General features: G+C 29.2%; 7 protein-coding genes across 7 annotated transcripts; 2 read left to right on the top strand and 5 right to left on the bottom strand.

The window, feature by feature from the left end:
• The first annotated feature begins 2,838 nt into the window (after positions 1-2,838).
• On the top strand, positions 2,839-10,477 carry LOC135928234 (ribosome biogenesis protein BRX1 homolog). Its single transcript, XM_065464634.1, has 8 exons — positions 2,839-2,970; positions 3,017-3,143; positions 3,196-3,239; positions 3,279-3,349; positions 3,399-3,522; positions 5,437-5,626; positions 9,352-9,446; positions 10,043-10,477. Exons 1-8 carry the CDS (start codon positions 2,899-2,901, stop codon positions 10,172-10,174), a joined length of 855 nt encoding a protein of 284 aa, XP_065320706.1. The 5' UTR covers positions 2,839-2,898; the 3' UTR covers positions 10,175-10,477.
• Positions 10,478-17,601: 7,124 nt separating this feature from the next.
• On the bottom strand, positions 17,602-20,134 carry LOC135929007 (small ribosomal subunit protein uS17-like). Its single transcript, XM_065465494.1, has 4 exons — positions 20,065-20,134; positions 18,294-18,416; positions 17,975-18,180; positions 17,602-17,795 (listed from the first exon to the last, which is right to left on the bottom strand). The coding sequence occupies exons 1-4, from the start codon at positions 20,074-20,076 to the stop codon at positions 17,669-17,671; spliced, it is 468 nt and encodes a 155-aa protein (XP_065321566.1). The 5' UTR covers positions 20,077-20,134; the 3' UTR covers positions 17,602-17,668.
• LOC135929006 (membrane-associated tyrosine- and threonine-specific cdc2-inhibitory kinase wee-1.3-like) lies at positions 18,433-19,803 on the bottom strand. Its single transcript, XM_065465493.1, has one exon. The coding sequence runs from the start codon at positions 19,727-19,729 to the stop codon at positions 18,641-18,643; it is 1,089 nt and encodes a 362-aa protein (XP_065321565.1). The 5' UTR covers positions 19,730-19,803; the 3' UTR covers positions 18,433-18,640.
• A 44,404-nt stretch (positions 20,135-64,538) lies between the features above and the next one.
• Positions 64,539-67,843, top strand: LOC135928303 (pseudouridylate synthase TRUB2, mitochondrial-like). Its single transcript, XM_065464742.1, has 7 exons — positions 64,539-64,758; positions 64,804-64,929; positions 65,007-65,149; positions 65,201-65,282; positions 66,053-66,271; positions 67,302-67,412; positions 67,548-67,843. The coding sequence occupies exons 1-7, from the start codon at positions 64,632-64,634 to the stop codon at positions 67,784-67,786; spliced, it is 1,047 nt and encodes a 348-aa protein (XP_065320814.1). The 5' UTR covers positions 64,539-64,631; the 3' UTR covers positions 67,787-67,843.
• A 1,920-nt stretch (positions 67,844-69,763) lies between these two features.
• On the bottom strand, positions 69,764-74,997 carry LOC135928095 (V-type proton ATPase 116 kDa subunit a 1-like). Its single transcript, XM_065464439.1, has 9 exons — positions 74,872-74,997; positions 74,492-74,663; positions 73,939-74,081; positions 73,004-73,428; positions 72,457-72,676; positions 71,910-72,002; positions 71,706-71,829; positions 70,855-71,032; positions 69,764-69,887 (listed from the first exon to the last, which is right to left on the bottom strand). The coding sequence occupies exons 1-9, from the start codon at positions 74,995-74,997 to the stop codon at positions 69,794-69,796; spliced, it is 1,575 nt and encodes a 524-aa protein (XP_065320511.1). The 3' UTR covers positions 69,764-69,793.
• A 1,930-nt stretch (positions 74,998-76,927) lies between these two features.
• On the bottom strand, positions 76,928-80,620 carry LOC135928093 (V-type proton ATPase 116 kDa subunit a 4-like). The gene is made up of 4 exons (XM_065464428.1): positions 80,507-80,620; positions 79,829-80,035; positions 78,606-78,771; positions 76,928-76,989 (listed from the first exon to the last, which is right to left on the bottom strand). Exons 1-4 carry the CDS (start codon positions 80,618-80,620, stop codon positions 76,928-76,930), a joined length of 549 nt encoding a protein of 182 aa, XP_065320500.1.
• Positions 80,621-82,015: 1,395 nt separating this feature from the next.
• LOC135929178 (uncharacterized) lies at positions 82,016-120,768 on the bottom strand. Its single transcript, XM_065465715.1, has 8 exons — positions 120,488-120,768; positions 109,200-110,047; positions 104,864-104,935; positions 99,832-99,914; positions 98,855-98,951; positions 90,820-91,574; positions 84,518-84,690; positions 82,016-83,185 (listed from the first exon to the last, which is right to left on the bottom strand). The coding sequence occupies exons 1-8, from the start codon at positions 120,666-120,668 to the stop codon at positions 82,725-82,727; spliced, it is 2,670 nt and encodes an 889-aa protein (XP_065321787.1). The 5' UTR covers positions 120,669-120,768; the 3' UTR covers positions 82,016-82,724.
• Between the last annotated feature and the right edge of the window lie 17,351 nt (positions 120,769-138,119).

The following is a 138,119-nucleotide window of genomic DNA, read 5'->3' as shown; positions in this document are numbered from 1 at the left end:
TATAAAATAATATTGAATTGAATCAAACCAAATTCAAATTATCGCGAAAAATAGGTTTTGGTTTGAGTGACATAATGATTGAAAATGAGTTTCAGTTCAGGCAAAATGCTTTCTGAACCTGGTTCACGCTATCAATTTACGGTTCTATTAGAAGCCTGTTTAAATCTTAATTTAAAAATTAAGTTCCGTACAAATTTTTAAAAAAATTGGTATAATATAATATATTATTCTATATGTTAAAGTGAGTAGGGAGTTGTCAAATATAATATTTATTTGATTTAATTTAGAAAAAAATATCACTATACAACTATAAATTATATGTATAATCTTGCTGGCCAGTAATCTTTATGTTCGATTAATTACATTTATGTACTTTTACAATCAATCAAATACTTCATCTTGTGTCACGTGAATGAAATAATATAATATACGTGATAAAAGCGTTTTCGCCCTCTCGTTGTAGATACAACAGAGCTTCGTTAGGTTATCCTCAAATCCATCAAACTGGATAATTAATTAGGGGGAGAAAAATGAGGAGCCCTCCACACGTTTGTGGGCAAGCCGCATGTACTAGTAGGCGCAACATTTCGAAAAATGTTGCTTAAACATCTATAGGCTTATTAAAAAGGAGTGGGACAAAAAAACCTATACCCGAGAACTACAACTTTAAAGGTGGGTGAGGGCTTATTTTAAGTTTAAATTCTTTAGTGTAATGATTACTATCAATAAGAGATTTAATGTTCATAGAATCTGTAAATATAATATGATTAAAATAAAAAATATTTGCCTAATCAGTAGATATAGTATTATTTTTTATTAATGATTCAATCCATACAATACAGTATTATCACTTCATAAATGTATAATATGTTAGTGAATGAAACAAATAACAATTTATGCTACACAACACCTAGTATAAATAAAATAATTATAAATATAAATCTATATTTAACAATAATATATAATTTTAAAAATATTTTTAAAAAAGAATAACACCAAATTTATGGATTTTAAAGAAAATAATTTTCTACCCCTACATCGAATCGGGAATTTATAAGGCCAAGGTTAAATAATTTTTCAGAAGCATGATTTTTCAAAAAAAAGTATAATGAATTCGTTTTTAACGAAAATAAATCTCTTCTGATGATAATAAAGTAATGAATAAAATTCCATTTTTTTTGGTCTATGGAAAGGAAGCGTATTATCGATTTTTTTTAAACATATTTCTATCTTGGATAATAAGGACCCATTTAGTATAAAAAACCATGCTGTATACATATAAGAATTATTAGTGTATATTAAAAAAAATAGAATTAAAAAAAATATGTATAAAAGAGTATCTAAAAAAACATAACTTGAAAGGAACTATGAAAATATGAATATTAAGTTGAGCAGATCCATTTAAAATACTAATTTCGTTGTCTATGATATGTTTGCAAACTTAGTAATAGAGAAATTCCTTATTTATGCTTATTAGTATATTTGCCAAAATATATAGTAGTTTTAATATTTAGAAAAGCTCTAAAATATATTTTAAATATGCAATGCTTCAATGGCGTTTCTTGAAAAATAATTTACTGAAATTAACCATTCATGCTAAGATCTAAATTTTATAATTTATTTCCCATCAGATGCTTTGATATGCTCTGAATAAAAAGTGAATATATGTTTAGATGAATTGCTAGATAATTATATTTATAAGTTAGATTGAGTTATATGATATGACGAATCATATATCGTTCATTGATTTGGGTCAAGAATGCATCCAAGAGTAGTGCAAAAACAGTTATTTTGTAATAATCTTTAATCGAAGTCGCGTTTATGTTAGAACGATGACTCTATTCCCGCTCTTCCACCAGATGTTCGCCTCCGATGTTAGACATTAACTTAATCTAAATAAAGAACTTTTTGCATAAACTTTTATCATTACACCTCTCTTGAATTTCAAAATGTAATACTAAACTTATATATGTCTAAATTGAGATATGCCTATTTGGGGTAAATATATTAGAGCATAAATAGAGTACCATACTGTGATGTTCAGACATTTTTGCCGAAACTGCGAATTACTCTTAATATATATTAATTTTCTATAAATTAAAAAAATACTTAAAAGTTTATGACAAAATTGTCTGAAATTTATAGGGCAAATAGAATTACACATGCTAGAATAATTTTAATATTAAATTAATGATGGAAATACATAGTAACCATTATGATACATATAAGTTTAATTTTATATTACATAATGATCCTTCTGTAAAAAGTATAAGTTTATATAAGGAAAATAATGAGTAAAGCTTGAATGTTAATTGAAATAAGTTTAGAAAATAAATCGCTAGTTATTCGATTTTATGTAATAAAGGTTTTTCATTTAAGTAACAATTTGAATAAGTTATATAATTGATGAACATAAATAAATAGCATATGGTATACAATTATTTTTAAAATTAATTAAATAATACTATATATTAATAAATAAATGAATGTATCAGTCATATATTAAAACAGTCAGATTTATTTTTAGAAAAATTAGTAAGTTGTTAAAAATAAAAAGATTTTGAGTTCACGTTTAATTACATATCTCAATGCTACAAATATATAAAATATTATTGCTTTTATGTATAATCAATTGATTATTTTTTAGATCATATTTATTTAACTCAATCTATTAATGAATCGATTATTTTTTGTCAGATATTAATTGAATCGTTTAATATATATAGAGCAATTCAATTAATATAATATTAATTTAAGTTCTATCATATGAATTTTTTTATCTAAATAAAATATTATATCTTTAAACCTGATTATTAAGTTATTTTTTGTTTTTCAAAATTTAAACCAGGCATGGTTTAGCTCGAACCTTTTGATATTATTTGTTCGGTTATACAAGAAATGAAGTTGAAGGCAGCTAAACGTGCTAAGAAATCTTCAATGCCCGAGAAGTTAGAAAAGGAAGTTCTAAATGTATATATAAAGGATTAAATAAAATTGATTATATAAAATAATTAAGGCTGTTAATAGACCTTTAAATTGGACTAATAAGCAGCGGGTATTGTTAATGTGTTCAAGAGGTATTTCTTTTCATGGTCGACATTTAATGAAGAACTTCCATAAAATGATGCCTCATTCTAAAACAGGTAATATAATTTTAAAAAACTTATGAATTATTTTTCATCCTAATATAATAAGAGTCTAAATTAGAGAAAAAAGAATCTTTGGTATCCATAAATGAAGTAATATAATTATTTTTTAAATTCAATAATTATTAATAGATTGCTGACATGAAAAATTGTCAAAACTGTATTTATCTAGAAATGAGGAAAAAAAGAGACCTTTATATGTGGTATGTTAGTATCATTATATATGCAGAATAGGCAGTATGATTTTTTTAGGATCTCAAAAATACCCAATGGCCCTTCAATAAAATTTTCTGTAGAAAATATCCATACAATGGAAGAGCTCAAACTTGCAGGGAATTGTCTTAAAGGATCAAGGCCAATTCTTTCATTCTCATCAGTATATTTTAAATTATATATTAATTTTCTCTCGGGACATTTAAGTTTAAATATCTGACTTAATATAAAAAAATTTGATAGTTTTTTTGTGAAGCAATTGGTGGGTAGAATTATAAGTAAGGATAACAAATTTTAATTATAAATCAGGACCTAATAAAATAAACAAAATAGGCCTAGCCAGTTTTCTTAAACAAAAATTAGGGCTGTGCCGATATGAAATATTGGTTTGACACCAATATTGGACTTTAGAAAAAATAGATTGAACCTTTTTAAGATACTTATTTTATACATTTTTTAAATTAATTTTTGAATTAATTCTCATTATAAATGTTCATAACTCCCATAAAAACTGGTAAACTAAGAAAGAAGTAAAACATATTAGTTAACTAATATAAAATGTTTATTTCATTGTTTTTTTTATTATGAAAGAAATTTTTATAAAATAAAAATAATGCAAATTTAAATTTTCATTAATAAGGATATCAATATTTTTTATCTCCAAATTTTTTATTATTTTATTAATATATATTTAATTTGTTTTTTTTACTCAAATAATGATACATAGTTTGTTATACAGAACATTTAATATAAATTATACGTATGTTGCTAGCATACAAATTTATACTTTATTTGTATTAAGGCTAAAATAGTTAAGTGAAAATTATGATCATCATTAAAAAAACAAAATATGGAAATATATTTAATTATTCTTTAAGGGATATATCCTAATAAAATAAGACTTTATATACCATATTTCTTATAAATACAAACCTTTAATATTTAAAGATTGGGGATTGATATTTACCATTTAAAAAAATTGACAACATTTTAAATACATTTTATCATTCATCATACAGTTCCAAATATCTTTAAGCCCATAATATTCGGTTAAATTTTGAAGTGTTCCTTGTTTTTGCTCTTAGTTTTAATGGCATCGTGGTTTAAAGATGGATGTTAAATTAAGATTAATCATTGATCGATTTTCGCATAAATATAAGGATCTGATTGGACCAGTTGAAAAATTTAGGAAATCGTTGAAGAGCAAATATTTGATTCTAATCTTTCACATCAATATAATCATTTCGCAAACTATACGCTGTGCCGAAAAATATGATCTGGGATTAGGTCTATCGTATTTTTATAAATTATGTGCATGTCTTGGTTGGGCCCAGATTTGAATATTTCTATAAGCTTGGGACAGTTACCAAAAGATCTTGACCCATGCAAGACTCTGATTGGACACGATTGCTATTCGAGATCAATCCCGATCAAGAATTTTTAAGAAAAGCTTATTCTGCCTAGCCAGCAAATTTGTTTTTTTAACCCGGCCCATTTTAAAAAGAAAATATTGGACATCTTCCTCCGCTCTACCTGTAATAAAAAAAATACCGGAAGTTGTGAAAAAATTTATACACCAATTTCCGGTTCCAAGAAAATCACTTCAAAATTAAAAGCAAAATTAATAAATAAATATCAATTTTTGATCATTTACTGGGGGGGCCATTCTTAAATTTCAAAAAATCGGTTTTCGATCGGAAAAGTATTTCGGCCGAGTACTCCACTCGTTGAACTTCAGACGATTTGGTTTTGAACTCTTGAACCTCGCCTAAATTTTTTTTAAAATAGGTACATAACTTTCCGCTCTTCATTCACAGTTGGCGCGAATTCGCGCTAATTTTCTGAAATTTAACTTTGTTAGAGATACTCTTCTACGTTCTGATACACATTTTCGTTCAAAACGCAGATTTAGAATTTAATATGGCCCCCCAGTAAATGATTTAATTCTGAGGAGATTACAAATCTCCATAGATTACCTTATCTCAATAGCGACATTTAGAGAAGTCTTCCCTAAATTAATCATTGCCATAATATTCTAATCTTTCACGACTTCGCAAAATAATTTTCGTGGTATCAGGACTTTGACAAAATCCCGCATCTCAAGTTGATGAAGTGCGTATTGACGGACGTGTTCAACGTGCCCTTGAATCATCCCAGAAGTAAACCCTTTGTTGACCACGTGATACAAATTAGTCAGCTGAACAATCGTTTATGGTTCCGTAATTATCAAATAGTGGATCAAGAAAAATTTGATTTGACCGAAATTGGTAAGCTCCTTTTTAAAAAAAAAACACTATTCACAATGATCTCGACAATCCAGTGTCTTCCTGTCCGGGACGAGAGGAAAATGCCTACAAAATATATTGTCATTTGGGGGGGGGGGGGGGTGAAATTTATTTTTAAGGAGTAATTTTTGATTCGAATTATAATCTTTTTAAATCCATATGTTGATTTTCTTACAAACGTCAATTAAAGAAAAGATATTTTTTGTACCATTTTCAATTACCATTAAGTTAGTATTTTACAAGTTCACACGTAAAAGTATCGATACCCTATTTGATTTCTTAGAGGTTAATATATGATTAATTTCAGTAACAAATTTCCAGATTTTTTTTTTACCAGAATAAATTTTGATTATCAATTGTTTCTATCATAAATTACATATTCTACCAGTATAGATCTATTTTTTACAATATAATTATATAATATTGTTATAATAAAATAAGTCATGCACAAAAACATATAATACCTTAAAATATCTGGCGAAAAATAATAAAAAAAATTATAATATTATTTAAAAAGTAAAGTGAAATGTGATTATATTAATTATAAAACTTCTAAAATAAGAATTGGCAAGATAAATGAACATTATAAACATAAGCCATCATCATGTCAAGTCAGCTGATATCAAATATACGAAGATCGCCATCAAAAAAGCATGCAGTATCACAAATGGAGTTGAAATCCAGTTATCATCAACAACATCTGACTTCCAAAAAGTAAAATTTTGTGATATTAATAGAAACTAATTCTTCACCTAAAATTTTATCTGAATAATAAGATTTTCATAACTAAACAAATTTTAACTACTTTTTCATAATTGCTGTAGGCCCTTGTCACCCATGTTCAAATATATTTCAATATCCTGTTACTCACAAGGTTTTAAAAGAATGTAGAATTTTCATGAATTTTTACTCACCCATATACCAGTATTTGATTACATTTTAAACACGAGCATGAATATAATTGGCCACTCAACCCGAGAAATTGGTTATCCTATGGCACCACTTTGACAAAAGTCTTTTGTGTATATTGTATTATGTTTGGTTGCCCTAAATCCGATACTTTTTGGACTCAACTTGGATTAAATAACCGGGAAACCCTTAAGTGTGACTCAGAGAGACATGAGTCATCTTCTATTCATAAGGATTGCGAATAAGCGAACATGACTTGACTTGCAAATAAGCGCATTCAAGATTATTTGTTATCAAATATAGATTGCTCTTTGAGTCTCTTTCATCATTTCTAAACTCCTCTCATATTCCTTGCATCAGAAAGACTAAAATCCTTAAGCTTAGAAAAAAAACATGTTTCTTTATATTTTTCCCCAGTGATTTCTGATGTTGTAAAAACATGTACGATCCTTTCTATAGGATGTGAATGCAGGTCATTCTTCTATATGATAACGTAGAAACAAAGCTACGCATTTATTGTGTCCCAAAAGGCTATATTACATTATCTAAGGTACATTATGGCATCGATAATATTATGAACTATATTACTATTTTCCATGATGCTATCAAGCGTATCTGATAGCAAATGATCTTGAATGCGCTTATTTGCAAGCCAAGTCATGTTTGCATATTCACAATCCTTATGAATAGAAGATGACTCGTGTCTCTCTAAGTCACGCCTAATGTTTTTACAGTTATTTACTCCAAGTTGAGTCCAAAAAGTATCGGATTTGGGGCCACCAAACGTAATACAGTATAGACAAAAGACTTTTGTCTAAAGTGGTGCTATAAGATTACCAATTTCTCGGGCCCTAGGGAACCATCAATATTAACCAGTTATATTCATGTTCCTGTTTAAAAAGTAAAAAAAATAGAAATAAAGGATGGGTAAAAAATTAATGAAAATTTTATAATTTTTTATAAAAACCTATTGTGAATAACAGGATATTGGAATGTATTTGAACATGGCTGACATGGGCCTACAGCAATTATGAAATTAATCAAAATATTTGTCATTCTAAAATAAAGTGAAATGGGTCATTGGATTCCATTTTTTTATATATATAACTGAATAAGATTTAGATCCTAAATACCTCATCATGCAAAGTCAGCAGATCACTGGAACTTGGCATTGGATGCAAAGAAAATATAATTTGGGAATCTTCAATAATGGTTGTTTGCTTATTATTAAATATTTAAAGTATTCTGATAAAATTTTAAATGAAGAATTAGTTTCTATTAATTCACAAAATTTAAGGTAATATTTTCAATTTATATTTATTGTCTTTAATTTATAATGATAAATAATAAAAAAAAATTTACTTTTTGGAAGTCAGATGTTATAGCCATTTTTTGTAACAAGGTTTCAACTCCATTTGTGATATTGCATGGAATATCGAAGTTTATGGACACCCAATTATTATTATCTCTTTTTGATGGCTATCTTTTTTAAATTTGATATCAGCTGGCTTGACATGAGCATGGTTTATGTTTATAATGTTCATTTATCTTGTCACCACTTATTTTAGAAGTTTTATGTTTAATATAATCACATTTCACTTTACATTTATACATAATATTATGTGTTTTATTATTTTTCGCCTGATACTTTAATGTCTATGTTTTTATGCATGACTTATTTTTTTATATATATATATTATATAATTATATTGTAAATAATAACTGGTAGAATATGTAATTTCTGAATAGAAACAATTGATAATTAAAATTTATTATTGAAATTAATAACATCTATTAACTCCTAAGAGGATCTTGATACTTTTACGTGTGAACTTGTATAATACTAACTTAAATGGTAAATGAAAATGGCCTTAAAATTCGAAGAAAAAAAAATTTATAGTTTATATTGTTTATTAATTGACATATCTTTTCTTTAATTGACATTTGTCAGAAAATCAACGATTATCATCGTTATCATATCAATTAATGGATTTAAAAAGATTATAATTAATGTCAAAAGTTATCTCCTAAAAATCAATACTTACCCCCCCCCCCCAATGCCAATATTTTTGGAGGCGTTTGTCACCAACCCCCCCCCCCCCTCCGGCCATGTAGACACTGCAGCTAATATACCTCTTTTTATATCGTTTTTTATAGATATATATAGGTATGTTATCTCATTTAATACAATTATATTTATTTTTATGAAAATAAAGTGATTATCAACCCTAATTATGAAAAGATTGCATTACTTAAAATATAAGTTGATTATCACCGACAAATTTTTATTTTCTCCTATAGGCTTGACTTGAAATATTGAATTGAATTATGTTGTAAGTTTATAATTTAAGATTCTTTTTAGCATTATAGCATCGCGGCCTTCTTCTACGAATTTATCTTGGGGGGGGGGGGGTAATGAGTAGATTTTGGAGAGGGGTTTGCCGCCATGTAGACGCTGCGATAATCGAATTATGCATATATGTCAGCGACGCGACAGTCTGATTTTACCGGAAAAGTATTCTATCATGCTTAGAGTAACCACCCTATAATCTACGGAAAAAAACAAATATAAATTATATTAAGTTCATAACCCCGTGGTAAAATTATCTGAAATTCATAGGATGGGTATTCTAAACATGGCGGAATTCATTTCCGGTAAAAATCAGATTATTTTTTAAAAAAATTTAAAAACGCGCTCAAAAAAATGATTTAAGGCGGGAAAAAATAAACATATGTATGATAATTTAATTTTTTAAAGAATATCTAATAGTTATATATTTTTTTAAATAAAATCTAAGGCCCGCGTTTTGTTTTGAATCCAATCAAGATTTTCAATGGGAGCTTCAGTGGAATCACTCTGTGGGACAATCCCAAATATCTTTCGCCCAACATTGTAAGAGTATTACTTATCTTAAAGCTTCGTTCCTTCTGAAATTGTTTTTTGTATCGAGATAAGTTATAATCCTACACGAGGATCCCTGAATCCTAACCTAATAAATCATTTTGAGGGTGCGGTTAATTTATGTGCCTTCAGAATTTTACCCAATTATCGTGAAGCTCTTATATAAATTTGAAATGGTTAATAAGCGAAATCGTCCGATACTCAGAGTTATCACATTTTATATATGCCCGAAAAACATTTTTCGGGTAGTGTTGTTAAACGGCTCGATTTTAGCGGATTTTTTCAAAACGGCTAACTCGATATTTTAGCCGGAAAAATATTGCCCAAGCGTAATATTTATTTTTCTCGGATATTGAGTTACCCGTTTTTGAAATTCGGATCAAAACTAGCCGTTCTACAACACTAATTTCCAGAATCAGCTGTTTTTCAAATTTTAAAAAGTGTCCTTCATGAGTGATTTTAAAATTTAGAAATTCTCAATCCTCGTAGAATCACATATCCTAAATATGACATAAATATATATATATTTTTTATTTCTTCTAAATTTAAGACACACAACCAATATTTAATATTATTTTTTTTTTTAGAGATTCCATATGCTCAAGAAATCTTTGTCGGAAAAATATGTCAGAAGAACGGAAGCCAAGAAGCAAATTTCGGCTAAAAAAATGAGTTACACCGACGAGACGGTCGAAAAATTTGACGATATTTATGATTGAAATCATTATTGAAAAATTGTCAAAAAAATGATAATGTTTGAAAATGGCTGCCTGACATTTTTGTTTTTGTAAAATTATTATTTTGAGTTAGACCGGAAATGACAATTTTATAAACATATACTCGTTAATTTTCAAAGTAACTATTTACTTTTTTCAGAAACAATATGCATCTGATGTGGCCAGGAATGTGAACCCGAACGGTTCAGAAATTTAAAATTGTTTAGTTGGGCATTTTAAGACCACAGACCAAACAGAGGCTAATTTATGTATTACGTTGTGCCGTACAAGTCCGGTTAAAAAACAATACTCCGAGTATAATAATTTTATTGAACTTCCCAAAAATAAAAAATGAATTATTATAAAATCTACAAATGAAAATTATAAACTAAAAAAAAAATTATTATTTAATTAATAATAAAAAATAGTAGTTAAAAAAAATTAATTTAAAAAAAAAATGAATTGATAATTTACAATTTTCGCTTCCCTTTTATAGGGAAGCAATAATCATCACAAATAATTAATAAATCCCATCATCATAATGACTTTACAATGATTAACTTTTATAAATCTAAAAATAAAATGTTAACGCGATTAAACTAAAACATAAAATTATAAAAATAACAATGACCACCAATTTAACTAAAACATAAAATTATAAAAATAAAAATGACTCATCAAACGCAATACATACTGACTTTACCAAAAATCAAATTTTACAAATCAGTCTCCCAATTATGACATTATGAAAACCCGGGGTAAAGTAAACATGGGTCGGGTTCCTCCTTGGAAAATCGTTTTCGATTAAGTTCCCGTTATCAAAATTTCCGCTAAATAGAGTTGTTAATTCTTGAATCCAGGTTTAAGTTCACATCCCTGAATATTACTATTTATTTTATTTTTATTTTTTCAATTGAAAAAGTAATTCCATTATTTTATTGGTTGGATTCCCAAAGTGACAATTAGAAGCGATAATCTTCTATAGAAAAAAAAAGAAGTATATAGCAAAAGATTAGTTATTATGACAATTCATACATAATAAAAAAATGAATAAAATTACTATAATTTCTATATATCTCCCTCGATTAAAACTACTTAGATTTTTTTAAATGTTATTTTATATGATTAATCAATTTCACAATTTATATAAAAAAACCAATCATATTTAAATATAGAATAGGGCATTATGATGATTCAATAGGGTAATTTAATAGATAAAAAGTAAATCTTCTTTTCGTTTTGCGTTTTCAACAACTTGTCTGTATTGGGAATTGATCGTCGATGCACGTTAAGCAAGAACTAGTCCAATCAATTGATTATAGAATGTCATACTTTCGAGACATGTTTTTTTTAAACCTAATAAAGAAAGGGACTTTTTTTTTATTTGATACCGTAATTTTTAATTTACATTTCAAAATTATGTAAGCTTCGAAATATGGCGGAGGTTTATTCTGCCATCTATGGGCAAAATCTTCCAGCATACATATTATTATGGCTAAAATCTTGATCGGGCATTAACAATACTAATCCTCTTAATATAACTCGAGTTAAATATTTAATGATTTCAAATATTGAGACTTGATGTTGATGTATGGTCCATATGATTTATAGGTAACCATTTGTAAATTGGGTAAAGCTAAATCACGAATCATAGGATTTTCTAGTTATCCTCAATTGAAACCTCGGAATAACGATTTAAGTCGAATAAATCTAATAATTTTTAAAATGTATATATCAATCACTTATTTTTCTTAAATAGAGTTAAGAAAGAGTTATTTTTGATCAATAATAATGTTAACAATGAGAGATAATTTTTTGTAAAAAAATAAATAATTTAAGGAACAAAAAAATTAAATTTGTAACTTTTAAATAAAGGGTAACACTCACGCATCACGAGCTCTACTTGATAATATTTTAAAATATATTATAGTAACAAATATAAGAAAATAAATTTAATTATTTTGGGCTACACAAAGTCATAAGTTTTAAGTAATTTCTATCAACTTCATGCCTTTTTTAAATTTTGTTGCAAATTTTATTTCCGGTTATTTATTTTTGAAATTACTTTTATTTAACCCTTCAATACTCCGGTGAAAAAAATGACGTTAGTACTCCGGTGGGGTTTAATAGACCCCAATTTCAAATGTATATATGTCCAGTTATATTCATTATTTTGATTTAATATTTGAATATAAGATAGAACTAACCTTAAACTTTATAAAATATTTATTTATTTTTATTTCTTAAGTTTAGATTAAAGATGGTGAGGATAATTATAATTTGTGCCAAAATTTTCTAAAAAAAAGCTTACTTTTTTTAAATTAGAAATTAAAAAAATAACTTATCCATCATATAATCCTGATAATTCATAACATGGATCTTTATTCTTCAATATTAAAAAAAAATTACACTGATAAATTCAAATATAAAAAAAATATTGAACATTGAAATATGTTAAATTTGACAATCAAAACATTTGTTACATAAAATATTAATGTGTTCTAAACATAAATTTATTTTGCATATTTGACAAAAATATTTATTTCTAATGTGTGTTGCTTTGTCTACCACCTTTCTCTCTTCTCTTGTTAATATGTCATCAAATCTCATTGCATGAATTAGAAATCTGAATCTTTTAAGAGGCATTGTTACTCTAAATATATCAATTCCAAACCCATAAGATTTCCATAAATCAGACATATTTTGATGGTTAGATTTAAAAATTCCAGCTAAATAAAGAATTCCCAATAATGCTTTGAATTCAGTTATATCAACTTCTTTTGTAGAACTTTCATATTGATTATAATTTTGACTTACAACTTTTTCCATTGAGTAACCTTATTTTTAGCTAATTTTAAAGAGAAATATACTATGATAAATGATTTTATATTTACCTAAATAATACTTAAGCTTATTATCTGTTTCAGCTAATATATCTTCTTCTTCATCTAATTCAGATTGTGTATCATGATCACTATCATACATAATATCTTCATCCTCACTATTAATTATATTATCCAAATCACCTCAAAAAAAAATATTACATTTATATATTTTATATTTACTTTCAGAATCTGCAAAAATCATAGTAGATGATAGAAATAATTTAAATTTGTTGGAGAAAATAAACATAAAATAACTCCATCAGAAAAAATATTTGTGTTTTCAATTTCATATATCTCATTCAAAATATGTTATATTCAAATTTCGTTTTAATAAATTTTATAATATAGTGGTTAAAGAACTGCAAAGTAATTTTTTCGCAACCCGAGCCCGACCCGAGCCCGAATTAAAAAAAATTTTTTGTCCGAGCCCGACCCGAGCCCGAGCACACATTTTTTAATCCAACCCGACCCGAGCCCGACCCGAATAAAATTTTGCAATTTAAGTTTTAATATTATAATAACCAAAAAAAAATTTATGTGTATTTATTCAGTTCAGCCACCTTAAATAAAAGTTTATTTGACGGCCATAATCTATTCAAGATATTTGCATTTTTAAAATTTGTAAAAAATATTATAAAACGATTAATATACAAGCGAATTTAAAAATTATAACGATTATATAATAAGCATCATTTATGCGAATATAGATATGATGTAAAAGTTAATAAATATATAAAAAATATAATGAACATATTATATTATATATTGACCTCATCAATATCATTATCAAAATTATCACAAAGTGAATAATTATGATATATAAATAAAGAGGCGTCCAGTTTATCTGGCTTTAAACGAGTCCTTCTCTCCTCAAAGGCCCTACCAGCAGCTGAAAACGCCCTTTCACTGCTAGCCGACGAAGCAGGGATAGCCAGGAATTTAAGAGCTAAAATACTTAAATTTGGAAACTCATAATGGTTTGTTTTCCACCATTTTAAAATATTATCGTCATCAACACATAATTTCGGATCTAGATATTTTTTTAGCTCGTCAACTTCGGCGCTAGCATCAGAATACGCATTGTCAGCCTCCCATAGAGAGAAGTCCAAAAACGTATCTACCACCTCTGTAGTTTCTTAAGAAAAAAATATTCAATAATAATATTAAGATATATATTTACATTATTATTTTTTAATAATTTTACATATTTGATGATTAATATTTTTTTTGATATATGATATTTTTTTATAAAATTTATGTAATTATCATTATTCAACATTGATTTAATAAAATTTGAATTTTTTGAATTTTATTTAGTGATAATAAAATAATTAAAGGAAGTACTGAAAAAGAAAATTTTATTTCAGTAATTTTAGGAAAATTTGTCTAACTTTTTTTGGAAGTAAATATTAATCTAAGATTTTGTATTTATTATCTCCAATATTTTTTAAATATATACTCAAAATTTTAGATCTCAATTTTTAATATGTTTTGAGATATATCTAATCAAAATTTGGGGTAAAATAGACCCCACCTTTGTAGTTAAGGGAGTTTTTTCTACCTTTGTAGTGAAGGGTTAAAACAAATGTTAAAAAAGACAATGTATAGGCTAGTTAAATAATAAATAAAACTTACATAAAATATGTCTTATCTTGTAATTTACGAGAAACACAATTTAGTAATAAAATAGTTTGGTATCGGGTTGTTAGGTTTATAAAATAATAATTAATAATGACATGACATGTTAATATGATTGACATTTTAATCCTAAAATGTGATAAATATTAAATAATATGATTTTATAATTAATATTATAAATTATACTAACTATTTAAGATATTAATATTATTATATATATTTTCGGGTCGGGTCGGGTCGGGTTTTCGGGTCGGACAGCTTTTACAACCCGACCCGAGCCCGAACCCGAGAAATTTTTTTTGATGTCCGAACCCGACCCGAGCCCGAGGCTCGGGTCGGGCCGGGTCGGGTCGGGCCGGGTCGGGTCGGGCCGGGTCGGGTCGGGCCGGGTCGGGTCGGGCCGGGTCGGGTCGGGCCGGGTCGGGTCGGGTCGGGTCGGGCCGGGTCGGGTCGGGCCGGGTCGGGTCGGGTCGGGTCGGGCCGGGTCGGGTCGGGCCGGGTCGGGTCGGGCCGGGTCGGGTCGGGTCGGGTCGGGTCGGGTCGGGCCGGGTCGGGTCGGGTCGGGCCGGGTCGGGTCGGGCCGGGTCGGGTCGGGTCGGGTCGGGTCCGGGTCGGGCTACGGACAGCCCGTGCAGTTCTCTAATAGTGGTATATATTTATAATTATAAAAGTTTTAAAAAAAAATTACGAATTTACTCCGGTGAGGTCTCACAAACCCCAAGCAGTCACAAAATGCTTATATGTTAAAAACTACTCAACCAAAATATGTGAAATTTGGAATATAGATTCTAGGATATATTTGATGAAGCTACTGAAGAATCCAGATCATGATAATTAACCGTTTTTATGCAATATCATTTCCAGCATGCCTGGGGTTTCCTACACCCCACCGGAGTATTGAAGGGTTAAAGAATATAGAGGTAGTAAATAACACTAAATATTAGCTCTAAAAAAAATTAACACCACTCATTATTTAGCTAAGTAACTAAAGGTTAATTTACCCCGTTTCCAGTTTAAAGATCAATTAGGTAAATCACTAAATATTAACTTGAACTAGAATATGATTGCTAAAATTTTAGATTTATGGTAAAGTGTCAAAACCTTTCTATTTTGCTTATAACTCACGAACCGTTAATTTCGCCGGTATATGGGTTTAAAGATTCTGGAGGAACGATTATCGCACTACATATTGGGATAAATTTCAGAATTTGATCTTTAATTTTTTTAAAAAAGTCATTCTGCAAACTTCACGCTTTTAAAATGGCTATAACCCGATAATGGTTAGGCTACGGTTATCAATTTAGGAGAATATGTAAGAACAAATGAAGTATTAAATACGGGTCAAGTTTCAAAATAAGCTCTTTGATGTTGGCTGAACAATTGGAAGTACTAACACTGATATGCCATTTTTAGGGCCTTCAATCCATAAAGTAGTCGAAGTTAAGAAAAACTCTGTTTTGGTTATTTTAATTTCGGCCACTAAACTGATTCTAGCACTAAATCTACTAATCGAGTACTAAAGACAGATATTTATTATTAATGCTTCCATAATTTCATAGGTCAATATTTGACCTTGAAACATTTATAGTGCTTATATAAGGCAGTTAACCAGATGAATTACGGAATTTAAATAAAACTAATTAACCACTAAATAATGGCTAAGATGGGATGTTTGGTGCTTAATAATAATGAAAGGATACCATGTTCCCGCCATATATTAAATAATATAATGCATTAAATTTTTAAGTATAATGGTTTAAAAAAGTTACTGTTAAATTTTAAGCAATTCACATTAAACAAGCTAAACCATTTCATTGAGCAACGAGATGGAATTGGTAAAAAGTTTCTTAAAATATCATGATGGAATACAAGTTTACCAACAATTTAATAGATTAACAGCCAATGATATAAATATCATCATACACCAATTAAATAATTTTTATCACTATTCAAATACTTAGATATGTCAGATTCTTATGAAGTTTCTATATGAAAACAAAAATAAATCCTAAGAAACAGGACAATATCTCTTTAAAGGAAAGATTATTTATGCAGCTACTATATATATTCTAAATGAAACATTTAGAGAATTTGTAATTATTCTGATTATTATGAGGCAACAACATGTACTGATGAAAGTTGTTAGAATGAAATTAAAAGATTTATAAAATAAATAACAATGAAAATATTTTGAAGTTTTGGAAGCAAGAAAATTCATTTTCTTTTTTTTGAGAAAATTTGCAAGTAAAAAATTTTAATTGCCCTGGCAAATTCAGTTTCTAATAGTAAGATTATTTTTCCTATAATCAATCTCTTATTAGAGGAAAGTCAAACACATTTAAAATATAAAAATATGGACTTCTTCCTTATTTAAAAAAGAATTTTGACTTGTAAATAATAATTATTTTGTTTGTTAATATGGAATTAAGACTCGGAACATATTCAAAAAAGTGTAATAAGTAGCGATAAAGTTTTGGAAATTTTAGAAAAAAAAAATTTGAAAATCATAAAATTTTTGGGTGTTCTAAGAATATTGTCTTTCATGAGCAGGTAGGACAGATTAAAAAAATCTTAGCAGCAAATGTGAAAGAGAATGATTTATTTTGCAAATGTGAGTGAGCAGGTCATGGATAAACCATCTCTAATATTTATTTATTTTTAAAAAAACTATTAGCCAGCAAGTACTATTTAAAATTGAATATGTATTTGTGAGCCATTTCTATATAGCTTACTCAAATAAGCAAACTCCACCATTCTCTATCAATATAACAAAAAATTAAGGAAACATTTAATATATTTTATATTGACTTAAATTGACATTCAATTTAATTAGCTATAAAATTCATGTCATCAATAATAATCTATTTTTTTTCTATACACAATAAGGAAACCTATAACAGGCACTTTGATTAAATTGGTATTTATTTCAAGTTCAAATAATTATTCAAAAATAAATATATATATATAAAAAAAATTAAAATTTCTGAAATTTTTTCTTTTTCGATCCAGAAGCCTTTGTAACTTTCAAAACATTGAACCTAACAGTTTTACTGAGAGGTCTGCATTCTCCAATAGTTACAATATCTCCACTCTGTACATCTCTATATTTTTTTAAACAATAGAAAATGATTAATTTAGGTTCTGATAATAACAAAAAAAATATAATAACCCTCAATACAAATAAACAACTATTTCGCTAGTTTCCTCTCAGGGCTTAAGCTCACGTATACTGATTTTAAAGTAATATTAATAATATTTAGAATACAAAAATATATTGTACCTGAAGCAAGGAGAAAGATGCACAGAAATATTTTTATGCCTTTTTTCGAATCTATTGTATTTGCGGATATAGTGCAAATAATTACGTCTAACTACTATAGTTCTCTGCATTTTAGTCTTTAATACTATAGCTGTAAGAATTCTACCTCTGATGTGTATATCACCTGTGAAGGGACATTTTTTATCGATGTATGTTCCTACAATAGCCTAAACGTTATTTTTAAATAAAAAATTTTTTAGCACAACATTTTAAAATTGATAATATAAAAGTTTAATAAATATGCGAAGCAAAAATATAAATTCTTATATTAGGTAAATACTTCTCTCGGGGTCTTGAATCCTAGACCAATATTCTTGTAATATCTTAAACCTTGCTTCTGTTTCTTGACGGTAGCTTTTCTATTTTGAAATATCACTTGTTGCTTTTGAAAGGCTCTTTCAGTCTAACAGGGCCATAAATTAAAATAATTAAGTCATCAATAAAATATATGTTCAATTCAAATTATTTAATAGCATCATCACTGGTTTATAAATTATTTATTATTTCATTCATTAAAAACTGTCTATCACAAAATAATAATATTATCTTAAAAAAAGTACATATATTTAAAATTACATAATATAAATATGCGCAAAACATGAATCATTTTTTAAAAAAAATATTTATTTAAGCTTGAGATATTTCTGATTCAAATTCCTGCAGCAAATTTTTAAAAATGGATTCTTTCGCTTTTGAATGAATAGGTTCTTCTTCATCATTGAAATTTAAGAACTTTTTGCTGGATCTAAAAATTTTGTTCTTCGTGGTTGACAGATGATTATATGGCAAATTATTACAATGAGTTGACTTGAATTGTGGTTTTTTATTATTAGTGTTGTCTGTAGACTTAAAGTCTATGGTTTTACCAGGATATTCAGCAATTGGTTCAAATTTGGCATCTAAATTATTGTATAATGGTTGGATAATATCATTCTTTTTATACATATCAATTTTTTTAAACTTTGGAAAAATATATTTATTTAGTAGCAATATGCTTTTCTGTATCATGTTGGATATTACTAATTGAGAATTGTATAAGTAAAAATTAAAAATATTCCATCTTTTTTGATTGTGTGATTTGATCCAGGTATTAGATTTATAGAGTAACTCTTCAGCAGATGGTCTTAGCTGGGGGTCTGGATTAAGCATCCAACTGATAATTTCAAAAAATTCATCTGAGACTCCAGATTCTTTTATTATTTCAGAAGGTAATATTCCTTTTCTAAGATATAACCAACATTCTCCAAAATTGGGTAAAGATAAATTTGTTGCTAATTCTAAAAGTGTTATTCCTAGACTAAATATATCTGCAGATGTTGAAAACTTACCATTCAATAACTCAGGGGCCATGTATTTATTATCCCCTTCTTGCAAGTATTCGTAATCATTCTCAGTGTCATTATTTTTATTTAAGAGTTTTGAAGCTAACCCAAAATCACCAATTTTACATGCACCACTTTTAAAAAATATATTCTCTGGTTTAAGATCTAAATGTACAATATATCGTTTATGCAATTGATTAAGACCTCTTAAAATATCAACAGTGTAATTTTTAAGTTCAAGTTCTGAGAATTTTGAATGTTTTTTCAAAAGTGTTTCAAGAGTTGAAAGGTTATTATCACACAATTCCATCAATAAAAAATAAAAACCATTTTCGGACCAGGATAAAATATGCTTAACTATGTGCTCGTCTATTGGAATTTCTTTGAATATCATTTCATTATGAATATGTAAATTATGAGATATTTTAAGGGCATATATATCAAGAGTAAACTTATCAAGAACTTTATATACTATACTAGTCAATGTATCAGAAATTTTACATATTATATCAAAATGTTCTTCAAAATAATAGGGACTGTTATTATAATAAGGTATAACAAAATTTGGTTTAAAGTTAAGATTTCTTTGTAATTTTTTAATTTTATCTTTTTTAGTGGAAAACGAATAATAAACATCGCGAATATAACGTTGGTTAGGTGTTGGCAATGTATTTTTATTCATATCACTTATAAACACAATATAATAAAATAACAAGCATAAAGTATTACTTGATCTGCCATATTGATGAAGGAAACGATGGAATATATTTGAACAAATCTCCACTATAAATACAGGAATATTCACACCATAAGAAAATGGTTAGCACTTAATAATTAATAATAAAATATACAATAGTTTATTATATTAACTCATTATCTAAAATTAGGTTTATTTATTTTACATTTCGTTATGTATTGCAAACCTGAGAATAATACATAAAATAATAAACACGACTCTATTTAGGCTAGAGAAATTAGGCATCTCAGAGCTCACTCAGAATTGTATATCCGCCTCCTATACTACAAAATAAAAAGTCTACAATTATTTTGCCTATTATTTAAAAAAATGGTTTAAGATTTGATTTTATATTCGCTTATTTTCTTAATATTTAAAAATCTATATAATCTATTAATATTTAACCTATATTATCTATTATTTCAATATATTTAGACTTAATATTTTGGCCAGATTTTTTTAAAAAATTATTTTTTTCTTTTGCAGGATTCTTTAGTGCTTTATTCTAGGTTGTGAAACATATAATTTCATGTTTTCATTTGAATTTCTCAATATTTTTATTTATCGTATGTCAATCCTAATAGATTGGCGAATAATAAAAAGTGTGCATACATAAGAGTAATATGGCGCCATTTTGTGGTTTGCAGGGCTACTAATTGTCTTACGATTATTACATTAAATTCATGTCGTTTGATTGACGTGCAAACCATAAAATGTAACTACAGTCAGCGTATTATAAGCGGGGAGTAGGGGGTAACAGTATCTTCCAATTTTTTAAAGGAGAGTGAGAAGTAGGCGTCAAGCGGGGGAGGGGGTAAAATGAATTTATTGGGGGGTCATAAATTGAGTTTTTAGATGATATAGGGTATTTTCTGTTAAAAACTTAAATTTTATTTCAGACTTATATAATATATATTTCTAGAAATCGACCAAATCAGTGGCGTATCCAAGATTTTCTTATAGGGGGGGAAAAAATTTTTGGGGGCTTCGCCCCCAAACCCCTTTTATCTGGCCTTCGGCCAGCTTTCCCCGGGCCTTCGGCCGGAGTCTTATTTAGCTATTCTATTAAATTATTCATAATTTAATTATATTTCTATTTTTAACTATTATTTAATAATTCGTGCTTATGGATAGGATATTACAAGCCTCTTTTTTATTATTTCAAGATAGGTATATTATATTTAATTTAAATGTTAAGTTGAAATAAAGTGTAATGTCATTTTTTTTATAAAATTTGCTTTAAAAACTAGCCTCAGCTTAAATTCTCATACAATATAAGTAGAATATAATTTTTTTATTGAAAATACTAATAGTAGTTTAAAATATTGACTAGAAAATAATTAAATTAAAAAGTTTTTTTTAACTTCTTATCAAATACAAGATTTTTAATTATTTCGTTTGTCGTTGGAACCAAATATCTGTGTATATTTAACAGAGCTAACCCATTTAGCCGAGATTCAGTACTTCGTAAATATGTTTTCAACCCTCTCAAGTTGGAAAAAGTCCTTTCATTCGTACATGTTGTAATAGGCAAACATGCAAGAATATAAAACAACTTCGAAATATTAGGAAATTGAGCCAAGGTTTCTTTATACCGATTGAGCGCATCAATAGCATGCTCAGGTAAAATAGCTAAATGTATAAATATTTATACCACAATTCGAATTCACTGATTAAATTTATTTCAGTATCAATCTCATAAGAATAAAATTTTTCTAAATATTTAATTTTACCAATAGTGGCATTAGAAAATGAAGAAGGATCTTTGGGTAATAAAACTTGAAGATTGCTAAAGACATGTTTTTTATCTAAAACCCGTACTTTTATTTGCGATAAAAAAGTATCTAAGAATGGGATGAAAATGGATATTTTATAATATTCTTCATTGAGCCAATATTTATTTTCATCTCAATAATGGCCTAGGTGCTAGACGAGGTTTAATTAGTATTATATCATAAAATTTAGTCTTCGATTCAACGTCTACATTCATTCTTATTGTATCTACCTGTTCATGTATATTTTCCGCCAAATCAATAACCTGAACCAAATCTAAATTTGGTTTTTGTAAATTTCTACAAAGTAGTGAGCTATAAGAAAATAATTTATTGATGCAACTAGCAGCAATGATAAACTCTGATTGATCAATTGAATTCAATAATGATATCGCTGCTAACGACACATTACTTTTTTTTCATGCTCAACCTTATTTATAAATTATCGTTTGATTTCAATCTCTTTGACTAAATATTTTTCCATTTTATTAATATTTTTGAATAATATGTTGGAAAATTGATATTCAAATATTTGTAAAATTTTGATTGGTGGGATGGGGAGGGGGGTCTGGGGGGTAGGGGTAAAATTTTTATTAGCTTAAAATGATATTTATGAAAATAGTCAAATTTGCGATGGGGGGGGAATTTCCCCCTTCCCCCCCCCCCATTGGTTACGCGCCTGGACCAAATATATGCATTACATACAATCATAGTTACTATTTTTCAAATAAAAATTATTTCTGGATAACTTTCAGCTATATTTTAAAATATAATTTAAAGACATTCCATCAGAAAACTCAAATTCATGTCAAACAATAAAATATAATAATGATTCCATCGTAAACAAGGGTAATCAAAAAATTTATTCTAAAAATTAATTTTTCTTCACACTCATTATTTTTGTTAGTTCCACTTTTAACTTTTTTTTGATAGCGAAATTATTCTTTTTGGGGTTGTTCCAAACCATTAAAGCAATCATTTAAAATAAAAATAAGTAAACTCACTAATTTTTTCTATAAAAGAATTACTATAATTTAACATTTTTAAAATTTTTTACTCTAATTAAAATCATTAATAAGATTACTATAATTAAATTTTTTTATAGATTTACTATAATTCTGAATTTTAATAGAATTAATATAATTCAAAATTTAAAAAAAAAACATTTTAATAAAAAATTATAAAAAATCAAATTTTATATAAAACTTGTAATACTATCAAAGATTTTTAATAATTAAGAGCTCCTCCAGTAAAAATTTTTGGAAATTACGGACCTATGTTGGTTCCTAACAAGTAGATACACTTATTTGATATGAGGTATACATGAAAGATACTGTGCGCATTTTTTTGATTTGGCAGAATAGTAAACGTTGCACAATGGAGATGACTTCTGCAAAAATAATTAATACAACAAGTCAAACGTAATTATAAAGATCTAAAACAAAAATAAACATTTTCAATTCATACTACTATTAATTTTGGTTAATCGAATGTTTAGTAAGTTTTCGGTTTTCAGTTTGGCAATCGGTCAAATCATGATATTTTTAAAATCTTTTAAGGGGATAATGTTTTACACGTTTTTATAGATATATAAAACAAAATGAACTTTTTCAATTCATACCAGGGATGTGAACCCAGACCCTGGACCCTCGTAATTTGGCTGAACCCGAACCCAGACCCAGACCCTTTTAAAAAGTGGAGGGTCCAAGGGATCAGGGTGCTAAAAATTTTTTAATTTTTTTTTTTTATAATTTAATATAAAAATATAATTTTTTAAAAAATAATATAAAATTTTTATAATTTTATTAATTTTTAAAAAAATAATATAAAATTTTTATAATTTTATTAATTTTTAAAAAATAATGTAAAATTTTTATTAATTTTTAAAAAAATAATATAAAATTTTTATTTTTAATTTTTTTCGGGGAATCTCCCTAAAAAATAGTCACTTTAAAACTATAATTGATAAAGCAAGGGATGTTGTAAAATATTTAAGAACTCCCACAATTGTAAGAATATTAAAATCCATGAAAAGGTAAATGGCAACTTTAGATTGCACAACACGTTGGTCCTCTATATGTATGATGCTAGAGCGATTATTAAGTTTGAAAGATTTCTGTAATGATTTTATCATAGGAGCATGTGAAATCATTTTGTCAGAAGATGATTGGAATCAATTAAAAGAGCTTACTAGTGTGCTGGTTCCTTTAAAAATAACAACATTAAAAGTGCAAGCAGAACAATTATGTTTATCGGATTTTTATGGCATATGGTTAAGATGTCGATTAGAGTTAGGGAGATTAACAAGTTCTTTAATGAAGTATTAGAAAATACGAAAATAAGAGAGCAACAATATTTACAAAATAGTGTTGTATATGCTTCTATATATTTAGGCCCCCGATATCAGGTTTTATTAAGTAGTGAGCAAAAACAAATGGCTATCGACCATCTTGAAGATTTATGGCATACCCAAAACTCTATTATTTACAATACATTGGTGGTTACAACAATATCTACTGGTTGTAGCGATAACAATGATAATGATAACGATATTGATGATCTGGAAATTTTACTATTAGATAGAGAAAAAAATTTAAATTATCATCTGATAGAAAGGAGCAAAAAATATCTATTGTATCTTTAATAGAAAAGTTCTCAGAAGTTATGAGAATAAATAGAGATGCAAACATTTTAAAATTCTGGGAGGAAAATTCTTCAATATATCCAGAAGTATATACCTTTTCTAGAATCGTCATGGCTGTACCGGCGACTCAAGTACAATAATTTATGTATTATAAAAATGACTATCTATTTTAGGTAAGCGTAGAACGTGGATTTTCATCGTTGACTAATTTACATGGAAATCTGAAGGATGATATTTTATAAGATATCATGATTGTGCGATTGAATAAAATATTTAAAATATAAATTATCGCATTTCGAATTATAAATGTGTATATATTGAAGTATAATAAAAAATGAATGAAAAAATGTCTTATTTTAAGTCATTATTTTTATGTTTCCTCTGAAAGGACCCGAACCCTGGACCCGGGTCCTTTTTAAATTTATTACCGGACCCTTTTTTTTTGTCGAAGGGTTCACATCCCTGATTTATACTATCAGTGAATTTAGTCAATAGAATATTTAGTAAGTGTTCGGTTTTGAGCTAAGCACTCGGTCAAATCAAAATATTTTTAAAATCTTTCTTAGGATAATGTTATACACATAAATATAAGCATTGTACAAAAATGAATATATTTTGGACAATAAGGACAGCAATACTATTATATTTTTCATTAAACCTACACATAAATTAAATGTCAAAGAAATCCTATCATTTTTTTTTTATATTTTTAGGTTTTCTACATGTATTTACACCCAAAAATTAATTCTGCTTTTAAAAAATGAAATTTATATATTTATGCCTTTGACGCCCTCTTATGGATATATATTTGTTAAATTTAAAAATTTAAAAATATTGTGATAATAATAAGCTAGTTAATAAATTTTTTTCCCATATGATATTTAATCTCAATTTTTTATTTAATAAAAAAAAAATTTGCTAATCTATCGTATTGAACATTATATGCAAAATTTTATTTTTCAGATTATATTAATTACATTATTTCCTAAGCACTTTATCCAGTAATTAATTTCTTCCGTAGGGTTTTATTTCATGAATGAATTTCAAAGGTAGTCCAATTATGATAATAGCGTAGGATATAGATAATATTTAGTAGCATTAATAATTAAACCTTGCTGAAGTGATAATTGCCAACTTATATTAAAATAAGTTCCCCCATTAATCGTTATCTTTAGAACAACTTTGCTTCATTCATTATTTTCAAAAAATTCAAGACTTTACTTGGGGTACTTTATTAAAATAAATTATGTTGATTAATTCCTATATGTACAAAAAAAAAAGATTATTTTTTTTTAAATTTATCAATGGAATGTATTATCTCTATAAAAGATTTAAGGATCATGTATGATGTGAGGTATAAAGCCCGTACGTTTATTAAACTAACTACTAAACTTAGATGATTTCATAGACTCTTGTCATAATTTGATAAGTAGGTGAGACCAGGGCTACTCGGCACAAGGGGCTTTGTCTCATAAGAAGCCTAATAAACCACTTGATTCGACTAGCCCCATCGATGATCCGACTAACCACGGGTTTGTGGCTACTATATGTTCAAAAAATGACTTTTACTAAAACCTTTTTTAGAGAAAAAATTATTAACTATTTAAAAAATATTGAAATATATATTTATAGGTAGTTGTTTAAGATATCGATTGGTATATTTTCGGAGCTATAATAATTTTGAGAAAAATTGGGACTACTAACCCTAGGTCTCCCTCCCCTACTGAACCTTACATAGATGTATTTAATATATATAAATATATTTTTTTAAATATTTTATTCCTGTCACAGCAAAGTTAAATAACTTATTCTCACTGTCCAAATCGGACAATTTTATTATCTATATAAATCCAATGGGAGGGGGGTTTAAATTTTTAGTTAACCGCGGATCAAGGGTCATTCAATTAGAAATCTAATAAAAAATTTGCTTTCAAGATTTGCATTAGGGCCATTTTTTTAAGGTGGCTGAATCGCTAAAGTTTTGAAGAGGTTCACGCCTATAAGATTATCTTCCTACAGTGACTCCACTGATCTGATCTTTGGTAAAATTACGCTAACGAATTTACATTACCTAAAATTCGATGAGAAAGAAATAGAAAGAAAAAGTGAGGTTATAACTATCGAAAAATAATATTACGAAAGAAAAAAAAATGGATAGAAATTTTGTTCAGTGTTTATATTCTGGCGAAATATCCGAGTCCGATAAATCATACATGAAAATCAAAGTTTTTTTGTTTTGTTTTGTAAATATATAAATCTCATATTTTTGGAATTGGAAGAAGAAAAAAAAAACGCGTTACTTTAAATTAATCCTGTTTATTTTATTCTTAGTGCCTGTGATATAATAATTTGGGGAATGAATGATCTAAAGGTCTGCACCTTCCCTATCCTACCACCCATTTATCTATGAATTTTGTTTAACCTACCCGGCCGCCTAAGGCTTAAAAAGTATTATAATGTCTTGGGTTTGAATACTTTATTTATTTTTAAATATATTTTTCAATTAAACGATATACAATGTGCAACATTATGAAATAAATTACTATTATTTTTAATAAGCATGAAGTTTGTCCTAACTCATTAGGCTCTGAAAAATATTAAATAAATTTACCACATGCCGGCCCATTACTTTACAATCTAACTGAGTTGTTAAAAGATACTTTTTTAATGGATCTAGATACAGATACATCGTCTAAAATAATATCTAGACAACCGATATTTTAATCAAAATTTTATCTAGATACAGATACCACATTTTTATATCTAGATACAGGATCTAGATACTTGTATCTAGATACAGGATTCTAACAACTCTGCAATTAAATGTAATCCCCTCCCCACACTCGCCCAATGTTAAAAATATTTCGAGAAACCCGACCACTCCCGCTATGGGCGGGGTAAAAATCCCCCAAATGCAGACCTCTAGAATGATCCAACAAATTTATCACACTAATGAGTAATATTGACCTTATACAAATGAAATTGTCTGACAGTTATAAGCATTCTAGACAGTTAATGATCAGCATTAAGATGGAGCTAATAATCATCGACACCTTTAAAACTCTAGTTTAACCTTAATTTTTAAAATTATTTTAGTCTTAAATTTTAACTTTTAAATAAATTAAAATTTAACTAACTCCCACTAAATTTTACCTTTAATTCTAGATTTACAGATTTATATAGGCGAAAGTGAAAATAGTTTATTTTCCAAAAATCCTTCCTTCCTTCCTTCCTTCCTTCCTTCCTTCCTTCCATGCATTATCTCATATACATTTTAAAGTACATTTAAAATGGGAACATTTATTTCAAAATCTTTATTGCGGAAGTTATGCCTATTCGAATCTATTCGACAAGACCCCTACATATTATTTAGTATAAAAGAGTTTCGCTTACTCATACCGAAATACATTTTTGATTGGATGAACAGATTTCATTTAAAATTTTTTTTTAATAAACGTTCTCAATTAGCCAATCTTAGCTATAAATTTATAATGGCCATAATCCAAATAAAAAAAAATTGTCTTTTATCTAATTTTTCGAGAAAATTGAATCAAATAATATAATATTCGCAATCACGAATTTCGAATGGAATTATTTCGCTATTTATTTATCGTAGTTAAGAGGAAGGAGTGAGTGAAGCTTTCCTGAATATATTTATTAAAGTGAATTTGCTCAAGATGAAAAGGTTAGCAACGCCAACTCATTTGTACGCGAGAGTAAAGGAAGAGAAGATCGCTTAAACGTATATTATATACAAACTTAAAATAATGATGCTTTATGAACCGTATCTTGGTGTGACTTATTTTTGAAACTTATTTCCCTTTAGTCTAAGCTTAGCAGTTCTCGAACTAGAACATTCTAATTTTGATTTGTTCTTAAGTGCTTAGTGACATTGTTTATTTTTTATCTCTCTTGCTTGTTAGAACTGATTAAACGAAGCTATATAGTCGGCTGTTTAGTAACAAGTCTAACCAGGACACACTCTATATCCCTCTTCTTATATTTTTATAGAAAGTTGGATTAGAGTTGTTAAACGGCTAACTCTATATTTTAGCCAGAAAAATAGTGCCTAAGCCTGGAGATTTCTATAATATATGTCTAGACCTTTGTTCCTTCTAAGAACAATTCAGGCTTGCCTAATATTTTTCTGGGTGAAATATTGAGTTAGCCGTTTTTAAAAAATCGATTCTAAACGAGCCGTTTATAACAACATTAAGTAAGTTGGATGCACTGTAATTCTTTGTATACTAAACTATGAATAAATTTCTAAGGACTCACAAAACGTTTATTATTTTTTGGTTTTAAAGTTATGATTTAAATAAACTTTTACAAACATTTATTAGTCCTATATATTATATATATATTTACACATATAACTTTTTTTGTTCACGATATTATATTAAATAAATATATTTTTTGGGGAAAATTAAATTTTTGTTTTCGTATAATTTGTTATGCGACATTTAAAAAAATAAAAAATATTAATAATTAACTAGATTGAAGATATCCGCTTAGGGTGACCTTTTACGTTCGGAGTGAAAATTATTGCGCTGCTGCTGGTAATATAACAGCTGATAATAATAGTAATAATAGGAAGGATGATGCGCGTAACAATTAAGCCTGTGGTTTTGAAATGATCCGTATGCGCAGGCGCGATTTTGAAAAGTTTCGAAGCCATTTTTACAAGATGGAACAATTAGACCTTCGCAAATTTTGTCGTCACTGAAAGGCTTAAAAACTTTATCGTCATTCGGGCGAAAATACGATTCGTTAGAAATCGCGCTGGATTTGGGCGATTTTAGCAAAAATTCGGATCGTTCGAGAAGTTTAGCCGATTGAGGATGAATTCTTTTAAGTTTACCCGAGCTTTCTCCTATGCAAATCTCCTCACTTAAAAATGGGTCCAACATCCAGTAATTCCCTTTTCCAGGATCGTTTAAATCTCTTGGCATCTGGAAGGAATTTATATTTTTAAAAAAAAAATAAATTAAAAATTAAAAGTTATAATTAAACAATTTATTTTGCTAAATTTTTAACTGGCGCGTAAAAAAATCAGATATTCAAACCGAACCGTTAACCGGTATTAACCGTTATTATTTGCATAACCGGGACAGTTTAACAATTTTTACTCGAACTTGAACTGAACCTCTATAAATGTCTGTAAACCGGTTTTTATATCTTTTGACATTTTAACTCTTTTAAAGATGATTAATAATCAGTGTTTTTTTTTTGTATATCGCTATTTGAAAAGCAACCAGCTACCCAAGTTAGCATATATAGTGTTCTAAGTCATAAGGTATAATTTGATTGACAGAATAGAACCTTGAAAATATTTTAATTGACGGCTCAATATTATATTTTTAAGGAATAATTAATAAAAATTTTTTTTAAAACAAATGATCTTTACATAATTCTGATACGCTTGGGATATGAAAAGATTTGAAAATCGGTTTGTCGGTTTTTATAAAAATCGAACTGCTATTTTTACCCGAACCTAGACCTAAACCGATATTCGTACCGGTTTGGATCCCTGCTGGTAAAATTTAAAAAAATATATCGCTCTCATTACATAAGTTACATACCATATCAAGCAAATAATATCAGAGTCTGAGTCCACCGCCACAAGTTAAACCCCCCCCTCCCACGTTTTCCTCAAAAAAAGTAGTCAACTCCATTCAGATTCGAGTTTGGAAGCTAAATGAAATCTAGTCATTTTGACGACCAGATCGATGCTAATGCAGCGACCAATTCTTACGATTTGTTAAGTGATTTGGCGTTAACTTTTAACGAATCAGAATGAATCCGCTTGATTTATGACACCTCAATTCTGATAAAAGTTGCTAAACATCAATTTCACGCCTTTATAAATGGTGATAATCGCTGGGTAAGATTATACTTGAATTGCCAATGTGAATTGTTATCACATGTTATTTATTTATATAATATTGGAGAGAGGGCCAGGGTCTAGATTGCTCAAAAAAAAACTGATAGGAACAACGGCTCATATTTAATATTTAAAAAAAATTTTGGCAGTGCAGTTCAATAATTCTCTCACCCAATTTATGAAATAATCATTTAAAACGTTAAATTGTCTTTACTTTTACGAAACACTTGTTGAGGCTTAGATTATGTCGTATAGAATTTTGCCATCCCTGCTTGTTCTCCTTGTAAAACGGGAACCTTTCGATGATGTAATCGTAAATTCCGTTTAGGGTGAGGCGTCTCTCCTGACTCTCCTTTATGGCCATCATTATAAGGGCGTTATAACTGTAGGTCGGTTTTTTGCCGTATTGATTGATTAGGGGCAAATTGGGATTGTAGCCGTTGTTGTTGTACTTTGGAACGACCGTTGGAGGAGTCGACATGGGCATACCGTTAGGACTAGATTTTAATTTGGGACACCAATCGAGATCATTTGGAATTTTAAGGGTCTCTTCTTTGTTTTTTAGCGGATACGTAAAATTGGCGGAATTTGTACCCAAAGATTCTAAACAACCCCCACGATTCGTAAATGCAATGGCACTATCGCTGTAACGGGCCTGAGAATGGTTCGATTTAGATATCCCATCCTTTATTCCGAGCTCGAATATATCAGACTTAGCAAAAGATTTGCCTGGAATTTCAGTTCTGTTGCCGCATTTAGCTTTGTTTTTCTTCTCACCCAGCAGCATGTAGAAAGTGGACTTCTTATATTTTTTATGAGAATAGCTTATCGATAGGGTCCCAGATTTCCGCCTAATCTTGGTGGTATCGTAATGATTTAGCCTCAAATTGTCGTGACATTTAGACGAATTTGTCGCAACGTTGGTCGTCAAATTTTTGTCATAATGGTGGCATTTGTGATCGGTATTCGCTGAATCGGATCGATTCAAAACTTCCGGTATTATTGATCGAATATCGAATAGTTTCGACTTCAACATCATCTATTCCTTATCTTCCTTTTTTGAGTAATTGTTACCACGCTTAAATATTTAAATTAGATTATTTTTAATTTTAATTTTCTAGTTGTTTAGAGAAATCTTCCATTTCCCGTCAATTAATTTTTATCATTTATTTTATTTTATTTTTTAAATTAAAATTTTTCTATATATTTTTATTTAAAAATTAAAAATATTTATATATAATATTATTTTAATAAAAAATACATTTAATTTGCTGAAATAATTTAATGTTTAACTATTTCCGTTATAGCGAAAAAATACAAGAGAGTTTTTAAAAAAATATCTTAATAAGAAGTGGTTAAAATAATATCTATTTTTTCTTCTTTTATATAAAATTATATTTTTTTTTAGTTATTTATTAAGAATTAAAATGGTTTTTTAACATTAAAATTATTAAAAATATAATGTAAAAATAAATATTTTCATATATAAAATATATTACAAATAATCCTTACATATATATTAAAGAGAAAAATTTGATAAGTAAGTTAAGAGAAGGTTTGAAAATTAGTGATTTATATATATATATATACTAAACTAATATCAGGTATATTTGCATGAAAAACTAAACAAATTACTCCCTTTTTCTTTATACGTTAATTAAGGACTTAAGGTTATATAATTTTAATCTTAGAATAATTAAATATTTACCATAATAATTATTATTGTGAAATCATTTATATCTCCTTATTGTCTTGTGTGTAATAAATTTAAATTTTGTAAAAAAGCCAATGTTTATGATATGCGGTATTTTTTTTTTGTTATATAATATTTTAAACATTTATACATAGTATATAAAATCTTTTTCTATGTATTTACATAAATATACAAAAAGTGTTTGATGATATAAATAAGGGTAAAAATTATGTCTAATAATAATTAAATATATAACAATAATTAATTTAATTTTTAAATCTCTTTTTTATGATTGTCCACTAGTAAAATAAATTATTGTCCTTTTTTTTCATTATTTAAGGTATAGGTTATATTTACTGTATATCATACCGCCACTAGGTATTAAGTATTATCATTATTATTTCTGAAAGTTTCTAAAAAATTGTCCATTCAAAAGTAATGGCGTAATCAGAATTCTTACAAAGGAAGGGGAGAGGGGGGGGGGATATTAGGAGGTCTTCCCCCCCCCCCAACCTAACCACTTAAAAGTTTTATTGCAAATCTTTAAGGTAGAAAAAAAAAACTGGGAATTTTTAGTCAAAATGCTTTTTTTTTTAAATTATACTAGCGATTAGAAGTCCCGCAGGCCCGGTAAGCCTGGTCGGGCTGTATATTAGAAAACCGACTATTCGTAATCGCCGTTAATTAGCTATAAAGAAAAAAAAATTAAAAATAAAATGTTAATTTTGGAAAAAAAAATCCGGGCGGGGCTTGACCCGAAAATATAAAACCGGGATCGAAAATTTGGGCCGGTCCGCGCAAACGGTACCCTTAGCGGATTTTCGGATCTTTATTTTTAAAAAAGTTGTTTACTTCCAAATTCTGGGGATAGAATTTTTCCTTGCTACCGCTACCTTATGAATTGTTTCACAATATTTGTTTATTTAATCACTAATTTTAAAAGATTTCGTCATCAAAAATAACAATCTTTTTTGTCTTCGATATTTCTGGATTTGGCGGTTCTGACAAGGGTTAATACAGGGACCGTGTGGCCACTTTGCCCCGGGCCTTAGAGATTTGAATATTTATTGTTCGTTCGTTCTTATAAAGCGCTTTTTTTTTTGTGTTTGTTTGAGGAACGACGCTAGGGCTTTCCTTAGAATCTTCTCACGTCCATCAAACTGGGTATAAAAAATAAGAGAGACATTGTACATTATTAAAGTTAAAGTTCTGCCGATTGATTGACTTATGGCTGAATAAGTCTTTAACCGAGTAAAGTAGTTTTTCTTAAAATTCATCTTTTATTTAAAATTATTGACCTGCAAAATACATTTCTTTTAAGAAAGAAAGAATGTAAAGAAAAGAAAAGAAAAGAAAAGAAAGAATGAAAGAAAAAATGTAATGGCAGCAGAACCGAGTTTATTTAGAAAAGATTTTCAATCTTCTTTTATTTCTAAACATAATCCTTTCTTTCTTTCTTTCTTTCTTTCTTTCTTTCTTTCTTTTCTTTCTTTCTTTCTTTCTTTCTTTCTTTCTTTCTTTCTTTCTTTCTTTCTTTCTTTCTTTCTTTCTTCTCTAAACAGTCTACCCTTATATATGAACAACATTTTCCAAAAATCTATATAATTTAAACTTATAAATTTTAAACCTATTTTTACAACTTTGATTTTCCATTTTTAAATATAATTTTGGCATTAATTTAGGGAAATTTCTGAAGTAAGAAAAATATAATGGATATATAAAAAAAAATATGATTTATTATTAACGGGTAAAACCAGTTACTTAGAGTTTAACTTTTCATGATTGCGTCAACTAAATCTCCAAATTTTCAGCTTGAAGATTATTGGCCAATGTTTAAAACAAAATAAGGGGTTATAGCTCTTCGCCTGTTTGTTAACTGAATTTTTTTAGCCCCCCTGCCTAAACTTTGATATTGATCGATTTTAATTATTTTTTCTATACGTTATGCGAAACAAACCAAGAAAAAAAAAATGCGGGAAAAATATTTTTCCTCGGTGCCTATTCGATGTAAAGTAAACTTTCGCTATCTATCTATATATATACAGATACAAACAAATGTATCGTTTAGGTTATTCCGTGATATTATTAATCCAGATAGTAACGAGTTTTATCCATGGCTGTGAGAAACAACCCTTCTTTTGAAAAAAATAAATAAATTCGGACTCGGTGTTCTGGTTTGGCGAAATATCTATTAACCAGGTTCGGGGTTGAGGAGTTCGGGGTTCATTGCCCAAGAAAATAGAGACTCATAAAATTAAGTATTTTTACTATATTTTAGACCCTACCACAAAAAATAATTAATCATTATAAGATTAGAATACTATCCTAAGACGTCAAAATTAAAATGGCGATTTTTTTTTTGTGCCTAAAAAACGGCAAACTCAAAATTATATCCAGAAAAAATACTAAGCGAGCCTGAAGATTTTGCTAAAAGAAGGAACAAAGGTCTGCACATATATAATCGAAATATAGAAGTTTGGGTAATATTTTTTTCTGGACGAAATATTGAGTGACGTTTAACGACACATATTTTTGTAATGTAAGTATATTCAATATCTTTAAAAAAAATATATAAATTTAATATTTAACAAAAAAAGAACCCAAAATTTGTAAAAATGGGGTCCGGTTTTGGGTTTAGGTTCAGTAAGATATTCGAGGGTTCCTAAGGATTTCTGGTTCAGGTGTTAGGAATTGTGGTACTCTGTGCTGGTTTTATCTAAAGGATTTTTAAAAAATCAATATCTTATAACAGATGCCCAATATTTGTCACCCTACACATTTGATAAGATTAATAGGGAAGTTATAACTGACAAATAAAAAAACTTTGAAAGAGAATTCTCTAGCCATAGTATAGATGCCGATAAACGTACGAAGGGGAACTTAGAATTGCTAATTCTAATACAGGTGATGATTCTGTCGATTATTCGTAGTATCGATAGTCTATGAAGCGGAGTGAAGATAAAAAACAAATTTAAGGTCATGTTGCAACGGAAAAATCGCTTAAGAAGTGCGGGAAAATGGATGATACGTTTTTTTTAATGATTTACTGTCCGTTATAATATGCCAGCATCTATATATTATTCTCATGTTCCATGTGAGTTGTGGAAGAAATCCTCAGCTAACTAAAAGGCTAGATATCCGCAAATCTCGGTCCGAGCCAGACCCGAAATTTATAAAAAAAATAATATTTCCGGTTCGAGCCGGGTCGAGCCGGGGCAGGTCCGGTATAAATTTTTTTAAATTAGATAATCAACATATTTTTTTTTGTCAAATAAATTTAATAATATTTTTAAAATTCTTTTGCAAGAAACAAAGGGGCGAAATATTTTTTTTATTTTGTAGAATATATTTTTCTACAAATTTTTCTATATGACGGACCTGGGCCGGGCTTAAAAAATTAGGTCCAATGCTGAAAAAGGATTTAAAAAATAGACTTCAAGGAAATGATGGCTAGGATCGTCTAGAAAACCTATCTTTTCGATAATGGCAGTTCGACCTCTATCAGTGGAACCAAAATTATGTTTAAATTCATGGATTTGTGTGATGAAGAAAATGTAATATAATATCCATTTTTATAAAAAAATATATAAAAATAAAGAGAAACAGTAGCAAAAGAATTGATAAATGAAATATTGAAGAAAGAAAAAGATATAAAAAATCTCCAATCGAAGGCGAACTCCTAAGAACATTTTTCTGGAGTCTCACTCAAATTGTAATCTAGACTTTTTCCTAACCCAATCCACTTCTGGGTTAATATATATATCAGTGTTTATCAACGCCATAATATTAGTTACACATGAATATGAGCTAGCGGCCCACTTTTTAAAGGTACGGTGATATTTGTCCATACTATATAATATATTTTTTTACACTACTGTCCAAAGGTTGTGACGGGAAAAAAAAGATGTATGTTACCTGAAAGAATTCTAATTTATCCAAAAAAAAATTAATAATTTCGTAACTTAGAGTAGGGGAGACCGGGGTATGTTGGTCTACAACTTCAATGAATTTAACAAAATCAATAGAAAATTTTATTTATTAAAAAAAAATTATCGTTCAAGTTCACGTTGGTCTAAAAAAAGGGGGAATATTTGGTCCACAAAAAAATAAATATATTATTTTTTTGTTTTGATATTGTTATTTCTAACACAGTATAGGCATGAAAGTATATTAATTTACTCATAACAAGATAGTTATATAAATTTCGTTAAATTTAGGGATAATAAAATACATTTGAAAATGACAAACTCATTTTAATAAAGTATTTATATATTATAAATAATAAAAAAATTAATATTCATTTTAAAAATTGCTAAAATATTCAATTTTAAAAAAATTTCATCCCTTCATTATCAGGTCAGAATTAGGACTGGAAGGCCATCTCGTTCACCCAAGAAGGAGTTTGAAATATAATAACGATCCCATAAAAATTATTTTCATTTGTTTATGCCAATCAACATATTCTCTACATTTTACAAATGTCCCATTTATACGATATAAATTAGAGATTGGCAAAAGTGGGCCCGGCCCTTACCCGTTGGCCCAAACGGGTTTCGGGTCGAGTCGGGGCGAGTTGGGTCGGGTCGGGTCGGGTCGGGTCGGGTCGGGCCTGGCCGGGTTTAAAAAATAAGTCCCAATATAAATTTATGTTTGTTACTCCGGATCAAATAAAAATAGGATTCTAAGCTTCTCGAAAATCTTTTTTGTTGGGTGGGAATTGGTGGGATTTCTAGAGCTCTCTAACGGTAAAGTTTGCTTAGAATGCTGAAGACATTTTCGCTTCTGCCATTTAAATGCTTAAATATTTTTTTTTTTTAGCCAATGACCTTGCGACATAATTTATATTATTAACTTTTTTAAATTTTCCACTCGTTTACAAATAATGGTTTTAGATTATAAATGCATGGACTTGACGTTTGCCTGTACCAAAGGAACCCCGGTCTCCCCTATGCTCGATTTTACACGGGTTAAAGGCAGCTTTGTCGGGTTTCTAATCTCTATCGTAAAAATTAATTTTTACACGCGCCGCTCTGGACATACATAGTTTAAATATGCCGCGCGGAAAAAAAATTTATAAAAATTTTTTTTTTAAAGAGATTGGCATGTGCTTGATCCAGAGTTGTTAAAGGATCTAGATATATAAATGTGGTCTCTGTATCTGTATCTAGGTAGATTTTTGATTATAATATCTGTATCTAGATATTATTCTAGACGATATATCTGTATCTAGATCCATTTTAAAAGTATCTTTCAACAACTCTGGCTTGATCCTTAATCTTAAAATCCAATCTTTTCCTTATAAATATTTTGAACTTTACCATGATTTCGTAATTGTATTTTATTATCAAATATTTAGTTTATTTAATAAAAAGCTTTTTTCCATAATTTTATTTTTTATTTTAAATATAATTATAATTAATATTTTTTAAAAGAAACTATTTTATAATTAACTTGACAAAATTTTGGCCGTTTCCACATAAGTGTAAGTAATATATTTTCTTTAAATGAGAAATATTTATATAATTAAGGGAAAAAAAAGGACCTCGGCCTGTATATGCTTAAAATTAAAAAATTTCTTATATTTAATATTTAATAATTAGTAACTATAAAAAATAAAATTTATTTTTTTTAAAATTATATTAAATCCCTCAGTTTTTAAATTTATTGAATATAATGATAATATTATGAAATAATATTTTATAAGATGGCAACACACACGGGTTTCTAATGAAAAGCATTTTGAATTATTTCCGCTATTTGGAAACCTAGAAGAAGCAATTGAAGTTCCGAGTCATTGACTTTCCAGGATCTTCTGGATCTTGATATACATTTCCTTGTGTCACCTTACTTTATAAGACCATCTTCTAAGTTTAAAATTTTTGCTGATCTCGCAAGTTATGTGACTTCTGCTAATTATTCAATTTGCTGCGCGTCTCGTTCATTTCGAATAACTGAGGAGGTGCCAACCACAAAATTTTAGGGTTTAGGCATTAGATATATTTTTTTTTTATTAGATTAGATGTAATTGCACTGACATTTTGGTTATTCGTCTAATTTATCAGGGTTAATATAACATTTAAAATAAATACCTTTCGACTTTTTATAAAAAAATATTGAAAATTAATATCTGGACAATATTTATCTTTATCTATTCGATCTTCATCACGTGGTGTCACAAGACTTTTCATTTTTTTTATTTTGGGGTTCAATGTTACCCCCCCCCCCTTCCGGATAGTAAAATGTCTATAGAAAAGGTTTGATTGATTGAATTTAAAATATGTGGCATATCTTCTTATTATGACAACGTGAATAATCAATTTTTTTGCTTTATTCAGGATATTAATGAACGGTTTTATTTTCTCTATCCGTTTTTTTTACCCGCGTTTCGATATCGAATGGTCACTTCATATCGAGAATCGTTTATTTATCATTAAAAATCAGATATAATGTAAAAATAATTATCATTTGAATATATTTGTAATATTTGATGGGGGGGGGGGGGGTGAGGTTTAAATTATATTATAATTATAGCAATGTCCACTTGTTATTATTATCACGAAATACTTAATTTGAGAATTAAACTTATCTAATTATGAGGAGTAAAAAAAAAAAATTTCCCCCCTTGGGGGAAGTGGGGTTAACTGGATGAGTAGATTTTTACTTTCTAGCCCCCGAACCAGTCACGAGGTTTTAATTTCAGTTCCCATCTCATTGGGCCAGTTTTCCTTGGGTGAATAATCCATTGAGATCACTATCAGAAGAATCGTGATACAGGAAAATACCCCCCCCCCCTCTCCCCTCACTTAGCCTAAAAAATAGGTGCGAATTTCTTGAATTTAGTCGTCAAAAATTAAATTACTGACACAAATGGGATAAAAGATGTGTATACATTTTTGGAAGGATTTATTTGGGATTTAGAGATGGAAAGAACTCTCGAATAACTAGAAATCTCATAAAATAATATAGAAAAGATAAAAATTACAATGAATAATGCTTAGATTTTTCTAGAAGGGGCGCTAAGGGAAGACATTGGTTAATGGATGACAAGTAAATTTTGATATATATTTTTGAATGAGACAGGCGGCAGATAGAAAGGAAGGAAGGTTCAAAATCCGTAGCAGATACCCACCTTCACCCAGAATCACATCCGGTTTAAATCTTTGTGAACGATCCCTATGTGTACATAAATAAGGTGTAAATTTTCCCCAAGAGAGGGACACTGTGCCATCTCATTTATTCCCGTGGTATTTAAGCGCATAACATTTAGGCAGAGTTTACCAATTTGAGAGATTTTATTAATATACGAAAAATGAACTGCATCTTATCTAATTCAGTATCCCTAGAATTCTTCGTGTCGTAAGATGATTCGTGGATGTTAGACTCTAACCTGGTTAATACCTTCTAGTTGAAAAGTTAAACTTACTTAGAGGGATTTGTAAGAGTGCCATAGCAGAATTCAGTTCGTCAGCAGGAGTTATGGAAGCTTATATACTGGACTGGCACTGTTCAACGCCGATGCCAGAATTAGAGATTTGATCAATTGAATCAATTTGGAAGTACGCGAATTAATTTCTGCAAGAAGTGTTGATTCAAAAATAATCTTATATTTTAAGGGTAAAAAAAGCATGAAAATTCCCTTGAAAACTTCTTTTTTTAAAAAATAATAGCTCACAAAATGATTTAAAATTATCAACCACTTATAGAGGGATCTAAGAAACGTTTTTTTTCTTCTCTACGATTCTAAGAGCTGGAACTTCTCGAGAAGGGGGAATGGAGTTGAGAAAATCAAATTTCAGACTTCTACTTTTTGAGAATGAGTCCAATATTTCGTAGCTTATGATTCACTTGCAACATTAATCTTATTTTTAATTACGAAAAATGTACTTAAGAACTCTATTTATTTCATAATATCACTTATTTAATTTCTAATCTTAAATTAATTAACGGATGGCCATTGGGAGGAACTTGCAGAACGCCGCCATTTAAAAAGTATTATATGTACCTATAAAATGCTAGAATATTCTTCTAGAATGCTAAATGAGTTTCCCTAGTGGAGAGAAGTGTTTCTTAAACGGCGATCGGTAGTCTTAAACTGACCACCCTCCCTTAACCTTTTATCTATCGGACAAATTGATCTCTCGAAATTGGGAAAAATATGTATATTTTATAATGACAAGAGGAAAAAAAGAAAGAAAGAAATAAAGCACACAGAATAAATTAGAACTTACAAAAGTAGGCGTTTTATAATTAATACAGGGGTAAATGTGATCTACCAAGGGTTTGAGTGACCATTAAAAATCAAAATATTAATTACGATTAAATAGATGAGTTATAGTTAAATTATATATAATCATATTTTTAATAAAATTATATAGATAAAGTATACCACGATAAACCCCCTAGATTGTTAAATATTAAATTAGTGAATAATAAAGGAAGGCATTTTTGTAAAATCGATAAATATTTACAATAAAGGGATATTTGGTCAATTCAAAGAAATACCAGGTGTTGACTGGCCCAAAAAAATAATTTTTTTTATTATAGTTAAAGTGTTTGATTCATGTTAGATTAAGTATCGGAATTTAACCCTCCATTTTGTTTTTACAATAAAGGAAATCATATGTTACATCTCTCCTTAAAGCATTTGTCACATAATTGAAGGAACATTTAATAAGATCCTCCAATGTATCTTAAAAATATTTCCACCTGTTTTCCTCCCTCTCCCATCATCAACAACTTTGATTTATGGTATAATAATAATCAAAGAAACCTAAATATCTAACAATTTGTATATTTTATCTATTATATATATCGCACGTATTTTTAATTACCAAACCTTCGAGGAAGAAGTGTTTTGTTTGGCTTTGTATATTATAAACAAATAAAAAACACGCACACAAAGGAGCACTAATGCATTACATGAAAAGATTTGTAAGAGTGTTAAGTTAAGGTTATAATATATATATTAATTTCAAAGTAGTAGTCAATTTTTGTTCAAAATCTCTTGTTTTAATCACACAAATTATCGGGAAACACCAGGCCTTAAACGATTTTTTTTTTAATTATATAAAATATATATATATAAAAGGTGATTAGTAGAGAAAAAAATTTTTTAAAATGGTTTATATTGTGTGTCAATATTAAGAGATTTATATATATAAAAATTGCTGTAATTAAATATTTTAAAACAAACTTTAAAACACACACACAAAAAAATTTTATATAATTTTTAATTGTTTTGTATTTTTGAAAAAACAAACCTATTTTATGTTTTTTATAATACTGCGTTTGTTTTTTTTTTGAGTTAATTACCGATATATAATTGTTCTTATGGTCATGGTTAAAAAACCATTTATTCCATCTAATTATCATTATCATCATCATTGTATTTTTGTTTGATTAATTTATATATAAAAAAACCCTCTTTTGTAAAAAAAAAAAGTAGAAAAATTGTTTGTTTTTTTTTCAATGAGATTAAATGGTTTTACGAATTTTTTTCATTATTACAATATGCCTGAGCCTAGAGATTAGGCTGTCCAAACCTTAGTTCCTTCCGCAAGTAAAATCTTCAGGACTTGCGTAATACTATTCTGGATGAAATATTGAGTTAAGCGTTGAGCCGTTTAAACTAATATATTTATATATATATATACCTGTTTTATATTTTAATTTGTTTTTATAGGAGAAAATTTGATGAATTTATGGGTGGATAAAATAAAATTAAGTTATTTTTATTACTAAAATTTTGATTACATAAAAATTTGGTTTTATAAATAAAGTTAAAATTCATTAAAATATTTATAAGATATACCATTAATTATTATATATTTAACGAAATTTGATTTTAAAAAAAAAATATATAATTTTAACAATTATATAATTAAATTAATATAAATGATTATATGAGAAAGAAGGAATCAAAAAAAAATTCCCTAAATAATTTGGGGGAGATGAATCCATGAATCACTTGAAATTAGATTTTTATAATCCTAATTCCTTATGCGTTGACGTGAGTAGACAGAAACCTTCTTTTGGGACTCCTGGATTTAGTTTCTCAAGGCTCTGCTAACATATTTATTTAGAAGTCTTCAAAAAAAAATTGGAAAAAGAAGAATTTTTTCGATAATTAAACAAAATGGGGCTCACAAGATTTGCACCTTCTCTGCACATTGTTTAGGTGCGATGTGCCCAGTAAAGCAAAGAAAATTTAGCGAGTTTCAACTGGAACAGCTTAAAATGTCGAGCAATGCATCTCTCGAATTTATGGAGCATATAATATTTTTTTCAAAAAGGTATTTTATAAAAAAATTTAATACATTTATAATATTAATTTCAAAATATTTAAGTTAATTACACAAATAATTTTTATAATTGAAGAATAACTAAGTTAGAAATAAATGCTGGAACTAAATTTTTTGGGATTACAACTAGGAGACAACCAATTTAAATTATCTCATCAGCCCACTGAATTTTTTTTATTTCTATACTAGATTTATGATATATACTTGAGATAATTTTGTTGGATGGTGGGTTATAAAGAGTGGCTAAATTCAATTTTCAAAGAATATCTTTAAGGAATTTCATATTTCTATATTATATTGGCTGAAAGTATATCGCGGTAGAAGGGTAGAATTTTCAGGGGTATTTCTTTTAAAGGATTTCCTGGTCAATGAAGACTCCGAATGATTGGATCAATCTAAATGAACATGTATGTCATCCTTTTTGGATCGACAACTATGAATATTAGTATATTTTTAATATTAAGGGGTAAATGAGCGAATCTAACTCAACAAACCTATATATACTTAGATACAGGTACCCTCAAATTCGACAGGGTATATTAATTTTTGCGCTATATAGCTCCGCAAGAAATGTAAAAAAATTTTATTATTTTAACCGGTAGGGGGGGTCCGGGGAGCATGTAAGCCCCTAAAAGGCAAACGTCAATTAAGATTAAAACTACTTTAAAATTTATTTTTACGAGTAATTAAAAAATTATATAGCCGCATATGCCATAAATGTAGGTATAGATATTTGGTTAGAAATTTAACCATTAGCATTGAGTACTTCTAAAAGAATAAACCCCAAGGATAGGAAAGAACCTCGGGCTCATAAGACCCCCGCCATCCCTTTTAATTATGTTCTAGTTCATAGAAGGAAATATTATCAAAGATAATATACAAACACCATGATCCCTTACCCATCTTTTTAAAACGATTTTTGTCATAAATTGTCATCATAGTCCAACTATCCCCCTATCCCCCCCCCCTTCTCCTTTCTGAGATTCTAACGAAGAAACAACTTCGTTTCGCCTTCGTATTAGAGGGCCCTGCCTCGAGGTTGTATCTACCACCAGTTTCTTTCTTAGAATAAAAATATATATGTGCAAAAAAGGGTATCAAAAATTTTACTTTAGATCGAGTTATGCCTTAGTTTCCGCAAAAACATATGTTCCGAATCAGAGATATGCAAGATCAACCGGGTGCAAATTAATCTCGGCTGGACTCGAAATTTTGGCCATTTGCAGATGCCCCCTACTCTTGAATCCGATAAATCTGAATAAAAATGATTAAATAAAGGTATTCTCGATTCCGAATCTTGAATATATTGAGTAACAATTATGACAGCTGTCAATAAGCCGAGTTTTTCTGTACTATTTATAAATCGTTTCTATACGTTTGAAAATATGTTTTTAAAGGAACGAAATTCTAGAACAAAGCAGTTAATAGTTGCAGTTTACTAAAATCTAACAGTTCATGAGAAGAATTAGAAATAACCACCCCCCCCTCCTCACATCTACCCTTCTATTCAAACATTTTTACACCCTATCCCCCAAGAACTAAATTTTCTCACTGAAAGATATAATTAAGGCAAATGGCTCCTTACCCTAACCCCCCCCCCCAACCACCCCCATCCTCTAGAAGCTGCGATCTGTAAAAGAAGTGGGAAATACGTTAAATATTTTTATAAGATATATAATGTTTATTTACACGGTGATGTAAGACAAATAGTGGACGCCAGCAACAATTACTATAGGAAAATGTTAGTAAAAAAAAATCTTAACAATTTCTGCCAACGAATAAGTTACTAAATGGTAATATATTTAATTATAATTTTTATATAACTAATATTTAAAGATTAAAAAAAATTATTTAGTAGAAGTAATGTTGTATTGGATTTTATTTTAATTGACTATGCAAAACTAGCGAAAATGTTTCAGTGATCTGACCACCTACAGGGATTTCACGCTCAATAAAAAATCAAAAAAAAAATGATAAATAAAATAGTCAACCTCCATAAAGGAAAAGAAAAAACGAAAATTTCATTTGTTATATTTTTTTGTACATTTGTTTTTATTTTTCGTGTAATCTTTAAAATAATCAATTTTTATTTTTATTCCTTAGATTTTTTTTTCTTTTCTTTAATTTTATCTTTATAATATCAATATAAAATACATATAATATATACATATAAACTTATATTGAAGTGCATTGTTGCTTTTATAAGTTAAAACTCTAATGGGATTCTATTTAACAAGATTGTTTTTTTTGAAATTCTAATGATGCCATTTTGAAATGGAATATGTAGAGACAGTGTTCTCTATACTCTCCCACCAGCTAATGATATTAAGGTCAAGCAGTCACTACCATATAAAAAAAGTTATGCCGACTTTTAAATATTCAAAAATGGTTGTTGTCTCGAGTAGGAGTAGGAAACTAATTTATATTCATTCCACTTCCGGCTGTGTATGAATAGGAGAGGACTAAAAGAGTTTTACACCATGCTTTTTTTTTGTATGCTTATTATTAATTCACCAAATCCCTGTCATAATAAATTTTTAAGTGATCTTCTGTATTATTAAACGATAAAGATTGTCGATAAACATTTTGGGAGTTGTTTTGTAATAAGTTGGTCGGTATTCTTTGTTAACATCAACATGTATGTAAATTTCATCATCTACAACGTAGTGTTGTTAAACCGCCGGTTTTGAGCCGATTTTTAAAAACCGCTAACTCAATATTTTAGCCAGAGGAATATTGCCTGAGTCTCGAAATTTCGACTAATAGGTGTCCAAACCTTTGAGTCCTTCTACAAACAAAATCTTCAGGCTTGCGCTAAATGCAATTCTGGATAAATTATTGGGCTCAAAACGAACCGGTTAACAACACTAGATAAGTGGGAAAAAAATGTTAGATTAGGGTATATATATACTATATGTTTTTAATAGAAACGATTCACGAAAGCTCTTATAGATCATAGAGTAAAGATATTTACATCATTTCATACTGATGTTTTTAATAGAAACGATTCATGAAAGCTCTGATAAATCGTAGAGTAAAGATATTTACATCATTTCATAACTGAATTTCCTTAAATAATTAACTTATCACTTTTATATCATGTAAACTTGCAATTTTAATCCTATATTTATTTTTGATATACTTTTTATTAAAAACTGATTAGGTCACATCTTGCTTTTTTATTTTTAAGCCTTTGGCATTTGATATATATAAAGGTGAACGATAGCTTTATAATACTTTCATATTTTTTTTAAAAAAAAATCTAATAAAATTCGCTATTTATACCTACTAATTAGGGTTTAAAACAAATATAATTCTTCAAGACATAAAATTAATTCTCAGGAATTTAATAAAGATTTCTGAAATTATGTTCTGACATTGAACAAAATAGTAAATTCCCTAACCAAAATAACTTGCTTAATCAGAATACTTTAGTTTAAAATTTATATCAATTTTTTTTACTAAATTTTTATATATATATAATAATATATATTGGTGTAAAATGCCGGGATAATTCTTATTTGTTTAAAAGCATTAAAAAATTTTATTTGATTAAATTTTTATGAAGTCTGATATTTCTCGTTTGAATATATAATTTTGATGAGTTAATTATGCTTATGGTTTATAATTTATTTTTTTTTGTAAAAAGTTATTAATTTAATTTTATATAAATATATTAATTTTGGATTTAATATTAACTGGTATCATTTCATAAAAATAAATTTTAACCATCTAATTTCAATATCTTCTTATATATTTTTTTTAATGATATATAATAATATATATAATAATACATATAATAATACATATAATACATATGCAGAAATTACTCCAATAAGAACAAAAAAATATATAATTAATAATTAATAAGAATTCTAAATTAAATATTAACAACACCATTCACTTTCTATCTCTCTCTCTCAAATTGTTTTTATAATATTATTATTTTTATATTAGCTAATCTCTTAGAAGTAATTTTATATTCTGTATTATTATTTATATTTATTATTACATATAACACATACGGCAAATTTTGTTTGACACTTCAAAAGACTTCTGTATATAGTTTTCTATACACATAATAAAATATATACTAACCTAACCTATACAGTTATTATATATATAATTCACTTTTTCTTTTTAACAATCATCAAATATTTTAACATTGTTTGTATAAAATACAAACATCGTTTGAAGAATAGATGTATATATTTTTTTCTCCTATCTTTATATACATAAATAAATAATTAGCCCCCCATTTTCTTAAAACAATACAATACTATAATAATAAAATATGAAGTGTTACTTTAAAAAGGTAATTGAAGAAACAATAGCTTTTATATATAATGAGATATAACTTCTAAAAAAAATATTTTTAATATTTATAAGATTGATTTTCGTATCTATATTTTATCTAATATCTCATGTATTATAATATTCTTTTAAAAAAAATTATAATACATTAGTATATATATATATATAATATTATATAAAATATAATAATTTAAAATATAAGTTATAATTGCTATAATATGTAAAGTCAATGTGACATGTAAATCGTTTATGATATAAATTTAATTTTTTTTTTCTTCTTAAAGATAAATAATTAGTTTTCAGTTTTGTAAATGAGGAGTAAAAAATTTTTTATAAATAATTTAGTTTTATGGTTATTAACTATAAAGATAAAAATCTCAACTGTAAGTTTAAGTTTTAAAATATATTATATTGATGTGAAATGAAACACTAGCCAATTGGACTAAAATCGCTTGACTTTTAAAAAGTCATGAATATTTAATATTAATCGGCTTTTTATTCAATTTTGGAAAAATTTAAAAAAATTTAAATGTCATCATTTAAAATTTACAAGAATTTATCTAAATTTAAAATAATTGTTTTTTTTTTGCTATTTAGTTATAGAAAATTAATTTTTTTTTAATATAAAGAAAATGTATTTTGCTATCGGGTACCTTTAATATTTGAAAAATTTTGACAAAATAATTGGTTTATCAATTATATAAATTTAAATTATACAATTACGTAAAAATCTTGTTTCAGTATTATACCTAATTTGTTAAAGCATTTCATTTTAGGCTATGAATATTTGGTTTTCAATGTTCGATTATGATCGCATTACTACTGTTATTAAACGGCTCCTAACTCAATATTTCAGAAAAATATTATTCATGCTCATAGAAGAACCTTAGGATTGAACATCTATTGGCAAAACCTCGACGCTTAGGATAAATATTTTTCTGGCTATAATGTTGAGGAAGCCATTTTTTAAATGTCGGCTCTCAAATCGAACCGTTTAGCAACACTACACATTGCACCGATCACTAGAAAGTCAAAAAATAAAACTCTGAACCACCGAACATACGGTCCTTGGTGTCGTATTTGTAAACAGGGTCCTGTATACGATCCATTTTAATTTAATATAATTATAATGACTTTAAGGATGATAAAACATTAAATTACATATTGAAATAAAAGTAAAATTTAAATGGGCACTCTTCATTTTTAAAAGGTCCGGTCGGTGATTCCGGTTTTGGTTGTTGCCTCCTCATTACCAATTACTCGAATAATACTACACTGAAGTTTCAGAAAGGGGGGGGGATGAATTCACTCTAAAAACAGATTATCGTTACATTTAGAATCGAGGAGGGGGGGGGGAGGAATTCTAAATTGTTTAAAAATTATATATAATAGGATGTATGGGAAAATATGGAGAGATGTTTGTTATACGAGAGCACGTTACTCAAACAAAGACAGTAACGGAAGATTGTTCCTCCAAAATCTAAAAATCTCAGAGGAATTGTTATCTGAGAAAACTCAATATTTCAGCCAGAAAAATTAGTGCCTGAGCCTTAGAAACTTCGCTATTAAGTTTCTAAGCTTTTGTGTCATCCATAAGAGAACTTTTCAGGCCTGAAGGCGATATTATTCTAGATAAAATATCGAGTTGACCCGTTTGCTGTTTGCCCCGGGGTATCTAAAATCATTAAATATAATCTCTGCACTTACATCTAAGTGTAGAAATCTCGAAATCCCTGTTTCCCAAATCTCATCAGGATTTTCCATCCCTAAGCTTCTCTTATCCATTTCTTTCATTGGAGAACACCCAGCACGAGCCTTTAGGCACTTATTTTTAAAAAGCTAGTATATTGTTCAAAGTTCCAATAATAAAATATTAGCGCCAAATTAGAAAATAAGTTACGCTGAATAATTTTTTGTCACTGATATCATACTTTCTTAAATTTGAATATTTGTATTATCTATTTTCCATAATATGCCATTTATTAAAAATTGAGAAAATGTTTATGGACTATTACATAAATTTTTGAAGATGATATAGTAAAGGGGGGAACACTTGGAAAATATTAAAGATACCTTCGAAAGAATGCCATAAACTGGTTTTGAATAACGCAATGAAGGACTTAAATAATGTGAATAAAAGCATATGTTGAGATTTAAGAACATTTTCTTCTAAGAAGAAGAAACAACCTTTTTATTGAATTGTCATACTGGTCTACAAAGACCTAAATCAATTAGATACTCATCTCAAAGAATGGTAAAGGGAATAATAGACTTCAAAGTAATTCTAGTAGAAGACTTAAATAATGAGAAGAAGAGCATATTGTTGAAATTTAAGCATACCTTCCATCTATATTCGCAAATATTTTCTTCTTCTAAAAAGAAATTCAACCTCTTTATTGAATTGTCATACTGATCTACAAAGCCTAAATCAATTACACATACTCATCTCTAAGAATGATAAAGGGGCGTAATAGACTGCAAAGTAATTCCAGAACTTATATAATGTAAAGAAGAGCATATGTTGAGATTTAACCAAACCTTCATCTATATTTGCAAACATTTTCTTCTTCTAAGAAGAAATTTAATATTGAATTGTCAAACTGGTTTACAAAGACCTGAATCAATTATACATACTCATCTCTAGAGTGGTAGAGGGATATAATAGACTTGAAAGTAATTCCAGAAAAAGCAGTGATGTGACAAGATTCTGGAGTTAGAGATGTCTGATATTTTTTTTTTAAATCGCGAATGTTTAACCTCAATATTTTACATTGATTCTCGATTTTAAATATTAAATATAAAATATTCGAAAGAAAGAAAGAAAGAAATTAAAAAAGAAAGAAAAAAAGCAAAAACAAAAAAATCACGTGAAACCCAACAAGTAAAAATAAAAATTTATTTAATATTATGTTATATTTTAAAATCTTATTTTTTTTAAAAAAAATTATGCACTAATTTATAATGTAACTTCTTTGCTAAGAGTTGAGTTGATGGCTAAAACTTTGCTAGTTCGGTTTAATCTGCATTAGCCCCCGAAGAAAATCCAATTCTCTAAAGTTAAGCACTATTTTAGAAAAATCCTTAGCTGAGGGTGACAGTCTTCCGCTAAAACCTAAAGTTTAGCCATATTTTAGTTAGCTAAAAAAAATAGAACCATAACCAAACTATATTAAGGAAATTTACTACGTGTTAATAATCGCATCGCCCACATATGTTGCGGAAAATATTCAGGCTACGCTAGGTATTTCTTCCACGAAAACTGAATATTTAAGAGAAATTAAGGGAGAACTCTATATGAGGAGTCTGTTACACGTTAGCGGGCCGACCGTGAATAACTAAAAGATACTTTAGATAAAAATTTAAATAATTACCTTCTAAATTTTGAACTTCCATATAAATGATTCTCCATACCCCTTTTCGTATCTTAAAATACTATAATATTTAGTTTTGCTATATTCTGTTCTTATAAATAAGACATTTAGTTACCATTTTAACAGTAAGATATTATTTAAGTTCGTTACATCTTCTGAATAAGTTATGCCTGAAAAAGACAGTATAGTTTCTAATAAACTATTAGATGTCATTACTTTTTTTAGACAATCTTAAGGGAGATCTTAGAAACATGGAATTTTGCGATATCCTACTATTTAGCCGTGAACCGTTATGTTAAGTGGGGATACTATTGGCCTCGATAACAATAATATCGTATCAATTATACATAATCATACTCATTAATGGTTATATAAAAACTACAAGATCATTACATTAAACTTTGCTCCCTAAGTATCACTTTGTCGATATTTCCGCCAGTTGATTGGATAGTATAGGAGTTATATTAGATATATGTAAATTCCCATAAAAAATATTAAAATATATATACCACTTATAAATAAAATTGCTAAGAATATACTGTGAAAAAGGCTAGGGAAAGAGATTATACTGAAAGTAAACAAGCGATATACAGTAAGAGTTAGAGGCCTGGGATCTTCATGGCGATCTATGGTAGATTTAAGCAAAAACAATTCAAACAAATCGATACTATTGTTTATATTTAAGTTTGACACTTTTGAAGGGGTACGATACAATTTCGTAAAAATATCATTTAAAATCATATTTCTGCCACTATCGCCAGCTACTTTTCATTTATTAAACCACCAAAAATATTAAAATTTATAATATATATTTTTTTAAATCATTCCAAAACAAATACAAAATTTTAAAATAATTAACTAAACCTCTTTTGGACTCAAAGGATTAAAAGGAGACAAAGGAATTGAGCTTATATTAAGGAAATACAGAAAAAAACAGAGCTTTAGGGAGAACAGTTATAACCCCTTCAAATGCCGCCACCTGACATAGTTGCGCTCTATAGAGATTAAACCGTAACGGAAGAACCCACTTAGAGTAATATCAAAGTCAAAGTGGAGAAAGTTGTTTAATAAAACTTTATTTTTGGGTCCTTAAACTCCTATCTTAAAATAGTATAATAATTTTATTTACACCAGTTGTTCATTATTTCCTCAGTGTTGTATTCAAACTTAAATTTTCGAATAAAATGAAACCCCCCCCCTTCCTACCAAAACTAAACTATAGTCTACCCTTACCCCCCCCCCCGCCATTCCTCCCCCTCCTCCACTCAGTACATTTTAACGACGATCTTAAGAGATTTTAAAAGTTAGGAATTCCAAATCCCAGTGACACATATATATATATATATAATATAAAATTATGATTCTCATTTTTATCAAATTAATATAACACACAATAAGAATTACAAAATAAATTAATAAATGTCGAAGTATAAAAAAATATATTTATGATGTCAAAGATTATATTTTTTTTGAAATTGTGATTTGACAACCGATCAATCATCGAAAGATATTCGAAGGATCATAAAATTTCCATAATTTTAAAGTATACGAGACCACTATACGATAATAAAGGTTATATATTTTGTAAGGGAAAACGTCTTAATAAATATTAAGTTAGCGATAATTGGAATGAAGTATAAAAATATAAAAAATGGCCGCGATAAATAGTGTTTGCATTTGTGCGTAACACAGTGACATATAATAATACCTGGACCGAACGACGCATTCATTAAAAATCTTACATTAATGAAAAACAACTGAGGACGCCATTTTGGCTACCCATATCGTTATTAAGAAATTTTAAACAAGAGGCCAATTTATTCCTATGTCTGACGCAAACTTTATTAAAGAATTACCTTGATCATCGAGATAATAAGGAGGTAAGATATCAATTTAATAGCAGTTTTTTTTTTACTATATGGGTTGCTAAAATAGCAGGTCCAGCTGATTTGCATTATTACGAAGGCATCGTCAGTCTAGGTATTATTATGTGTCATTGGCATAACACTGTTATGATAGAAAAATATTTCTAGGATGTACATTTTTTTTAAAATTTTTATTAAATACTACAACAAATATCAAAAAATAACTAGAAAAAAAAAATACTTTGTTGTAATAGAATATTTTTTTTTATTGAATGCTACTATAATTCTTTCGTTACTTCCTGCATCTATCCAATATTTCTTTAAAGATCACGGTTATATAGGGATCGAAGAACAGATGGACATAGACACCCAGCAAAGGATAACTCAATTTCATGGCTGTCACGATTAAATGGAGGAGCCTCAAGTTCCCAATGCCAGGTTGAGCCTAACCACGTTCTTGAAAATGTGCGCAAACTTATCGTTCTTCAAAAAATTAGCGTATTCCGCTATTATGGTGTGCACGACAGTCTGATTGTTAGCACCTATTCGACCGACATATCAAAATAATCCTAAATAGTTTATATAATATTTGTAAAAAGGTAATTTTAACCCCCCAATATGAATTATATGGATTAAAATCGTTGATTTATCTCGAGTGTTAAATATGACTCCTGCTCGTTATAATAAGTAAGAGTTAGCTTTTCAATTGACGTACGTAAACCCGTAGCTTAGTTTTACCTATTTTAATATCGATTTTTCAATATTAGCGGCAATAAAGATATATCTTTAATTTTCTATTTTTTAGATTTATAAACACTGTATTTAATTTCTATTTTTCTATTTTTAATTCTATTTTAGGAGTTGGGAAGAATGAAGTTTCACTTTTCAGCTTCCTTCCTAACCCCCCCCCCTTCCTTTCCCTTCCTCTTATACCTATATGAAATAATTTATAATTTTTTAAATTATTTATAAATAAATTTAATATTCAAGCGTTTTTTTTTAAAAATTTTAAAATATTTTCATTTTATATCTAATTTATATCTTTCTAATTAATATCGTTTATAAATATTATAATTTTTTTTTATATTACTAACAGGCAAGCCCGTCACAAATGAAAGGGAGTCACATGACATGGTTTAGTAATCACAGTTTTCAGAATAAATATTAAGAAAAATCTTTAGAGTCTCATAAATAAATACCGAACTCTGTGGGGGGGGGGGGCAGAATTCTTAATGCTCAGATGAAAAAAAAGAGAAGGGATTTGGAAAGTATAAATTGATCGCTTAAAAAAATATTAAAAAACTCTCGGACACTCTATTTGAAAGAAAGAGTTTTTTTTGCTGATGAGAGATGAATTAGGGTATTTGAAAATAGAAAGAAAGAAAAAAAAAAGAAAGAAAAAAAAGAAAGAAAGAAAGAAAGAAAGAAAGAAAGAAAGGAGAAGAGAAGAGAAGAGAAGAGAAGAGAAGAGAAGAGTCTCTTCTCTACAATTTATAATATCAATCTCTAAATAAAATGGAAGTCCAGGAAGAAATTGAAAGAAAAACGCGATGATAAAATAAATGATTCCACCAAAAAAGTTAATAAAATTTAAAAAAAAATTTATATTATTTTTATTTTTAAATTTTTTTTTATGAACACCTAGAACCCTTGGACCCTCCACACTTTTTAAAAACGGGGCCGGGTTCGGGTTCGGGTTTAGCCAAAATACTAAGATTCAGCAGGGTTCCGGGTTTGGGGTCCGGGTTCGGGTTCGGGTTCGGGTTCGGGTTCGGGTTCGGGTTCACATCCCTGAAATATTATATATACATTTTTTATTAGTTTTTTAAAAAAATGATGATTCTCCGTGATTATAATCACGTGTGTCCGGCACAAACGAGCCATACGAATTTATTTTTTTTTAGAAATACTAACAGGCATCCCGTCACACCCACCCCCCTCCCACCCGATTTCAAGTATGCGATACAGTTACATTTTTGATAACTTACTCGTAAAATAAATACTTATTCTCACCATAAGTTTTACCCCTCAATCGAACAAGAGGGGATACAATAACAAAAATATTAACCATCCACATATACCACCTTATAAATAAAACCGCAACAATATACTGTAAAAAAAAAGGCTGACGGAAGGAGCTTAAAGTAAACAATTTTCGATATACAGTATAGAGTATCGAGGCCCGAGATCTTGATGGCGAACTATGGTAGATTTCGAGTCAAAAATAAAAACAACAAATCGATACTATTGTTCATATTTGAGTTTTGACACTTTTGATCGCGGGCACGATTCAATTTTGAAAACCGTCATTCAAAAATCATATTTCTGCCAACTGTCGTGAGCTAACTTCATTATCAAACCACCCCCAAATATTGATATTATTTAATATATTTCTAATTTGCTATACACAGGTGTGTACATTCATATGATACCATGCATACACCATAGCAAAAAACAACAAAAAAAATTTATCTACACTTCATTTTTTTTTCGGTGTCTCGAAGGATTAAAGGGGACAAAAAGTGATTGAGATGGCATTTAAATCGCTTATGATTTAAGGAAATACAGAAAAAAAAACAAAGCTTAAGGGAGAACAGTTATAACCCCCCCCCTTTAACAGCAGCCTTTTCCACTGCAGACTCTTTATCCAACCTCCTGACGTAGTTTTCCGGAGATACAAGAAAACTCACGTAAGAAATAATGGAAGTTAAAGTGGAGAAAGTTGGCTGGTCTTTAACTCTTATCTTGTATTTTCTTAAAAAGTAATAATCTTGTTTATGGGTTAATCCACATCTAAACTGCCTCTTCCAATTCAAATTCATAAGACAATAGTTTTTCATTACCCCCCCCAACCTACCGCACCTTATCCACATTTTTTATAGATGAATCTTGAGAAGATTTAGATCTTGAGAAGATTTAGATCTTGAGAAGATTTAGATCTTGAGAAGATTTAGATCTTGAGAAGATTTAGATCTTGAGAAGATTTAGATCTTGAGAAGATTTAGATCTTGAGAAGATTTAGATCTTGAGAAGATTTAGATCCTGAGAAGATTTAGAGATCCCAAAATCCCAATATGGCATTATATACATATATATTATTATTATTATTATTATTACTACAAAAAAAGGAAATACATATAATCCAATTTTTATAATTATATAAATGTCGTATCGTATATAAAAAAAAATATACATATATTTTCTACAATACGATATATCGAAGATTTTTTTCGATTTTAATCATTTGAAAGATATTCTGAGAATCAAGAAATTTCTATAATTTTAGAGGACTTACGTAGACATTTATATTTATAAAAAAAAAAGAAGCCGCGAAATTCAAAAAAAAATAAAATACCCGCTAAATTCAAAAAATCCAAATACCCGCGAAATTCAAAAATAAAAAAAATTTTGAAGAATTTTAGATAAACGATTTTAATTAAGGTTAGGATAGGTGTTATTTATTTAAAACATAAAAAAAGTGTTTGCCTTTTTTTTTACATATAACCTGTGTATGATTAGAATGCATTTACGTTATCGTCAGATATGTTTTATTTTCCCGGCAACGCGTTATTTTTACAACTTTAAAATCGCGCGTTTCGAAAATTTTAATATCGGATTTTACAGGAAATATATTCTGGACAGGAAACGCTGGCATCCACTTCCTTTAGACATCTATTGTGGCAGACTTTATGTCCAAAAGTTAAGATTTTGATAAGACTATTTTGGTCTTTAGATCCGATCTTTTTCGAATTTGTGCTGACCCAGGGATCTTTCCAAATAAAGTTCTAGTGATAGGACTGGTGCAGTCATTAATAGATGCCATCAAGTTGTTTTCTAAGGGTATAATATACTTTATCTATTGAATTGTAGGACAGTTTTGCTGTTTTAAAAACCTTAGAGTCATTCATAATTTGCATTAAAAAAAAAGGTACGCGGAAAAATTCTGATAATAAATCATACCAAGGTTTAAAAGTTCGTGGAAAAAAAAATTGTCTCTGAAATTCTAAGGGCTTAGGATATTACAAACATGGCGGCATACATTTCCGGTAAAATAAAATTTTTATTACAAACATGGCGGCATGAATTTCCGGTAAATTAAGATATTTTTTTTAAACTCAAAAAAAAAATGATTAAAAGTTGAAAAAATAAGACATGATTGACGTTAACATAATTCAGGAACTGGGAGTAAAAATTTTTTTTTTGAGATGATATATTGAAGTTTGCCGTTTATTAAACTAAAAACGGGTCGTTTTACAACGCTAACCTTTTATACTATGCATATCGATTCCAAACACTTCTAACTAAAACGATCATTTTTTTCCTCCATCTGTCTAATGCTTCTTTAAAGATGACAGTTATATCGGGATCGAACAACAGATGGACATAGACACCCAGCAAAGGATAACTCAATTTCATGGTGGTCACGAGTAATTGCGCCTGCCTTAAGTCCAGAGATATACTTTTCAATGGTTTCAGGTATCCGATATAGAAGTAATAAGTTATAAAGGGTATGTTAAAACATATTATGGTGACGCATTGCGCCATTATCAGCTTGTAAAATCTCAAGGAAGTTTTGGACCGGTTAGCATTCGCGTTCATCATCATTACAGATATTTCCAAAGTTTCATTCGTTTTTGTCGATTTTTTCTTTATGTCAGCTAGATTTGTGGTGAGACTACTGAAGTGCGGGCGGATCTTTTTGTTCCGCCTGTAAAGAACCACCATCATGGTAATATTGCCGATAATGGCGATAATCACCGGCAAAAGATACATAAACAGGAGTACAATTTTATCGTATTTTTTCCGCCATCCTCTTTTTATATGCCAGCGATAGTATATCGTATCCTTGCATTCCGTCGAACCGTGATAAGAGTCGTTTCGATTTCCGGGGAGTTCCATTGGCGATCAAGATGGATGTGATCCAGACAAGATAAATGTATCTTGGAGCCTACTGCATATGGTATAGCGATTAAAATGTTGCAAAATGTGATAGCTATAGTGATAATCATGACACGTTTAAAGGTAAAATACGTGTTGTACCAGTATGGCCTGCATATAGCCATAGTGCGATCGATCACTTGAAGGAGTGTCATGTAATTGACGTTGAAGGAGCAAATCCCGTCTATGGCAAATAAAATGTTCGCCATGTAGAATGAGATCCAGTATTTACGGGTTAAGCTAAGGTTATTGAAATCCACGACTGGCCAGAATATATAATTGACGCATGACACCACGTCAAAAATCAGGATGTAGTACATGTAAATGTAATGATGGCGTTTCCGTTTCAATTTAAAACTGGTTACGAAGTATACGAGGTTCCCTAACCATCCCAGCGTTAGGTTTAGCGTAATCACGTTCTTGAAAATTTGCGCAAACTTATCGTTCTTCAAAAAAAGAGAGTATTCCGCTATTACGGTGTCGGCAACGGTTAGATTGTTGTTTACGTTTATTCGACTTAACAACATATTATCAAAATAATTAAAATTAATTTATATATGAATTATCGATTAATAATCATCTATATCTCATTTGTCAATATTGTCTCCTTCATTTTATAATTGTAATATAGTTAGCTTTTCAATTTACCTAAGTATCATTAACTTTTAATTTTATCTATTTAAATCGATATTTAAAAGTATCTATATCTTAATGAAAACTGTATTTAAATCTATTTTTATTATTTATTTTTATAAAAATCTCTTTATTCAGTGGATTGGAATGAGGTTTCATCTTTTCAGCTCTCTTCTTATCTATAATTTTATAATTTAATTAATTTGTTTAAATTATTTATAATATTAATTTTCAAGGGTTTTTATAAAATTTAATTTTAATTTTGGATTTATTTATATCTTCTATCAATTAATATTTGTTTATAAATATTATATTCATATATTTTATATTCGGGAAATTAGTAGCTTTAAAAATGATAAGTCCTGATCACCGGGGCTAAAATGAGCCATATAAATTTAAAGTGAATTTCAAAGTTTTTTTTGTTACGATATTATTTTTTTTTAGAAATACTAACAGGCAGCCCGTCACAAATGATAGAAAGTCACAATATTTTTTTTTATTTAATTTAGAAAAAAATTAACTTCAGAAAAATATTGTAACGAAATAAGAAGTTCACCTTTGAAAAGAATGATAAGCTTTAGGATTGAAAAACCTGTCTGGAAAACAGGGTCTTCAGAATTTCCGTCTGCAGTATTTGTACAGAGTCTTAGCAGGTCACTATATAAAATGGGTTCGATTAAGAGGTTTGGAAACACAGTTTTCATGATTTCCATCTGCAGTATTTATAAAGTGGGTTCGATGATTTTTGTTCCCAAATTTTTAATATTTCAGGGGTTTTTTTACGGATTTAGAAAGATAACTCATATTTAAACGCAAAGTTGCGAATGTGGATTAAATTCGAGTGATCTCCAAACACAACTTTAACCCGTAAAAAGAAACTACTTAGAATTCTTGGTGGGTTACTGATTATGAATTAGCAAAAATGTTTTAACCTACAGAAGATACCAGACCTACCCCCACACCACCCAATCCCGTTCAATTAAAAAAAGAGATAAAATAGAGTGCCTATTTTGAGTAGCTTTTAAGATAAATATTAAACGCTAAAATAGAATCATTGGGAATCTTTAGAAAACTTATCCCGAACCGAACCCCAATATTTTTTAAGAGTGCGGGCAAACTATAACTTAATAAAAAAAAAATTTAAAAATATAAAGAGTCTAAATTTGAGTCGAAAAAGATTATTTTATTTTAGTTCATATTAATTTTTTTATAAAAGTAATTATATCAAAAATACTTACGATTACATCTTTCTTAAAACCATGTAAAAAAAAAATTTGATAAACAATATAGGTTCTGACATTAACGAGTTTATTTGTATGAGATATAAAATTCTTTTTAATTTACCTTTGACTTACATGATTCGAATTTATATTTATCTACATATTGCATTTATTAAAAATTGATACAAAGTATACTAAAATGCCAGTTGAGATTAAATTCATAAAATCTCCAATCTTTCTAAACCAGGTTAGGAAAAATGAAAATTAAGCTCCATTGGGATTCAAAATCAAAATCTAATATAAACAGAACAATGATGGCATTTCAGGCTTAGTAATATAAAGATATTTGTGAGTAATTTGGCTATTCATATCGATACAATTTTTATTCATCACACAGATGGGACATAACCAAGAATTATTTTTCTTGACATTAAATTTAGTAAACAGAGACTGAGTTTGTATAACATTTTCACAAAACTTTGCCGTTCCAGGTTTTGGAAGGGAAACAAAGTATTGAATTATTGTTTTAACAACTGAAGATTATTCTTTCCTTCGTTCCAAGTTAAACATCTCTTTACATATATAAAATTATCTCATTTTTGGCGCCCTTTTAGAGAAGTGTATTCTTTTCTCGTTTCTTACTATTCTTCTGTTTTTATTTTATTTTATTTTATTTTATTCTATTCTATTTTATTCTAATTTCCCTTTTGCCGTCTTTTACCTTTAACAAATCCTTTCTGATAAACTCACCTTGATCCCAATGTAGATGATTCAATCATTTAAATAGACACCCATGTTACTTATATTATAATTATATGAATAATTTTATATAAGGTAGAATCTTTAGTCTAAGACTCCATGGCCAATTAAATGCTGTATTTTATAAACTGTTGAGTAATAGTCGGGTTAATGGCTAAATGTCGACTAATTTCGGCTCAATCATTTGAAAGAAAGAGTGCATTAGGGTATTTGAATATGATAGTTGGCTTGGGGGAAGAATACTTTTATTCTATTGTCCAATAATTTATTTATTAGCGGATCTTTGATAAATGGCATAGGATTTAATCATTTTATATAAAATGCAAATTCCTCTGCTGAAAATGGCATATTTGTTTAATAATTGGTAAAGGTATTTCTTGGCCATACCAATTCCATCAGAAAATTACAGCCCATACCTACCCCATCAGTCATGCAATCATATATAATTACACTTATATGAGATCCACCCGTCTTATTCAATTCTAGGTTTTCACATTATACAAATATTATTTAAAATAAGCAACAAAAAAAACAAATTTTAAAAAGGCAAATAATAGAAATAAGATAGATATGTTAGAAATATTATTATATAACATTATAGAGAAGAGAAGAGAAGAGAAGAGAAGAGAAGAGAAGAGAAGAGAAGAGAAAAGAAGAGAGAGAAGAGAAGAGAAGAGAAGAGAGAGAGAAGAGAAGAGAAGAGAAGAGAGAGAGAAAGAGAAGAAGAGAAGAGAAGAGAAGAGAAGAGAGAGAAGAGAAGAGTTATTTTGTTACTTTATAGATATAAATCATATATGAAAATTTTTTAAAAAATAACTTCAGAAAAAATATTACAAGCAGTTCACCTTTGAAAAGGAACGCGAAGCGTTTAGGATAGAAAACCCTACTAGGTTGGGAAACAGGGACGTCAGAATTTCTATCTGCAGTATTTGTTGTGGGATAAAAGTCCTATCCGGTTCACTATACAAAGTGGGCTCGATGATTTCTGCTCCCAAAAATATTCTTAATAGTCTCCAGGTAATCTACAGATGTGGAAAGATAAATCATATGGGACAAAATTTCTAGCAATCTCCAAAACACATCTTAAAACCCGTAAAAGATTTGTTAAAATCCTTGGTGGAATTCTTCTGATTATCCGATGAGAAGATGTTTCAACCAACAGAAGATACCAGACCTACCCCCACCCATCCTAACCCCATTTTAAAAAAAATGGTAGATCTACTTCCGATTCTAAGCGCTTCAAAGGCAAATACCAAGATCAGTGTTTATAAAATGGAATCATCGGGAAATCTTTAGAATCTTATCCCAAACCGAACCAAAATATTTTTTAAGAGTTTACGATAACTAGAACTCAATAATTTTATTTTTTTAAAAAAAGGATGATTATTTTAATTCATATTAATTATTTATGAAAGTAATTATTTGAAAAAAATACATATAATTACACCTGTCTTATTATCCATGTTAAAAAATATTTGAATGACATTAACGAGTATTATATTAAGATGTAGAATTGTTTTAATTCTCCTTTGACATAATTGACTCAAATTTCTATTATCGATGTGACGAGATATAAAGTGTTTATTGCTGGGTATCACGAAAAGAAATAAAAATGCAACTGAGAATGCTTTTCATGATATTATTCAACAAAAATCCCTTGAAACCAGGTTCAAAGAAAGAAATTTAAAACAAAAAATAATGTTAGAGAAAAAATTAAACTACACAGAGGGCTTAAAAAAAATCAAAATCTAAAGCCTACAAGAGAAACAAAGATGGCAATTCTGGCTTAGTTTTACAAAAGATATTTATGTGTAATCTGGTCATTCATAATCAATCAAAGATTACTTTGATTCCAATCTGATTCCACACAGATGGAACAAAACTTAACCTTTTTTGAATTATTTTGATACCGTGTAATTTAATTGCAGAGACCAAGAGAGTCGTTTACATTTACATAACTCATTTCAGATTTCTTCTGAAAGGAAAACATGTATGAATGAATTGTAGTTTTAATATTGAAGATCATTCTTTCTTTCGTTTCACCTGGGACATTTCTTTACATATTTAAAAAAAAAAAAAAATGGTTTCACTTTTGCCGCCATTTTAGTGACGCGTATTATTTTCATTTTTTTCTATTCTATTCTGTTCTATTCTATTCTATTCTATTCTCTTCTGTTCTAATTTCCCTTTTGCCCCATTTTAGAGACGCCTATTATTAATATCCTGTGAATGTCAAACTCACCTTGAACCCTTTAGATGATTCGATAATTTAAATAAGGCACCCGTATTACTTATAATTTGATTTTAAGCTAGATTTAAATTCGAAAATGATAATTTTGGCTAACACTCTGTGTCCAATTAAATTCTGTGTAATAAACTGTTGAGTATAGTTGGTTAATGGCCAAATATCAGCTGATTATTCAACACAATCTTCAGGCTCCTGCCGTTAAAAATCCTTTAGCTTTTCGGCGCTCTAATTTATATTAGTTTCTTTTCCCAAATTTGAGCTGCAATCTTATTACGAAAAGCCCCGAGGCCAAAATAGATAGCTTTCGGCTAAAACTTGCTTTATACGATTTTTTAACCTGCCTTAAAATTGGCAATAACGGCTAAAAATAGTAATTACCCAATTATACTGTTGAGAAATCAATTTTTTTTTATTGAATTATAATGACACAGTTCATACCAGTGTAGCCGATTTTTTAAAACGGCTAACTCAATATTTTAGCCAGAAAAATAGTGCCTAAGTCTAAAAATTTCTATAATGTATGTCTAGACCTTTGTTTCTTCTTTGTTTCGTAATATTTTCTGGAGTTAGCCGTTTTTAAAAATCGGCTCAAAACGAGCGGTTTGACAACACTACTTTATACATTATTGATTGTTAAAAAAAGAAAACTATGTAATAATATATTAAATTATTAGAACAATTCACTTTTCACGATATTATGATCGTGAATTTGGTATAAGATTTTTTAAAAAAAAATCAAGAATACTTTAGAAGATAAAAATGAATACGATCCCATTAGTGTATGCTTTATATGCCAGAAACGGGAATGAATAGGAGAATTACAAGAATTGGTATTAGACAGATGGTATAACAACCCTTAGAAATATGAATAATCGAGGAGTCTGAAGTCTATATTTTATGTATTGCTACTTATTTAACTTAACTTAAAGTATAACAATTTTTTTGAAAGTTAAATTTCCTTTTTTTTACTATACGATATTATAATAGTGTTTCTGTTGAATGAATCGTTTTTGTAGATTTTCCTTTTGAGTTTGCTTGGCTTTGATTCGTTTTCTTAGGCTTAGTATTGTTGCGTAGTTTTAGGTCTCTTAGTTTTTTGTCTAAATGTTTCGTTGAATTGTTTTTGTCATAGCAACGTTTTGGTTTAGCTTAACTTTTCTCTGGCTTCGTTTTATTTCATTTTTTTAAAACCCACAACGGCCCGAAGGGCGAACAAGGCGGACTTGGGTTGAACAAACCGATCAATATTAACCTAACTATATTCTATCCAATGAAAATCAAGAGAAGTAAGCACTTCAAATAATCAATATATTTTATAAATAAATCATTGTAACATATTGTATTCACATTTTTTTTGGAAAGAGTAAGTCTTTATTTCAATATATTAATATCATTAACATATCAAATATAAATTAAAATAAAACATCCCCCTGACCCCATGTTGGGCTGGCCTTTGACCGGATTACCTTAGTCTATATATAGTCATAAAATATTTTTTACAAGATAGGAGGTTAATTTTAATAAAAAAAAACCTGGAACAAAAAATATAAAATATATTTTTATTAGTTTATGAAAAATATAATAAATAACTTGTATACACTAATATAAAAGCATGGTAATATTTTATTCGAAACAAGTATAGGAAATTTATTTATAAAAAGTAAGTAGGCATATAGTTGTATTCTTCTATTATATAGAATTAGTTACAAAATACTAGGTAAAATTCCACTTTTACAGATATATTTGACAGTTAGAGAATATATTACAGTTAATATTTTAACAAATTTTACTAATCAATGCTCTTAATAATAAATATAGCAATAATTTGCATTCAATTATTTAACGCCATCTATTTATTTTAAATTAAAAATTATATTAAAAATTAATCTTCATATTACTCATCCACAATGTCTTTAAAAGATATTTTCTGATGTCCTTATTAATATTTTATAGTTTTCTGTAAAATATGTATTTCGTTATATTGGTAAAAATTACTTGATTGTCATATGATAATTGATAAAATTAGATATACTGTAAATCTACGACATATAATATTCCACTGTTTGTATTGTGCTTTAATTTTTTTATTTAATTTTATCAATTGTTTTTTATTATATTTTACTTTTATTAAGATAAATAAATTAAAATTACTAACTTTATAAAAAATTATATGTGATATATTATATTATTTAAATTTTATGAATCTATTATTAATAATTATAATACATTTCACTTTTGTCTTAAGACTTTTCTTTGGCTTATATTCCATTTCTTAAAAAGCATTTTTGGTTCACTGTTTTTATATATAAATGCTTTTTTCCAAAAATATATAAATTATGATGAATAGTTTTATAAAAAAATATGAACTTTTACATTCTTTCTTATTATTGTTTAAGATATATGCATGCCTTTTAGGGGGTCAGGGAGTGGGGAGAGGAGAAAGGGCCTTGCCTCCCCCCGGCTACGCCTATGTGCTAATTTAAAAATTATATTTTAGACTCTAATGCCCCTAGCTAGTGATATCTATTTGGTGGTTGGGGGGAAGGGAGGGGTACTTAGATGAATCCATTTTTCAAATTTGATCCTAATTTAAAAATTGTATTTTAGCTTCTAAAGCGCCTAGCTAGCGATATCTATTTGGTGGGGGGGGGGGGGGGTATTTGGGCCAATCGTATCTGGGAGAATATTACGACCATAGATTACCAGGGCTAGCTGGAGATTTAGTTAATTTTATAATGTCAAAAATATATATTTCTATCTGGCATCTGCTAGAAAATTTTTTTTACCTATCCATCAACATGAAATATAATAAATAATATAAGATTAATAAAAATATTTGAGTACAAATTAATAACAGAGGAATGTGGATATATGGTCATCAAATCCTATATTAAGTATCTTTAACATAAAAAAATTGAATGAAGCAAGTGTTAACTTATGGACCTCATGCTTGGAATTTGCTTAAAGGTGTATTCTGCATATATAAACCACCAGATTTGAATATGGCTAATGTTGTTTCATCCTTAAAAAACAAGATATCCAATGGTATAGCAAATTTATTTTAAATTTTTATAAAAACATTTATACTAGAACTTAATGGATTAGAACCCAGGCCTCCTAATAAGTTGGAATTTTACAAAGAATACATTGATTTAACAACCAATAAAGTGGAAACCTATAAAAAGGAGAAAATAGACTTATCAGATCATATATTGAGTATTATTTTTGTTTATCTTATTTTTAACGGAATAATATATGTAGAATATTGGTATATTAATTTATTATAATTAAAGGTGTCGGTGCACGTTATGTCCCTGAAGAAATTGGTGTGTCCTATTTATTTAATTCAAACACTTTTATGTCTGGTTTACATTTGGTTGCAATTAATACAATCAAATATGATATCATTAATTTCAAAAAAACCCGATCAATAAATGTTTATTATTTTATTATACTCCTAAACTTTAATTATTTATCATACTTGAAGGTCTATATATGTACTGGAAAATTTGGCAGAGCAACAAGTGATTATACACAGAATGGAATAACTACTCAAAGAAAACCTTTTAGTAAGAGTATTATTAGAAATTTATTTTAAAAACAAAAGCGCATCTTTAAGAAACTTGTTTAGATTTTTTGTGAATTTACTATTTTATTTATAAATTTGGTAATTTAGTCAGAACATCTCTTAAAATATGAAGAAATAATCATAGTGTAATTTATTTTCGAAAGGTAAAGGATATATTCACAGGGTTGTTTTTTGTATACTACTTACTTAGCCCCACCTGGACCATTTAACCCTTTCTTTCCTGGCATTATTTTAAAGCCATTTTTAGTATATATATATATATGTGTATATATATAAATCATATAATTCAGATGAAATTTACTAGAAAATGCTTATTAAATATCCTTCTAACCCCATAAATCTATCAAATTGCTAAGATTCTCTTCACACTAGACTTGTGATAAGGAATTTTTATATATTAATCATCATTTGTAAATCTGCCAACAATGGAGTCCAATATGCTTCTTATAGTGCACACAAATTGAACATTTCATCGCTGCATTTCAAAATGCAAATAAAGCATTTTAATTGCATTCATTTAAATTGAGTACGTTTGCGTTTTGTATTTTAAATTATTAATATGGTTTTAAAACGCTGCATTGTAACGTTCAGTTTGGACGCTTTATTAAAGATATATTGGAATTTTTTGTAATCTTAACTTAAAAAATAAATAAAATATCAAAATTCAAATCTTAACTCATATCGATGCACGGTACGAAGCTCTGACAATACCTAATAAATTAATTTAAAAAAAAAATGCCAATCACAAAGATCACGTGAGCCTTACCAAACTCGAAAGAATCTTGTCAATCATCAAATGCAATCACAGGAGAGAATTGATCAAATACTCTGGAGTAGACGACATTCGATCCCAAGCGGCTTATACCCTGGCCAGTAAAGGGCTATTGCTCAACTCAATACTAGACTTATCTCCTCCCATAATAACCGATATCAAATTACTCGAATTTAGGCCACCGTATTTTTCCTTAGGTAAAGGCTTAGATTTTTTTTTAAAATCAATTTAATGGAACATTTTCTATTGATGGATCGATACAGATTATCCAGATATATTATTTGTTAATAACGTATCGACAATCTATAGAGATAATAAGTGTGATATAAGATAAGCGGGAAAAAATTTTTCAGGATCTTCTAGAAAAATCTATAACTGACAAGAAAATGAGTCATAATTGAAAGTTAAGGACAGGACCGAGAATCCGAACTCTTCAAATTCTCGAGGTTTTGTTGGACATCGGCCAAACCCTTTTTTAAAAATTTGGGGTTCAAAAGGTTTCAAGAATTCCTTTTTTTTTCCTATTCATTTTCATTATTAAAAACATTTTTATAAAATAATTTCTATTAAGCCAATAAAGATCTTCAGATTCGCCTAATATTTTTCTACACTTCTCTTATTAAATAAAATATTTTTCTGTAAGTCTAACCGTGAATGGAACAGCAGCTAAATAGAAATAGCGGAGATTCTTATCATAACCCCTTAAATCCAAATAGGCTGCATGATGAAGATAAGTGTCACTCGTATTTTTTTATCATATCTCGCGAAAATGGTATGCTCTGCACCCATTAGCTATTTGCAGCCAATCATTTGGAGATTGAAATTTTTTTATTTTTCTCGAAAGGATTGAATCATGAGCCTTCGAACTCGTGTCTGTATTTTAGTGGGGTGGGTTTCAGGTAAGATTTATGCTCAAAGTCTCTATATAACCGAATGCCCATCAATTCAATCAGCTATCACCAGGATTTTCTTGAAAATACTGACGTTTAGCAAAATTTTATTCAACGAAAAAAATTCTCCTTTTAATAAAAAAAAAACACATCTAAATATCTTAAAACATTATAACTACAAAGTTTTTTTTGTAATCGAAGAATGTGTTATCAATATTAGAAAGATATTATTTAGGATGATGCTTCATAAGTAAATTTTTGATATTTAGCTAGTATTTTATGTCGCTTGTAGGAATTAAATATATTTGTAAATACATAGATAAATTTTTATTCCCAGAAATATCAGCCGTGAATGAATTCCCAGCTTACCTGTGCCAAGTTATTCACGATATCGGTGCCGATCTTAAATCTTGCAGTCATTCCATTAGCATGAGAAGGATTCAGTCAGGTAAAAAAAAATTTTAAAACAGTTCCTTGCATTTTAAGGCATTTGGATTAGTTTTTTTGAATTTATAGTTATCCTCATAAAATGTATAGGAAGTTTGATTTAAATATATTCTTTCCACGATTATTTATCATTTAGGCCCATTCACGATTGATCATTCTCTGTCGAGTGCAGAGTGGAATCTAGGGGCCATCATACACAATATACACAACGTATCAAGGCCAATTTACCTTCAGGCCATTAAAGAATACAGAGAGAGGCATCGATTCCTGAAGAGTTTAAAGCTTAGTACCTCGCAACCCGTTCTCAGTCTTACGAACGAAAGGAAGGATGATGAGCGTGCCATTTCTTTTCACGAGAATAGACTGACTTCTTGACATTTAATATATTAAATTTATAATTTTAACGAGAGATGATTAAATCGTAAACATGCACTTTTCGTGTTTGTAATTATGCTTAAGTAGGAAAATTACGAGTGTCCCCAAATATGTTTGGGAAAAATAGGAAAAAATTTTTAAACTTTCACAAGAAATATATAAGGGAAAAAAATTGAATTACGGTGACCTGCAGAGATACCATTTGCAATGAGGTTCGATATTTAAAAAATTATATTGAACTATATTTTATTAATCTTTTAAAAGTGGTTTTTTTGAAATCGCTCAAGAAGATTATAGTTGTGTAATTACTATATTTTTAGCCTTTTAGGCCGATTTTTAGCCGGCTAAAGAATCGACTATACCAAGCTTTAGCCCGAAAACTATCACTACATATCCGATGAAATCAGATTTTTTTTTTAAAAATGGTTTAAATTTGAAAAAATAACATATTGCCGGTAAAACCATATTGATGCTAACATATATCTATATACCAGAGACCTGCAGAGGTACCTCACGGCAGGGCCCGGATTTCGGCCTGCTCCAGGTTTTATATTTACAAGCCCAGCTCCGAATTTTTTAAAATATATTTATTTTAAATTTTTATAGGTAACAATGGCGATTTAAAATACTAAAATGTACGGCCCGGCTCGGGTATTTACAAAAAAAAATTTTTTCGTAGTCCAGGCCGGAATATATTTTTTTAAAAAAAAAGCTAAAATACGGCCAGCCTCTGTTATATACTTTAAAAAAAATAATTGCGAATTGTAACTCAAGATTATTAAACGCAAAAAATATGTTAAGGGGAGCTAAGGTTCTCTATATGCCCATCTTGGTGACGGCTGTTAATATCTGTCCATTTTTTATATAATGCTGAATAGAAGTAGTCGAATAAATGAACAGTTATAATATAAGTGGCTAAAATAACCTTCAGTGATATTGAGTTTACATATTCTATTGCTGTGAGTATACACTTATTTGGAAAGATGATTTTTATAATATACATGTGTGTATATCGGACAAGAATGACACCTTATGTTGAAATTCGAATTTTTTTTTTCTTCTCCCGTTAACAAAACTAATAACAGATACAGAAGATCTTGTTTAACTGATGAGAGATTACTAGAAAATCCTCTAACTCCTAATAATATAACATGATCTCATTTTGGCCCCTCCTAGGATCACTATCAGCTTTAGGAATCGTAATCTCACAGAAGCAGTCTTTTTTTTTCCAAGAGTCCTTAATAGATAAAAAAAATTTTTTTATTATTATGAATATATTTAAATTCATATATTCATTTTTTATCGCAATAACTAAAATCTAACGACAATTTCGATAAAATGAATACAATAAAATTTGAGGCGACAAAGTTAATACTTTTTTATCCGATATTTTACATCATAAAAAAAAGACAAATATGGGCATTTCTTTCTCCTTTATCGGATTCAATGACATATAATAATACCTAGACCGATGATCCATTCATTAAAAGTGTAACATCAATGAAAAACAGCTGGGGACGCCATCTTGGTTACCCGTATCATTATTAAAAAAAATTTAAACGATAGGTCAATTCATTCCTAAGATCTGACGCAAACTTTAATAAAGAATTGCCCGATCATTGAGATGATAAGGAAGGTAGGCTAACATGAGAATAATTACTATATGGGTTACCAAAATGGCGGCTCCAGCTGATTTGCATTCAACGACCCTCTCGAATGCATTATTACGAACAACGCGTCGTCAGTCTAGGTATCATTATACGTTCATCGATCAGATTTTTAATTCTTCCCAGAGGATTGATTTAAATCGGGATTTTTTTTTTTATTAAAATTTTTCTTTTACAAAAAAAAAAAAATCATTCATACATTTAATAAAATTTTTAAAAACAATTCATTATTCTATTTCGAATTAAACCGGGATAATATGAAATATTTTCATTGGTCCAAATTTCCCCAAATAGTAAATTAAACATGTCTCGCTGAGAATAAATGATTGGATAAATTTTTCTACTCCCTTTTGATTGGGTAATGTACGTTAGCGAAAGATAGGGGCTCGAATAAACGACCGCCTCCGTCATAAAATTTTCTTTGAAATTCAACCCTATGAAAATATAGAAAAAGAAAATTAGGGTTAATATAATGGTAACCTCAAAACTGTTTTTCGAAAATTTTCCCCCTTAATTCAATTTTGCTCAATTTCTATTTTCTCTGTTTCTAGTATGTTCTCGTGGGACCGATTTGGATCAAGGGCTAATCTTTTAGATCTTTTGGATCAGCTGATGGTGGATTCGGCATCATTGGATTATCATTTATCTATATTTATTTCAAAATTTTCCCCTTAATTCTATTTTCTCTCTTTCTAATATGTTCTCGTGAGACCGATTTTGATCAAAGGCTAATCTATTAGATTTTTTGGATCAGCTGATGGTGGATTATGTATTCGTCGGTCATCATAGGAGTATTATTTACAGCTTTTCTATACTTATTTCAAAATTTTCCCCTTAATTCTATTGGCTCAATTCTATTTTCTCTGTTTCTAATATGTTCTCGTGAGATAAGATTTGGTCTAGGGCTAATCTATTAGTTTTTGTATCAACTGATGGTGGATTATGTATTCATCGGCCATCATTGGATTATTATTTACAAATTATTTATAATTATTTCAAAATTTTCCCCTTAATTCTAGTGGTTCAATTCTATTTTCTCTGTTTCTATATGTTCTCGTGAGACTAGATTTAGTCTAAGGCTAATCTATTAGATTTTTTGGATTCAGTTGATGGTGGGTTACGTATCTTCGGCCATCACTGGATTATCATTTAAAGCTTTTCTACACTTATTTCAAAAATATTATATATATTTCATATTCACTATAAAAATTTTTTAGTTTAAATAACTTATTCTTTCTTGTTTTCTTTAAAATTTAAATGTTTTTCAGTACGGGCGATGATACTGAATATCAGAATTGTAAAAAGATACAGATATATCGCCTAAAAAGTTATCCAGATACAAATACAGATAACATATTTATATCTAGATAACCCTGCTGGATATACAAAATTTATGCTTACCAATGCAGTCTTAATGCGTGCAAAAATGCCGAAAGCCCTTCCATCAAGATTAGTATGCTGAATGTAAGAATCGCCCATATCGAAAACATGAAGTACATCTTTATTCCACAGAACAAGGGTCCATGAGGGCACGAAAATCCCATTCGTAATATCATGTTCCACAAAACTTTGGATAATTCTTTATTTATTTTTTTTTGGAAATAATGAAATCTCTTTTCAAAGCAATTACCTATTTGAAACCTGTTTAATTTAAACTTTTCTTTCTTATAATATATATATGTTAGCGTCAATGTGCTTTTCCCGGCAATGTGTTATTTTTTCAACTTTAAATCACTTTTTTGAGCGTTTTTTTTTAAATTTAAAAATCTGATCTTACCAGAAATGTAAGCCGCCATGTTTGGAATATCTACCCTCTGAATTTGAAAACAGTTTTTCCATGGAACTTGTAAACTTAATAAAATTTATATTTCCACTTATTTTTTTTAATATAAATTTTAAATTACTCAGATGCTAACAGCAAAAAAATTATCTACAATTCATAAAATTGGTATTCCAAACATGATGGAATTTATTTCCGGCAAAATCAGATTTTTTAAATTTAAAAGATTTAAAGTTGTAAAAATAACACATCGACGCTTAACATTTATATATTATATAGAAAGAAAGAAAGAAAGAAAGAAGAGTATAGGTTTTATAATCCACCTTTTGGCATTTATTTTTTTTTCATAAATAAATTCTCCAGTATAATATGATTCTTCCATATTAACTGATAAAATGTTAAAATATAATATAGAGCATACACTATAAGCCAATAATATTAATAAAAATATTATTCATTTTTATTATAAAACCTGAATGAGCTAAACTCAGTGCCCATAGCCTAAGGTAGGATGCTGTGTGGGACAAACATTCTAGGCAATATTCGATGGTTGAAATAGCTTGGTGCAGCATGCACTCCGATAATTCAGACCCTTTCTTAATTTATAATAGATAATATTTTTTAAAAAAAATGACAATATAATACGACGATTGAACTTTGTATGAATAATACTCACATAACCATTAAGATACAAGATGAATGGCTTTGAGAATAGCAACCAGGGAATACACAGTACAGCTACGAAAACCAATACTACTTGAAGAGTTTTCTAAATGATATAAAAAAAAATCTATCAGTCCTTTAGAGGGTCTAATTATAACTAAGTCTCACTGGTATTGTTGAATGGCTTGATTAGAGCCGATTTTTAAAAAAACTCAATATTTAAGCCAGACAGAAGAAAAGTGTCTAAGCCACTAGATTTCGCTAATAAATTTCCAAACCTTTAGACATCTATGAGTAAAATCTTCAGGTGGTCTGCTTGATATTTTTATGGATAAAATATCGCGAGCCGTCTAACAACACTAAGCCTTAATCCTGGATTTGAAATTTATTATTAAACCGGCCCATATACTATGGGCCGGTCCAAACCCGATTAAAATTGCTCATGTGGCCCGGCCTGGTTCAGGCTTGTTATTATATTATCTTTCTGAGTCGGATATCGAGCCTACAAGTTTGAAGTTTTATAATTTCCTCAAATTAATCAATCAAAAATAATGATATACCTGTCTATCAAACAGAAAATCACCGCATACCCCCTTAACCTCAGAAAAAAGGTACATATGGATCAAATTGTGGAGTAAACTGGGGGCACATTTGGAGTCTACCGTTAGCACCTTAACCCATTTCACTACTATCAATATGGCCAAGTACCCAAACGTAGAAATCAAAAATATGAGTCGTGGCAGGAAAGAGCAGTATATGTCAATTTTTTCGTTAAAGTAGCTGCAAAAAAAAGAAATTTTTAAATATTTATGCATTAGTGAAACTCTATAGTCTCGTCACTTTAGAGGGGGGGGGGGGGGGTTGGAATATAAGAGTTTAAGTACCACCCCCCACCCCCCAAAACATTGAAGTCAGAAATATGTTGAATTTTCTTTGCTCATTTTAGATAGAATTATCCTTTTTTGTGGGCAATTTTACAACATAAAGTAAGCCCTCCGCTTGTCTTACTCTGAAATATGGTAACATTTGAGATACATATTTGTTTAGGAAACAAAACAAAAAACTTTACAAGAGATATTTTAGATTTATAAAGAATATGTAATTTACATGTGATTGCACAATCCCAGAAATAGTCCCAATGTCATGTGCATGATCCCAAAAATGATGGAGAGCTTCATCTTGTAAGAGTTATTGAAGGAGATTTCGTTTTTGGCTACCTTCCATATAGGGTCCATGCTGTACATGTACGGAGATCGAATTTTCCTGGAATCCTTAAAATCGCTTACGTTCTCGTAAGTAACCACCGGGTCTAAAACAACGATCGCGAATTCGCGATGAGGATCATACTTGTGAGTAATCTTGCGGGTTGGAACATTCATGGATTTCTCAAAATCCTTATTGAAGATCAACCACTTAGAACCGGAAAAACTTATGGATTTAGAGAAGTAATCGTTGTACACGGCGCCAGTGTAAATGGAAAATAGGCCCATCAATAATATCAGGTACCTGCCTTCGTAAAACATTCTGACAGCCTATGATTGACATGTTACTTAAATGATTAATGATATTTGGCGGTGAATAAAATTTAGATAAGCGGGGATAGGTTAGTAATCTATCTAAATTTTATTTAAACCTACTACTTCTCTTAGTAATGCACAGCGGCTGCGTATTATCATTCATTCATTTTCTTTCTTTCTTTCTTTCTTTCTTTCTTTCTTTCTTTCTTTCTTTCTTTCTTTCTTTCTTTCTTTCTTTCTTTCTTTCTTTCTTTCTTTCTTTCTTTCTTTCTTTCTTTCTTTCTTTCTTTCTTTCTTCCTTTCTTTCTTTCTTTCGTGATGATTGATAACCTATGTGTGGAAAAAATCAATATTTTCTTAAAAGCTTTCCCCCTTGTTAATAAAGCATTTTTTTTAAAAAAAATTATAAAAATTCGGGAATTTTTTTTTTGACAGGTGCCTATTTGTTCGATCTGTACCAGAACATTTCTGACCGATTACCAATATTATTATATAATGCATCAAAATTGTGAATAAATTTAAAACTTCATCTTTTTTGAGGAAATTAACCGGATACGAATTATCGAAGAATATCACGCAAAAGGCTAGTAAGGCTACTATGAGACCGTGCCCAGCGTCCCCGAACATTATCGCGAATAGAAACGGAAATGTTATTATCAGGTAAGGGGCTTTAAAATGCACACACACACACGAAAATTATTACGTATAAAAGAATCAGATGTGTTTAAGGATAGGTGGTTTTAATAACATTGTTAATGTGTACGATATGAAAATAAACACGGGGTGAGGGAGGGGGGAAGTGGGGTGTTGTAATAATAAAACAATCTAAATTGCGCCTTATGACAATTATTTAGTATCATATGCCATTCATTCTTTCTTTGTCCCCATAATGAAGATCATTCAAATTTTAAAATAAGATCCGCGACCCCTAAATACCCGCTAGGGTAGAAGCAATTGGCCCTACATATTTCTTAAAGGGAGCGTAAATTATTTTAGGGTGGATAGGAATCAAATTAATTTGTTAGTAAGGGAAACGATAGATCTGTAATCTCCATTTTTGTTTGATTCTACGAGTTACCAGGATTCAGTTCCAGATATTTTGGGGGTCCATACGCGTTAACGATTGATTGAAAAATAGAGGTGTACTCGTTGTTGATTATGTAGGTGGGAGGCGTATAGCGTATTTTCTTAGCCATATTTTCGTCTATCGTCATCCGATGAACCATGTGACAATTACTATAATCGTTTTCCTAAAAAAAGAGTCTCATTTTTAAAAGAAAAATAAATTAAAAGAAAGAAAGGAAGAAAAGAAAGAAAGGAAGAAAAGAAAGAAAGGAAGAAAAGAAATAAAGAATATAAAATACATCCAAAAATAAAAATATACACGCGAACTGAAGCAAGTAAACCCAAATTAGGTTATTAAAATCCTAAAATCCCAATGGATTAAATATGGGTAACTTTTGGAATGGCGAGAACGCTGGTGACCTTGTCTATAGTTTTTAAAGAACACCATCCTTCACCCACCATGAATTTTCCCATGTTTCCTTCACCAGACTTGAAATGATTCATGGTGTGATAAATCATCTTGGATTTCAGCAGCCTCACAGTGTTGATCCTAACATCATTGGACACCTTCAACAAAAGATGAAGTCGGTGTTCTTTAGTTCGCGTTAATATCTAATATACATTTAGCAGTTATAAAAATTATATTATGTTTCTTTCTTTCTTTCTTTCTTTCTTTCTCTTTCTTTCTTTCTTTCTTTCTTTCTTTCTTTCTTTCTTTCTTTCTTTCTTTCTTTCTTTCTTTCTTTCTTTCTTTCTTTCTTTCTTTCTTTCTTTCTTTCTTTCTTTCTTTCTTTCTTTCTTTCTTTCTTTCTTTCTTTCTTTCTTTCTCCATGGGCTCAATATCTTAAAAAGGAGCTGGGTCTTGGATGACCTGTTAACTTTGAGTTCAATTTTTTTTAAATATAATTTTATGCTTGAAATTGATCACCATTTTTTTTGATTAATTAATGTGATATTTTTATTTTTGCTATCAACTTTCTATGCAAGATTTCTCCCAGAATCTTTTTAAGTTAGTAATAATAATCTCTAGAAATACTAATATTTTAAAATATAGAGGACGAAAATTCCAGAAAATTAGTGCCACCGGAAGCTATTTGTGGAATTAGTATATATCGCTTCTTGAAAATTGGAATGCTACATTTTACGTATTTTTTTTTAAATCCCAAAAAAAGAGAAAATTCACTTTGTTTTAAAAATATATGAATTTATAAAAGCGGAGATCTACAAAGGTTGGCCCGGCCCACCCCACCCCTAAACGGGTTTCGAACCGGAAATGCCCTAAATTTTTTTTTTTTTTAAAAAACTGGAGTTGGGCGGCTGGTCCTACTTCTCGCAATCGATAATATTAAAGCTACATTAAAATGGCCTTGAAATATATTTTAGAAATCATACATAAATGTTTACTCCACAAGAAACAAAGAAAACCAATATAAATAAGTGGAATATTTTAACTTCGTTCATTTCGTAGAGTTGGGAATATAGGATTTTACTAACACCAGCCTGTTCAGTGTCTGTCAGAGGGTAGGGATACACGGGAGCTTTAAAACTTTTAAATTATATATTTTTTAATAAAAAAAAAATGGCGTTTAAGAAATTATAGACTTAATAACATGTATAAATAAATTAATACTGTTTTATTTATTTACCTTTGGCACACTTTTATGATCCTACTTTTAAACTCGTCTCCAAGGAAGAATACCACGAAAACGGTCTTGTACATCATTTCCCTCTAAAACAAAATAGAGAGATGAGAGAATCAGAGATGGCTTCAGCAAGGCTTGAACCAAGCTTATAGCCTAAAAAAAAATGGATACAAGTTTCTCAGCTGCTAAGTCAGCTGTTTTGGAGATGGGATATATATATATATTTATATAAAAGGATGATTTAACTTACGCTAAAAAAGATACTTTATGGGATACAATTTATTCGAATAAAGAGAACGATAAGCTGAAATTATTTTATTCCAGGATAAGTTTTGTATCACGTTACTAACCTCTATTCTTATTAAGCAAATTTTGGGTTAATTTTTAGAGTGACCAAGGCCATTTTTTATGGAAAAATCATTCCGGTCAATTTATTGTAACAAATAGCTCAATAATTAAAGGTTTACATTTCGAAATAATTTAAAGAAAATAACTCTTTTCCTCTCCGCTAGATGATTTTGTATGATTGTCAACAAAATTATTTTACTCCACACAATACATGGGAATTATGGCGGAAATTGCTAGAGAAGCAATTGCTAAACATTTTAACAACGTAATTAGTAATTACGCCCATCATCATAGTGGTGATAAAGAAGACCGGGGTTACTTAGCAGATGATAAAGAAGACCGGGGTTATTTAGAAGATGTTTTGCTCCTTTTCACGATAACTTCATCTTTATTTTATAATTTTAAACTAATGGTGTTATTGGGACAGGACTTCTTATACTTGGGCAGCTATTTGTAGATTAAGTAAAAGTCGCGTTTTTTTTACTATCTACCAACAATTCTCTGGATAAATGGGCTAGCCCTTTCGGGGTAAAATGACAAAATAGAAATTTAATTTATAAAACACCATAATTAATATATAAATTAAAACAAAAAAAAATTGTGTGCCATGATCAACTGTTCCTAGATCCCCATCAGAGTTCTAGGTATAAAGAATAACGCCATCCAAAATGGTTGATCTCTAGAACGATCCTCACAAATATGATAGGTAGAAATATTTTCAGTGAAGAATAGATTCCGCAGGCAGAAAACCTAACTTAAAATATTTTGTTTGGTCATTGCCCTGGTTGCTTTACAAATGTTCCAATTTACTCCCTGCCGTTTAGCCCCAGAGGTAGTGAACGCGCTTATGGCTCTAGCAGTTTTTTTTATTTACTAGGTTTAGGTTTCTTAGGTATAGCTTAAACATTTACGAATATATCGTATAATTTTATAAAATTTGAAAGAATACTTTTTGCTCCTTGAGACAAAATAAAATACAATAAAAAGGGTTAACTGCCAAATCATTGTTTATGATAAATTTTGAATACCAAAGCCCTTACTACTAAATGGAACATTTAATACATCCTTATTTTGATTAGCTCTAAAGATGAAAAAGTTACAGATGTTTGCCTCTCTACCCCGCATGCCATATAACCCCGGTCTCATCAACCCTGTAATATCCTAGCCGAGTTTGGAACTGAATCTCTTTAAATGCCGGCCGATCCTAAAAATTTAGAGTATATATATTTTTATAAAGGAATTGGTAATGAATGATGAATATTAGGAACTTTTATTGGGTCCTCAATAAATTCCACGTGATCAAATCTCTTTATAAATACGTTCCCTCTACATATCCTCCAAATCATGATCTCGAATTTCGAAAAAATTTCCGTTTGAATAATTCCGGCAATGTACCTAAGCGCATGCGCGTTATTTTTTCAAATTATATATAAATAATTACATAAAAAGTATATTTATTAATTAAAGGTTGTATTACTGATTCTTATCTCATCATCTGTTAAAATGATTTAATTTTTTAATTTTCTTAGATAGGTTAGTATCCCTCCATTTTAAAATTTAATCAGAAATAACGAATATCGGATCTGGCATTCAATATCATAAATGAAGTTTCTAACAGTTAATAGATCACAACCTTAAAATGACCAGAATTTTAGTGGTTACATATTCACAGTGTACAATACAATGACATCAAAATTAGTTATACTATTACTGATGAGATCCTAATTCAAACTGGTCAATAGTGTATGTATACTTTAAATTTTTTAATATTCTCTTCTTCTGAGTCAATCTTAAAATAATCATCCAACATTGGGGATTGCCCCCCCCCCCAAAAAAAAATTATGATATAAAAGGGTAAATAATTTTCTGGTCATTAGGTTAGTTAAGAGAATTATAAAAAATAAGGAAAGAACCAAATCTTATAATATCAACAAAAATAAACTCTTAGCAATCTAATCACTTTCATGAATGAAGACTAAAATAAAATAGTCACTGTCAGAGTAGTAACCCCTGAGAGCAGAAAATGATTTACATTTTGAAGAATTCAGAGAAACCTAATGTATTTCACATTCCATAATATTTAAGGAAAGATATCAATATAGTATATATTAACGAACTCTATGTGTAATGGCCTACTCTGTCTAAATATTGGTTTAGTGGATAACGAGGGGTAAAGGGTATCTGTTGTGCCAATAATTAGATCTGCCATCAAGGGTATGTTTGATTGTAAATTGCTTGCATCCATGGGAGAATTACTTCTATCCTCGTTTCGTATGTCTCCACCTGACTGAACGTTTTGTTTCTAGAATATACATATATATTTTTTTTAAATCACGATAAACTAAGCTACTTTAATATAAAATGGAACTTATAACGATAACAAGTTACTTTTAAAAAAGTAACTTTTAACAACGCTAATGATGTCCAGAAAAAATGCAAAAAAAATTTGTTGCGATTTTCCTCTAGCCCCTAATATTTGTTCTTCTTTACGTCAAATTTTGTATAACCTGATTCCATATTTGTTCGTTAATTTTTGTACGAATAATGTCGAACTGCGCCAATTCTAAGTATTGGGTCAGTAAAACATCGTAATTTTTTTGAATTTCGTTGTAATCAGCTTCCAATTTTTCCAACGATACCTTGGGTTAAAAAAATAATTATAAATCTTGTTCTTAGAGGTTTTTGGCGTTCGGTTAATTGAAATGGCGAGTCACGTGTTATATTGTATACATCTCGGGAGTTTTTAATTTGTAGGATGGGTGTACTCTATACTCAAAAGAATTTTAAAATTTGCTAATAACCAGGGCGTGGATGAAACATAGTTCTGACTCCCAAATATTTCTAAACTCTACATACATATCAGTAGCGAGGGTCAATAAGGGGAGGGGAGGGAGGCGCAGGGACTCGAGACCCCTGAAAATTTGTAAGGCCCCCTCAAAATTTTGATTTTTTTAATATATATGTAATTTTGGATGATGGTTCCTGATACGTATAAATTAATTTTTATAATGCATATAAGGGGACATCATTTTTATTAATAAATATCAGAGTTGTTAAAAGATACTTTTTAAATGGATCTAGATACAGGTACATCGTCTAAAATAATATCTAGATACCGATATTTTAATCAAAAATCTATCTAGATACAGATACCACACTTTTATATCTAGATACTTGTATCTAGATCCTTTAACAACTCTGATAAACATATAACTGAATTTAGGGTCTGCATTTAAATTCATCGTTAAAATCGTAACTGCCCATGTCGGTTGGGGTTTAGTAATATGAGTCCTCCCCCCTCTTCTCATTCCCTTAAAAAAAAATTAAATTCAATAGTGGAATTGAGATTCATAAATAACTTCCAATTCTGTCAACTCTCTATAGGTGAAGGGCTTTTTATCCATATATTGTTTCGAATCTCCTGACAGGGCCTCGTCATTGGTCGCAAAAATATTTCCTTCTTTCGAACACTCGCTGCGTAACATTTTCAAAATTCTTTCCACCTTTTCGCACCTCCTCACTTCGCCCGTATATTTACGCTTGTACAAGTTGACCTTGTGGTTCATCTTTAAGAGTCGATTCAAGTATGGTTTAAAAAAAAGGGTAAACTTTTCATAAAACTAAAATATAAATCTAAAAGATCTAACATATCCAGCCCTGAATAATTTAAGTGGAATATATTTTATGACCCATCAATCAGTGTTCCTAAAGAATATTCACTTCCTGAATAGGATTTTAATATTTCGATCACATTTAAACAAATTAAGATGAGTCAAACTGAATCTACGGCAGGCTCAAATTTAGCGGCTGATAAAAATTTAGAGAATTACATTTTTTGAATCGTTTTAAATATTTTGTAAACTCAAATCAGCTGTTAATTCGAATCGCGTCAGTTTGCAAGATGCCAGTACAATTTGCTAACCTTTTTTTTAAAATAAATAAATGAGAATCTTATCTTTATTCTTAGCCGGAAATGGATTTTTCATCTCTAATCTAAATTGATAAAAGCGTTACTAATTTTTTTTTTAAACACTTACATCGATAAATTGAATCAATCCTACTTCACCCAGGTGGGATAATGTTTCGTACAAGGCCTCGGACTGGAAAAAGAATTGATACAATCCCATCTCTTCGCTTCTAAAGCTAGCCATTAAATATGTGTCAAATATCGCAGTTTTATTCAATTTTTTTATGCGCGGTTTATGATTCAAAAAAACACAGATAGAAGAAAATAAGATGTTATAAAACTAAAATATTAAGTTAATTTTTTTTTTGTATTTTTTTTAGAATACTTGACTTCTTAACTATTTATAATAACGCTTTTTAAAGGTTAGCTTAATAATTAATAAAGAAAGAGAGAAATGAACAAAAGAAAGAAAGAAATGAAAACAAAGCAAGAAATTTTTTAGGTTTTTATTATAATAAAAAAAATTCCTAATCGAAAAATCTGAGAATATTTTAGCGGAACAATTAACAGAAATATAGATTAAACTTTAAAAATGATTTCCAGTAAAAAAAAATAGATTAGGGGCAGGTTTGACCAATTTTTTTTTTTTAAAATAAAATAATATACAAATTAATTTTAAAAATTAAATTGGACAAAGAAAACCACGATACAAATCAAATTTTGTCGAGAACTTTACTGAGCCATTTATTATACATATATATTTTGGTGTAAATTTGAAATAGTTTGATTTTATTGGCTAAATAATGAGATAAGTTCTGACGCGAGCTAGGGTTGGTTATTATCAGAGCGCCTGCGCGAAACCCCAATCGGTGAAATTTGGAAACATTCATTTAGATTCAAATTTTTATTAGCACTTGTTTATAATTTCGACCTTACTTTAAAAGATAGTTTTTTTTTTGCCTCAGTCTAATATCCGAATCTAGCCTATTTCTAACGTAAGAGTTCAGATCTGAATTGGATCTTTGAAAAAAAAATAGACGGATAAGATTGGTTCGAGCCAAAAAAATCTTCTAAGATTGGGGGGAAATAGATCTTATGCAAGGATCTAGATCTATAAAGAGAGGATTAAAGTAGTGATTTTGCCAAAAAATAAAACTGCAATAAAAAAAAATACCTTTTTAAATATTGTTTAATTTTAGAATGTCAACAAATAGCATTATTTTAACATTTTATTGAATTATTGAGCGCCATATTTCAAGAAATTCCTTTTCAATTTATTAATATTTAAATGGTAATATCTTAGAGCTTAGAAGAATCTAGGATGATTAATGAACGTCCTAGACCCCCGGACAAATAAATCTACTAATTTCTTAGGCTAGGTCCTTTTTCTTTCTAGATATCTTGGCTGCTATTCTAAATTGAAGGGCTTCAGAATTAAGATCCTAAAGATGAGTTAAGATGCAACCTTAGATTTCTATATTATACCTTTATTTGGAGAGGTTCAATAATAAATAAATAACATTAATATAATATATATATTTTTTTTCTTATAACAGTAATTATTATTATAAATCAAAAATAAATATAAATATACAATAATAATATCATATAAGGTTGTCGAATCATAAATAGTAAAAAAATAATAATAATATAATTAGTCTTTTAAATAGCTCGGCTATAATTACTTTTAAAATGATGAGTCAGCCTGTTTTAGGCTATTTAAGTCCTAATTTTCATGTGTCATTTTAAAAAGTTTTTATTTTGTTTTTTAATGAATTATTTTTTATGACGATGCTTTAAATAAATTATTATACGTAAAAAAAAATAATAAAAATAAAAAGATTTCGTTATACAAAGATAAATATATTGCATATAAGGGTTATATTAGTAGTGTATTCATTCGTAAACATAAATATTTCAAACGAAATAAAACGGTGTATACACTTTTATAAAGGAATAAAACTACATTTTTAAAGGCAAAAAGTTTGACATTGTTTTTGTTTTTGAAAATAGGTCCAAAATACAGGAATCAATAAAGACAAAGTTCTATATCACTGCGACATTTTAAATCAGACATACTCATAAAATAAATCTAATGTGTATAAAATAATCTTAATGTACAAGAAATTATTTAAATAATAAAAAAAAATTAAAATTTTCTAAATAATATAAATAAAGGATATTTTTTTTTGACATTTAAAAAATGATTATATATAATTTATAATGTTTATGACGAGAAAATATTGAGGGTATTTTGGTGGGAAATTTATATTCGCCAATTTTTCGTTATTAAGGACCTCCACAGTTTCCGTTTCCTTCGACAAATAACAACGCTCCTTTTTTTTATGTCATTTGGGCATTGGGACAAAAGGGGAAGCCACCACTAGAATTCGTTTTTTTCTCGAGGATGCATTTTGATTGACAATGTCATCGTCGTAATCACGTTTGGTTTTAGCCCTAGGGCTATTTTTTGATGTTTTTGGAATTTGGTTCGTATCAAGATGGGGATCGTTCGCTATTCCGGCAAAACTTTTTTGGGGTGTTAGATCGTCGAAGAATACCTTTTTCGCGATGCGAATATCGTTCATCACGTGACCGGTCGCGTCGTTGACATTCGGATTGGTCTTGTCTTTCTTTCGTTCGGCGCCTTCGTTGGGCGTCGCTTCCCCCTCGCTGTTGCTACCGTCTCGACGAGAGGGGTGGTGTAGCATGACGAAGGCGTCCGAGGAGGTAAGCAAGGAGGATAGGGTGGACGAATTTTTATTATCGTTCGTAATATTCTCGGGTCTGAGTGGTAATTCTTCATTTTCTAGTTTTTTTTTTACGAAAACAAATAAATATAAAATAAAGGTTCCAGCGTAAAATGTATCATTGCACAATTCAAGTCTTAGACCAGACTGCTTAGGACTTTATCGATAGAACCAGAACGCTAAAGTTCGTTTCGTTATACGTGACATCTATATGAGTGGGAGGAAGGTTGGGGGGCGGAGAGGATTCTTAAAATATTTTAAAGGGTATATGGCCTAACCCTAACACTTTTCCCATATTAAATAAATTTTATATATTTTTTGTTTTAATTTTTAAAGTGATAAACCTTTATTTTATATCATAACTTATCTAAAATGAGAAAGAAATTAGATAGTCAGATTTCTAGGGAAATCTGCTGAAGGTATTAGTTTTAAAAAAAAAAATTTTATTTTACATGATTTAACTATATTTGGAATATAATTTTAAAATTATTCGCTAAATTTTCAAACTTTATGCATGTTTCGTGTTAATCTCGAAATTTATTATTTCTCCGGTGATATAAACTCTTATAAAAACAAATATTCTGATAATTGTTAAAAATTAGGAATAAATAATTATAAATTTGTCATGTGCCTGCCAATCGATTCGAGATCGCTGTTTATTAAAACAATCAAGGGATTTAAAAATTTAATCTTAAACTTCGAATAATGTTGTTAAACGGCTCAGTTTGAGCCGATTTTTTTAAACCGGCTAACTCAATATTTTAGGTTGGAGATTTCGATAACCTTTGTTCCTTCCCATGAGCAAAATCTTCAGGCCTGCGTAATATTTTTTCTGGATGAAATATTTGGTCAGCCGTTTTTAAAAACCGGCTCAAAACGAGCCGGTAAATAACACCAACTTCGAATAAGAATGTGCAATTATAAACGGAAAATATTGATAACAAACACGTGATAAAATATTTAAATTGTTGATTTGACCATGATTTATCAATAACCGCAAGGAAGCATATGTATAATAAAATGAAGGCACATTTAATAAAAAGCTTTTTGCTCCTCCAGGTTACAGTTTTATATTATTTTTTTTTAAATAAATTATAAAATTTGATTTTTAAATCCTAAAAAACGTGATTTATAGAATATATTTTTCAAGGGCGTCTTTAAAAGATCGGCGCCTATTTCGCACTCATCTAGGAAAATTAAGAAGATAGTTATTCTATGAAAAGTATATAATACCATTCCTTTAATTTTCAAGACTCCAAGACTGTCTTAATATCGAATTTTGAAATAGAAGTAAGAGATGCAAAGATATCTTAAATTGGGTACAAAAAGGCATAATTTTTTCTTTAAGACACAATACAAGCCTAACACATATATATATATACACTATATACCACTGGGTAAAGTATCCCGATTTATATTTCCGGTGATAGACGAAGGTAAGAATAAGGGCTGAGGAACGAGACGTTGATGGGTACAATTCGGCGATCTCAATGCGTACGACGGCAATAAAAGATTATTTTCGCGCGTGAATTCGAATCCCCGCTTGAAGAACCGGTCTTTTTTGCTTTTTTTTTCCCAATGTTTGAAATTTAAAAAAAAAATGCATTTTTAAGTGAAAAATTTAAAAAACTTTCCTTCTTGAAGCATAAAATTTACTTCCTTGTTTTTCGTGACTAAAATATCTTTAAAAGACTCGTTTTGTTAGAAACGCTTTTGACAGACAATTTTTTTTAAAAATGTTTAGATTTAACGGGTTCTAATTGGGTCATAAAAATTTTCATGTTTTTTGGAGCACATTTGTTCTGTCGTAAAATTTCCTACAATGAAATAACGTGCCAATCAATATCCATTCTTTTTTGACTTTAAAAAAAATGGAGGGCAAAATAGTTGTAATGTTGTAAACGAAAGCGTTCAAGAACGAACTTCGTTTACGCGAACGCGTTCCTTTCTTTTGACGAACGCGTTCGTATTTTTATTCATTTTGAAAATAAATAAATATAAATTCAATATTTGATTAATCAGCTGTTCCTTATCACGTATGAATTTGTGTAACTGGTCACTATTTCTGATCTATTATAGTTTGTTAATTTGAATATTATTAATTATATTTTACAAATTAGCGTAAGCATGGATGTTCTCATCTCATCATGATCATCTGATGATTCCGGACATATAGTAGTGGACCGAATTTTCCTAGGGGGGAGATTAAATTTATTGGATGGGAAGCGCCTATGGATACATAAAAGTTTTTTGGTATCACAAATTATTGGGTTCTGAAGTTCTCCTTAATACTTGAAGATGATATATGATTTCCTGCTTAGCACTTATTATTTATTCATCGGATAGGGTCGTCACCAAATCTCGTTCAAGAGTTAGATTTTAGGAAAAACTAACTGGGAATCAAACCAGCTTTTTCTGCATCAAAATCCCTTATTTGGGACGCAACCTGCGTTTCTTCATTTCCTTCATCAATTAATTCAAACCCTCCAACTAAGCGGGGAAAATAGAATAAAAAATTAATAAATATTCAAAATTCGATAATTTTATATTTCAGCCCAATAATCATATCAAGTAAAGGCAATTTATCCCGGTTTGCATTCTATATTTAAAAAATTTTTTTTATCGCATTCATCTTGTCTCATAGGAACATATTCATTATTAAATTAAGCTCTCTTGTAAGAACCTTCGACACTTATATATAGGTAGTATGCGTATGCGGAATCCGTCAATTTTAAATCCTTTACCGAGGGCGAGTTAAAAAAATTTAGAAATCCGATTAACCGGAAATGTATCCTAGGATGCGTAGAGTACCAAAACCGCGTAAATCGCGAACAATTTTGCGATAAACTTTAGAACTACTCCGAAAAATTTTAAAAATAATAACAAAATGTCTGCGGATGATTTTGGCGGGAATTTATAGGGTTAAATACTCTACACGTGCTTAGAGTACATTTCCGGTTTAATTGGTTAAATTTAACCGGAAATGTACCTCGGTAAATGATTCAGATTCCGAATCCCCATACTTTATTTAGTAATCGCCATTATTAGTTATAAAAATTAAAAAATGGTAAAATATTTTTTATAGCAAAAAAAAAGAAGATTGTTAATTTTTTTTTTTAAAAAAAAGATGACGTTACTTTTTTTTAAAAAATTTTTAATCATACGATTCATGAAATGGAAGAGAAATCTATCATCTATTCACATTATCTATATTCTTAATGTATCTGATGAACCTCGTATATTATATTATTATTATTCAATATCAATTATCGCTCTTCCAACTACACATCAACATTCGCGGAAAGTACGATCGAGGGAGGCTCGTCCTATCAAAACTTTCATTATCAAATAGAAGAAGCGCTCAACTTCAGTCGTGACACGAATAGTGCTAAGACAAACCTTGAGATCTCCCTATTTGGCAGCCGTAGAAAAATTTCCTAAAGTTTGAATTCTTTTTACATCACCACACCCTAAAGATTTTCCCGACAAAGTTTAATTTTTTTCTTTTGGATTTCTTGTTTTTCCTTTATTTTCGATTCGTTTTTTTTTATTTGCCAAACCTCTTCTTATCCTCACACCCTGAAAATCCCGACGAAGCTATATTCTAATGATATGATCCATTTTATTAACCAAACCTTCTCACTCCACACTGAAAATTCTCCCGGCCAATTTAATTTTTCCTTAGCGATTATTCCTTTTATTCCTAACTCCCCCTCCCATCCCCCCCTATAACATCACACCCCGAAAAATTCCCCTATGAAGTTAAACGTTAAACCTCTTATTTTTTATTACGGTCATTTATAAATGTCCCATTTTATTTGCCAAATCTTCCCACTACACCCTAACATTTCCCAAAAATTTTCTTTGCTAACTTCCATTTTTATTGATGCATTCCTTCGTCTTACCCGTCCATTTAATTCCTTTGTTCCCATGTTATGCAATAATATCAGTTAAAGTTATACTCCATCAACTAAATCTTATTTTTATTATTATTTTTTTTTGTTATGCAATAATATCAGTTAAAGTTATACTCCATCAACTAAATCTTATTTTTATTATTATTTTTTTTTGTTATGCAATAATATCAGTTAAAGTTATACTCCATCAACTAAATCTTATTTTTATTATTATTATTTTTTTGTTATGCAATATCAAATTTTTCTTTTATTTTATTTTTTTTAAAATCACAATAAAATATTATATTAAAAATAATATGATATACATAGAAAAAAAGATATATATATAAATTAAATATTATAACGAAAAATAATTTTTTGTGGTTAAATTCTAAATATAGTTGCAATGCAAAATATAAATAAAATTAACAAAACAGTTTTTAATATATAATAAATAACTATATTTGATAAACTAGGAGGGAAATGGGAGTGTTTCGAAGAAACATTTGTAGTTCCCCTTTAGGATTCCAAATTGGACTTTTTGTTTAAGAGATAGGGACTCGTTTTTGACCACTGTCCTTAACGAAATTCTTATACCCAATTGATTTAAGAACTTAAGGGATTGGGGACCGGGGTTTCCAAGGACGCTAAAAATTAGGGGAATAAATATAAAAGAATTAGGAGGAATCTATATTTATTAAATTTATTGGTTTCTTGTAGTTCCAAGGGGTCGGTATTTCCGTTAGCCGGAAAGGAGGTAACACAAGAGACGTCCCAGACAAGTCTTTTGCCGCCGTGCCAAGACGTTAAAGACATGCCGTCAGGGCGCTTACCGTCAGCATTTAGGAGACCTAATGGCTCCAAACTATTGGGGAAACCGGCCGAAATCAAGGCTTTGCCGATTAACCTATTAAGGTTGTCGTGCCTCAGGAAACGGCCACTGACTTTGAGGCACGAGAAACAATGTCCAGAGAAAGGATCAACCTGTCTGTGACAGGCAGCACAGGCCTCAGAAGGGATGAGGCAACCAAGCCTATGGCCAATGGCAGTTTGAAACTCATCGTCTGTGAGTAACGTTTCCTTTTTACCACTCGGAATCGCGTCTAGCCATTCATGGCCGTTAGTTTTTTTTTGCGTTTCTGAGCAGTTGAAGGTTAGTTAGATCGGGATACATACAAAGTTTTTCAAACGAGCATTGAAGCATAGGGACCAGGAAGCTCTTTAGATGACAGGAAACTGGCTGCTCGGAGCCTTGGGTGATTAGAGTAAGCCACTCTTGTTTAGCTGAAGAAAGTGGATCGTCCAACTCGATAAGCGAGGAAATAGAATCGGCGAAGGATATTCGAGATGAAAGAAAGCACGCAATTGCCATAAGGAAGGGGGGTGAAAATCCCAGTCCACCCCGGTAAGCGGGCATAGATGGGAGGGACCAATTGAAATCGGAAAAATTTAAGCCTAAAAGGGATTCGATAAAATGTTTAAATTTTAATTCGAAGACCTTAAGAAGAGTATTGTACTGGAAAACGGGGGAAGATTTAAATAAATGTAAGAATTTCGGTAGAAAAAGACATTTTTTGGTGAGAAAGAAGAACTAATGCTTGGGGAGATGAGGAAGATTCTTGAGTGAATTGGAAAGGGACTGGATCAAATCGTCAAAAGTTTTTAATAAAATCCTTATTGTTGAGGGAGGAAATTTCACACTTTTTCCTATTTATGGAAAGACCAATTATTCGAAATTAGGGGGGCTGGTAAATTTAAAATAATAAAAATTAGATGTATAAAGTATAAGGGGTATTATTAAGAAAAAGGGGGGGGGGGAATCAAAAATTTAAGAAAAATAATAATAATAAAAAAAAGATTTAGTTGATGGAGTATAACTTTAAATTATCTTCAGCTAAACAAGAGTGGCTTACTCTAATCACCCAAGGCTCCGAGCAGCCAATTTCCTGCCATCTAAAGAGCTTCCTGGTCCCTATGCTTCAATGCTCGTTTGAAAAACTTTGTATGTATCCCGATCTAACTAACCTTCAACTGCTCAGAAACGCAAAAAAAAACTCTAACGGCCATGAATGGCTAGACGCGATTCCGAGTGGTAAAAAGGAAACGTTACTCACAGACGATGAGTTTCAAACTGCCATTGGCCATAGGCTTGGTTGCCTCATCCCTTCTGTGGACACCTGTGCTGCCTGTCACAGACAGGTTGATCCTTTCTCTAGACATTGTTTCTCGTGCTTCAAATTCAGTGGCCGTTTCCTGAGGCACGACAACCTTAATAGGTTAATCGGCAAAGCCTTGATTTACGCCGGTTTCCCCAATAGTTTGAAGCCATTAGGTCTCCTAAATGCGGACGGTAAGCGCCCCGACGGCATATCTTTAACGTCTTGGCACGGCGGCAAAAGACTTGTCTGGGACGTCTCTTGTGTTACCTTCTTTCCGGTTAACGGAAATACCGACCCCTTGGAACTACAAGAAACCAATAAGTTTAATAAATATAGATTCCTCCTAATTCTTTTATATTTATTCCCCTAATTTTTAGCGTCCTTGGAAACCCCGGTCCCCAATCCCTAAAGTTCTTAAATCAATTGGGTATAAGAAATTCGTTAAGGACAGGGGTCAAAAACGAGTCCCTATCTCTTAAACAAAAAGTCCAATTTGAAATCCTAAAGGGGAACTACAAATGTTTCTTCGAAACACTCCCATTACCATCCTAGTTTATCAAATATAGTTATTTATTATATATTAAAAACTGTTTTGTTTATTTTATTTATATCTTGCATCGCAACTATATTTAGAATTTAACCACAAAAAAATATTTTTCGTTATAATTAAACAATTATGTTTTAAATATATATATATATATATATATTGATTTTTGTTTTTATAATTATTTTTCATATAATGAAGCAAGTTATATTTATATAAATATATATTTTTTATTCATTTAAAAATACGAATTATAAAAATATGTAATTTATTTATATTAAATTAAATATTAATTAGAAATTTAAAAAAAAATAAATAATTTATTCATAAAGTTTTGAAGGAACGTGAACGTTGAACACGTGTTTACGAAAAAAAATATAACGCTAACGCTTCCGCCCAATTTGTAAACACTATTATATAATGTTAGCGGCAAATGTGTAATTTTTTCAACTTTAAATGATTTTTTTTTTGAGCGCGTCATTTTATTTAACCGGAAATGGAGAGTCATTTATTATTTATTCCCGGTAAAATCAGATTTTTAAATTTAAAATGTATCGAAAAGTAAGGGCCATCCAGTTACGTTACTAATTTTCTGCCCACGTGATCAAAAAATGATTTCAAAGTTTGAAAAAAAAAATAACACATTGACGATAACATTAGTGGCGCTAAAGGGCTCGTTTTGAGCCGATACTCAATATTTCATCCAGAATAAATATCAGGGCAGCCTGAAGATTTTGCTTCTAGAAGGAACAAAAGTTTGGACATCTATTAACGAAACCTCGAAGCTTAGGCAAACATTTTTTTCTGGCTAAAATATTGAGTTAGTCCGTTTTTAAATCCCGGCTCAAAACGAGTGGTTTAACAACACTAGCTAACATGTATAATTAAAAAGTATTAATATAAATACAATATTGGTCCGGGTTATTAAGCCCCGAAACATTCAATGACCTTTAAGTATTTTTTTTTCCGGTTCCTTGGATTTTAACTGGGTCCTAACTTGGGCGTTATAGCGGATGAACGTTCGATGCTAAATTTCCTATACAACAATTTAACGGGAGAATTTTTTAAAAAAAATGGGTTATAAAAAAATATACCTATTTTTTCCGCCAGCGGTGGCCTTAGCGTTGAGCGCCAACACTTGGTCTATACCGAATTCCGAACCGTTGGAATCGGAAAAATTTGGCGTATCGTACCTACTAATGCTACTCGAGTCCAAATTATCAATCTCACGCTGTGAATCATTGTGCGCATGCCCCTTGTCCCTTTTGATATTCGGGCTGAGGTCGAAGGTAGTCGAGAGGGTAATCGCTATATCGTTAACGTGGTTCAAGGGGTGAGTATTAGGCTTGCTCCCGGCCAAACTAACAACGAAATTTGTGCCAAAATTTTGATTGGCCGTACTTGCCCTATCCGCCCCGGCCCTTGCCCGCCTAGTGATAACCCTATTATTGCCTCGGTCGTTTCTGGTATTGCGGCTGCCGTTGTTGTTAGCGTTATTACGACGGTTAGCGGACCAGAAGTTCCCGTACAGCAGCAACCGCATCAAAAAATTTCGCCCCCCGACACCGCTTACCATGTGGTCGTTAGTTTGGTTGTTATTATTGGGTGATGACAGCGATGGAAGAGGGGTAGGCGACGTGTAAAAGTAGCTGGAATTGTTATTGGACGAAAGTTGGTTGGAAGCGGGGTTAGATCTGTAGGCTTGATGCAAATTTTCCAAACGAAGTCCGGGCAAGGAGGGTTGAAAACTGATGCCCGTGCTAGAACGGTTGGATTGATTACTGACGAGAAGATTATGGTGATTGCTGCCGTTATTGCACTGTTTCGAAGAGCGCCTCGATTTGTCGATCTAGATTGCGAAGAAGAGGTTTTTCAGTTATAAAAAAAAAATTATTTGAAAAGGCGCCAAATAGGATTAATTTGGCGGTGTAATTGGGGAAGTAAAGGGGTGAGGTGTAATATTATATCAAGGTGTAGAATTTAGGTCTTCCCAATTGTAAGGCCCCTTCATCGCTCTTACTTTCAGCCCTCATTCTTATCCTATCCTAGCGAGTTGATCAAGAAAAACTGTTCAATACCTGACCTCTGACCCGTAAAACAATTTTACGCATATAAGGAAAACTTGCCACGTTTCTAAAAACACACACACAAAAACAAAATATAAAGCTGAAAGGAGGGGGGGGGGGTATATTCATTAATTTAAAGATCCGTTCCCTTTTTTCAAAATTTCTATCAATTAATGTCAGAGAACCCTGGAATTGGGGTACAATCACAGATTATTGATGATTTCTAGTTGAATCTACCCATTAGGCTGCGTCCAAAGTCATTAAAAAAAATAAAATAAATAAATAAATTTTGAGGAAAAAAATAACATAGCTATTTTTAATGTAAAAATAAAATAGTGTCCTATTTCATTTTTCGGTATTTGTAAAAATTTATTTTTTTTTTAAAAATAATAAAAAAAAATAAAGTTAAATAAAAATATATTCAAAATTTTGAAATTTTTAGAAGAAAATTAGTAAGTAAAATTTTTAATGATATTAATTTTTATAAATTTAACCAAAACGATTATGAAAATCCAATAAATAAAAATATCAGGGATAACATGGTTGGGAGAAGTGTACATTTAAGATTAGTAAGTGTATATATTATAAATTTTGAAACAATAATTTAATATTTTGACATCACCTTATGTGATTAAATAGAGATTCTATAGAAATTAGGCAAATTTGGGAGGAAAGGCCAGGACTATGAAAAAATTTTGAAATAAAATCAAACATATAACTTCAATTATGATCAATTGAAAACAAACCCTTTGCAATTTATTTTTACCATAATTTAGCCAATATTAACTTTAGAAATTAATGTAAAAAGAATAATAGGGTATGATTTATTAAGATATTGACTATTTATATAGAAAATATTTACTAAGTTTTATTGAGCTAATATTTTGACATCACCTTATGTGATTAAATAGAGATTCTATAGAAATTAGGCAGGTTGAAGGAAAATGTTGAAAATATTACCAAATTTTCTGAGTCAAGCTTGATATTGACACAGACAAATGTAAAATATTAAAAGACAAAAATATAAAATTGATTTTAATTAGGAATATGAAAATAGCCATCTGGGAACAGTATTATTTTATATTTGTATTAAAAAGTAATTTATTTTTAGGCAGAATCATATCTGAATCAAATTGCTAATCCAGTATTTGAATTGGATGCTGTACATTATTTAACTATTATTATATATTTATTATTGAATAATAGTTAGATCAAAATACCACAAACAAAGAGAATGAAAATCCAATTATCATTAAAAATATTCCAACTCCTATATTTAAAAGGAAAAAATTAAAAGTTATAGAATCTGAAACAACAGAGATTCTAAAAGGTAAAATAATTTTTTTAAAACTTAAATGTGTCCAAAGTGTTTTGTTATTAATTTATGAAAATTTTAAAATTTTAAGTATTTTTTCAAATGAATTTGGACGCAGCCTTAACAAAAAAAAATTATAGTGTGAATTAAAGCTACATTAGTAAATATTTCCAGGATCTAAACTTGGTTTTTCATTACTCGCCCCTAAACAAAATCAAAATATTTTAAGGGAGGGGGTATAGAAACTTTTTCAACCATGAACCAGTTTTCTTTACTTTTATAAAAGATAATGTATTTCAAACTTTCATCACATCCCAATATAAAGTAAACTTAATAACCCTTCTAAGGGGCGGGAAATATGAATATATTAGACGATGGTGATTGGCTAAAAAAGCGTGGGGGGGGGGGGCTATGATTTTTTTTATATACTATCAAAAAATTTGAGACATCCGATTTCATTTATTATGAACAAATTCTTTATTTATGGCCTGATTTAATTAGAATTGTTCCGAGGTTATAAATTGTGGCTCATTATAAGATTTTAATGAATGTCACTGGTTATTTAGAGCAATATGGATGGGTAAATTTTTTTTGTAAAGTGATAGGAATTAGATTTCAGAAGGTGTTCGCCTACAAATTTTATGTCGCGTAGACGCTGCCTAAATAAAAAATTTATAAATTGTCAATATGTTCCTAATGGTCCTATTTGATTAATTTTTTAATATATGTGTCGGTCAATCAATTTTAAAAAAAATGGCTAATTGGCAAAAGGACACCGAAGAACCAAATAAAATTCCCATTTAAATATTTAAAAGATTTTTGTTAAAATTGGACTATTTTCTTACCTGTAGTGCTGTCAAATTCGTCTAAATCCTGACAGTCGAAAAAAAATTCGGCAAACTTTGCGTTAAAGGATTATATATTTTTTTGTTGTCCAAGATTAAGCTATCCTTTAAGTTTATAAACTTCGATAAAGTGCTAACATGATAGTTATAGCTTAAAGAGTTGGTTCAAAACCTGTTAGGGCCCATTTATTAGTACTACTTTGTTGACGATGAAACTCGCTCTATACTTCAAATAAAGCATAAGCGGCGGCGACTTATAAAAATAAATGAACCCTGAAAAATACAACACTTTGCTTTTCTCTCCTCTACTTTAAATTTTTAAAAGGGAGTAAATAAAAAAAATTAACGAGAGTCGTTAAGGCCTGGCCACTGATCATTTTTCTAGAGGAGATATCTGCCGACAGATTATAAAGATTTTTTTTCGCCTCTAACATATGTTATGTACGTCATCATTCCGATTAATTTACCCCCCTTTATTATGCAAATCGGTAAATAAATGCAATGCATGACGCAAGATAAGATTGTTTATTTTCATTCCAAATAAAATTTTTTAGAGTAGCTAATTTGTTAAGAAGCGTACTCGAACGGTACTCGTACATGTATCGTGATACCTTTTTTTGTTGCTTGTAAAATGACAAATATGAAAATATGAGAGAGAAGGGGAGATAGAGGGTAAGGGGGGGGGGTAAAATAATCCATTGATTTGTCGTCTATTATTAACAGAGATTTTAAATCGGCAAATATCACAAAAGAACACGATTTTAACTATTATTCTTAAAAATCTGCGAAAAAAATTATTTATCAATCCTTTTTTTTTAACGTGCAAAAAAACGCAAAATAACCTTGAAAAAAAAATTAACAATATTTTTTTCTCTATAAAACATTACAAAAAAGTTGGTTTTTTTTGGTTATTTTTTTTAACATTGATGGGAAAAGATGCAATAATTGCATTAATAGTGCGCATGCGCATAAATATAAGCGTTTCGAAAACGCAAATAATACATTTTAAATGCGTTCGTTTAAATTGGACAGCTAACGGTTCAATCACAGCTGCGTTTACCTTTTTTTTATTTGCGTTTTGAAAGCGTTCAATTTGTGCGCACTATTATATAGCCCGCGGTTCAAAATTAAATTTCAAAAATTTTTTTTCCCCGTTCCTATGATCCCCTTTGTCCAGTAGGGAAAAGGCAGCGGATATAGCCTAGGTCAAATTTTTGGGGGAGTCACCTCAAAAATTGGAATTGTACAATCATTGAAAGTCGAAAAATTTTACAAAAAATGTGCTCCCATTGAACCCCGGCTCGCCGAAACCTATAGTGACTTCCTTTCATTTGTCCAATCGAGGTCTTGAAGACATCGGTCTCCGGGTGTGTCGGTAACCCGAAAAAGAGATTCATTTCTTGATTTTTTTTCCCGCCCTCTCCCGTCCCTAAAATTCGCCAGGAATTTTTTGACGCTGATGGACAAATTATTATTTTTATTATCTTCGCTCCATCTTTGATTGATGGGTTATCATTTGTATTGACAACTACTCTTTGATAACCATGGACATCCTTAAACTCATTTATAATACCTATAAAAATATATATCAGAACCAGCGAAGCCTGGCCAGAAACCTGAAAATATGGTGAAATTTAGCAATTCTGGGAGGGCACGTATGGCTCATCGCGGTGGTTGATGTAAAAAAATTTTTTTATAATTATATCAATTAATCATACAATATCACATATGTTATATTTAACATTAACCAAAAGAAACATAGTGTATAATTGTTATAGTATAATAATTGTAAATCAATATTAATAAAATTCCTAAGGCAGGTGTCACTTGTCATTAGTAATCTGCATTGGGCTTAATTTTTCGAGCACGGCCCGCAGACCGAACCCGGGCAGTGATTTGCAAATGTCTCCTTGTCATAGTATATCATTTAATCTATCAGATTTTATAGGTCATGTGACATGTTAAATAATCAGTTATATGTAAAACTCCCGATATTAAACCAAACTTTAATTGAACAATTTTTTTTTATTATATCTGGGGACGAATTTGAAATATATTCTAATTTCTTTTGAGAAGAATTTAGTTTTGGGGAAAAAAATGTGAAATTGATTATTATTTAAAATGGAGTACTCATTTTAGAGTGGCCCAAATAACCAGGAGCCTTAATATTAACTGGATGTTTAAACCGGAAATTAGAATCTGTACCAAAAAGTCTTCCGTTTCGGGTTCCCGATAATTCTAACAAAATAGTTCTAGTTGCTTAAATTTTGGAAGTTCCAAGAGTTCCGGTCTTTGGATGTATTTCGATTCCTGGTTTAAGCTAATTAACATTATCTTGTAAGCGTGAGTAGAGCCACCATTTATTATACACTTCTTTTGGTTCAGTTGTCACTCACTTTGGAGTGGTTTACAATGGACAGGTTTTAGCCCGAACGCTCTCTATTTAAAAAAAAATTCACCCTCTCGTCCGTCCGCCCATGGGTTTTTTTATTTACCCATCCGTCAATTTATCCAAAAATTAATGAAAATTTGAATGTACTTTTACTTAAAGGAATAAATCCCCGCCAATTGCGAAACCTAACTCATTTAACCCCACCCCCCCCCCCTCTCTAAAAGAAAGAAAAAGATAAAAATTATATTTTAAAAAATAAAAGAATACGAAATGTCAAATTAAAGAATTTTAGATAATAAAGATACTTAAGTTTATTGGTTAACAAAATTTTCCCAACGTTATTAATTATAACTTTCATAAAAGATAAAAATTTATATTTACCCTGGTGGAGTAAATCGAACAAAAATTTCGGGGAGTTTAACAAAATTGTATTCAGGATTCTAGTTGGAGGGTATATTTTTGGTTAAAAAAAAATAAAAAATATAAAACAGTTTATAAATAGTCAATTTTTGATTTTTTCTTGTTTTTACTAATCAATGTCTAAGTATTTTCTATTTTTAATTTTATTTACCGATAATCAGGAGTGGAAGGGGGGGGGGGGGGTTTGAATATATAATTTATAAATAGATTGATTGATTATGCAAAATATAAAATAAAGTCATTCCTATTACATATATAAATATATAAGATTTGCTGAAGTCGGCGTCAGAAAACCGGATTTATTTTAATTGGTCAGTATTTCCTTCAAATTACCCGGCCCGAGTTTTTTAGGCCGAGCCCGGAATTGTTAAATGACGATTATTTTATGGCTCGCTTATTTTTAAATTATTCGAAATAATTTTAGCCGGCACGGATTTGTAACCTGATCGGGTTTGGTCGACTCGTTTAATTCTTAAGCCCTTCCCGGCCCGGATTTTGAACTCGTACCGTTTAAGGGCTAATTCGCAATGGGAAACTCGGTTTTGCGGGTTCTACGATAATAATATTAACTATCGATTTTTTTTTTTAACCAATACTTTTTTTTCGTCAATTTTTCAATGAATTCGAAAAAAAAAAATATTTTTGTTAACCTTGATTATGTTATTATTTATTATTAATATACCTGAAAAATTATGCAATAATTTTACGAGATCGGCCTTTAAAATAGATATCATCATAATAATAATTATATTATTTTTTATAGTTATAATAGTCACATAAATAAAATGTAATTATTTGCCTTCTTTTTAATAGCTTATACAAAAAAAAAATATGATTACCCAAAAATTAATTTTGAACGGTGTTTTTACAAGTTTTAAAAAGATCTAAAATAATTTTTGAGAGTTAGATTTAAAAAAAAATTCCCGAACAACGGATGGGCGGGGTTTTTGGCTAAAAATCCGGGCATTCCTCTAGGTGAGATTATGCCGAACCCAGTATTTTCAAAACCGTTATCACTCAAAATTATCTCGATACTTTAGTCTGGATCTTTTAGTTAGCTTAATATTTATGTGTAATTTAATTTTGATTTTCATTAGGTGGATCATGAGTTATGACTTTTTTAGATCTTATTTGGTTCGCACTGACCTCACATGGTCATTGGTGTAAGTTTTTTTTACATCTGTTGTACCATTGATATATTAAGGCACAAATAAACACTATTTTTATACATAATTTTTTATGGGGGGAGTGGCAACGTTTTTTGGCAACTAATGTAGGTCTAAAAGGTTGTAGTCTGGGTCTAGAATAAGAGCATCGTCTCTTCGATTGGGTATAAAAACTGATCGGGAAGGGCATCCGATTGCATACGAAATTTCCTGAAGAATAAATCAGAGGGAAATCTGCCCAAACCCGGTTAAACTGAAAATCGCCATACCTCGGAAAAACATTCTATTTGCTTTTTATGTTTGCGAAATTTTAAAAATATTTTGTCACTTTTATGTGAAGGCAAAAAAGTTGTTTTAATTAAAATAAACGATAAAATTTCAAAAAAAAAATTTAACAGTTAAAGTCAATTTAATTAGATTTATTTAATTATAAATGTTTAAAAAATATGAAAAGCTACAAATTAATTTGATTTTAAGATATAGCTCATAGGTGTCCGAGAAGATACACACATGTTTCGTGTCATTTGTTTTTAACACCGTGCTATGGTTATGTACTGAGATAAATTCTTTAAAAAAAATAATATCAACTCTTAAAAGCTAACGCTATCTGATAATGCCTACGAATTTAGCGTTTTTAACGCTACCGCCTAAAAAAAGTAAATAATGCATTTCAAATGAAAATTAGTTTTCAAAATGGGTAAAAAATATTGATTTCCCAAAATATAGCCTAAATTTGAAAGCGCATGCGCGTTGGATGTTTTTTTTAAAACGTAACGTAAAATTTAAAAACCCAATTTTGGAGCTATCGGGTGACGGCTTAATATAAGTTTATCGGTTATAACCTATAGCGGAAGTATAGAGCGTGAGAGCCTCATGATTATGAGTTTAAAAGATATAACTCCAATAAAAAGTTTGTAAAAATTACCGTTAAACCGTAGGCCTCTAGAATATCCAGTTTGCAGATTGGACACGATCTTTGTAGCAGCAACCAAGTATCCACGCATATTTTGTGAAAATAGTGGCTGCGAATTAAATATAAATAAATGAACTTTAAAAAAAAAAGAGACACACAGAGTGGGGGCAAGTTTAGTCCACGTCACGCTGGACCGATTTTTTAAAAATACTTTCAAAGGTCTCTATAAAAAAAATGAATAAGTGTGTTATCGGTTGTTAGTGTTGTTAAACCGCCCGTTTTTGATCCGTTTTTAAAAACGGCTAACTCAATATTTTAGCCGGAAAAATGTTGCCTAGGCCTCGAGATTCGCTATCGAATGTTTAGACCTTCGGGTCATCTATGAGCAAAATCTTCAGGCTTGCGTAATATTCATCTGGATAAAATATCGAGTTAGCCGTTTTTAAAAAAACCGGTATTCATCTGGATAAAATATTGAGTTAGCCGATTTTAAAAAACCGGCTCGAATGGAGCCGTTTAACCGCACTGGTTCCGGACTTGTTTCTTTTTAAAAAAACTTCCTTATTCTAAATGACTGTTCTGAAAAACGATTTTCAGATTTAAAATAGGGAATAAGCATACCCACCCTCTCATGCTATTTTAAAGATATCGTCACCCATGAGTCAAAAAACCAAAAAAGTTGTGCCCAGTTTATGCTTCTTTGAATAGAATCAAGAAATAAGACAAGTTAGGGACACGGGCTAAGGGGCTAACTATAGCCTGATTGCAAAAAAATCTATGAAGATTTTTAAATTCCGGATGTTTTTTATAGACATTTTATCGACAACCCGAAAACAAACATAAAAAACGTTTTATATTTCTGTTTTTTAAAAAAACTTACCACTACAATTCTTGTGAAAAATTTAATATACCAATTTTATTACAAATTTTGTTTGTTTTTTTTGTGTTTCATTCGTTTTTTTAATATTCTGTAATATTTCATTTCTTACCCGCATTTCAATTCCCTGACAATTTCGTTAGGCTTAAATCCTTCGATACAAACTGCGCATGCGTCAGAATCGGGACCGGTAGCCTGTGATACATAGTATTTTTTATTTTAAATTATATATACATATATATATAAAAGGGTGACGAAGATTATCGCAATTTAAAAACTTTTATAATGAGTTTAAAAAAAATTATATTAGATTAATTCTAAACACCCATCCCCTCCCCAACTCCGTTAATCGATAGTTGCCTTATACGCCTCTCTTCACGCTGGTGGAAGCGTTTCGCGGGCAAATTTTTTTTCGCCTCTAATTCGGATTGATTGACAGTTTTGCTAGGCTAATGCCTCAACAAAAGGAAACTTTGTCTTTTCATTATCCCAAAATTTACTATATTTAATTATATAAAAGTACAAGTCCTAAGGATACACACACAAAATTTGTGACGCCCGCCAATCAATTAACGCTCTACAATATTTAATTAATTTTTCTTATAAAAGGCTTTGGTATAGAATTACTTGATTTTCCTTTTTCCTCGCGTATAAAAAAAAAAGATTATTATGATTATTACGAAAAATCTTTCTCGTTTTCTTTCAATCATTCTTTCTTACTTTCCTACTGGAATTTAAAAGATAAAGTTTCGAATAATCTAACTTTTAAAAAGAAGAATAATTGGAAAAAAAAACCAAAAAAATATCGATTTAATTAAAATTAAAAAAAATATATATATAGCTTTTATCAATCCAAAATTTAAGTTTTATAATTTTTAATAAAAAATTAATATATATTAAATAGCTGGGAAAATTGAACACACGAATCAAGTGTTGAAATATGAAAGAAAGAAAGAAAGAAAGAAAGAAAGAAAGAAAGAAAAGAAAGAAAGAAAGAAAGAAAGAAAGAAAGAAAGAAAGAAGTCAATCAAATTACAAAAGTGCCAAAGAAATGAATAAAAATTTTTTTTAAAATTTTGGATAATTTTACGTTTTTTTTTGTTGGTAGCAAAATTATATCTCAAGATTTAAATTTTTATGATTTATATTTTATAACCCATCCATTCTTTACGCGCTAATTATTTTTTTCGGTCCGAGTTAAACCTGATTAAAATTGTTAAACTAGTTCAAAGCTCGCCCGACTTCTAAGACTGGGGGGGGGAGTTTGGCTCTTACTTCAATGTATATATTCAGTTTCATTTTAAACATCGGGAGGAGGGAGGGTCTAAAGTTTTTATTTACGTTATGTACCTAATACAAGAAGCCCAATCATAATAAGTTTAAAAATGTCTTAGTAATGTTAAAAGATACAAATAAAGTCAAGTTTTTAAAAAAAATAAACAAAATGATACGAGGATGTAGAAAAGTGATTTCTAAAATATATGGAGAATTTGCAGGGTTAAAAAATGTGATAACAAGCTATCATACCAGTGTTAGAGCTTTGAGATCTCCTGTAACTTCACCTAGAAATCAGGAGAGATACACCAGGCGGTTTCTTACAAATATGATTTATAGCGAAAAGAGGAGATAGCAGGTTAGACCCTTCGAGTGGCTGATAAATAACGGTAGAAATTACAATGACGAGTAGAAAGAAAGGTGACTAAAATTTATAAAATGTGCCTTTTGAACTGTAAAAATACAAACAAACTGATTGATAGGAGGTGGCCTAAATAACGATAATGCGAATCGGTGATAGCGAAGCTTCAGCGATATCCATCCAACTTAAGTGACCGCCAAATAATGACAAGGAACCATTTATAAAGCGGATTTCCGGGAAATCAAACTACAATTTTTCTCCCATATGAAAAAAAAAATGTTATAAAATACAAGGAATTCCCGGGAAACTCGGGTAAGGGCAAGTTCGGACCAGGACAAAACGGACCGTAAAATGGTAAGCGACCAAAAATGATAGTAAAATTTAAAAAATTTTTCAAAGACCTATTATTAAAAAAATTCGAAAAATCACGTGATAATTTGCTTCTCCTGCACATTTAAATCATTTTCACAAAGATGTTGCCAAATCTATTTTAAATATATGCAAGCAGGCAGGGAAAAAAAATGAGAAAATTATTTTTTTTTCAATCGTGTCCGGACCGAAATATTCGTCCTCTGCACGACTGGTTCTTATTAGTCATCGTTATCATTTTTTGTTAAATTTTAAATTTTAGCGACTTTAAATATTCCCCCAAAACTCAATATCTTATTTTCGCATCTAAAAACATCCAAAAAAAATAAATTTATAAGAAAATTCAAGCAAGCATAAAAACTTTTTTTGATTATCACAATTTATATATAAAGATAAAAATTAAATTATAAAAATATAATAAATAAAAAAATTAAAATTATAAAAAGATAATAAATAAAAAAATCAAAATTATAAAAAGATAATAAATATAAAAATTAAAATTATTTTTATTTAAAAAAAAAAATTAATCTCTAAAATTTAATATATAATAAAATATAAAAATGTTTAAGATTATTATTATTATTTTTTAATAAATCATTTAGCAAAATATTTGAGAAATTTATTAGGTAGACAGAAGACAAGATAGATCCACTAAAAAAAAAGAAGCCTTTAAACTGTGTCCCGTTTCTTGAATAGAGGTTGGGAGTTGGGTATGCTTTATTTAACTCTATAAAATCGTGCTATTTAGAATTTCAAAGAGCAGAAATCCGAAATCACTAAGATTTTCGATCCCTGCTTTAAAACTACGAACTAACGAATCAAAACTTGTCAAGTTTTTAAAACTATCATAGTATTTTGGCTAAATATTTTGACTTGGAAGGTTTCGAATTAATTGTTATTACGATTATATCCTTTCTGGCCGTGCCACTAGCGCCAAATTATCAGTGGCCGAAGAAAAACCTTATTAAAGGGTCATCAGGCAAAATACTAAATTAAATAAAATGGTGGTATGATACTATGAAGGGTTTGGAACAGTTGAAATTTTATTGATAATATTAAACTTTTCTTAAAAAAAATATTTGTCTTATCCCCCCCTTAATACACCTATTTTATATCTTAAATGGCGTTGTTGACTAATATTTTTAAGAAGAAAATCAATTTGTCATTCTTACTTCGCAATTTCAAATAATTTAAACAAAATTTAGAGATAATTAAATTAATTAATTTGTCTTATTATTAAAAAATTAAAATATTTTAATATAATTATTAATTTTTGAAGTCGCATAATTTATATATATATATATATATATATATATATATTTGAATTAGAAAACTGCTTATAATCGAATTTTTTGGGACCGAACCAACCCCGGGGCATGATTTTAAGAGCGTAATGTTATGCATTAAATTAAAATATTCACTAAATATTCACCAAAAAACATTTTAATTCTTAATTTATTGCAAAATAAATTTAAAAAAAATATTTAAGATGATTCCGAAATATATTATTTACTCATATTCATTTCCTCATTATCTTATTTTATTTTATTTTTCCCAAATTTATTTTATATATTTTGAATTGACATTCAATCAGGCAGGAAAAAAGGGAAGAATAGAATGGAAATCTTACATCCTGAAAAAAAATCGTCATTTTTTAAGATATTAAAAATTTTAAATTAATAAAATTTTTTAAAAAAAATTTTGGTGGTAATTATGATTGACGATTTTTATTTTCCCGGGGGAATTATTTCCCGCGTAAACCTTTCTTTACCTTATATCGTTGCCGAACTAATTTAAAATTTTATTTGATTGATTTATAATTTATGGATTGAATTTTCTTTCTTTCTTTCTTTCTTTCTTTCTTTCTTTCTGTCTATACTGTATAATAATAAAAATTGTCCGTAAGGACATTTTTAAAAAAAATTACGATTAATAAATCTGTTATTTTCGTATTTTGAATTGGAATCGTCAAAACTATTTATCCGTCTCGTTCGAAATAGGCAAGTTTGATAATTCATTCCCCAGCCGTTAAAGAAGGAAAATGGGAATATGCTCAAAGTGGAAAAATTATCTTCTTTTAAAAATTTGCAATTATTTTATTTATTTTTTTTAATATTAAAAAATAAATATAAAAATACAAATTTGTCTAATTAATTTATCGAAAAAGTTTATCGGGGTTAAATAAATAAATCGTTAAAATTACAAAATAAATTGAATTATTATAGAATCCTAATTATGGATAGGGAGGGGCGACACAGTGAATTTTTTTACCACCCCCCCCCACCAGGGGCCCAGAAATCTTGTACAATTCCGTGGACTTATCTGTGCGCTGCTCAGCTGTTATGGATTTTGTAAAAAAAAAAATAGACATATAGAACTTTCCATCTTTGAAATGATCAAGAATTTTTTAATGCTAAAGAATTTAACCGTATATTAGGGTCAATTCGGCGAAATTTTTATCGCGAAATACTTTTTACGCGAAGGTAATATCGCGAAACGATTTTATATTTTAGCCACCAAGAGTGCGGTCTGAGAGTGTTCGGCTTGGGGTAGGTATGGGGGGGGGGGTCTATAGGGCTTTGTTTGACATAAAAAATAGGGATCCAAACCGAACCGAAGAGAGCCTCTAAACCGGTATTTTTAATACTGTTAAATAATTCTCTATTCGAATCTGACCCTAATCGCTAAAATGGTTGCGAACCAATTCGAATCTCGTGATTCGATGCTTATAAATTAATATCAAAGTTTGTTACACTACCATAAAGGTTAAATTCTCTTAATACATACAATATTATATCAAAAATTTCTTTTTTTAAAGATTAATCATAAATCAATCTTTATTTTAGTCACAATATTTTTGAACATTGCTTATTTTTACTAGTGTTGTTAAACGGCTAACTCACTATTTTAGCCGGAAAAATGTTGCCTAAGCCTCGTGATTTCGATACTATATGTCAGAACCTTCGTTCCTTCTATGAGCAAAATCTTCAGGCTTGCATAATATTTTTCTGGAAGAAATACTGAGTTTTTAACTTCAAAAAATTTAAAATTACGCTTTGCCTATAGGGATAAAATCAATACATATATAAAAAAATGGCATACGAGGAAAAACCCGAATAAAATATATTTATATAAAAACTTTATCGTCCGTTTTGACGGTCCTGAGCGGGATTTTGACGAGGGCCTTTTTAGCGGCGGAATTCAAACGTTTCTATATAAATAAATCATAATTTTATATATATTTTATATATATATATATATAATGTTAAAATAAATAAATGATATTTCGTATAAATAATTTTATTTTTTGACCTCCTTAAAATTTTTCGCGAATATATGGGGAAAATTAGTTTTTTTTTTTCTTTTTAAAATTATAATGTTTTTTTTTTATATTAATATTTGTTTTATATAAAAGTTTTTTACATTTATAAAAGGCAAATAACATTGTATTTTTATGGTAAAATCAACTTATTAAACTATTTTTTTTTTTTAAAAAAAAAGAGAAAAATCATTGAACACAAAAAATAATATTTTTAATATAGCAAAAATTATTGACTTTTTTTCTCTCTCTATAATTTTGCCCTTGTCACCATCGATAAGTGTTTAATTAAAATAGGTGACAATAATTTATTTTATTTTATATATTTTTTTTGCGTGGTTGTTGCTAAACGACTCGTTTTGAGCCGTTCTTATCCGTACAAGATTTTAGGGAAGCTTGAAGATTTTATTCTTAGAAGATATAGGGAAGCTTGAAGATTTTGTTCTTAGAAGATATTAGGGAAGCTTGAAGATTTTGTTCTTAGAAGATATTAGGGAAGCTTGGAAATTTTGTTCGTAGAAGTTGAGGTTTAGGCAATAATTTTTTTTTGACTAAAAGTATCGAGTTACCCGTTTAAAAATAGGCACTAATTTAGCGAGCCAATTCCATAAAAAATGTCGGTCCAAAGTCGAGCTCGGATTTAAAAACCGGAAGCATAATGGGGCAGAAATTTTTTGGGATTCTTAAATGAATGTTGCAATATCGGGGTAAAATAGGCTAGGTCCTCGAGGTGTGAAGCTCGGATTTTGCAGCCACAGCTGATTTGTCGACTAAAATCCATCATTTACGACCGTTAAAAAGTAACCGGGATAAAAGCAATTAAGATTCCCGAGAACGGAGTCGAATGCAAGAACCGAAAGCTGTTCAAAATTTTCATGAATCCGGAAATGGGTTTATATAGCGTTTTCAATATAAAAATAATCTATGATCGAATACTGCCATCCTCGTGAATAAAGGAAAAGAATTTTCGGGGCCGACCAATTTCGATTTTAAAAATTAGAATGGTTTATCTGTTATAGTTTGAGCCAAACACGAAATCTTAACTTCCTCAGCTTCCATATTTCTTGAAATAACAAGGATCAAGAGTGCAAAAAATCAACTATTAGAAACTTGATTCGCTAGTTACGATAAGGAAGGGGTGGGGGGGGGGGGTTTAAATTTTCCGAAATAAAAAAAATGGAGAAAAGTTAGAAAACCTGAATTTAGGGCTTTGTGCACTGAATCCTTGCAACAAAACTTTCAATCGGTAAATTTAAGGTTAAAGCCAAAAATTATGAGAGACTTCTTTCTACCGGGGATCCAGAAACATTGCATCTAAGTGGCCTGTTTTTAAAGGTCACGTGAAAAATGTCCGCGGTGACAATGGAGGCAGTATAAAGCGGAGCTATATCTTCAAAGGCCAGATAAAAATCATACTTTCAAACCCGCGTCGCTTTATCCAATACAAATAAAGATCATAGGACTCAAAAAAAATCCCTACTTGTTATGCCATCAATCAAAAAAAAACCAAATCATATTCAGGTGTCTATAAATATGAAATCGGGAACATGCCATATTAAAGTTCTTCGCATCGCATGTGAGCTTTAATATCATAATAAATGGTGATCAGAATTCATTTTTCGATAAATATGAAAAACATCATATGGGTAAAACTAAAATTTCTATAACCCAATGATGCGTCAGCACCTTTTGAATTTCCTATTTTCGACGATACTTTTAAATTTAACCAAAATCCAATATCCTTTCCTTAGTTAATCCATTAACTCCCCAAACTTATATATTCTGGGAAAAAAAATCTCGTCTAAATTTATTTCTAGGTTTCACCTAAAACAACATGAAAAAATATGGTAAAGAAAAAATCAGAAATTTCGTTAATAAGATTTTAAAAAAAAATAATATATAAATATATGCAACAAATGATTTTTAAATAATTTTAAAAAATATATAATATATTAACTCTCATTTAAATATATAAATTTAACGTCATCTATATTTTTGATTTACATTCTTTGAATCCATGCTGACTCCATAAATTTCGAACTAAAAAATAATTCAAAAAAAATTGAGGTGCAATATTAGTCCTTCGAAATTATTTTTGAATTGGGCATATGACATATCATTAAAAAAAAATTTCTACCCCTTATATTTTCATATCTAGTTCACGAAGCGATCTGATAACCAAGAAAAGTAAATAAAAAGGGAGTTGATTTTTGTACCTTTGAACCCCCATTATTTCACAGAAATTAATAAATGCTAAAGAGTTAAAATCTCATTTTTATGGTCTCGCTATAACATCTATGACCATTGATAAAAAAAATTTTTTTATTGAAATCAGGGCTTGGTTATGACGTGTGGCGTGTGATTGTCACGAAATCCATTCCAAGATGATTTATTCTTTCAAAAAAAAGCCGCCTCCATCTGATTCTACACCGGACCTATTTGGACCGTATCCGAATAATGACAAATAACGGTCAAATATTCCGTATATTCTAACCGGCCCTCCAAAATCAAAACCGAATTTCATTTTTAAATGACTGCATTATTTATTTATTTTTATAGGGAAAGGGCAAAAACCCGCCAATTCGAGATGACTGCGAATGAAGGAAGTGGGGGGGGGGAGGGGGGTTAGAGGATAATAACTCCGACCTAACCGAACCGGAAAGATTATCCGGTCCAACTAACCCAATTAGGGTAAAATTTTTAATAATTTATACCTCTAGTTGGCTTCGATTTTTTGATAAAATAATATTTTTTTTTTAATAACCTTGGCAATTTCAACTCATTTATATATATATTATATATTTTTTTTTATATACAATATTTAATTTCAAAAAAAAATTGAACCAAGGGGAAATGCCAAAATTTTGCTTTAATTAAACGCTATTTTAAAATTTAAAAAATTCGAATATTATATACAAAAAAAAAATTTTTTCGAATTTCAAAAAAGAAAAATAAACCGCCAACAAAAAAAAAATTTTTGAATTGTTTGGAAAACGGAAATGAAACTAGAACCAGAGCTGGATAGGAATAGGAATTTGCTCTTCAAAAAAATTTTTTTTTTACAAAATCACAACCGGAAACCTATTTATTTCTAGTCCCAAATTTTAAACTCCCTAATTCTCAATATTATCGTTTTTTAGGACTCAACCAAGCTCTTAGCCAAAAAAATGGCATTCAATCAGCTGATTGATTTTTTTAAATCTAGTTTATGAGATCAATTTTAATTCTATACACGATAATAACCTAAAAAATATTGGTTTTAATATAAAGAAAAATCGATTCTAATAAACCGATTTAAAAACCGATCAGCTGTTAAATCATGTCGGATCGGATCCCATTTTGAATGCGGCCCGAGTCTCGGCTTAAAGATATAGATATCTAGGGTAAAATTAAGCCGTTATGGAGTCGGCTGATAAAGTCAGGTGATTTACCCAACGCTAGTAACAGGGATGGTGTATAATCCAGAATTTTAGAGTAAGAATCATCGGAAAAATTTCTTGGGAACCTATTACTTCTAATACAGGTTCTAAAACGCTAATTAAATAGATTACAAAAATGTTGGAAAAATTTTATTTTACTATATTCAACAATTTCTTATTAATCACTAACAGTTTGAATCCCGAAAATAACTAAAAGATTTAGGAACCAAGAGAATATTAAATATTTAAATTGTGGAATAAGATATTCAGCTTTATTTTTTTTTTGTGTAAAAAAAGTTTTCCTTCTTTCTTATTTATCGATCGGGATGGCCTCTTATTAAGAAGAGAAAACATATGGTCAGTTATTTAATTTTAATTTGTATCGTATCGTATTTCAAGAATTTTGTTTTGGTAAGGAAGCCATTTTATATTAAAAATCACGTGATTAACTAGACCACGATTTATTCGTCTGTTAAACAAGAATCGTTATTAGAATTAAGGTTTCAAAAAAAAAAAACTTACGAACTTATTTTCTTTTTTTTTCCCTTCTAATATTATTTCATTCCTTGTATGTAGGATTTCGCGAAATTTAAATCCGATAAAAAAAATTAACAAATCAGCTGATTTCTTTTATAGCTTTTTCCCCCACACGAGACCTAGCTAAAATTTGCTTATTTAAATAGAATGTATTTAATAAAGAAAATGTCCCCTCCCCAACTAACAAAATAATATTTTACCGCCAATTGATCCTTGGCGTGGGCGTACCGAAACCGTTGTACGTAGTAAAACACGAGCCAAGCCAGCGAAATTATCATGAGAACGATGAAAGATATGGATACAAACAAGATGGACGTTCGACTAACGTAGGTATTTGAAGTGTTTTGGTTGTTATGGTGATGGTACGAGTTTTGTTTGTAAGGGTAGGTGGAAAGATTCCCGGGTTTGTAAGGGATCTCTCGATCCCTTAGACCGTTCATGTCCGAGTTACGGTCCGAGTTGAGATTGTTGACGTAATTGTAGGCGTAGTAAGGATAGTAATCGACCTGGTCTCCACCGGTCGAGCTCGAGCCGACAATGACGGGTGGTCTGTTTCTGACGCCGGCCACGTGTCGATTAGCGGGAAATAAGGGTGTTTCATTATTCTCCCGTTGGAAAGTATCGAGATGATCTTTGTCGTTAACCGATTGGAAAGAATACGAAATGGAGGAAGATGGGTGGGCACCTTCCAGAAGAAACCTTAAATCGTTCGAGGGTTGGGGTGATATCTTGGTAACGTTGGCGGACAATTTGAGGGAGGCGGCCGAGATCAAGTCCGTCATATATTGGGAGCCAATTATCAGGCTGGGGATATATAATACGGTCATATTAGCTTTATAATCACCGTTGTCCTGTTGAACGACATTGGAATCTTTAGGCGAATTTTGCCTCGAAATATTCAGTTTGCCGAGAGATGAGGGATATGGAGAATCATTTTGTGAGCTCGGTTTCTCACGGGAATCAATCAGCCCTGGAACGATGGAATGATGAGATAATGGCTGTTGTTGGAGAATAGGTGGTGGTGTGAAGTAAAATTGGTTATCGGAATCTATTTTTAAAAAAATGAGATTATTGATTCAATATTTTTATTATTTAAAAAAAATTTAAATATAAATAATAAATTTAATTAAAAATAAAATGAAATGAAAAATATATCTACTAAAAAAATAATTGTTTACCATTTATTTTATTGGCAGCTCCAAAACATTTCAAAAAAAATTATAATGAAAGATGTATTCACCGATCATGTTTATTTTTAAAAAAATTAAAATTGTTATGATTATTTCGTGATCAGATGAAGCAGACGAATTTATTCGTAAACATTTTTTAAAATAAATATAAAATCATATTTTTTAAAAGGTTACGTCTTATCATAATTAAAAGAAAGAACATAAAGAATTGAGAAGATTAGCATCTCTAAACTAAAATATATATTCGATATTTTTTATAAATCATTGTTATTCCCATTCTATCCTTCATGTGCGAAAATGTGTAAATAAATATTTTAAAAATATAATGTTTTAAGATGAAATAATAATCTAATCTAAATCTTGTATAATATTAATATTGTTTTGATGTTAATTGTGTGGCTTATTTATTTCGTTTAATTATTGATCGCTATTAAAGTAATAGGCTTTACGCACCAGATCTCAAAACTAAGCGTAACGCCCCGTGTTATCTAAAAAGTCCTACGCGTCAGATGTTCTAGCAATGCGGATTCCAAAGATGGGCTGGTGTCACTACACTATGGCCTGCACCCTGTAAACAGCCGGAATCTACCCTTGAGCTGATCGAACTTTACAGGATAGGGACTTCTACACCCCCTAATACAATGACGATTTTACCCCTTTCTAAATTTATACTCTTCTATAACCTTTCCTAACAATCAAAACTACCTACCCCCCCCCCTGTTTCCCCCTAATTTTATCCAAATTATGATTGATCATAATTATCTTCTTCCCCTTCATTTTGATGCCTCCCACGGAGTAGATGTCCCAGAATTTCCCATCACGTGAACGGCGTCGACTGTCAGAGTCATATTATATAAGTTTCTCATACATAATATAAAAAATTATTTCCTGACGTTCGCACCTGCATCCCTTTAAACAAATTAAATACGTGTTACGATTTCTTCAATAGAATAATTTATTCAAAAGCTGCTTTCATTTTTTTATTTTCAGAAAAAAAAAGATGGAGAGAGGGGGGGGGGGCGAGGGGGTGATTAATTACACTTATATGTCGCCATTTTTTTTTGTTCAACAAATTATCGACAATTATCGACAAAGAAAATTTATTTTGTAACCTTGAATAAATTTTATGGTGTTTCGGAAATAAGACGAAAACAAAAACACGGTTATCGATCTCTATCTCCATTTTTTTATGGATTATTTATTTTTTCGCTTTGCCATAAAATGTTAAATTGTTATACCATAAGGGGGAAGGTCGCCGCGTGGACCGAGTTGGCGGAACACGGAAAAAATGGCGTGAAATGTCGCGATCACTCACGGATCACGATTGTATCACGATAAATTTGCTCCGAAATGATGACGTATATTTAAAAAAATAAGAAAAATGATGGGCCAATTTTACTCAATAATTCATTCATTTAGCACGTTGATTTAGGACCCGTTATCAAAATAAAACCCCACTAAAAATATGACAATTTATAAATCCCAATTTTTTGTCGCTTAACTTTGAATGGCAGACGAATTAAGCATCAAAAAAAAAATGTGAACATACATTTAAGACCGCCATTAAAAGGTATTTCGAAATGGCGTCTACTCCAGCCAATGATATTGACTACCGACTGACGTATGTACGTATACTTTTAATTAAATGAATCGGCCGTCCAGGTTAGTATTAATTGTCATGGGCATAAGCAGTGGCGTAGCAAGGGGTAGGATGGGATTGAAACCTTCCTTATGGAAAATATGATTAAATTTTTCATCTCACTAGTAACACTTTTATATTGATATCTAGAAGATAAAAAAAATTGGGTGATCTGTCAATAAATAATACTATTTATAGACAGACACATTCCATTTTATACAAATTAATCGAATTTTCGCGTAAAAAATTTGTGCGAAAATTATATTAAAAATAATTATTATTTTTTTTAAAAAAATGGGACGCTTCCCACAGACGCTTATAATTAATATTCAAAAGGTTGACATATTTCGTGCTTTTGTCGGAAAAAAAATGAACTAATCAGGCAACACTTATTGGTTCATGCAGATATTCAGTGCTTCAAAAATTTGCCTTCTAGTACGATGCCAATCAATAAATACCCATTGATATAAATTTAGTATTTAATTCTTCTAGAAGTTTTCACACTTTTTATTTGGCTTGTTATTTCCGTTTATTTTTTTGTGACCAGTGAAATTGGTCGAAGAATTAATCAATACGGCGCAAGATATTAACGCGAACCAGAATATCTAGACCTTTTATCATCTCCGTTCTGGCATAATGCCCACCATCTACCAAACAGAATTTAGCAAAAAAACCGCACATTATTAATTCTTTGGAATAACTCAAAGAATTGGTGTTTCCAAAAACCTGGCGCAGGCGTCAAGCTTTTAATTTCCATTTTTACTTATAATTCGCTTTTTTCTTTTTTTTGTGGTTCTCATAAATTGATTGGGTAATTAATAAGGTGCTAAATATTAGCTCAAACCAACCAGATATTTAGTTCTACATTTTCTATTCCGATATGATTTGTTTTGCATATAACTTATTCCTTCATACTGCCTGCCTACCAAACGAATTAAAATAATAGGTAAACAGGGGAAAAAACTTTCAATATAAGTGTTTCAATCAATTTTTAATCGTAAAGTTTCGTTTACACTTGGCTAAAGCACTCATAGGTAAAGATACTGGTATCTGTATCTAAGATCCTTTATACCGAAAAGAATCTTGAAATAAAACACGAAACATTGGCGCTGACGTTAAAATTATCGCTTCAACGAAAATGACGCAAAAATATTACATATTTTTAAAAAAAAAACGAATATAAAATTACCACGGGGCAAATCAATAACATTAATATCTAATCATAATTTTTAACAGAGGGGTTGGGGGGGGGGTCATGACGAAGGCCGGGGCAATGAGGGCTTGAGGGCAAAGTCGCCCAAAAAACAATTCTGATCCGCCTCTTTTGCCTCTTTTGATCAAATCCCCCGTGACTACGTGGCCCGCGGGATTGGTTGGGGCCGGCCCGAAAACAAGCACCAAGCCGCAGCCCGATCCTTACCCGGCCGCAACGTTGATATCAGTATCCGGTCCAAACCGATATGGGTATCCGTCGGTGTATCGCTGACTCTATTGAATGTTTTTATTCAAAAATGGGCACTATATAATAGATGACAAAATAATTATCAATATTTAATTGATAATAATTTGTCAATTGTAAATCGATTTTATTAAATTTATTATTATATTATTTTTTTGCTTAAATAATAAAACGTTTTTCTAATTACATTTTCTTTTATATATAAATATTAAAATATACAAAAAAAAAATTTTAAGTTTTGGAAAAGATTTAGGTTAAATATTACAATTCGTATTTAATTTTACTATAATGTAATAAATTGGGGATTAATTATTATTATATTATATTATATTTTTTGAGTGGTGAAGGTTAAAGGCTGATATGAAAAAAATAAATATCTATGCTAGTAATCAGTTATTAATTATGAGTAAATTCATTGCACTGGTTTGTAGAAGATTTTTTTACCTGGTTCTTAGTAGATAAAAATCTTTCACGCTAGAATAGGTTTTGCTTGGTGAAGGAACTCGTTCTTCGACTAACAGATTTTCTTAGGTAGGCACCGCATCTGTAGACCGAGTCGGATTATACTTATTGAATGTAATGATACAACTTTTTGGAAGTCAATCCGACATCCGGTTATTGGTATTATATTGCATAATTATTTTTTTTTTAATTTGAAAAGTTCTAGAAATTTATCTAAAAATTATTCTCATCTTATCTCTGAAACTTCTAACATCGACATTAACACCAATTAAGTCGAAACGTCATAATTTTAGAAAAAGAAATTGAATGACGTCATTCTCGATGCGCATATACTATTTGAATTTTTAATGGATACCGATACTCACCTAAAATTTCCGGTTTCTGATACAAAAATAGTTGTAAAAAAAGGTTTCAAAAATTTACAACAAGGAATTATTATTTTTTCCGCTAGAGGGTAACTTATTCCATTAGTGTTCGTTTTGTTTTTTAAAATCTAAATTTCATGGATTTAGAGAAAGGCAGCCAATCCAGATGGATAATAAAATAAATAATCAATTCGCGATTTTGATATACATCATCAGGGAACTGGAGCAAGGGCATCTTGAGCCCGTTCCCAGTTTCGGTCAAAAAATGGTTCCGTTCCATCGTTCCGTTCCACCTATCGGAACGTTCTTAGAAATGTCTCTAAATATATTATTTTTTAAATATTCACATTTTAATTAATCTTTATTTAATCATTAAACGAATCAAATATTACATCGAAGCAATAATAATATTTTCCTAGAGGATTATCACCTATATTGGTTTTTTGCGTGGGGTTAGTATAAATTTGAGTGTCGAAAAACAGCGTTCAACACTTTCCTGGACACATGGAATTGCTGACACTATTCTGGCCAATTCATACAGAATAGGCTTTTCTATTTATTGAATTCCCGGTAATTTAGCAAATCTTTTTGATTCATGTGGACGACGCTTGAAAATTCTTTTTGTAAGCTTTGTTATGTTTTTCTTTTTTTTTATCCTTGGATCTTAGAAACGTTTCTAAAACATCATATTCTTGTCCTTCCTTCGGAAGATTTATCCGTATTACTTCATTACATTTAAAATCTTCATCCTTAAAAAATCTTTATTGTGTTCCCACGTAGCCAATAAATGATTTATGGCTATATCATTTTTCTCTTCGTTCATAAGAGATTTAAACCTAGGTTCTAGGTGTAAGGAAGAATAAATTAAATTAATTCGTTAGCATTTTTGTTCCCTTTCCATTGAGAGCTGGAATCGAGCTTGTGATAACAGGGAATTAGTTCTTTGAAGCATTCTTTTACATTCGAATCCATTGACTTATAAAGTCGCCTGGAAAAATGCTCCCTTTGTGAAGCATCAAGCTTGCTCCCTTTAAGGGCTCTAAGGAGGCCACCATTTTTCTACAGTCTTCCAATCTTCATCGGAGAAAAAAAAATATTCAGGGTGTACCATTTGTATGGATTTAGAAAATAAAAAAAACTTATAAATAATAAATTTTATATAAAATGTCAGGACACTTCCGGAAAGATTCCGGAAGGAATACACGCTCCGATCCCGTTCCCGCTATGAATTTACTCAAAGTTCCGTTCCATGTCGCTGATCGTTTTAGAAATTTCCGCCATTTTTTATTAAAATGTCAATTTTAATTTTGTTTTTTTTTTTAATTTACTTTCACTATTTTTAACTTGAGGAACAAAAGTTGGAATTTTCTATCACTTTTTTAAGCCAAAAAAAAACAAAAAAATAAGGTATTTTTTTTAGACATAAAAATAAAAAAATTAAAATTAATGTACTGGAAAATGATAATAAAAAATATATAAAATTAGCCAAAAAAAAGTTAATATAAATGATTAAATAAATAATTTTAAAAAAATTCAAAAACTAACCTAACCGTAAAAAGGTTGTATTATATGATCTGGGGAGGGGGGGGGGGTAGGAAGGGAAGTGGCTGATGACTGGTCTACTAGAGATTTTCTTTAAAAAAAAAGACGTTTAATATTGTATCGTTAGCAATTTCTAGTAATATATCGTGACTGAAATATTCTTTACAGTAAATGTTTAATTTGGTGCATTGGTGGTAAGGGTAAAATCATATTCATTCAGAGGAAGCTAGGCTCTTCCAAGGTATTCATCCATAGTCCAGGGATAAGATGACAAATATGGATAGCAGGCTTGCAAGAATAAAAAAAATATTTATGATCGTAGCAAAAGCTAGTTTTGAACGCGAAAATGGTATATCATTTATTTTTCTAGCCTAGTTCTGTTCTAAGAATCTCTCACTAAGCAGGCCAAATCGTTAATAAAATGTCGGACTGGTCCAAATTTCTAAGAAACGATTCAATTCCTATTCTTCAATTCGCAAAAAATAAAATAAGATAAACAGATGGATGCCCTTAGGATACAATTTTAGGGAAATGATTAACACCTTTTCTAAAGCATCCAAAAAATTCACGTGATCATTGCAATGACATATAAATAATACCTAGACTAACGATGCATTCATTAAAGGTGTACATCAATGAAAAACAGCTGAGGACGCCATTTTGGTTACCCATATCATTATTAAAAAATTTTAAACGAGAGGCTAATTTAATCCTAGAGAATAGCCTGATCATCGAGATAATGAGGAAGCAAGTCATTTAGGTAGTTTTTAACATGAGAATAATTACTATACGAGTTACCAAAATGGCGGCTCCAGCTGATATGCATTCAAAGACGCTTCCAAATGCATTATTATGAATGCGTCATCAGTCTAGGTATTATAAGTAAAAATTTGTTAACATAAATTTAGGATTTTTTCCGTATGAATGGATAATGAATTTTCAAATATGGATTTATTGATTATCTTGAAAGTGCGGATATAAGAACTAGTACGGGTAGGTGATCATCTGTGCGTTGGTATTTTTTTTTTTAAATCTTACGTTTTTATTTTAGGTTCTCGCACAATGCCAAATACAAAGCCAACAAAACCCTTCCAATAATCAAAACTTTTATTTAAGTGGGCATGGGCTTTTTTTTATGCCTATCATCTTATTTACCATGGGCGTTTAAGTAAGCGTTTTGCTTCTTACGCGGGCACACACGTAACTGTGGCCTGCCCAATAAACGTGGAGGGCCCTTCTCCATTTCCCGCCATTTTTTTAAATCCCAGTTTGATGTTTCTGGTGTAATCAAACGTTGACAATACCAGGAAAACCTTTTTTTTTTAATATTTATTTTGGCTTTATAACAGACAACCAACAATCTCTTTCAGAAAGAAAGAAAGAAAGAAAGAAAAAGAAAGAAAGAAAGAAAGAAAGAAAGAAAGAAAGAAAGAAAGAAAGAAAGAAAGAAAGAAAGAAAGAAAGAAAGAAAGAAAGAAAGAAAGAAAGAAAGAAAGAAAGAAAGAGTCAAAGGCAAAATATCCTAAATAATCAAGTAAAATCATGATCAATAAATTCCCGATTCACTAAAAAAGAAAATTAATCAGAATCGTCCTCAAAAGATTTTCGTTAAAAATATTAAGATAAATATATCTCAGCGTCAACGCGTTAAAAATCTGATTTTACCGGAAATGGATTTCGTCATGTTTGGATTACTCACCTTACGAATCTCGGATAATTTTGCCGCGAACCTTTGAACTCAATATAAAATTTTTCGTATATATTATAAATTACCCAAAAGTTAACCGCAAAATTGCCTACAATTCATGAGATCGGTATTCCAAACACGAAGGAATCCATTTCCGGTTAATTAAAATTTTTAAATTTAAAAATAACGCGCCCAAAAAATTGATCAAAGGTCCTAAAAATAACACATTGAGGCTAGCATATTTTTATATATATTAAAAAAAAATCTAAAAAAATAACTTTACTACTTATTAAACATAAGGGGGGGGGGGGGGAGGTCTAATAGACAAGTAAATAATTTCTATTTTTAAAAATATGAAATTTAAAGGGAAAAAAAAATTCTTTGCCCATCTTTAATAACAACAATAAAAATAAGGGAGTAGGGGGGGGGGGGGGGGGGTAAATATTTTAAAAATTGTTCCACGTGTGTGGTGGAAAATAGTTATAATCAAAATTTTTTGAAAAACCATGCGTGTCCTAAAAGACTCGTATTTAGTATATTTGGGTAATTACTATATTTTTAACCGTTTACGCCAATTTTTGGTCGGCTAAAAATTCGCTAAACCTAGTTTTTACCCTGAAGAGAGTTTTTCTTACAATATAGCCACTCGAATTTTGAAAGAAACTGATAGAAAAATAGGCCTTATCTTTAACGGGGCTTCTCTGGGACGCGTTTGACCGGAATTAGCCGATATTTAACCATCATTCCAACTGCAATGTTTAGTGAATTAGGTTTAATGAACAACTTGTTGTAATATGTAAATCATTTTGAAATAAAATAGAGGGAAAAGAAGTAATATTCAAATCGATTGTTAAACCGAAAAACGTAACGAATTATTAGATTTTTTGAATAAAGACGATGCAAATGAATAGGAAAAGAAGGTATATATAATCGGGAATATTTTACTTGAAAAAAAAAGAAGGATTATGAATTTACGAACTTAATTTTTAATCTTTTAATTTTAATTTTTTTTATATATAATTTTAATTTCTTATTTTAATTATGATTATGTAATTAGTATTTATATTAATTAATACAGTATTAGTAGTTAATTTATTTATACTATTTATTATATTCTCTAAACTTTCTCAACCACTACATTTGTTGGCCGAAACATTATGTTCTATGGACATGTTCAGTCTACTTAGAATACTAAAATTTTACACAACTTTATAATTGGAATATAATGTATTAAAATCTCGACACTCATTTTAAAAAAAAATTATTCAAATTTGATGAGTATCTTCTAGACTAATCATCAATATTTGTGTCATCTAAGGGTTTCCTAAAAAAATCTGATGTTTAATATTGATCTCAAAATTAAGATATATAAATTAAATTATATTATAAAATTTCCCGGTTCGTCGTCATCCATTGCGTAAAATGAAATTTGTCTGGGTAAGTCTTCGTAATGTAATAAACTTGGACATGTTAATAAATGAATTTAATTAAAATATAATTATTATTTCTAAAATAAAAATTGTATCTAAATGTGTCTAAAAGTATCTTAAACCAGATCAAGATAACTATACAATATTATCTAAAGGTAATCGTTACTTCCTTCTATAAAATTGTATCTAGACACAGATACCATATTTTTGTAACTAGATACTTTAAACTAGGGATCACTTATATTTAATTATCTTTAAATAGAACATGAATATGACCTATTAGGACATCAAGCATAAGTTGAATGCGCTGGCATTTTTGAAATACAAAGAACTAGAAATAATTATCCAATTTAGCAGTATTTGCTATGAAAATAATTTTTGTCACAGCCACCAACACTTATTTAAATTCAAAGAGATCTTCATGATCTCCAGATAACTTGGATAAAATTTTATTACATGATAACTACAATGATACGTTCACTTCGTGTATTTATATTTACATTGTATCCCCATTATAGTGTTTCAATTATCTTGTCATGCATTGCTTAAGTTGATGATTAAATATAAACATTTACAAAAATTTATATTCATATTTTATTTTGTTTTTATGCTTACTTTTGTTAGCAATAAATATAATAAACAAATTTACACTGATTTATCATAATGATGTTTTATTGGAGCAGTATTGCGCTGTTGGCAAAAAAAATGCACACATGCTGCCACCACTGAATAATACGTTGGTGCAAAGGTCTAGGAATGAGTAAACAATATTATAAATAAAAATCAAGAATTTATTCCTTAAAAGAAAATTTTCTGGCAGAGCATCTGGAATAATTTTCACATCCCCTATACATCATTTAGCCAAATTATGTCCTTCAAAATATCTGCACAATAAATTAGTTTTTAAAATTCTGCATATGGGATATAAATCTATAGTAAAAATACCTATGGCTTTTTGATTGAGTATTATTATTTACATAATTTTCAAAAAATAGTTTTTAAATATCTTTTAAATAATTGAAAAATTTATTTATAGGAAATTTTTTTCATATTATTTGTATGAAATACTTTTAAAAAAAAAATTTATGAATATTTAATATCAATATTTTAAATAATTTATTTGTATTTATGTTCAAAATATATTTTGAAAATCTTCCCAAGCCTTCATAAAAGTAACAAGTGATAATAGTTTTGCAGTGTTGTTAAATTAGCTCAATGAGCCAATTTTCAAAGATGGCTAACTTATTATTTTAGCCAGAAAAATATTGTCCATACCTAAAGATTTAGCTAACAGATGTCCAAACCTTTGTCATCTAATCAAAATCTTCAGTCTTGCGTAATATTTTTCCTGGATAAAATATTTAGTTGGCAGTTTTTAAAAATTGGCTAAAATTGAGTCATTTAACACTAGTTATCTGTGATCCTATTTAATTAAAATTAAATCTGTCATATCATTTTTTGTAAAATATTAATTATAAAATAAAAATGAAATTATTTGCCTATTATAAATAAAATTTAGCAAATATTTTTGAAATATCATAATTAACATAAAACACTACCTACTCAACTCAAGGCACATATTAAATAAAGCTCTTATAAATTATATTATACTAGAGAAGATAGTCATAATATAATTATATAAATTTTAATACTTCTAGTTTAATTAATTCCCTTATTTTAAAAATTTAATATAAATAATTTTAAAAAAAGTAACCTGAAAAATATCCATTTGATCTTAATTGATAGATTATAACTGTTGATGTGTTTGATATAGTGGCTATATTAGAAATTTGCTTTTCAAGAGTACACCTATTATTGTATGAAATTAAAGCAATCCATTGGGTGTCTTTACTTCTATTAATTTCTAGTAAGATTGGATAAAACGATATTGGCATAACTTCACAAAAATCATCCTTGCCATATTTATCATAAAATAAAAATAATTTTCCTCTTATATTTTGTTGCAATGGGGATATATAATAAGCATAATAGATCTTTAATTGTATAAATTGTAAAGTTGATCCAGTAAATATGTCATAATTTTGTGGGCTCACAATGTAAAAAGAAATAATTGCATCTTTTGTTGGTTTATTATTATTCAAATAATTATCCTGTGTTATGCTTTTATTTATCAAGCATAGAAGTATACTAACTGAAAAATAGCCAACTTTAATAAGAGTTTTAAACGTAAATGTCATAAGGATTATTTACATAGAGAAAAATATATTTAAGATAATGTATCATATATAAAGATCAGTTATCTATTATTCATGCGAATTATATTTTATTAGATTTAATATAATACCTAAAGTTAAAATATTTATTTACAACATAGTATAATATAAATTAATTAATTAAAGTAATATCGTTGATAGAGTGGGCAAGAGAATACTATTCCATTTAAATATGGTAAATCACGTGAATTAATTTATCATATGTTTCTATGAATGTTCAAGTGCCAAATATTTATTGCTAAACAACACATATGTAAAGTACAAAAAATTTTTAATTCCTATTATATTGCGTATTATTCAAATAGGTATTTTGTTAGGGTCAAATCAAGAATTTCTCAATTATTTGTTTGATGATAACAACAAAATCATTTGAGCTAAATAAGTGATCTGATTCTGTTTTAACAGCGTCATCTATCAACCTATATTTTCCTAAAATTAATAAATTAACGGTCACCTATAAGTTAAATTAAACTATAAATCGCAAAATAAAAGTCTTTTATCTAAACAATAACTGGCATATGCAATAGTTATATTTGTCTCTATCTTATAAAATTTGCATGGGGTTACGTGACAAGTACCAAAATCATAAAATGCTTTATTGAAGTCATGTACATGAAATTTGGTTGGAAATCGGAGGATGATATGGACCAACTGACAACGAAGAATTTCCCATATTTTATATCAATGTCCTGATTTAGTCATTTTTCAAAACCTGTAAACATTTTATTTTTTAATAAATATGGAGATAGATACTAATGAGTTAAAATACACTTAAATTATTTTTTAAACACCGGCCTAATATCGTTTTTATTTTAATATTTGTATATTAATTTTAATTAAAAAGAAAGCGAAATCAATATATATTTGTGCGCCATTCTCAGGATGCCCTTTCTATGATTAGATTTGTAAGACCTAATTGCACCCATGTCGAAAGGTTGAATTAGGGATGTGGTATTTGTTAGTAAAAAAATTAATTTTATATTATTAAATGTTAACGGTAAAATTTTCTTTATTAATGAGGAATCCCATTCTCTTAAGATATCTTCAAAAGTTTAAGTTGTCAACCAATGGCATTTGTTAGAATATTATTTCACTAAAAAATTTTATATTTAAAGCACCTAGGGTTTTTTAATTTTAATTTTCCTGCAACATATGACTTTTTATCAGATCTTATGAAAAATAGAACTGAAACCTTTTCCTTGACTTTCACTAAATTCCATTGTGCCTTTTGACAATATTTCGTAGTATAGGCCTGTCTTATCACAATTGTAAATACTATTCCTTTGAACATATTTAATCAGAGATGTAAGTGAATTTTTGCTTCATTCATTTGCATTAATGATATCTGTCCTTTTTTTTTCATTGCAAGCATTATGAATATTTATATTCTGCCATCTCTGCAACCAGCTGCTAGTAGGAATGCCTATAATTTATAAATAAACTTATTATAAAAACTTGAATTACCTTAGTTGAATGGTCCATAGCGTTTTCTAACATCACTGGCCTATTTAGGCTGAAATTTTTACTTCGCTTTGGATAAACCAAATCAATAAAGTTACTTTTGCCATTGGGTAACAACTCATTCTAACTTTTTTAGTTGCAATGGGTTTATTTCTAAAAAATTGTGTGCACATACTTGCTTTTTTACAATCTGTAAATTGGGGAAACTTGACATTTATAATTAAACGCTAATTTCTTTATGAAGTAGTGCTTAATTATTCAATGATTTTCCCCTTTTTGCTTGAGGGTTAACGTTAATAATGATGTTTTATCCTCATGATTATAATGTTTAATAAAATTACCATTTTTGTATTATAAAGTTAAGGGTGCAGTTCATGTAAAAAAAAATCGAGAATAATTTTTCACGATAAAATATTTTTATTTTTTCACTTATCCGATTAAATTAACGCTATTGTCATGTATATGGGACCTGAAAAACCTCGCAATTATTTGATATTTTTCAATTACGATTCGCAATTATATCCTTAATTTAACATTAAGCCATAGATTTTTATAATAATAGCGGGGTATTAAGCGATATGCAATTAAATATTTACTAGAGGGAAAATTTTTTAAAGTAGAAAAAAACGAAAATCTGATTTAACCGAAAAATGTATTATAACATATGTTGAGGAGTGCTTTATAAATTTTTAATATGTGCATGGTTTCTAATTTATACGAAAAAAAAAATCATTGAGCGTTAACATTTTCAGAAATTTAAAATTATTTGGATTGACATTTTGAGAAAACAAACCAGACTGGGACTGACTGATTTTTGGACAACAACCCGAAATATTTTCGGACGGGGAAGGGTCTGGATTAGTGTTGTTAAACGGCTGAGCCGATTTTTTAAAACGCCAACGATTTTGGTTATAGATGCCATAAAGGTTTTCGAGGTTTTAGGCGATATTTTTCTGGCTAAAATATAGAGTTATCCGTTTTTAAAAACCCCTCAAATCGACCCGTATAACAACACTAAAGCCAATTCCCTTCAGAATATTGGTACCCGATCTATATTCCTATAATTAAAATTATCCCTAAAAGAGTTCAAAATTCCTTATAGATCCCTAATTTTGAGTTTAATATGCCTAAAGAGAGTTAAGTAGTTTAGATTAAAGATCTGCAAAAGTAGACCCGGCCCGTACCCAGCTCAAATGGGTTTCTGGCCTGGCCGGGCCGGTCAATATAAAAAATTTCGGGTGAAGCGGGGCTTGAAAAATTATGCCCGATGCAGATCTCTAGCTTAGTTTTCCATATCCCATAAAAACAAAAATATGCTATATACTTTTTCTATTTAATTTTTAAACCCAAAATCATAATAAAAAAACACATATGATAAATTTTAAATTACAAATTTTTACAAAAATAAAAAAAAAAAATAAAAAATTGAATGTTATAAATTAAATCAATAAAAATAAACAAATTAAAAACATTAAACATTAAACATTAAACATTGCTTGCTTTTTTTGGCGGGAAGGGGAGGGGGAAGTTTATTGGAAGGATTTAAAAAAATTTGTAACCAATGGTAGATAAGTATTAAATTTAAATAATCTTAACTAATTAAATATGTCGTTCCTGCTCTTCCAATTTCAAAACCTGGGCCGTTAAATTTGAATCCGGAGCTTTATTAACGCCCTCTACCGCTTTAAATTTGGAGTCCACTTTGATGTCCGTTATCGAATGTTCGAATGGGATTTCCATGACAGGTTTTTTGGCCTGCGACGTTTTTGTCGATGGCTGCGTCAACGTTTTCACCTTTTTCTGCGAAACCATGGCGAATGGGGTAGGGAAACCTTCAGCTTTTTTGATGCTAGGTGGAAGATGCAAAGCCGGGGGTTCAGCGGCACTTTCGCCGGCACTTTCTTCGCTTCCCCCATCTTGGGTCGAAGAAATGATTGACGGGGATGGCGGAACAACTTCGCACGGGACGGGTGGCGGTGGTGGCGGAGCGGGTGGTAATGAAGCCGGGCGAACCGGAGCCGGCTGCTTAGGCGGTGGTTTTTTGAAACACTTGAAACAATTTCCCATCACATTTAATCAAAATATTCGTAGCTAAGTGTGATGTTGTTGATGTTAAGTTTTTTTTTAAATATAATTTTGTCACGATTAGTTATATCAGGAATTATCTTTGACGAATGAAAGCTCTATTCTTCTTACCAAATCGGTTCATTTTTTTTTGTATTTCCGGTTTTATCAGTGATAGGATTGATGGGCATTAGTTTATCTAAAATAATCTTTGCAAATGGGATAAGAAAATCATTAAACGTATAATACTATTAATCTTGAAAAAAAAAATAAATATTGAAATTAAGAACGTAATTAATTTTTTAGAATTTATATATTCCATTGTTGATTAAAATGTATTAAACAAATAATTTCATAATATGAGAATAAACGGGCTGTGAAAAAACTATAATCATAATAAATCTTGGCTGGAACAATCTCTAGAACATACGCTCTAGAAATGCGAAGCGAACCGTATATTAAATTATTTAACGTGCAGCCAAACGGTGAAGATGGAAAGAAAAATGTATTTTTTTTAAAAAAGTTACATTTTAAAAGTATCTATTTTCTGATTTTTTTTATAAAAATTTTCACATATAGAGTAATATCATTTTAATTAATGGATTGATGAACTTTGCCACCTACATAGTGCGGTGACCAACTGATTAATTCGATATTTAGTTTATAACTTGAATAAAAAATACGAGGAATCGAAACAAAACGTAATTAATGCAATATTTTAACTATTAATATGTAAAAGGTAAAATAATTGCTTATAAGATATGGTATACATAACGCAAAAAGAAACTTGACTCATGAATTTAATTGGACAATTATTATATTTTTAGCCCGTTTACTCTAAATTTTTAACCGGTTATAAAAGCAGCTAAATAAAGTTTTTATACCAGAAACTATCACATTGGCCTCTTGGGTTTTTTTTCTTAAAAACATAGCAGTTCCAGATTTGAAAAGAAACTAATATAAATTAAAACGCCCTTAATGTTAACGGATTTTCTCGTGGCTCCCGCCTGAAGATTGAGCCAAATTAACCGACATTTAACTATTACTCTCAGCTATAATCAGTAGCTTCGATTCAGTGAAGATTCGTCCGCTAAATCTTTCCATGTATAACAACCCCTTTCCATAGTTGCGAATCGCATTTCTTCCATGCTAAGGTGGGGGAAGTTTAAATGTATTAATGAGGGTTTTGGGGTTTATTTTGTATCGTGGCGGCTATGGATAAGGATTGTAAATCAGAAAAGTGTAATAATATTTTTAATGGGTTATTTTTAACGGTTTTTTTTAAAAACTATTATAATAAATTTAAATCTATTAAAAAATATTTATAATATATAAACAATTTAGAATGTTACATATAGGATGAAATAATATAGAATATTTGGAGTAGAATAAAAAATTACGATTTCAAATTGTAACATTTTAAGTTAAAAAATTATTATATTTTTTGCAATTACTATTACGTAGTGTTGTTAAATATTCGAGTTCACACATCGAGTCGAAGTCTCAATAACTCGACTCATTTTTACGACTCGAGTCGCCTTGAGTCGTAAACTCACGCCACTCGAGTTCCGAACTTGACTCGTGGACTCAATAAATTGGTTGACTTTAAATTTTGTGAAACTAGATTCTAAAAAAGCTAATCTAGCTTTGAGCACCAATCCCGAGCCCAGACCAGAGTGTTCAGAGCCAAATGTATTTTAGGTTGTTTTTTTCTTATTAAAGTATATGAATATATGATTATTCGTGTAACAATCGATAGCTAATTAGATATATTGAATAGGTATCAATCCAAGTGCCACTTCTCAATGGGCGAAGATTTTACTACGAGGGTCAGGAATAATTTAATCAGCACCAAATAATGATATGATGATGGATGGGTATCAAATAAGTCTAGTTCTACCTCAATATATTATATAAAAGCTTCACCTGGGATTGGGGGTCGTAAAAAATAAAAATGGTTGCTAATATAATCGTTTCTTGCGGAAAATTTTGATAACATGAGCTTAATCAAAAAATACAGTTTCTGAAAGAGGTCGAACCTTAACACGGTCCATATTACCCCGGATTTTATGGATTGCCCATGAATCGGTCTCTGTTTGGTCATGTGATCTTCAAATAGCCCAATCGATTTTAAATTTATCAATTCTGCAAATTATTATCCTTTATTTTTACCAGTCAGGAGTTATCAAATTGAGAAAATGAATTTTTTTATTTTACGAGAGATTATTAAATTTAAAAAAATTTATTTATTTTCCCTAAAGGATTAAAAGAAAACAGTACTATATCCTTGAGATTACAAAAATGGAACGTAACTTTGATAGATTACTATTTCACCGTGAAGCGTAAAGCTGGCAAATACAAATGTTGTTCTCTGAACGTCCTTTCAAGATTTATCACAAAGTGACAATTATGAAGTTGTTGAAAATATTGCCATTATCTATCTATTTTTAATAATCTATTAATACACTGGTTAATTGGTTTTATATAATTATATTTTAAATAAAAATAAGTAATTAAAATATGTAAATCAATAATATTCAATCCGCAAGTTGGCGTTTGTTGTTTTTGTATATAACTTTATGTCATTATAGATTTTTTTTTATATAACATTCTAACGGCTACTTTTTGAGCCTATTTTTAAGGGCTAAATCAATATTTTTATTCAGAAAAATATATTTTGAAAGCTATAAGATTTGCTCTCATAGATGGCACAAATATCGAGCCGTTTACAACACTAATATAAAGTTAAATATATAATTGAGCAATACGCTGATAAAGTAAAAGTTGATACAATATTATTTTTGCAAATGTCATCTGATATTGAATAATACCAATACCAACTACTAAGTGAACATTTATTAAGAATATGTTATTAATTGATCCTGGTATTATAATGAATTCTTTATTCAAAAATACATGTAATCTGTATCTTTCGTCTAGTCATATTTATATAAATATTTCGGAAACAATTTTATTATCTACAAAAGTATGCATTATTTCAATATAAATACAACTAGGAACTCGGTAAAGCTATTACACGGAATCTTGCAATATCATTAAGAAATTCAGAAACACATCAGCTTGCCCAATACTAAACTTTAATAGATAATTCTTGCTTAAATATATAATATTTAAACAATTTATAATGTTATGTATATAGGATAAAATAATATTGAATATTGGAGGAGAAAAGAAATTACGATTTCAAATTATAACATTTTAAGTTTAAAAAATTATTAATTTTTGTATTATTTTTTTTTACAATTACTATTACGTAGTGTTGTTAAATAGTGGAGTTCACTCAGGTTCGAAGTCCCAATTACTCGACTTAATAGTCAAGTTTCTTGAGTCGTAAACTCAAGTCGCGCCTAGAGTTCAGAACTAGAGTCGTCAAGTCAATAAATATGTTAACTTAAATTTTATGAAACTCAATGAGTGCTATTAATTGGTTGATTGTGTAAAACCCAGCTTCGCTGATTGGAGTCATAACAGGACCACTAAACAAGCTATTAGCACGAACCTCAACACATAGACTAGGGGGTTCTGAACCAATATATTTGAAGTTGCTTTTTTTTTCTTGACCTTATTAAGGTATATATACATATGGTTATGAGAAGATGTCAATCGAGAGCTCGATAGCTAATTAGATCTTTTGAATAGGAACCAAACCAAACGCCACTTCTCAATGGGCAAGGTTATTACTGCGGGGAGCCAGGAATAATTTAATCAGCACCAAATAATGATATGATGATGGATGGATCATCAAATAAATAAAAAACGTTTAGGCATAATAATTAATAAATTATAATTATTTTTTTCTCGCATTATATATTTATTTATTATATTTTTGTTTAATAAATTCAAATTTAATATAATAATAATGATGCCATTATTAAATAACTATTTTAAAAAAAATATATAATATTGATTTTGTTGATTCAAAAAAATTCACAATTTATTAATTTATTTGAAAATAAAATCATTTGACTGGCAAAAAAATTGTTAAAATAACATATTTATTATTTTCTTCTTACTTTTCTGATAGTTGTAACCTCTTATTTGAAAATAATATCCAATTATTATTCTTTTAATCCCCTCCCCCTTCAGGTAAGGTTTAATCCATTAAAACTAAGTGTATATACTATGGTTTGGTAAATTTAAATTTAAAACTTTTACTTGATAATACCAATATTATTTGTTAAATATTACTGATCATTCATACCTAATATTTAATATTAAAAAAATTCCCAGGCAAAGTACTAAGTCATAATAATTTTGAAAAAATTCTTCCAAGCCCAATGAATATGATAATTTTAGTAGTTGAGAACTAAAATAAAATATTTAAATAATCATAATGTTAAAAATACAATCAAAATCAGATTTTCATGGGCCTAGGCTTTTTGATCAGGCCGAGCCCAGGCTTCGCAAAAAAATTTTTTTAGGCCAATGTCTGACTCATAGTTAATAATAAAAAAATTCTCAAGCATTCTAGCTCATAATATTTTTGAAAAATTTTTCCCCAAGCCCAGCCTAATATAATTTATGAAAATATTTTTCAAACCCAACCTCAACCTATAAAAATTTTATAAAAAAATATTTTCCCAAGCCTGGCCAACCCATAGTAATTTTCAAAAATTTTTCTCAACCCGGGAGATAGGTGAATCTCTAAAAACCATATCTATTTTTTATTCTATTTTAACGGCCAACCCATAAAGACTGAGAATGAATACTATTTTTGAATAAAAATATATTTAAATTAGCTTTTACCTGAGGGCCATATAAATATGCTGTGTTAAATATTACATCTATGCCTAATATTAAAAAAAATTCACGCACTTGGGAAAATTTTCTCAAAAAGACCATAATAATTTTGAAGTCACAATGCATTTAAAAATACAGCCAGAATATGAAAGTTGCATGGGCCTTGGTTTTTGATCAGGCCTGGCCCTGTCTTCGAAGGAAATATTTAGGCCAATTACTAACCCATATTTAAAATTATAAAATTTTCAGGAATCTAAGACTATATTAGTTTTAAAAAATGTTTCCCAAGCTACTTCCAAGTCCATATTAATTGTGAAAATTATTTCCCAAACCCAGGAAAACCCAGAATAATTTATTTTTTTCTTGGATCCAGAAAAATAGGTGTGATGTAGTAAATCTGTCTAATATGTATATATTTTTTTTTGCCATTTATATTATTGGGAAAATTTTTCAAAATTAATATCAAATGAAGGGGAAATATCTGATTTACCTATCATTCTACTGGTTAGCTCCTGCTTGGTATTTGTATGAAAATCATGAATACATATTAAAGTACCATGCTAAAAATATGTTCATTCTGATTTAAATTTTAAACAAACTACCACCCTTCCACATGATTTATCATTTAGTTACGAAATATAAATTTAAATTTAAGACTTTGTTATTAAATTACAATAGAAAAAATAAAAAGATATTCTAAGTTAACAAATAATAGGAGGTTAACTTTAATCATAGTCAAATTATATATAAGTTAAACAAAAAAGTTATACATTAAATCAAAAATGTTATAATAAGTTATGAAAAATATACATTCTACAATTAAATTATGAAGTTATGAGAAAATATGCAAAACTATGGAATGCATGTAGAAAGTCCAATTTCAGAAAAAAATAAGAGAGATGCAAATATTATAAAAATTACCTAATTAAGAGATATAAAATTCTATAAAATTCAATGTGGAATGGATTCTTCTTATGGGTTATAACCTAAAACTCTTATCTAGCAAGAATAAATTTTTAGATTACAAAATACAAATGAATAAAAATTTAATTTAAAAGACTTTTTAAATGTATACATAAATTAAATTTACTAAATATATACTTTATTAACAAATTCTATAAAAATAATGGAAAATTTTAGAATAACCTCAAATAAATATAAATATTTAAATAACAAACACCTCATAAGTTAGGAAAATTTCTGATTCGTCCCTCATCAAATAAAAGAGATAAATTCTGATTCCCCATATAATGGTTTAAATTTTAAATTATACATAAATTCAAGAATTAAAAAAGTATTTAAATAAATATCGTTCTTGAATTGGTACTTGATGCATATAAAGTTCTAATGAACCCTAAATATTCAGGAATAGGTATAATATTAGGTGTGTATTCAATGTAATATAATTATCTTATGCATAGTTTGAATTTTAAAGTAGCTACAAACTTTGAATCGTATCTCTTTGATTGATTTTGTCAGATTAAAAAAAAATATATATTTTACCAGATTAAGAAAAAAAAGCATTTGCCGGGATTCGAACCCAAGTCCAAAAATCCATCTATATTTGTAAGCCAAGTTCTTGCCCGATTGCTTCACACGCGCTTTTCAAAATTAACGATTTTTTGAATATATATTATAAAGTGGGACACGAGAGCGTAACGCTACTTTCGTGACAAGGCTTTTGTATATATTATAGATTCTCATGATTTTTGCAAGTTAAATAATTTTATTTACAAGCGAATTAAAAAAAAATATGAAAATGTTTTGAATTAAATTTGCATTAGGTAGTTTGACAACACTAGATTTATTATTTTCAAGATTAAATATAAAAATTATTAATATCAATATTTCGCAAAAGATAAAGATAATTAAGCAAAGTTGGCGTTTGTTTACGGTCACTTGCTGATAAACTATAAATTGTGAATATTACAAAATTACTATATTTTTTTGTAACGAATCAAAAATTGAATTTCTGAAAGAGGCTGAAACCTAGCACGTACCCCGGATTTAAGGAATTGTCAAGAAATCCGACTCTGTTTAATCATGTGATCTCACAAAGCCCAATCGATTTAAAATTTATCAATTCTGCGAATTAGAACATTTAATTAAGATTCTTACTAATATTTGATTACGATATTATAATAAAATTCTTTATTCAAATTGTTTAATAGTTATAATAATTCTCCTATAAACTACTTATATTTTGTTTAGGTAATGTAATGAACATTCAAAAATTTAAATTATTTTTTTTTATTTTGAACTACAGTAATTCTATTCGTGAATGACATTATATTAGTTACAAATTTTATTATAAAAAGATCAAAATTGTTTATTTACACTAAAAATTTTTAATTTTATCCGAAAATAAAATTTAAAAAATGGTTCTCATAAGATCTTAATTTTTTTGGAAAAACATCACAAATTAATATGATATGATGTATCATTTCATTAGTCATATTTTATATATATAGTTCGGAAACAATTTTATTAATGTAACTTAAATTAAAAGATTAAAGCCTATAAAAGTATACATTATTTCAAATAAAATACAAAGTACTCGGAAATCTCAAAAGAATTCCTGGAATACCATTAAGAAATTCAGGATCCAGCAGCATAACCCAACACTAAACTTTAATAGATAGAGTGCGAAAAATAAAATTCTTACTAATGGTGAGTGATGTACGAACGTAAAAATTAAATATGTAATATATAAACAATTTGAATGTTGTATATAGGATGAAAGATTATTGAATATTTGGAAAAGAAAAAAAAAATTATATTTGAAAATTAATTATATTATTTTTTTTTGCAATCACTATTACGTAGTGTTGTTGAATAGTCGAATTCACTCCAAGTTGAAGAGGCAAAAATTCGATTCAAAACTTCTAGCTTTGAGTTCATTGGTCAACTCATTTTTACTACGAAACTCAATAAAATAGTGTAACTTAAATTTTATGAAATTCGTTTGTATATAAATATATGGTTATTAGATGTATCAATCAATAGTTAATTAGATCCATTGAATAGGTTTCAAACCAGACGTCACTTCTCAATAAGCCAATCTATTACTATGGAGGTCAGAAATATTTTGTCGGTATTAAATAAGTCTAGCTCTACCTTAATATGGTGTATATGAGTCTAATGTGGGGAGGGGAGGGGGGGGGTGGTTGAAGATAAATATGGTTACTAATATATTTGTTCGTGCGGAAATTTTGAATAACACGAGCTTAATCAAAAATAGAGTTTCTGAAAAAGGCCGTTTTAGCTTTGCCTTATGATAAAATTCCGCTTTTAATACAAAACTTACTAGTTATTAAAATTGATATCACGTGACCAATATTCTTCTTTAAAGACTTCTTTTTTTTCCCACAATATCCACTTATCTTTCTTTTTCTTAACAACAATAAATCTTATTTCCTTTCTCTTTTTTGAACAAACTTTTATTTTTTTGTTCGACCAATATTGCCTGAAATTATGCATTTCGAGTGTCAACATTTACCACAAGGTGACAATGAAGTTGTTTAATATATGATTTGCCCTAACTATGATCGTAAAGTCATTTGATCGTGTTCCATTTTTCTTCTGATTGGTCTATTTAATCGCTGTAAATTAAATCTTTTTTCTGATTGGTCGATTTAATCGCTGTAAAATTAAAATCATTTTAAAAAACATTAAGCAATACTGTAGCTGATAATTACAAGACTATTTTGTTTAAAAATGAAGAAATGAATCATTGCAAAGTAATGATATATTGTATAAAATTTTATTTTATTTATAAAAAATTATATTTTTTAGAACAACCCTATCAAATTTATCTAATCTAATAAACGTAAGGATGTACTCTTCTATAACCTATTTCAATATAGAATTTATTAAGATCATGATTGAATCAGATACAATGTACACGGATGGCACTATTTTTTTTATAGCACCAAATATTAACCAGCTGCTTTTTCTGTTCATGTTCAATTATAAGAAACATGTGTTGGTTGTCATATGTGCCGTTTTGTCGAACAAAAGAAAATCGATATTACATTAAACTTTTTATCATGATCAATATGTGATAAGAAGCATGCTTTGTTTAAATTCCTCTATAATGAAAATCCTGTAGTTAGAAACTAATGTTGTGGCATTCAGTTACCATATATTTGCGACAATAAATAATCTTACTGTGAATAGATTTTTTAATACATGGATTAAACCTGGCTTGGTTATAATGATAATTTATTATTTAATAGGACAAAATTCAATGTTTTCTCAAGAGATGTGGTATAGATATGGGACACGCATCTGTACCAGGATAAATAATCACCAAAGGGGCTGGCATTATGCTTTAAATAAATCAGTCAAATCTTCGCATCATTGATACAAAATTAAAAAAGTTAAAGGAAACCTACAATAAATAGATAACCCGAAGAAAAGAATATAAATAATAAGCTCCGTGAAGTTGGCCGAACATTTGGAAGCACTAAAGATGAATCATATGACATTTTTTAGTGCTTCGTTAGTGCTTATTATCAATCCGTATAATAGCCGAATTTAAGGAATAAAAGTTACAAGCAAAAAATCATCCGGTTTCCGCCATTATTTAGTGCTGAATTCTTGTATTTATATTTCGTTATTAATTTAGTGAATATGGAAATAAAAATTAAATCTTATTAATCAATATAATTTAAAAATTATATACAAGTTTATATTTGCTGATAAAGTTACTTATTATTTATAAAATTAATAATATTAATTTTTTTTTGATTCATAAAATTATCTTTGAAAAGATATAATATTTTATTTGATTATTAATAAAATTTGTATTTATTTTAAAAAAATATAAAAACCCTAAAAAAAATAAGGGAAGATTCATTATTAACTCTTAATAATATCATCTATTTAATACACAAGTTAAATTCATAAAGAAATTAAAATGTATAAATCAATAAAATTCGATCCGCAAGTTGGCGTTTATTATTAATTTTATTTTTAAATCTATAAATACTAATATCTAAATAAAAAATATTAAAATTTAGGGCCATTCATCGATAACGTATAAATTGTGACACATTACAAAATACAATAATATTTTGAAATGTCATCTGATATTGAATATTACCAACTACTAAGTGAACATTTATTAAGATTCATATTCAGAGTTGTACATTTGCTCAAAATTAAAAGTCTTCAAGATCTAGATCTTTGAAGATCGTAAAATTTGAAGATCTTTTATTTTTTAAAAAATCTGTCTTTGAGGATCTTTTATTTAAAAATATTTTAGATCAACGATATTCTAAGATCTTCATATTTTATAATGTTAGAGTAAAATTATTATTTTTATGATATTAATTTTTGAAGTAAATGGGTTAGTAGTAAGCATGTTAAATTAAAATTAAAATTCAATAAAGATGTACCCACAATTTTCATAATAGTTATTTTTTTAAAACTTTTTTTGACATATATGGGTGAAAATTTATATTTAAAAAAAATTTATATTAAAATTTCAAACGAAGATGTAATGTAACACAGAAAAGTGACAATTATCATATTCGTTATTTTTTAACTAATTTGAATTATTGTGTCGCAAATAGGTAAAAATTTATATTATTAAGATTAAAAAATAAAATTTCAATGAAAATGTACCATAGAAAAGTGACAATTGTCATAATCGTTATTTTAAAACTTTTTTGATTTTTTTAAAGCAAATAGGGTATAAATAGATATTGTTAACATAAAAATAAAATTTCAGTGAACATGTACTACAGAAAAGTGACATTTATCATAATCGTTATTATTGAACCTTTTTGAAATTTTTTAAAGGCAAATGGGTAAAAATAGATATTGTTAACATGTTAAATTAAAATTTCAGTGAAGATGTACCACAGGAAATAATTGTCATAATCCTTAATTTTTATTTTGAATTTTTTTAAGGCAAATGGATAAAAATATTTTTTTAATTAAATTAAAATTCAGTGAAGATGCACTAAAGGAAAGTGACAATTGTCATAATCGTCATTTTTGAACTTTTTTGATTTTTTTTTATATATGTAACATAGAAAATTGACAATTGTCATGTGTAATATTTTTAAAACTTTTTTAAAAATTTAAACAAGGATAAAATAAAGATATTTTGAAAATTATTTATAATCAGGTCTGTTGTTAGAAAAGTCGTACCCCTACCCCCATCTAATTTTAACCAATCAGCATGTTTCTTAAATTTTTGATGGTTTTAGATTAAAAATTATTAAAAAGTGGTGCCTTTCTAACTTCTATAATTTGAGCGTTATTAATGTAAAAGTCGTGATTTTTATTTCAAAATCAATAAGAAGGCTAAGGGTGAAGTTTTTCTTTTTATTAATAAAAAAAAATTATATATTGATCAATATTAACATCGAAATAGATCTCCTTTTACAATTTAACCCTTAATTTTTGAAATTTATCATATTATATAAACTTTTACACGAACGTCAAAAACTTATTCGTATCTCTCCTTACAAAATTCATCACTTTCCATTTCGATGTTAATATTGAACTCTTGGCTAGCTTCATACATAAAGAATTAAAAAGTATAAATTAATAAATTTCGATCCGCATGTTGGCGTTTATTGTTAATTTAATTTCAAAATCTAGAAGCCATTCATTCATCCATAACGTATAATTTGTGAAATATTACAAAATACAATAATATTTTTGGGCTTATAATTTTATTTTATATATATATATCATACACATATTTTTTTAATAGCTGTTTATGGCCTAATCAGCTGGCCAGCCCATTCGGCATCTTACTCAACTTCTATTCTAATCAAGCTTAGGTCTTCCTATCTTCTTTTTGCCCCTTTGGACTCTTTGTCTTGTCTTATTAGAAAGCTTCCATTTTTATATTGGAACAAGATCACCTGTTTTCGAAAATATATATACACGAGAAACGTTGGTTGTTTGATATTATATATATAATGTATGCTTTGAGCACTAATTTGTTTTGTGAGCTAAAAAAACAAGTAACCGGTCCTGGTCTAAGATCAATTGACCCTACCTAACTCTAACCCATACCTTAGAGTATTTAAAATGACGCTCGAAAACCTTTTAAAATGATATTTTATAGGTCCGAGATGATAAACTTCAAGTATTCTACATTGCTTCATCTATACCCGCCAATGACATATAATGATACCTAGACTGACGATGCATTCATTAAATGTGTGCACCAATGAAAACAGATGGAGACGCCATTTTGAATACCCATATCATTATTAAAAAAATTTTAAACGAGAAGCCAGTTTATTCCTATGTCTGTGACGCAAACTTTATTAAAGAATTGCCTGATCATTAAGACAATCAGGACGCAAGTTATCAATCGGGTTATCAAAATGGCGGGTCCAGCTGATTTGCATTCAACGACGCCATCAAATGCGTTAATTTTTTATTATAAATATCATGAAGACTAAAATTTTATGTTATAAACCCTTTATATTTTTTATTATGACGAATAGCATTATGTTTTTATCAGGAAACATTATATTTAAAAATATTAATAAATAAAATATATGATTTTAAAATACGTAATTCTTTACACAAAAGTGTTCCCTATACTGCTGAAATATTATAAAATATTTTGTTACACCTCTTTTTTGCCTTAAATAACTGCGGCTATTTCTCATTCCGCGATATCGATTTACGTATAAACTTTAGCTTATTCCTCGAAGATTTTTTGCTCTAAGATCATCGTTTTCATCCACGAATGTTTGGAGAATGGTAAAACAAATTGATATTATGATCCCTTTCAGATTTTTGTTAGACATTTCAATGGAAGGACAAGGAGATCCATCTTTAAAGTTCTAACAGACAATTTACTGGTATCAGGGCTCTTGTTTGGGGGGTATATTGATAGCTTCCGACTTCTTGATGCTCTCGGGAAGGTGTATATACTGATCCGCAGGATTTTCGGGTATCGGGGTAAGCGGAACAACATCGCATTGGTGTCGTGGAAGAGGAATGGGTGGCGAAAGATTGGGCGGTAATTTTGCCGGAAGCGGGGCTGGAACCGGCTCGGGTGGTTTTTTGCAGCAATTTCCCATTACATTTAGTTAAGATACTTGTAGCTAATTCTATTGTGTACGTGTTAGGTTTCTAGTTAATGTCATTAAGATCGTAGTTTTATATTAAAAATGACTATTAATAATTATATACTTTTAACGAATGAATTCTTCCTAAATAAAAATAGATACATTCTGTACTTTCCAAGTGTATTAGCGAAAGAATTGGCGAGAATGTTCTAGAATAATCGACATTGGGATAAGAAAAATCATTAGATGATGGGAAAAAAAAAATTGAAAATTAAAAGAGCATATACAAAAAAAAAATATTTCGAATTTTTATATTCCTTTTTATTAAAAAAAAATATGTATAAGCAAATTTATCATTAAAACTGCGGAAAAACGCTAGTGTAAAAGCGTTATCTTTGAGCGTCGCATTACTTAACGCGGAGATATTACAGCTGATTCAGTTTTAAAGATTAATTTAAGATAAAGCCAAAATAAGAGATAATTATTTACCGAATTCACTATTATTATTTTTTTATAATCATATATCGCATATTTTATTTTTATCAACGCATGGCAACATGCGTTTTTAATAATTGAATATTTGAATATTTGAAGACGTCAATCCTAATTAACCATGATGAAGCTTAAAATCTGAATATGGCAGCGTTCATGACATTCGTAGAAAATATGTTGACTTATGATATTTTAGCTCGATCAATCGGATCTAGTTTTATCAATACACCATTTTTATTGAATTTTTGTCCGTAAACAAAACGCGTAACGCTTCACGCCT

The sequence above is a fragment of the Gordionus sp. m RMFG-2023 genome, chromosome 4, assembly GCF_954871325.1.
Source record: "Gordionus sp. m RMFG-2023 chromosome 4, tfGorSpeb1-WG-v2, whole genome shotgun sequence".
In the NCBI taxonomy this organism is placed as follows: domain Eukaryota; kingdom Metazoa; phylum Nematomorpha; class Gordioida; order Chordodea; family Parachordodidae; genus Gordionus; species Gordionus sp. m RMFG-2023.
This window is presented reverse-complemented; position numbering and strand designations above follow the sequence as displayed.

Coding starts and splice junctions, on each gene's coding strand:
- LOC135928234 (XM_065464634.1), top strand. CDS start 2,899: ATGAAGTTGAAGGCAGCTAAACGTGCTAAGAAATCTTCAATGCCCGAG. Junction 3,523..5,436: donor CAATTCTTTCATTCTCATCA/GTATATTTTAAA, acceptor TCGTGGTATCAG/GACTTTGACAAAATCCCGCA. Junction 5,627..9,351: donor ATTTGATTTGACCGAAATTG/GTAAGCTCCTTT, acceptor ATAAAATCTAAG/GCCCGCGTTTTGTTTTGAAT.
- LOC135929006 (XM_065465493.1), bottom strand. CDS start 19,729: ATGATATTCAAAGAAATTCCAATAGACGAGCACATAGTTAAGCATATT.
- LOC135929007 (XM_065465494.1), bottom strand. Junction 18,181..18,293: donor GATTCAAGACCCCGAGAGAA/GTATTTACCTAA, acceptor AATAACGTTTAG/GCTATTGTAGGAACATACAT. Junction 17,796..17,974: donor CATCTTTCTCCTTGCTTCAG/GTACAATATATT, acceptor AAAAAAATATAG/AGATGTACAGAGTGGAGATA.
- LOC135928303 (XM_065464742.1), top strand. CDS start 64,632: ATGAAGCAAGTGTTAACTTATGGACCTCATGCTTGGAATTTGCTTAAA. Junction 64,759..64,803: donor AAAAAACAAGATATCCAATG/GTATAGCAAATT, acceptor CATTTATACTAG/AACTTAATGGATTAGAACCC. Junction 67,413..67,547: donor CATGAGAAGGATTCAGTCAG/GTAAAAAAAAAT, acceptor TTTATCATTTAG/GCCCATTCACGATTGATCAT.
- LOC135928095 (XM_065464439.1), bottom strand. CDS start 74,997: ATGATTTATCACACCATGAATCATTTCAAGTCTGGTGAAGGAAACATG. Junction 72,003..72,456: donor ATTTTCTGTTTGATAGACAG/GTATATCATTAT, acceptor TATATCATTTAG/AAAACTCTTCAAGTAGTATT. Junction 71,830..71,909: donor TCTTGTATCTTAATGGTTAT/GTGAGTATTATT, acceptor TTATAAATTAAG/AAAGGGTCTGAATTATCGGA.
- LOC135928093 (XM_065464428.1), bottom strand. CDS start 80,620: ATGGCTAGCTTTAGAAGCGAAGAGATGGGATTGTATCAATTCTTTTTC. Junction 80,036..80,506: donor GATTGATTCAATTTATCGAT/GTAAGTGTTTAA, acceptor CGACTCTTAAAG/ATGAACCACAAGGTCAACTT. Junction 78,772..79,828: donor GAGAGTTGACAGAATTGGAA/GTTATTTATGAA, acceptor TGTATATTCTAG/AAACAAAACGTTCAGTCAGG.
- LOC135929178 (XM_065465715.1), bottom strand. CDS start 120,668: ATGCCAATATCGTTTTATCCAATCTTACTAGAAATTAATAGAAGTAAA. Junction 110,048..120,487: donor ATCAAATGGATATTTTTCAG/GTTACTTTTTTT, acceptor TTTTAAAAATAG/ATTCCGATAACCAATTTTAC. Junction 91,575..98,854: donor TAGAGGCCTACGGTTTAACG/GTAATTTTTACA, acceptor TTCGCAATCTAG/ATCGACAAATCGAGGCGCTC.